General features: G+C 41.3%; 10 protein-coding genes across 10 annotated transcripts in view; 2 read left to right on the plus strand and 8 right to left on the minus strand.

Moving 5' to 3' along the window:
* The window catches only part of LOC139480479 (neutral protease-like), a 2,320-nt gene extending 568 nt beyond the window's left edge, over nucleotides 1-1,752 (minus strand). Inside the window, exons 1-2 of the mRNA XM_071263568.1 lie at nucleotides 1,728-1,752; nucleotides 1-1,474 (exon numbers count right to left, since the gene is read on the minus strand). The exon at nucleotides 1-1,474 is cut by the window's left edge and continues 568 nt beyond it. Coding sequence (XP_071119669.1) covers nucleotides 1-1,474; nucleotides 1,728-1,752 — 1,499 coding nt within the window. The remainder of the gene's footprint in view (nucleotides 1,475-1,727) is intronic.
* Nucleotides 1,753-8,875: 7,123 nt separating this feature from the next.
* LOC139480480 (neutral protease-like) lies at nucleotides 8,876-11,183 on the minus strand. The gene is made up of 2 exons (XM_071263569.1): nucleotides 11,159-11,183; nucleotides 8,876-10,917 (listed from the first exon to the last, which is right to left on the minus strand). Exons 1-2 carry the CDS (start codon nucleotides 11,181-11,183, stop codon nucleotides 8,876-8,878), a joined length of 2,067 nt encoding a protein of 688 aa, XP_071119670.1.
* A 5,356-nt stretch (nucleotides 11,184-16,539) lies between these two features.
* LOC139480478 (neutral protease-like) lies at nucleotides 16,540-18,889 on the minus strand. Its single transcript, XM_071263567.1, has 2 exons — nucleotides 18,865-18,889; nucleotides 16,540-18,611 (listed from the first exon to the last, which is right to left on the minus strand). The coding sequence occupies exons 1-2, from the start codon at nucleotides 18,887-18,889 to the stop codon at nucleotides 16,540-16,542; spliced, it is 2,097 nt and encodes a 698-aa protein (XP_071119668.1).
* Nucleotides 18,890-25,335: 6,446 nt separating this feature from the next.
* LOC139480475 (neutral protease-like) lies at nucleotides 25,336-27,685 on the minus strand. Its single transcript, XM_071263565.1, has 2 exons — nucleotides 27,661-27,685; nucleotides 25,336-27,407 (listed from the first exon to the last, which is right to left on the minus strand). The coding sequence occupies exons 1-2, from the start codon at nucleotides 27,683-27,685 to the stop codon at nucleotides 25,336-25,338; spliced, it is 2,097 nt and encodes a 698-aa protein (XP_071119666.1).
* An 18,673-nt stretch (nucleotides 27,686-46,358) lies between these two features.
* Nucleotides 46,359-50,099, plus strand: LOC139478227 (virulence metalloprotease-like). Its single transcript, XM_071260627.1, has 2 exons — nucleotides 46,359-46,389; nucleotides 48,019-50,099. Exons 1-2 carry the CDS (start codon nucleotides 46,359-46,361, stop codon nucleotides 50,097-50,099), a joined length of 2,112 nt encoding a protein of 703 aa, XP_071116728.1.
* Nucleotides 50,100-60,898: 10,799 nt separating this feature from the next.
* On the plus strand, nucleotides 60,899-64,055 carry LOC139478368 (uncharacterized). Its single transcript, XM_071260805.1, has 2 exons — nucleotides 60,899-60,929; nucleotides 61,441-64,055. Exons 1-2 carry the CDS (start codon nucleotides 60,899-60,901, stop codon nucleotides 64,053-64,055), a joined length of 2,646 nt encoding a protein of 881 aa, XP_071116906.1.
* A 1,570-nt stretch (nucleotides 64,056-65,625) lies between these two features.
* Nucleotides 65,626-69,230, minus strand: LOC139478432 (fibrinogen-like protein 1). The gene is made up of 3 exons (XM_071260890.1): nucleotides 68,991-69,230; nucleotides 66,981-67,077; nucleotides 65,626-66,302 (listed from the first exon to the last, which is right to left on the minus strand). Exons 1-3 carry the CDS (start codon nucleotides 69,228-69,230, stop codon nucleotides 65,626-65,628), a joined length of 1,014 nt encoding a protein of 337 aa, XP_071116991.1.
* Nucleotides 69,231-77,037: 7,807 nt separating this feature from the next.
* LOC139478767 (putative ferric-chelate reductase 1) lies at nucleotides 77,038-86,405 on the minus strand. The gene is made up of 11 exons (XM_071261382.1): nucleotides 86,187-86,405; nucleotides 85,661-85,756; nucleotides 84,574-84,727; nucleotides 83,436-83,555; nucleotides 80,781-80,896; nucleotides 79,472-79,558; nucleotides 79,175-79,255; nucleotides 78,527-78,626; nucleotides 78,151-78,294; nucleotides 77,568-77,701; nucleotides 77,038-77,136 (listed from the first exon to the last, which is right to left on the minus strand). The coding sequence occupies exons 1-11, from the start codon at nucleotides 86,403-86,405 to the stop codon at nucleotides 77,038-77,040; spliced, it is 1,350 nt and encodes a 449-aa protein (XP_071117483.1).
* A 1,772-nt stretch (nucleotides 86,406-88,177) lies between these two features.
* On the minus strand, nucleotides 88,178-98,220 carry LOC139478769 (ferric-chelate reductase 1-like). The gene is made up of 5 exons (XM_071261383.1): nucleotides 98,097-98,220; nucleotides 94,089-94,319; nucleotides 90,777-90,892; nucleotides 89,396-89,499; nucleotides 88,178-88,538 (listed from the first exon to the last, which is right to left on the minus strand). Exons 1-5 carry the CDS (start codon nucleotides 98,218-98,220, stop codon nucleotides 88,178-88,180), a joined length of 936 nt encoding a protein of 311 aa, XP_071117484.1.
* A 7,858-nt stretch (nucleotides 98,221-106,078) lies between these two features.
* Nucleotides 106,079-118,036, minus strand: LOC139478766 (putative ferric-chelate reductase 1). Its single transcript, XM_071261381.1, has 15 exons — nucleotides 117,937-118,036; nucleotides 117,333-117,469; nucleotides 114,914-115,008; nucleotides 113,994-114,384; nucleotides 113,003-113,188; nucleotides 111,845-111,940; nucleotides 110,535-110,688; nucleotides 109,977-110,090; nucleotides 109,157-109,272; nucleotides 108,537-108,623; nucleotides 108,350-108,421; nucleotides 107,836-107,935; nucleotides 107,464-107,604; nucleotides 106,799-106,890; nucleotides 106,079-106,171 (listed from the first exon to the last, which is right to left on the minus strand). Exons 1-15 carry the CDS (start codon nucleotides 118,034-118,036, stop codon nucleotides 106,079-106,081), a joined length of 1,974 nt encoding a protein of 657 aa, XP_071117482.1.
* Nucleotides 118,037-121,896: the final 3,860 nt, after the last annotated feature.

The following is a 121,896-nucleotide window of genomic DNA, read 5'->3' on the forward strand; positions in this document are numbered from 1 at the left end:
TAGTCTCTGGTGTGCTTGAGTGAACCCCCATCTCGAGAAGGATCTTGAAAGTAACGCAGGGCCCCATTGCTGCTTTTAAAGATTTCAGCTCCAACGAACCAGTCGTTAGAGCCACGAGCAAACATCTCAGTTGTCTCCCCTGTTATATCCGAGAAGGCTTCGTTGATACCACCAGACTGATCGTCGTAGATGAGGTTGGAGTTTTGTTCGGTGACACCATGGGCAAGTTCATGAGCAATAACGTCTTGGTTAACCAGTGGGTAGAAAGTGCTTCGACCATCGCCGAAAGTCAGGCTGCTGCCGTCCCAGAAGGCGTTCTCGTAGTTCCTGCTGTAGTGAACAAAGAGCACTGGCTTAAAGTTGAGGGGAGTCATCGTGTACCATTCGATAAACATACGGGCTGATTTGGTGCCAAAGTTCATGGCGTCCAGAACGGGGGAGTAAGCACCGTTGATGGCGTCGTCATAACCGTTGGCACATGTGTAGGAAGAGGCGGCGCGGTTGTTCCTATTTGTACCCTGGTTTAAGTCCACCACTTTGACGTAGGCGTTTTCCAGAGTGCATGTGGCGCCACTGACGGTGGTGTTGAGGCACAAAGGAGGAACGCCATAAACGAACTTTCCAACTTTAAGATTTCCACCCTCCCCTTTAGCAGTATTGCCGCAGGTTGTTGGGCCTGCTGTTGTTGGTGCAGCTGTTGTTGGTCTTGGTGTTGTTGGTGCGGCTGTAGTGGGGCCTGCCGTTGTTGGTGCGGCTGTTACGGATTCTTGAGTTTGTGGGTCTCCGCCACAACTGTCAGTTGTAGTTTCTGGTTCAGGTGTGGTGTTCTCGCCAGGACACTCATCATCCCCAGGAGACTGTCTTCGGTGTCGTACAACAGCTTGACGTCTCTCTACTGCTTTGTTCTGGATGTTGTTGAAGGAACGGACAGTGGTAAGGTCACAGGCGTCGATAAAGTAGCAAGGACGGCTGGGTCTGTTGCCCTTCATGTAAAAGAAGTTGATCTCATAGGTCAGACGAGCCACGCCGTCCTTCTTGACGTAGACGTTCTTCTTGACGTTGACTTTGGTGACTTGAGACGCTCGGACCCCCTCCTGTGTGAAAGCTACCCTCTTGACGGTGTCATGTGTCTGCTCACAATCCTCAGGGTTGGGAATATCTTCCTCCAGTGATGTGAAAAGTTCACCGCTGACGACGCCTGTGTAACCTAGGCTGGGGTTGACGTCGGCTGCCACGCTCCCTCCCACTACTTCCAGACCACCATAGGTCTGCTGTAGACGTTGCTTGATCTTGCCTCGCACTGTCTTGAGGGATTCCCCGGGGACGATAGCGCTTATGCCGCGCAGCCCCAACTCTGCACGCAGTTCCTCACGAGTGGCGTGGAAATGAGACCGAAGCTTCAAACGTCGAGTGATGCCAGCAACGTTAAAGCGACGTGCGGCCTCAGTCGTGTACACTGTGAGGGACAGCAGTCCTGAAAAACGAAGTAAAGTAGAATATATCAGATATCTATTTGAAACCTCAAATTGATATTACATGAAACCCGTTTTCTATTCCTTTCTAATTTTTACTCTGAATGCAATTTGATTGAAATGAATTACGTTGCAATTAATATCTAGTCAGCGAAATTGTACGATGGATGCATTTATTCTGACACGGAAAGTCCCCGTTCCAACACAATGACTGGGAGCATATATGTGTCTTCATATAATGTTACAATTACTTACCCAGCAGGATGATTTGACACTTCATGTTGTCCTCAAGTGTATGAGATGACCAGTGACCAATAGCCTGGACTTATATACACATGGACATCACGAAACACGCACCTGTCCTCATATTAATTTGTCCGAGAACAATGCATAATATCATAACCCCAGGACATAATCTCATACGCCACACTCCGCTCTTGTGTTACAAAGCACAAAGATACTCGATACATAAGACACGTGCGGATTACATAAGTTTCTCATCATTTGTACGTGCTGGGGGAAATATGTACGATCTGTTTGTGCTGTCATTAGTGATAACAGCTATAGTCCTCCAGCATGACAACGCTAGAACCATGCATTCTGGTAAACTGACACGGGAGTTCCTCATCAACATGAAAGTTATTATATATACTCGTCAAAAAAGGAGGGGGCCATGAAATATAAATATTAATATCAAGCATAAGAACAAATATAAGTGTTGACGACCAACATCTTGTTCAAGAAAGTTTATGTCTGTAAAATTTAACACCAAAACACATCCTATAGTTGGCACGTGCCTCACGATGAAGCTCCAACCACGTGCTTAGGGTGTCATTCCTGACATTGACACCTTCCTGGAAGTTTAACTAATCTGTGGGTCTCATACGTTCTGTCAATTCTATTGATTCTGCGTATCGATTTACTTGTTCACCTTCATTTTTAGTGTGTGAATAGCATCTTCGGGCTATTTTCATGCTGGGAACAGGTAGCGCGCAACGTTGAATATTTCAGCCTGTGATTAGCAGACTATGGAACAGATGCCTACAAACCCAAAATGTTGACGATCGACCCGTTCAGGGTGTCCCAGGGCAACGACAAGAGTACAGGATCGATTGATCCTAAACCCGGCTCTACGAAATTGAACTCAAACGGTGACTCAAATTGCTGCATACTTTCATCAGACTACTGGACTACGAGTTAGTGAGTGAGTGAGTGAGTTGGGTTCTACGCCGCTTTTAACAGTATGCCAGTTATATCCCGGCGTGTCAGGTTAATGTGGGAGGAAAGCCCCAAGTGATGCAGGTCTCAAACGTTTGCCACTTCGGTAAAACCCATGAGCACGGGTATGGTGCTGACAAACCTAGAAATATAATCGGGGCGAACTGGGATTCGAACCAACTTTGGTTTCTAGCGTGCCAAAGGGACGCAACTCTGCACAGCGAATCGCGGACTGGGCACCCGTGCCCCCTATTGCCAACAGGCGTCAAAGATATAGACAACGTCAAATTGGGGTAATCATCGTTGGTCACGTGTCATGTTTTCACATGAGTCTCGATTCACTTTGATAGGCATGATCGCGTCTGACTTCCTTGATATGCGTGGTCGTGTCTGGCGACGTCGAAAGTCAATATAAACCTGAGACCTCATGGCAGATTTGGGGGTTGATCGGTTGTGGTGTGGGGTGGTATCACTATAACTGAGCGAACCCCACTCCATATTGTGAAGGAAGGGTCACTGAACAGTACCATCGGGACAACATACTGTCACCCTTTTTCCCCGTTTGCAAGGCGTGTGGGTCGACGTTTCGTCTTTTAGGACGACAACGCTGTGTTCACCATGCACGAATTGACAATGCTCTCCCCAAGCAGCACAACGTCCATAGACTGCCTGGCAGCACTGATTCATGACCTTTCCCTCACTGAACACGTCTGGGACATGATAGGAAGACGTGTGCGTGATAGGTCGCTGACCACGTTGGCTGAACTTGGCCAGGCGCTGCAAGAAGAGTGGGACAAACTCCCTCAAATCGCCATTCGGAGACTCATACGCATAAACACCTCGTCAAGTGAATGAAAGTTTGACAAATCGTAGCGGTATTACGCACGACTGATCCAAAAACGTCAACTTTGAAACTTTGGTCACATCTTACACCTAGCGGTCATAACATCCGCTGTACGACAACTACCGGTTGTAATGTGTCCCAAATTGGTTCATTATTATCATATACTAGTATAAGATAGCTGCGTGATAAATCGCAAAGAATAATGAAGAACGAAGCTTGGTGTACTCGTATTTCACGATAAAACATTGTTCTATCATGACGCCATTTCTGGAGACTCGAATATGCGCTCGAAACTTGTTGACATCATATATTGGACGATGTTATTATTGAGAGGGAAGTGTCTAGTAAGTTCTTCCCATAGATGTAGCTGGGCTACGCAAGTAAACGCAGTGGCCGAACAATCGCATCCAAAAGGCGGGAGAGATATGACAATCGGTATTGGGAGTAAAAGGTACAGATAATCGACGTGAGACTATGCGGGAAATACCAAACTGAACCCCATCTGTTCGTAAAATGGACTTGTCCGACATTTCCTTTGTCGGAATCTATTCAGAGAGGCATCATTATTATAATTTTGGTAAATATATTTTAACCTGGTACATTTTATCAGCATCCTTAAAGATGCACCCTCATGGTTTATTCTCCCTGCAGTGTTTTATTGTACGATAAACAACTCCCACTCGTCGTTTATTTCTTAAACACTGTACAACTCTTACTAGCAACAAATATCTCATAGGGTTATGGAAATTTGAAGTTATGTCCGCATATAATAATGTTTTTCCATGGCCTGCATGTTCATCTGACATGAACCCCATCGAACATTTGAGAGATCATCTTAACAGGCAAGGCAGAAGGCGACCGGTACCGACAGTCAGTCGTTAGGAACTGGAGTGGTGTAAATATACTAGCATATGAAGACAAAAACCAATCCACACTCTAGCATCTTATAGGTAATTAACTGTAAGTGACGTGAAAGCAAGGGAGACAGGCGAGTCTGTAGATTCACATCCCTATATAACCTTACAGGATGTCTAGGAGGATTTTATGTAAGATTTTTATGTTTTTGAAATAAACATCCATCCTGTAATTAAAACTAACCATGTTTTTCTGTATTTAGTGCTGTCTTTTTCAACGTGATGACTCATGCTTAATGTGACCACGGATACTTTGAAGCAAGGGACATTTGGTGCGGAACTGGGAGTAATGTGTTTAGCTTCCGGTACTTGGAAAAGGAGCTGGCTCACCTAGTCAATTTCGTTGTTTTTATTGCTGCTCTAAGGCCAAACTGTGCACACACGTAGAGGTAATAGCTTTTTAATGATTCGTTATTTTTAAAATAAATATAACGTGACTATAGGAGTCAATGGGAAAACATTTGTTTGTGTGTAACCTCTAAAGGCTCAACAATTATTTCCCTTTGTTATGAACACAACATGCCGCTAGGATAAAGTAGATTCCTTTGAAAAAGGACGAAAAAACATTTATCATGAAATAAACTTGATTATTAATCATATTTAAAGCAGTCTCTTCATCACTTATCTCAGAAAGATGACCAAACATAAATAACGGGAGCATAGCATGGGTGAGTGAGTGAAATGTTAATAACGTCGAAGATAAACTAACGGGCAAAAGAAACGCAACCAAATCATTTTCTGGTCTAAAACAAAAAAGACGCAAAATTTAGTAACAGTTGATGTTTAATTATGAAAAAAACACAATTATTCAAAAACGGTATTTGAAAATGACAAGATCAAAGACCGTGTACTTAAAGTTTTACAGACACGTTTATCATGCTGGGTGCACTGTCCAGTATTCGATCGCACCCACAGAATCGACGCCGATCTCTTTTCAAGTCCCGTGCTACACACATGGCTCAGTATCGGATGTGGCCCCCTATAGCAACGATGCAGGCCCTAACACGACGTCGAACTGAGTACACGAGTCTCCTGACATCACCATTAGGGATCCTACGCCATTCTTCCTGCAGGGCAATTGCCAAGGCATCCCTCGGGTTTGACGTTTCCGAATCCTGCGTCCAAGGTGCTCTATGGGCAACAGGTCCGGTGATCTGGCTGGCCACTGTAATACGGTCACATTGTTGGGGTTCAGAAAGTCGCCAGTGACTCGAGCCGTGTGAGGGGTGGCGTTGTCCTGCTGAAGCAGCGTCCGTAGGTGTCGTTGCAGGAAAGGCAGTGCCACAGGCCGCAAAACCTCATCAATGTAACAACGTGCAGCGATATTTCCGTCGATGATAACCAGATCTGTCTTCTGGTCCCCGCAGATGCCACCATGACCTACCACCGCCATAAGGCTCCACTTCTTGGACGCAACAACGTGCCGTCCGTTCACTATGCCGTCGGTAGATTCGAACCCGCCCATCAGACTTGAAAAGCTGGAACCTACTCTCGTCGCTGAAGAGCCTTGGCCCATCTCAGTCTGTGACGTCGGTGTAGAAACGTTAACGTCATGCCCTTGAAAGTTCGATAGGCACGGAGACCACACAGGCGGGGTCGTCTAGCAACGGTCCTTCTGCTGACTGGATATCCAAGGCTGTTTGCGGATGTTGACGTCACAGTTAGGAATCTGGACCTTAGGTGAAGAACCCGTAAATACCGGTCTTCCTGTGGGGTCGTGACCTTGGGTCTTCCACTCCTCGGCCTGTCTGTAGTACTGCCAGTTTGCCTGTGACGTGTGACAAGTCTGGCGATGGTGCACTTGAAGTAGCCCATGATTCTGGCAACGTGCTCCTGCGTCGCTCCCATTTGTAACATACCGATGGCTCTCTCCCGCTATGCGGTTAGCCGAGGCATCCTCGTGTTTTATATCACAATTTCATACGGGTAACTTTGTGCACATTTTGCATATTTTAGTGATTAAATTCACTTTCCTCGCAAATCACGTGAGGCACGTGCACATGTTCATAGGGAATAGGTAAGCTGCATTCCAGCTATCATGTGTTCCCAACTGCTTTCGTGCTGTTTGGCAATTTTTTGAAAACTGACGTCCATTATTTATTTATCTAATGACGGCCTGAAAACAGTCGAATTTGGCCCAGGAGAACCAGTGACAGAAAGCAAGAGCAACGAGCAACGAGCAACGCAATCGGGATACGAATCTCAAGTCGAACTGCCGATCCCCACTTTAGTCGGCTCAGGGTGTCAATTCAAGGAATCCCAACGGGTGGAACTACTTGAAAACTGATCTGGTTTTTTTTTCATATTCAATCAGATGTCTTCTTTAAGAATTGTGTTTTACGCCGCACTCGGCAAAATACCTGTTAAATTTTCGCAGCCTGTAAATAATCGAATCTGGGCCAGATAAACTAGTTATGAGCAGGGTCCTGACGACAGACAATCAACCAAGTCACCGAGTCACACGTCTATTTAATTTATGATACTTTATTTCTTGGTGCAGTTAAATCGAGGGCGAATTCACCTTGTCAGAACTAAGGGCGATCGAATGAGGTATTTTTTTGTACCATGTGATACATCCGGAGTGACAGGAAAAAGAGAAGATGGAGAGGGTGAGTGTGTTAAACGCAGCGTTAAACAGTATTTCAGGTATATCCCGGTGTATTGGCTTGATGTGTGATTAAAGGTAGTTACAATCGGAAGATTTCGGTATGACTTTAATTTTAATCATGTTTAAAGATTTATCATAAATGTTCGAATATTATTCATTCTCATTGTGGATTCTGATTGAACCATTGAACTACAGTAGGTTACGGTTATAAGGGACTCAAAGGGGCCACTAATTTCAGTACGTTATAACCGTAGTTTGTTATAAGCACATGCAGTAAATGTACAGGAAATGATCGGAACAAAAAATAGGTTCGTTATATCCGTCAGTTCGTTATAAACGTAGTTTACTGTATTCTGGATACTGAAATGAGGTGTAACGAGGCACAAATCGTTTCACTGGCTGTCCATTGGCAGGAGAAAGGAGATTTTTCATCCTTAAACTAGTTGAGTTTTTTTTTTTTTTTTTTTTTTTTCTTTCTGTATATCCGATGATAAACTGGACACAATTAAGTCATACAAAACCATGCCACAAACATGTGAAATTAAATTAAGAGTCTAATGTCATGCATGAGGACCCATTGCATCATATCAACCAGTGATTGGGAATTGACAAATTGGTTAGAACACCCTACCCTCATATGTAAAATTAATAATACATAAGAGTGAGTGAGTGAGTATGGTTTTACGCCGCTTTTAGCACTTTTCCAGCAATATCACGACGGGGGACACCAGAAATTGGTTTCACACATTGTACCCATGTCGAAAATCGAACCCGTGTCTTTGGCGTGACGAGCGAACGCTTTAACCACTAGGCTACCCGATCGCCCTAACAACATTTCACCATGACACCACATATGTGAGTACGTGTGTGTCTCGGTTTGTGTGCGTGCGTGAGTATATTGGAGCGATCAAACCGCATGTTGTGTGAGTTGCTTCCACATGTCGTCTGGCCTTGATTAGTTTGAAAAAAGTAAAAGCTACCAACATCTCATGATTTGGTTCGGTATGACTTGGAAGTATTCAACCATGTAGTACAAATAGCGATGGTAAGTATTCTATAGCAACGATAGATGTAAAGATAACTTGGGAACATGCTATATTTTTGTTAGAGAATAGAAGTAATAATTTTCCCCCCACTGAACATGCAATGCCTTTCCTTCCAAACCTGGAGCCGAAGAATCTTTTCAATTGTTCAAAACACATTTTTTGAGGCCATCAAATTTATCTGTGAACATTTTTTTTTTCAATTTTAAAGCAATTCCTGTATTAAGTAATCATTAAATAGATGCCCTTGTCTTTAATTGTATGCGAACACACATGGAAGAGTCGACGAGGCAGTGAAGAAACCCTATTGTGGTATTGCGTGTATTATGTTATTGTGTATTATGTTAATATAAAGCTCATGGAAACGATCCTATTTAAAGTATTGTTATTATCCACTACACGTAGATCACATGTTAATTTCCTTATGCGTGGAGTATATTTTGAGTGAGTGAGTGAGTGAGTGAGTGAGTGAGTGAACAGGGACATGGCGCTTACAAGCCGATGATCCCAATCAGGGCGAAGCTATGTTTTGAAGCCAACATTGTCGGATCATGCCATGCCGAAGGCTCACAAGTGCTGCGAATAGCTTCAGGCGATTGGGCCACCTGTGTCCCCGTACACCGGCTACATCAATATTACTAAGCAATAGTATATCTCCTGTTAAAATATCACGATGATAATAAATTTTCATTTCATGAAAAACAACTTGAATTTGAACTTGTATATACTTTAATCAATGAAAGCTACAGGGCATATTTTCTGTAATGTATTGACGATCATTCATACGTGATTTGAACGTTGACGTCAGTTATGTCGTTACCCGATTCAGCAGATACACGCAGGTACATCGACGGGGACCCAGATGGAAGCTGATATCTCAACTCGCCTGTCGCCATGGCTAGTGGGGCGGGTGATTCCAGGTTGTCGTACACGGCCATGTTGATGGAGTTGCCTTGTGTAGGTGACGTCACAACGACGTGGGTTGCTCCCGATGGAGGCGTCAACATAAACACGGGACGATGGGAAGAGGAGACAGTGAGACCAGTCAGGGTCTCGCTGTCAGATAACGTCTCCATAAAGGTCGGCTCCTGACACCCTCTGAAAGTGATTCCTACCACCTGGAAGGATTTTTTTACCTCCAGATAGTCGTAGCCGAGGTCGTAGCAAGCACGCATGACGCCACAAGCGCCTTCCTCAAAGGTCGTTGATCGGCCCCAGTAGATGACGTTAGCTCTGAGGAAGCATTCGAACGCTTTTCTGATGGGCATTTTGTTGACCTCCACGAGCTGGTAGAAGGCGTGGTTGAAGATGCCGCTGCTGTAGTGAACGTCGACGTTGTTGTTGTAGTCTCTGGTGTGCTTGAGTGAACCCCCGTCTCGAGAAGGATCTTGAAAGTAACGTAGGGCCCCATTGCTACTTTTAAAGATTTCAGCTCCAACGAACCAGTCGTTAGAGCCACGAGCAAACATCTCAGTTGTCTCCCCTGTTATGTCCGAGAAGGCTTCATTGATACCACCAGATTGATCGTCGTAGATGAGGTTGGAGTTTTGTTCGGTGACACCATGGGCAAGTTCATGAGCAATAACGTCTTGGTTAACCAATGGGTAGAAAGTGCTTCGACCATCGCCGAAAGTCAGGCTGCTGCCGTCCCAGAAGGCGTTCTCGTAGTTCCTGCTGTAGTGAACAAAGAGGACTGGCTTGAAGTTGAGGGGAGTCATCGTGTACCATTCGATAAACATACGGGCTGATTTGGTGCCAAAGTTCATGGCGTCCAGGACGGGGGAGTAAGCACCGTTGATGGCATCGTCATAACCGTTGGCACATGTGTAGGAAGAGGCGGCGCGGTTGTTCCTATTTGTACCCTGGTTTAAGTCCACCACTTTGACGTAGGCGTTTTCCAGAGTGCATGTGGCGCCACTGACGGTGGTGTTGAGGCACAAAGGAGGAACGCCATACACGAACTTTCCAACTTTAAGATTTCCACCCTCCCCTTTAGCAGGAATGCCGCAGGTTGTTGGGCCTGCTGTTGTTGGTGCGGCTGTAGTTGGTCTTGCTGTTGTTGGTGCGGCTGTAGTGGGGCCTGCTGTTGTTGGTGCGGCTGTTACGGATTCTTGAGTTTGTGGGTCTCCGCCACAACTGTCAGTTGTAGTTTCTGGTTCAGGTGTGGTGTTCTCGCCAGGACACTCATCATCCCCAGGAGACTGTCTTCGGTGTCGTACAACAGCTTGACGTCTCTCTACTGCTTTGTTCTGGATGTTGTTGAAGGAACGGACAGTGGTAAGGTCACAGGCGTCGATAAAGTAGCAAGGACGGCTGGGTCTGTTGCCCTTCATGTAAAAGAAGTTGATCTCATAGGTCAGACGAGCCACGCCGTCCTTCTTGACGTAGACGTTCTTCTTGACGTTGACTTTGGTGACTTGAGACGCTCGGACCCCCTCCTGTGTGAAAGCTACCCTCTTGACGGTGTCATGTGTCTGCTCACAATCCTCAGGGTTGGGAATATCTTCCTCCAGTGATGTGAAAAGTTCACCGCTGACGACGCCTGTGTAACCGAGACTGGGGTTGACGTCGGCTGCCACGCTCCCTCCCACTACTTCCAGACCACCATAGGTCTGCTGTAGACGTTGCTTGATCTTGCCTCGCACTGTCTTGAGGGATTCCCCGGGGACGATAGCGCTTATGCCACGAAGCCCCAGCTCTGCACGCAGTTCCTCACGAGTGGCATGGAAATGAGACCGAAGCTTCAAACGTCGAGTGACGCCAGCAACGTTAAAGCGACGGGCGGCCTCAGTCGTGTACATTGTGAGGGACAGCAGTCCTGAAAAACGAAGTAAAGTAGAATATATCAGATATCTATTTGAAACCTCAAAGTGATATTATATGAAACCCGTTTTTCATTCCTTTCTAATTTTCACTTTGAATGCAATTTGACTGAAATTAATACCGTTGCAATTAATATCTAGTCCGCGAAATTGTACGATGGGTGCATTTATTCTGATAGAGAAAGTCCCCGTTCCAAAACCATATATGTGTCTTAATATAATGTTACAATTACTTACCCAGCAGGATGATTTGACACTTCATGTTGTCCTCAAGTGTATGAGATGACCAGTGACCTTATATACACCATGGACATCACGACACACGCACCTGTCCTCATATTAATTTGTCCGAGAACAATACATAATATCATAACCCCAGGACATAATCTCATACGCCACACTCCGTTCTTGTGCTACAAAGCACAAAGATACTCGATACACAGGCATGCAAGTGCGAATTACATAAGTTTCTCATCGTTTATACGTGCTGGTGGAAAATATATATGTAATCATTACTTGTAATATGTTTCTGGCCTATCTCAGATCCCGGGTTCCACGGGTGGCCCAGTCGCACCGTACTTCGTTGTGCAGAGCTTCGTAACAGAGTCACACCAAAAAACTAAAATAGGGTTCGAATCTCAGATGGGTTTGGATATGTTACTCGGTTTGTCGGCACTATACCCGTGTCTCGTCGATTTCACCAAAGTAGTAAACGTCTGGGACCTTCACTTCAGGATTTCCTCCCACATCAAGCTGACACGATGTAACATAACAGAAGATGTTGAAATTGACGAACATCCCAAGTCACTCTATCTTTAGTCACTTAGCTATATAAAAACCTGTATAAAGGGGTTAACCATTGGTACTACTATAGGACAATAAACGACGGTTGTTAATAACCTTGAATATAGGCCAGTGTACGAGAATATGATGAAATTTAAACAAAGGATGTATGACTGTCTCTCTCAAAACTGGCATCTCTTCATGGAGCTCTCATCTAAATGCAAATATTACTCACAGTACAAATATCTCCTTTATATGGAAAAAAACTTATTATCATGTGAAATATCTGCTTATTATAAAAGATTAATATGTATGTTCAGGTGTAACAACTTTAAACTTGCAGTTGAAACTGGAAGACATTCTAAAATCCCATATGAAGAACGTGTGTGCGTGTATTTCCACTCCAAAGGTTTAACTCTAATTGAGGATGAGTATCATGTATTGTCAATCTGTGACAGATACCGAGCTGCAAGAAGAGAATGCTTTGCTGAAAGTGAAATCAACTTTACCACATTTCAACAGTTTTTAACCTTATGTCAACAAACTCCACAAGAACTTTAAAACACATTGGACTATTCCTATCTAAAGTTATAAATATACGTATCTCATCACTGTTCTAACGTATTCTAAAACTATTTGTCTTAACATAACGCCATAGTATATAAGCATGTATGATCTACATTATGTCAACATGTATTATAGGCTGGAGGCCTGATTACTGAATAAATCTGTCTGTCTGTACGAGAATAGTCTATCATCACGAACGTTGGAGACGAAACGAGGATGGACTTTAAGCTTGAACATTGGTCAATACACCTGGATGGTCTATAAGCTTGAAGATTGGTCGATAAACGAGGGTAGTGTGTAAGCTTGAAGACTACACAATAAACGTAGATGGTCTATAAGCTTGAAGACTGGACAATAAACGTGGAGGGTCTATAAGCTTGAAGACTACACAATAAACGTAGATGGTCTATAAGCTTGAAGACTGGACAATAAACGTGGAGGGTCTATAAGCTTGAAGGCTACACAATAAACGAGGATGGTCTATAAGCTTGAAGATTGGAAAAACAACGTGGATTGTTTATACGCTTGAAGACTACACAATAAACGAGGATGGTCTATAAGCTTGAAGGCTGGACAATAAACTGGATGGTTTATAAGCTTAAAGGCTACACAATAAACGAGGATGGTCTATAAGCTTGAAGACTTCACAATAAACATGGATGGTCTATAAGCTTGAAGATTGGACAATACACTGGATGGTCTATAAGCTTGAAGATTGGGCAATAAACGTGGATAGTTTATAAGCTTGAAGACTGGACAATAAACGAGGATGGTCTATAAGCATGAAGATTGGACAATAAACGAGGATGGTGTATAAGCATGAATATTGGACAATAAACGAGGATGGTCTATAAGCTTGAAGGCTTCACAATAAACATGGATTGTCTATAAGCATGAAGATTGGACAATAAACGAGGATGGTGTATAAGCATGAATATTGGACAATAAACGAGGATGGTCTATAAGCTTGAAGGCTTCACAATAAACATGGATTGTCTATAAGCATGAAGATTGGACAATAAACGTGGATGGTCTATAAGCATGAAGACTACACAATAAAACTGGATGGTCTATAAGCTTAAAGAGTGGACAATAAACGAGGATTGTCTAAATGCAACCCTGGTAAAGATACAGACACTAAAAATCTAAGATACAAATTAAACGCAACCAATATCATAAAATTAACAAAAAGTCTACCAAAAAAATAAAAATATGAATAAGTTAAATATTTTTTAAAGAAACAATTATTGAAAGACAACAAATTGTAAAAAAAGATCCTTAATAGATGATGAATCATTGAACTACAGTAGGTTAGGGTTATAAGGGACTCAAAGGGGCCACTCATTTCAGTACGTTATAACCGTAGTTTGTTATAAGCACATGCAGTAAATGTACAGGAAATGATCGGAACAAAAAAATAGGTTCGTTATATCCGTCAGTTCGTTATACACTTAGTTTACTGTATTCTGAAACTGAAATGAGGTGTAACGTGGCACAAATCGTATCACTGGCGATCCATTGGCAGAAGAAAGGAACTATATTTTTATCCTTAAACTAGTTGAGGTACGTTTTGTTTAATTGGTTGTTTGTTTTCATTTTCATTTTTCTGTATATCCGATGATAAACTGGACACAATTAAGTCATACAAAACCATGCCATAAACATGTGAAATTAAATTAAGAGTCTTATATCATGCATGAGGACCCACTGTTTCATATCAACCAGTGATTGGGAATTGACAAATTGGTTAGAACACCCTACCCTCATGTGTAAAATTAATAAAACATAAGAGTGAGTGAGTGAGTGAGTGAGTGAGTATGGTTTTACGCCACTTTTAGCAATATTCCAGCAATATCACGACGGGGGACACCAGAAATGGGCTTCACACATTGTAACCATATCGGGAATCGAACCCGGGTCTTCGGCGTGACGAGCGAACGCTTTAACCACTAGGTTACCCGATCGCCCTAATACATAAGAGAACATTTAACCATGACACCACATGTGTGAGTATGTGTGTGTCTCGGTTTGTTTGCGTGCGTGCTTGAGTATGTGTGCGTAAGTGTGAATGCGTGTGCGTATATTGGAGCAAACAAACCGCACGTTGTGTGAGTTGCTTCCACATGTCGTCTGGCCTTGATTAGTTTGAAAAAAGTAAAAGCTACCGACATCTCATGATTTAGTTCGTTATGATTTCGAAGTATTCAACCATGTAGTAAAAAATAGCGATGGTAAGTATTCTATAGCATCGATAGATGTAAAGATAACTTGGGAACATGTGGTACAAGTCAAAAAAGGGAATAGCGTCGGACATCAGTTTTGTCACTGATGGTCCTATTTGGAAATGTCCTCCACATCAAACGTTTTTAAACCTCTACATGAGACCTTGGTGGTTTTAACTTTGATCAAACAACAATAGTCGTAAAACATAAAAACATGTTTCTCGTTTGACGAGACTCGTGACGCGCTATATTTTTTGTTAGAGAATAGAGTAAAAATATTTCCCTCACTGAACATGCCTTTCCCTCGAAAGCTGGAGCCGAAGAATCTTTTCAATTGTTCAAAACACATTTTTTTGAGGCCATCAATTATATCTGCGGACAATTTTTTTTTTCAATTTTAAAGCAATTTCTGTATTAAGTAATCAATAAATAGATGCCCTTGTCTTTAATTGTATGGAAGAGTCGACGAGGCAGTGAAGAAACCCTATTTTGGTATTGCGTGTATTATGTTATTGTGTGTATTATTTTATTACAATTTCTTACCTCAAAGGATGTAGGCCGAGATCTAAACACAATTTTATTTAGTACGTGTGACTTCATGTTTACACTGACAGCCATACAACAACCAGCTATATCGCGGAGTAATATAGTTCCTCAAAAAGAGAGGTGACATGGGCGTATGGAGGCACAATTTGCTCTTCAGAAACATCTTACGCAGCACATGTGTTCAAATCATATCCTCAATAGATGAGAAAGGTCTGTAAAGAACTACCTGAGTAAGTCAGTCACAATGACAGCGCGTCGTAATATATTTACACCAAGTACAAGACGTCAAAATGGCCGACACGATAAACGTAACGGGAGGATTTCCGAAGTTGTTAATGAACCTGTGGCGGTTACATGTGTTATTCATCATTGATCAACTGGCCGATCATTGAAAGGTGAGTAAAGATGCGTCAAACAGACACCAAGGTAAATTCATAGATTGCTGGAGACGGTCAATGTCAGCCTAGGCACGGATCTAGTCGATACAACGACAGCTTAGATGTGCATTTCATCGTTTGTTCATTAGGATAGGCCGCAGCGAGGATATTCGTGAACAATCATGCAGTCACGCTCTCTGACATTTCTCAATGTATACTGAAACGCTGAGACCAAGAATAAAGGTTCTAAATGATCAGAAACAACGCTTATGTATGTTTTCGTGCTAGGGAATTCCCAGGGGTTTCCCCAGGAATGTGGAAGTAGTCCGTCAGTGTTTACGTCATTTCAAGAACACGGTCTCGTGAAAAACGTATGAACGTCAAGTTGTGTCGTTCATACACTTATGAACGTCAACTTCGCGGTCATGTGACCGACCTCTCGTCCAATGGAAAAGCCGTATATCGTGTAAACGTCAAATTAAAAAAATTATATTAATATAAAGCTCATGGAAACGATCCTATTTAAAGTATTGTACTTATCAACTACACGTAGATCACATGTTAATTTCCTTATGCGTGGAGTATATTTTGGGTGAGTGAGTGAGCGAGTGAGTGAGTAAGTGAGTGAGTGAGTGAGTGAGTGAACAGGGACATGGCGCTTACAAGCCGATGATCCCAATCAGGGCGAAGCTATGTTTTGAAGCCAACATTGTCGGATCATGCCATGCCGAAGGCTCACAAGTGCTGCGAATAGCTTCAGGCGATTGGGCCTCCTGTGTCCCCATACACCGGCTACATCAATATTACTAAGCAATAGTATATCTCCTGTTAAAATATCGGGGCGGTCGGGTAGCCTAGTGGTTAAAGCGTTCGCTCGTCACGCCGAAGACCCGGGTTCGATTCCCGACATGGGTACTGTGTGTGAAGCCAATTTCTGGTGTCCCCCGCCGTGATATTGCTGGGATATTGCTAAAAGCGGCGTAAAATAATATTCACTCACTCACTGTTAAAATATCACGATGATAATATTTTTTTCATTTCATGAAAAACAACTTGAATTTCAACTTGTATATACTTTAATCAATGAAAGCTACAGAGCATATTTTCTGTAATGTATTAACGATCATTCATACGTGATTTGAACGTTGACGTCAGTGATGTCGTTACCCGATTCAGCAGATACACGCAGGTACAGCGACGGGGACCCAGATGGAAGCTGATATCTCAACTCGCCTGTCGCCATGGCTAGTGGGGCGGGTGATTCCAGGTTGTCGTACACGGCCATGTTGATGGAGTTGCCTTGTGTAGGTGACGTCACAACGACGTGGGCTGCTCCCGATTGAGGCGTCAACATAAACACGGGACGATGGGAGGAGGAGACAGTGAGACCAGTCAGGGTCTCGCTGTCAGATAACGTCTCCATAAAGGTCGGCTCCTGACACCCACTGAAAGTGATTCCTACCACCTGGAAGGATTTTTTTACCTCCAGATAGTCGTAGCCGAGGTCGTAGCAAGCACGCATGACGCCACAAGCGCCTTCCTCAAAGGTCGTTGATCGGCCCCAGTAGATGACGTTAGCTCTGAGGAAGCATTCGAACGCTTTTCTGATGGGCATTTTGTTGACCTCCACGAGCTGGTAGAAGGCGTGGTTGAAGATGCCGCTGCTGTAGTGAACGTCGACGTTGTTGTTGTAGTCTCTGGTGTGCTTGAGTGAACCCCCATCTCGAGAAGGATCTTGAAAGTAACGCAGGGCCCCATTGCTGCTTTTAAAGATTTCAGCTCCAACGAACCAGTCGTTAGAGCCACGAGCAAACATCTCAGTCGTCTCCCCTGTTATGTCCGAGAAGGCTTCGTTGATACCACCAGACTGATCGTCGTAGATGAGGTTGGAGTTTTGTTCGGTGACACCATGGGCAAGTTCATGAGCAATAACGTCTTGGTTAACCAGTGGGTAGAAAGTGCTCCGACCATCGCCGAAAGTCAGGCTGCTGCCGTCCCAGAAGGCGTTCTCGTAGTTCCTGCTGTAGTGAACAAAGAGGACTGGCTTGAAGTTGAGGGGAGTCATCGTGTACCATTCGATAAACATACGGGCTGATTTGGTGCCAAAGTTCATGGCGTCCAGGACGGGGGAGTAAGCACCGTTGATGGCGTCGTCATAACCGATGGCACATGTGTAGGAAGAGGCGGCGCGGTTGTTCCTATTTGTACCCTGGTTTAAGTCCACCACTTTGACGTAGGTGTTTTCCAGAGTGCATGTGGCGCCACTGACGGTGGTGTTGAGGCACAAAGGAGGAAAGCCATACACGAACTTTCCAACTTTAAGATTTCCACCCTCCCCTTTAGCAGGATTACCGCAGGTTGTTGGGCCTGCTGTTGTTGGTGCAGCTGTTGTTGGTCTTGGTGTTGTTGGTGCGGCTGTAGTTGGTCTTGGTGTTGTTGGTGCGGCTGTAGTTGGTCTTGGTGTTGTTGGTGCGGCTGTTACGGATTCTTGAGTTTGTGGGTCTCCGCCACAACTGTCAGTTGTAGTTTCTGGTTCAGGTGTGGTGTTCTCGCCAGGACACTCATCATCCCCAGGAGACTGTCTTCGGTGTCGTACAACAGCTTGACGTCTCTCTACTGCTTTGTTCTGGATGTTGTTGAAGGAAAGGACAGTGGTAAGGTCACAGGCGTCGATAAAATAGCAAGGACGGCTGGGTCTGTTGCCCTTCATGTAAAAGAAGTTGATCTCATAGGTCAGACGAGCAACGCCGTCCTTCTTGACGTAGACGTTTTTCTTGACGTTGACTTTGGTGACTTGAGACGCTCGGACCCCCTCCTGTGTGAAAGCTACCCTCATGACGGTGTCATGTGTCTGCTCACAATCCTCAGGGTTGGGAATATCTTCCTCCAGTGATGTGAAAAGTTCACCACTGACGACGCCTGTGTAACCGAGGCTGGGGTTGACGTCGGCAGCCACGCTCCCTCCCACTACTTCCAGACCACCATAGGTCTGCTGTAGACGTTGCTTTATCTTGCCTCGCACTGTCTTGAGGGATTCCCCGGGAACGATAGCGCTTATGCCACGAAGCCCCAGCTCTGCACGCAGTTCCTCACGAGTGGCGTGGAAATGAGACCGAAGCTTCAAACGTCGAGTGACGCCAGCAACGTTAAAGCGACGGGCGGCCTCAGTCGTGTACACTGTGAGGGACAGCAGTCCTGAAAAACGAAGAAAAGTAGAATATATCAGATATCTATTTGAAACCTCAAAGTGATATTATATGAAACCCGTTTTTCATTCCTTTCTAACTTTCACTTTGAATGCAATTTGATTGAAATTAATAACGTTGCAATTAATATCTAGTCCGCGAAATTGTACGATGAATGCGTTTATTCTGATAGAGAAAGTTCCCGTTCAAAAACCATTATTTGGAGCATATATGTGTCTTAATATAATGTTACAATTACTTACCCAGCAGGATGATTTGACACTTCATGTTGTCCTCAAGTGTATGAGATGACCAGTGACCAGTAGCCTGGCCTTATATACACCATGGACATCACGACACACGCACCTGTCCTCATTAATTTGTCCGAGAACAATACATAATATCATAACCCCAGGACATAATCTCATACGCCACACTCCGTTCTTGTACTACAAAGCACAAAGATACTAGATACATAAGACACGTGCTGATTACATAAGTTTCTCATCATTTGTACGTGCTGGTGGAAAATATATATGTAATCATTACTTGTTATCTCTAAACATCAGCAACGTAGTGTAAACACTGTCAGCGGGTGTGCCTTGTTTTCAAAAATATGTTTCTAGCCTATCTCAGATCCCGGGTTACACGGGTGGCCCAGTCGCACCGTACTTCGTTGTGCAGAGCTTCGTAACAGAATCACACCAAAAAACTAAAATAGGGTTCGAATCTCAGATACGTTTTGATATGTTACTCGGTTTGTCGGCACCATACCCGTGCTCGTCGATTTCACCAAAGTAGTAAACGTCTGGGACCTTCACTTCAGGATTTCCTCCCACATCAAGCTGACACGATGTAACATAACAGAAGATGTTGAAATTGACGAACATCCCAAGTCACTCTATCTTTAGTCACTTAGCTATATAAAAACCTGTATAAAGGGGTTAACCATTGGTACTACTATAGGACAATAAACGACGGTTGTTAATAACCTTGAATATAGGCCAGTGTACGAGAATATGATGAAATTTAAACAAAGGATGTATGACTGTCTTTCTCAAAACTGGCATCTCTTCATGGAGCTCTCATCTAAATGCAAATATTACTCACAGTACAAATATCTCCTTTATATGGAAAAAAACTTATTATCATGTGAAATATCTGCTTATCATAAAAGATCAATATGTATGTTCAGGTGTAACAACTTTAAACTTGCATTTGAAACTGGAAGACATTCTAAAATCCCATATGAAGAACGTGTGTGCGTGTATTGCCACTCCAAAGGTTTAACTCTAATTGAGGATGAGTATCATGTATTGTCAATCTGTGACAGATACCGAGCTGCAAGAAGAGAATGCTTTGCTGAAAGTGAAATCAACTTTACCACATTTCAACAGTTTTTAAACCTTATGTCAACAAACTCCACAAGAACTTTAAAACACATTGGACTATTCTTACCCAAAGATATGAATATACGTATCTCATCACTGTTCTAACGTATTCTAAAACTATTTGTCTTAACATAACGCCATAGTATATAAGCATGTATGATCTACATTATGTCAACATGTATTATGGGCTGGAGGCCTGATTACTGAATAAATCTGTCTGTCTGTCTGTCTGTCTGTACGAGAATAGTCTATCATCACGAACGTTAGGGGCAAAACGAGGATGGTCTATAAGCTTGAAAATTGGACAATACACCTGGATGGTATATAAGCTTGAAGATTTGTCGATAAACGAGGGTAGTGTGTAAGATTGAAGATTGGACAATACACGTGGATGGTCTATAAGCTTGAAGACTGGACAATAAACGTGGAGGGTCTATAAGCTTGAAGGCTACACAATAAACGAGGATGGTCTATAAGCTTGAAGATTGGACAAAAAACGTGGATGGTTTATAAGCTTGAAGACTACACAATAAACGAGGATGGTCTATAAGCTTGAAGACTGGACAATAAACGAGGATGGTCTATAAGCTTGAAGGCTACACAATAAACGAAGATGGTTTATAAGCTTGAAGATTGGACAGTAAACGAGGATGGTCTATAAGATTGAAGACTACACAATAAACGAGGATGGTCTATAAGCTTGAATGCTACACAATAAACGAGGATGGTCTATAAGGATGAAGATTGGACAATAAACGAGGATGGTCTATAAGCATGAAGATTGGGCAATAAACGAGGATGGTCTATAAGCATGAAGATTGGACAATAAACGAGGATGGTCTATAAGCATGAAGATTGGACAATAAACCTGGATGGTCTATAAGCTTGAAGGCTACACAATAAACGAGGATGGTCTATAAGCTTGAAGATTGGACAATAAACGAGGATTGTCTATAAGCATGAAGATTGAACAATAAATGAGGATCGTCTATAAGATTGAAGACTACACAATAAACGAGGATGGTCTATAAGCTTGAAGGCTACACAATAAACGAGGATGGTCTATAAGCTTGAAGACTACACAATAAACGAGGATGGTCTATAAGCTTGAAGATTGGACAAAAAACGAGGATCGTCTATAAGATTGAAGACTACACAATAAACGAGGATGGTCTATAAACAAGAAGATTGGACAATAAACGAGAATGGTCTATAAGCTTGAAGATTGGGCAATCAACGAGGATGGCCTATAAGCTTGAAGACTACACGATCAACGAGGATGGTCAATAAGCATGAAGACTGGACAATAAACGAGGATGGTCTATAAGCATGAAGATTGGACAATAAACGAGGATGGCCTATAAGCTTGAAGACTACACAATAAACGAGGATGGTCTATAAGCGTGAAGGCTTCACAATAAACGAGGATGGTCTATAACCATGAAGATTGGACAATAAACGAGGATGGTCTATAAGCTTGAAGACTACACAATAAACGAGGATGGTCTATAAACAAGAAGATTGGACAATAAACGAGGATGGTCTATAAGCATGAAGATTGGACAATAAACGAGGATGGTCTATAAGCATGAAGATAGGACAATAAACGAGGATGGTCTATAAGTATGAAGACTACACAATAAAACGAGGATGGTCTATAAGATTGAAGACTGCACAATAAACGAGGGTGGTCTATAAGCTTGAAGATTGGACAATAAACGAAGATGGTCTATAAGCATGGAGATTGGAAATAAACGAGGACGGTCTATAAGGATGAAAATTGGAAATAAACGAGGATGGTCTATAGGCTTGAAGACTACACAATAAACGAGGATGGTCTATAAGCTTGAAGATTGGACAATAAACGAGGACGGTCTATAAGCCTGAAGATAGGACAATAAACGAGGACGGTCTATAAGCATGAAGATAGGACAATAAACGAGGATGGTCTATAAGTATGAAGACTACACAATAAAACGAGGATGGTCTATAAGATTGAAGACTGCACAATAAACGAGGGTGGTCTATAAGCTTGAAGATTGGACAATAAACGAAGATGGTCTATAAGCATGGAGATTGGAAATAAACGAGGATGGTCTATAAGGATGAAAATTGGAAATAAACGAGGATGGTCTATAGGCTTGAAGACTACACAATAAACGAGGATGGTCTATAAGCTTGAAGATTGGACAATAAACGAGGACGGTCTATAAGCCTGAAGATAGGACAATAAACGAAGATGGTATATAAGTATGAAGACTACACAATAAACGAGGATTGTTTATAAGCTTGAAGATTGGACAATAAACGAGGATGGTCTATAAGCTTGAAGACTACACAATAAACGAGGGTTGTCTATAAGCTTGAAGATTTGACAATAAACGAGGATGGTCTATAAGCTTGAAGGCTACACAATACACGAGGATGGTCTATAAGCTTGAAGATTGAACAATAAACGAGGATTGTCTATAAGCAAGAAGATTGGACAATAAACGAGGATGGTCTATAAGCTTGAAGATTGGACAGTAAACGAGGATGGTCTATAGGCTTGAAGATTGGACAATAAACGTGGATGACCTTTAAGCTTGAAGATTGGACAATAAACGAGGATGGTTTATAAGACCACACAATAAACGAGGGTTGTCTATAAGCTTGAAGGCTACACAATACACGAGGATGGTATATAAGCTTGAAGATTGAACAATAAACGAGGATTGTCTATAAGCATGAAGATTGGACAATAAACGAGGATGGTCTATAAGCTTGGAGATTGGACAATAAACGAGGATGGTCTATAGGCTTGAAGATTGGACAATAAACGTGGATGACCTTTAAGCTTGAAGATTGGACAATAAACGAGGATGGTCTATAAGCATGAATATTGGACAATAAACGAGGATGGTCTATAACCATGAAGATTGGACAATAAACGAGGATGGTCTATAAGCATGAAGATTGGACAATAAACGAGGATGGTCTATAAGCTTGAAGACTACACAATAAACCTGGATGGTCTATAAACTTGAAGATCGCACAATGAACGTGGATTGTCTATAAGCTTGAAGAGTGGACGATAAACGAGGATTGTCTAAAAGCAACCCTGGTAAAGATACAGACACTAAAAATCTAAGATACAAATTAAACGCAACCAATATTATAAATTTTTCAAAAAGTCTACCAAAAAAATAAAAATAAGAATAAGTTAAATATTTTTTAAAGAAACAATTATTGAAAGACAACAAATTCTAAGAAAAAGATCCTTAATAGATGAAAAAATCATTGAACTACAGTAGGTTAGGGTTATAAGGGACTCAAAGGGGCCACTCATTTCAGTACGTTATAACCGTAGTTTGTTATAAGCACATGCAGTAAATGTACAGGAAATGATCGGAACAAAAAAATAGGTTCGTTATATCCGTCAGTTCGTTATACACTTAGTTTACTGTATTCTGAAACTGAACTGAGGTGTAACGTGGCACAAATCGTATCACTGGCTATCCATTGGCAGGAGAAAGGAACTATATTTTTATCCTTAAACTAGTTGAGGTTAGTTTTGTTTAATTGGTTGTTTGTTTTCATTTTCATTTTTCTGTATATCCGATGATAAACTGGACACAATTAAGTCATACAAAACCATGCCACAAACATGTGAAATTAAATTAAGAGTCTAATGTCATGCATGAGGACCCATTGCTTCATATCAACCAGTGATTGGGAATTGACAAATTGGTTAGAACACCCTACCCTCATGTGTAAAATTAATAAAACATAAGAGTGAGTGAGTGAGTGAGTGAGTATGGTTTTACGCCACTTTTAGCAATATTCCAGCAATATCACGACGGGGGACACCAGAAATGGGCTTCACACATTGTAACCATATCGGGAATCGAACCCGGGTCTTCGGCGTGACGAGCGAACGCTTTAACCACTAGGTTACCCGATCGCCCTAATACATAAGAGAACATTTAACCATGACACCACATGTGTGAGTATGTGTGTGTCTCGGTTTGTGTGCGTGCGTGCTTGAGTATGTGTGCGTAAGTGTGAATGCGTGTGCGTATATTGGAGCAAACAAACCGCGTTGTGTGAGTTGCTTCCACATGTCGTCTGGCCTTGATTAGTTTGAAAAAAGTAAAAGCTACGGACATCTCATGATTTGGTTCGTTATGATTTCGAAGTATTCAACCATGTAGTAAAAATAGCGATGGTAAGTATTCTATAGCATCGATAGATGTAAAGATAACTTGGGAACATGTGGTACAAGTCAAAAAAGGGAATAGCGTCGGACATCAGTTTTGTCACTGATGGTCCTATTTGGAAATGTCCTCCACATCAAACGTTTTTAAACCTCTACATGAGACCTTGATGGTTTTAACCTTGATCAAACAACAATAGTCGTAAAACCTAAAAACACGTTTCTTGTTTGACGAGACTCGTGACGCGCTATACTTTTGTTATAGAAGAGAAGTAATAATATTTCCCTCACTGAACATGCAATGCCTTTCCCTCGAAAGCTGGAGCCGAAGAATCTTTTCAATTGTTCAAAACACATTTTTTTGAGGCCATCAAGTATATCTGCGGACAATTTTTTTTTTTCAATTTTAAAGCAATTTCTGTATTAAGTAATCAATAAATAGATGCCCTTGTCTTTAATTGTATGCGAACACACATGGAAGAGTCGACGAGGCAGTGAAGAAACCCTGTTTTGGTATTGCGTGTATTATGTTATTGTGTATAATGTTAATATAAAGCTCATGGAAACGATCCTATTTAAAGTATTGTTATTATCAACTACACGTAGATCACATGTTAATTTACTTATGCGTGGAGTATATTTTGAGTGAGTGAGTGAGTGAGTGAGTGAACAGGGACATGGCGCTTACAAGCCGATGATCCCAATCAGGGCGAAGCTATGTTTTGAAGCCAACATTGTCGGATCATGCCATGCCGAAGGCTCACAAGTGCTGCGAATAGCTTCAGGCGATTGGGCCTCCCGTGTCCCCATACACCGGCTACATCAATATTACTAAGCAATAGTATATCTCCTGTTAAAATATCGGGGCGGTCGGGTAGCCTAGTGGTTAAAGCGTTCGCTCGTCACGCCGAAGACCCGGGTTCGATTCCCGACATGGGTACTGTGTGTGAAGCCAATTTCTGGTGTCCCCCGCCGTGATATTGCTGGGATATTGCTAAAAGCGGCGTAAAATAATATTCACTCACTCACTGTTAAAATATCACGATGATAATATTTTTTTCATTTCATGAAAAACAACTTGAATTTCAACTTGTATATACTTTAATCAATGAAAGCTACAGGGCATATTTTCTGTAATGTATTGACGATCATTCATACGTGATTTGAACGTTGACGTCAGTGATGTCGTTACCCGATTCAGCAGATACACGCAGGTACAGCGACGGGGACCCAGATGGAAGCTGATATCTCAACTCGCCTGTCGCCATGGCTAGTGGGGCGGGTGATTCCAGGTTGTCGTACACGGCCATGTTGATGGAGTTGCCTTGTGTAGGTGACGTCACAACGACGTGGGTTGCTCCCGATTGAGGCGTCAACATAAACACGGGACGATGGGAGGAGGAGACGGTGAGACCAGTCAGGGTCTCGCTGTCAGATAACGTCTCCATGAAGGTCGGCTCCTGACACCCACTGAAAGTGATTCCTACCACCTGGAAGGATTTTTTTACCTCCAGATAGTCGTAGCCGAGGTCGTAGCAAGCACGCATGACGCCACAAGCGCCTTCCTCAAAGGTCGTTGATCGGCCCCAGTAGATGACGTTAGCTCTGAGGAAGCATTCGAACGCTTTTCTGATGGGCATTTTGTTGACCTCCACGAGCTGGTAGAAGGCGTGGTTGAAGATGCCGCTGCTGTAGTGAACGTCGACGTTGTTGTTGTAGTCTCTGGTGTGCTTGAGTGAACCCCCATCTCGAGAAGGATCTTGAAAGTAACGCAGGGCCCCATTGCTACTTTTAAAGATTTCAGCTCCAACGAACCAGTCGTTAGAGCCACGAGCAAACATCTCAGTTGTCTCCCCTGTTATGTCCGAGAAGGCTTCGTTGATACCACCAGACTGATCGTCGTAGATGAGGTTGGAGTTTTGTTCGGTGACACCATGGGCAAGTTCATGAGCAATAACGTCTTGGTTAACCAGTGGGTAGAAAGTGCTTCGACCATCGCCGAAAGTCAGGCTGCTGCCGTCCCAGAAGGCGTTCTCGTAGTTCCTGCTGTAGTGAACAAAGAGGACTGGCTTGAAGTTGAGGGGAGTCATCGTGTACCATTCGATAAACATACGGGCTGATTTGGTGCCAAAGTTCATGGCGTCCAGGACGGGGGAGTAAGCACCGTTGATGGCGTCGTCATAACCGATGGCACATGTGTAGGAAGAGGCGGCGCGGTTGTTCCTATTTGTACCCTGGTTTAAGTCCACCACTTTGACGTAGGTGTTTTCCAGAGTGCATGTGGCGCCACTGACGGTGGTGTTGAGGCACAAAGGAGGAACGCCATACACGAACTTTCCAACTTTAAGATTTCCACCCTCCCCTTTAGCAGGATTGCCGCAGGTTGTTGGGCCTGCTGTTGTTGGTGCAGCTGTAGTTGGTCTTGGTGTTGTTGGTGCGGCTGTAGTTGGTCTTGCTGTTGTTGGTGCGGCTGTAGTTGGTCTTGGTGTTGTTGGTGCGGCTGTTACGGATTCTTGAGTTTGTGGGTCTCCGCCACAACTGTCAGTTGTAGTTTCTGGTTCAGGTGTGGTGTTCTCGCCAGGACACTCATCATCCCCAGGAGACTGTCTTCGGTGTCGTACAACAGCTTGACGTCTCTCTACTGCTTTGTTCTGGATGTTGTTGAAGGAAAGGACAGTGGTAAGGTCACAGGCGTCGATAAAGTAGCAAGGACGGCTGGGTCTGTTGCCCTTCATGTAAAAGAAGTTGATCTCATAGGTCAGACGAGCAACGCCGTCCTTCTTGACGTAGACGTTCTTCTTGACGTTGACTTTGGTGACTTGAGACGCTGGGACCCCCTCCTGTGTGAAAGCTACCCTCTTGACGGTGTCATGTGTCTGCTCACAATCCTCAGGGTTGGGAATGTCTTCCTCCAGTGATGTGAAAAGTTCACCACTGACGACGCCTGTGTAACCGAGGCTGGGGTTGACGTCGGCGGCCACGCTCCCTCCCACTACTTCCAGACCACCATAGGTCTGCTGTAGACGTTGCTTGATCTTGCCTCGCACTGTCTTGAGGGATTCCCCGGGAACGATAGCGCTTATGCCACGAAGCCCCAGCTCTGCACGCAGTTCCTCACGAGTGGCATGGAAATGAGACCGAAGCTTCAAACGTCGAGTGACGCCAGCAACGTTGAAGCGACGTGCGGCCTCAGTCGTGTACACTGTGAGGGACAGCAGTCCTGAAAAACGAAGAAAAGTAGAATATATCAGATATCTATTTGAAACCTCAAAGTGATATTATATGAAACCCGTTTTTCATTCCTTTCTAACTTTCACTTTGAATGCAATTTGATTGAAATAAATAACGTTGAAATTTATATCTAGTCCGCGAAATTGTACGATGAATGCGTTTATTCTGATAGAGAAAGTTCCCGTTCAAAAACCATTACTTGGAGCATATATGTGTCTTAATATAATGTTACAATTACTTACCCAGCAGGATGATTTGACACTTCATGTTGTCCTCAAGTGTATGAGATGAACAGTGACCAGTAGCCTGGCCTTATATACACCCATGGACATCTCAACACACGCACCTGTCCTCATATTAATTTGTCCGAGAACAATACATAATATCATAACCCCAGGATATAATCTCAAACGCCACACTCCGTTCTTGTGCTACAAAGCACAAAGATACTCGATACACAGGCATGCACGTGCGGATTACATAAGTTTCTCATCATTTGTACGTGCTGGTGGAAAATATATATGTAATTATTACTTGTTATCTCTAAACATCAGCAACGTAGTGTAAACACTGTCAGCGGGTGTGCCTTGTTTGCAAAACAATGTTTCTAGCCTATCTCAGATCCCGGGTTACACGGGTGGCCCAGTCGCACCGTACTGAGCTTAGTAACAGAGTCACACCAAAAAACTAAAATAGGGTTCGAATCTCAGATACGTTTTGATATGTTACTCGGTTTGTCGGCACTATACCCGTGTCTCGTCGATTTCACCAAAGTAGTAAACGTCTGGGACCTTCACTTCAGGATTTCCTCCCACATCAAGCTGACACGATGCAACATAACAGAAGATGTTGAAATTGACGAACATCCCAAGTCACTCTATCTTTAGTCACTTAGCTATATAAAAACCTGTATAAAGGGGTTAACCATTGGTACTACTATATGACAATGAGCGACAGTTGTTAATAACCTTGAATATAGGCCAGTGTACGAGAATATGATGAAATTTAAACAAAGGATGTATGACTGTCTTTCTCAAAACTGGCATCTCTTCATAGAGCTCTCATCTAAATGCAAATATTACTCACAGTACAAATCTCTCCTTAATGTAGAAAAATACTCATGTGAAATATCTGCTTATTATAAAAGATTAATATTTATGTTCAGGTGTAACAACTTTAAACTTGCATTTGAAACTGGAAGACATTCTAAAATCCCATATGAAGAACGTGTGTGCGTGTATTGCCACTCCAAAGGTTTAACTCTAATTGAGGATGAGTATCATGTATTGTCAATCTGTGACAGATACCGAGCTGCAAGAAGAGAATGCTTTGCTGAAAGTGAAATCAACTTTACCACATTTCAACAGTTTTTAAACCTTATGTCAACAAACTCCACAAGAACTTTAAAACACATTGGACTATTCTTATCTAAAGATATGAATATACGTATCTCATCACTGTTCTAACGTATTCTAAAACTATTTGTCTTAACATAACGCCATAGTATATAAGCATGTATGATCTACATTATGTCAACATGTATTATGGGCTGGAGGCCTGATTACTGAATAAATCTGTCTGTCTGTCTGTCTGTCTGTCTGTCTGTACGAGAATAGTCTATCATCACGAACGTTAGGGGCAAAACGAGGATGGTCTATAAGCTTGAAAATTGGACAATACACCTGGATGGTATATAAGCTTGAAGATTTGTCGATAAACGAGGGTAGTGTGTAAGATTGAAGATTGGACAATACACGTGGATGGTCTATAAGCTTGAAGGCTACACAATAAACGAGGATGGTCTATAAGCTTGAACATTGGACAAAAAACGTAGATGGTTTATAAGCTTGAAGGCTTTACAATAAACGTGGATGGTTTATAAGCTTGAAGACTACACAATAAACGAGGATGGTCTATAAGCTTGAAGACTGGACAATAAACGTGGATGGTCTATGAGCTTGAAGGCTACACAATAAACGAGGATGGTTTATAACCTTGAAGGCTACACAATAAACGAGGATGGTCTACAAGCTTGAAGATTGGACAATAAACGAGGATGGTCTATAAGCATGAAGATTGGACAATAAACGTGGATGGTCTATAAGCTTGAAGACTTCACAATAAACCTGGATGGTCTATAAGCATGAAGATTGGACAATAAACGAGGATGGTCTATAAGCTTGAAGACTTCACAATAAACATGGATGGTCTATAAGCATGAAGACTGGACAGTAAACGAGTATGATCTATAAGCGTGAAGACTACACAATAAACCTGGATGGTCTATAAGCTTGAAGATCGGACAATAAACGTGGATTGTCTATAACCTTGAAGATTGGACAATAAACGAGGATTGTCTAAAAGCAACCCTGGTAAAGATACAGACACTAAAAATCTAAGATATAAATTAAACGCAACCAATATTTTAGAATTTACAAAAAGTCTACAAAAAATAAAATTATGAATAAGTTAAATATTTTTTAAAGAAACAATCATTAAATGACAACAAATACTAAGAAAAAGATCCTTAACAGATGATGATTTGAAATAAGTATCCCTTGTGAAAAATCAATGCAGTCAAGCAAGACATGCTTGACTGTGATTCTTTCATTGCAAGGGATGCAGAGCATCCTAAAATTTCAACAATATTCATGGATATAAGGAGAATGGCCAATACGACATCGCGCTAAAATGACCTCTTCAAATCTGAACTGGCAACCCAAGTAGGTTTAACCAATATTTGGTTATATTTCATGTAATATATTAATACCTACTAGGGTGTCCACACTTCTTTTGCATAAGATCTCTAAAGTGGGATCTAATTACTGGTTTATAATCACTGTCTGGGATAAGGTGAGGTGAAATGGGGTTTAACGTCGCGTCCAAGATTATTGCACTTATAAAGCGACGTGCATGCACGTGTGTGTGTGGGTGTGGCTGCTTGTACTGGTCCGGACTTTGTCGATTTATAGTGCTAACTCACTGAGATACCATGCCGCAGTTTACCCCACTCAGACACAGTATACTGACTCCGAGCCGACCAGTCCTTGTTTTAGCCCCTTAATGCCGAGCGCCAGACAGGGTAACAACAAGTACCATCTTTTAACGGTTTTGCGGTATGACGCGTCCGGGGAACGAACCACCGACATTCCACCCTCTGGCCAGACGCTCTATCCACTCTTACACGGGCAGGATGTATGACAACGATATTCTCACTTTCTCACTAATCATCGACCAGCCTAAACGGCATTCTCTGACTGTCTGAACACCTTCATACTACAGCACTACAGCACACGCAATTGTTATAATTATGATCGACTTAAAATTATTTCTGAATGACCGATTTCAAAAACCTCAAATAATATCTTCTAATGGTATAGTGGCATAATGCATCATTTTACACAAACAGGTCATCACAAACCACATGAAATTATCAACTGATGAATGTTTTATATTCCTATTCTCATTCAGCTGGTGTTTCTGTTGGGCGCCCTGCCAATAAGATGCCACACTATCAAAGTCTACACATCTGAATTAATAATACAAGTCGAGTATATCACAAACGGCTTACAAAATATACATGTTCAGTAAGAGCCCCAATATTAAATGTCAGACAACAAGTGATATATCAATTAAGGAAACCGATAAGCACATTTGCTCGCTCACCCCTTAAACAAATCTGTCGTCTGTTACCTGGATTATCGCTCCTGTTGACGTTTATATAGCGTTAGTGAAGAGTAATTTATGTTGCGTGTCCATTTCTTTATGAGATCCCCTAACACTTGTTTATCTGAAAATTAATTTATAAAATATACTGTTGATGGCCTGAATTGTATCATGTTTAAGATCATATGAAGAAAGAGGTTTAGTAGTGCGAGTTATTTAAAGCTTTTACGTAAACACCTTTATATTCGTTTTCGTTTGTTATTTTAAAGTGTAAATCACCGTTGATACATGATTAATGAAACGGATGACCTAATTCTATTGTCTGTGTTTTGTTTCGATTATTAAGAAAAATACTGTGTTAAGAATATTGAAGTATGTTTTCATAACATTCTATACTACTCAAACAAAATTTAACCCGATTCTTTCATATTGCCATAGTTAATCTGTCGTCTCGTGACAAATTTACTGTAGTAATATGAGAGAATCGGGTGATCTTTAACCTCTTTTGGTGAGTATATATAATTTTAAAGGATTAGAACGACAAAGAACTCGTTATGAATTGTATGAATTTAACATCTCATGTTTGACAATCAATTGTCGAATGCGCAGGTCTAACAAAAGTATTTAGTCGTGCGCAGTCAGCCTGAATGCGTTATATCACTTGTTTGGCAAAATACGATCCATAAACTAGTATATAGTAGTGTACTGTATAGCATACACAAATTAATTTCATATACATTAACATTAGTAAGTATGCGTACATATGCTTGGCATACTGTGTCCACTTTGAATAAATCACAGAAAAGTTGAATGCTGAATACATTGACGTTTTAAAGTTACACCCAATATTATTGGTCACCGAATACCTCTTGATTGTAAAAGAAATACGGTTATCTCTCAGAAGACAAAAACGTAGCTTTATCTGGATAAACGGGCCGTCATTTCTACCTCTGAAAACGCAATCGAAGACCGTCATGCCTTGAAGGGGAAACGTCAAAAACTTGTTAAGGAAATCAGCACTTCGGATTCTCAGAATATCAAAAACATTTTCCGTGTGCTAAAACGGTCCATTTTGCTTTTATGATTTCTTTGTTTGGTTTTATGTTCTATGCTGCCCTTAATAGATTATGAAAATAAAGTTGAAAATAATGGAGCAAAGCGGTTTTGAGACAGCCCGTTTACCGGTGACCCAGAGTCAGAGGTCACGCGGTGAGGTCATCCGAAACCGTCAGTCGTCGACAAGAACAATAAGCATACAGAATATGTCGGCTGTTCATTACCACAACCGAAAACCACCATTGGGTGCGAGTTCAAACAAGAACATTGATATAGAACCGGTTGTAAAACTGCACCTTGGCATAGGCCTGTGTGATAACATTTGGTCTCACCTGCTTCTTGCAGCTGCAGAACATTCTATTAAATATGCAGATTTAACATACGCTTGAATTATTTTCGTAAACGGCAGGGGAGAGGGTGTTTAGTTTAGATTCTTTGTGCATGCATGCGTTTTAATATCTTATCCCAACTATTATTGTGGTATAATTCATGGTTCCTAATATTTCATCTTTCCTCATTCGTTTCTTGATTATTATGATCTCACATGCTCTTTTAGTTTCTCTTCCGTGGATATTGAATTTAAAACCGTAATCATAATTACACAACGTATTTTAGGTAATACAGAAATAATGCTTGTCCTTTATAATTCACCGACGTCGGTGCTTTGTAAACTGCTTTAGTAAATCAAACATTGATTGAGGCAAAATATTTTGGGTTTTTAACATCAAACGTAAGATAAGTGTGTTATTCAAACAAAGACTCCCCCTGATACTGGAATCAAAGAACATGCGGATATTTCCACACAGTAATTAGATGAGGGAAGTTTGTCGTCTGCCTCGCGAGTCGTCTGCTGGTGATGAGGTGCGTGCACCACGCGTGTCGCGCTGAAAAATGACAGACGTCATCTCTTTATCTCCGTGCAGATCTTAAAGTGTCTAATAAATCATCTCCTACGGGTTGAAGTTTACCTTGTATCAGCATGTATAGTCAGTCAGTTTAGAGACATTGTCCCTCAGGTTCAGTGGTAGGGGAAATAGTAGGAAAGTTTTACGCTATGCTTTGATTGATATTTACCAATTGTATAACTAATGGTTATGATTGGGGAGACACGCTTTCTTCCTAAAGGCAGGAATCACAAGGCAGACGCAGGAGTTATTACATAGTTATTTGCAAGGGATAATTGAATAAAAACAACCTTTTTGCAACAATGGTCAATTAAAAACGCAGAAAGCGGCTACGTTATGCAGTATCCTTAATTGTTATATAATCGTTGTTAAATGTACATCTTAATTGTTGATCATCTACAAATATCTCACTAACCGCCATTAATCCTTGTTAAATGAAGATCTTATCTGTAGATCATGTAAAAATGGTATCTGACTTACTGCATTTAATCTTTGTTAAATGTAAAATGATCTTATGTGTCTATCATGTACAAATTGTATCTGACCAACCGCATTTCATCCTCGTTAAATGTAGAAAGATCTTATCTGTAGATCATGTACAAATGGCATCTGACTAACCGCATTTAATCCTTGTTAAATGTAGATCTTAAATGTAGATCATTACAAATCGTATATGACCAACCGCATTTAATCCTTGTTAAATGTAGATCTTAAATGTAGATCATTACAAATCGCATATGACCAACCGCATTTAATCCTTGTTAAATGTAGATCTTAAATGTAGATCATTACAAATCGTATATGACCAACCGCATTTAATCCTTGTTAAATGTAGATCTTAAATGTAAATATTACAAATCGTATATGACCAACCGCATTTAATCCTTGTTAAATGTAGATCTTAACTGTATATATTACAAATCGTATATGACCAACCGCATTTAATCCTTGTTAATTGTAGATCTTAAATGTAGATCATTACAAATCGTATATGACAACCGCATTTAATCCTTGTTAAATGTAGATCTTAACTGTAGATCATTACAAATCGCATATGACCAACCGCATTTAATCCTTGTTAAATGTAGATCTTAAATGTAGATCATTACAAATCGTATATGACCAACCGCATTTAATCCTTGTTAAATGTAGATCTTAAATGTAAATATTACAAATCGTATATGACAACCGCATTTAATCCTTGTTAAATGTAGATCTTAACTGTAGATCGAACCCCGAGCCTTCCGCTCTCCGGGCGGACGCTCTACCACTAGACCACGGAGGCGGTCTGTCTGGGATAAGAAGTGTTGTAACAGATTTGCTTTTGTTGTGTTACCAATTATACCAACATGCCTTGGAAACCAACTGAAGACTATGTCACATTGCCCAATAGCAATATCATTAAATAATTCAAGAATTTCGATAAAAAATGACACGACACAAAATAATACACTGAGTACAACAATATTTATGAATAACGCATTTAGTTTAAAAAACACAGTATTAAATGAGAATTAACTTGACTGAAAAGATCATTGACTGTTTTTACACTACAATATATATCCTTGTGATGAAAAAATCAATACAGTCAAGGAGGACATGCTTGACCGTGATTCCCTCATTACACGTGATACAAAACAGATGATTCTCGCCTCTCAACAACCTATATTTATAAGTATATCAGGAATTACCAATACAACATCGTCTTAGAATGACCTCTTCAAATCTGGACTGACATCCCAAGTAGGTGAAACAAGTGGTTGATTTTATTGTATATAAATTATGGACACCCACTTGGGTGTGCCACTTCTTTTGCATAAGATAGCGGATGTAACATCTAATTGCCGGTTCATAGTCACTGCATGGGATAAGAAGTGGTGTCACAAATTTTTGAGCATCGGCCATTGTGTTATCAATGATTCCAACACGGGTTGGTAACCAACAAAAGACGATGTTATATTGGTCAGTTGCAAGATCATTAATTAATTCAACCATTTGATGTAGATGTTAACATGACATGTTTTAATGACCTTGGGGCATGAAAGGGAATCTGAAAAAATAATTAACTGTTTGTGTTTAGTTTGGTTATTGATAAATTTAAGTGCTGTTAAAATGGCAGTTGCTTCTGCTGTAAATATGGAGCTGTTATCTGGTAACCTGGAGAAAACTGTTCTGGATCCAATGACGTTTGCACTAGCAACTGTGCCACCAGCTTTACATCCATCTGTACATACAGGTGTTTGTTAATTGATTGTATTCTTGTTTATAAATAAGTGGGTTTGTGCCTGATTTCTTAAGTTTAGTTAATGTCGAGTCTACATTTGTCCTCACAAGGTTAATTTCAGCAGCAGAAATAGCAGATTTAATTCTGATTCCGAGCGGTGGAAGAGATGATTTCTTTATTGTAAAGGATTTAATACACAATCAAAATCTGGATTTGACTGTTTAGAATATGATTTACTGATATATTGCAAGGATACCATCAGACGGCGTTGTTTAAGGGAAAGCTCATCCAACTCCACATATAGACAATGAAAAGGTGACATTCGAAAGGCTCCAAGGCAAAGAATCAGGCCTTGATGATGATGATGATGATGATGATGATGATGTGCTAGATTTAACGAGCGCTTCCGGTGTTGCCGATTTCGCACTCGGTGCATACCTAGAAACATTTGAAGGAATCATTAAAAAAAAATTAATTTGCAAATGTAAAATATGCCCAAAAAAATTCCCTTGACGGGGGTAAAGTTTTAGAAAGGGATGTAAGCGATTACTCAATAATAAGGCCTTGATGATGGGCAGTATCTAGCTTTTGCTTTTGTAAATTGCTTTTAGAGGCTCCCACTTGGAATTAGAAACCACTTTCAACAAATCGAGTGCCTTCAGACATTCAGCTGTAAGATATTTAATATACGGAAGGAAAGTTAAATGGTTATCAAAAATAACTTGACCGCCTTCACAATTTTGATAGGGGTTCCATTCATTCAATTTAGAAAATTTAAGAGACCATTTGTGATTTTTATAAAGACAGGTTTGTAACTGCCTCCCTATTGCACGTTTATTTTTACAACAAGAAATATTTATATCATCCACGAAAAGTGATCCATCTACTGAATCACTTAAAACCTTTGAAAGACTATTTATTTTAATACTAAATAAAGTGACAGACAAAATACTGCCATGCGGGACACCCTGATCCTGATTATAATGATTGGACAGGGTGGAACCCACTCGGACAAGAAATTGCCGATAGAAAAAATGATATAAAATTAGGTAAACGACCAGCTCTCACGCCAAAATCATGTAAATCCGTTAAACTGACAGGCTTCCACATAGTATCGTATGCTTTCTCAAGATCAAAGAAAATTGATACTAAGTGTTGTTTATTTACAATAGCATTCTTAACAAAGGATTTTAATCGTACTAAATGATCAATAGTATGTCTAGTTTTACGGAAACCACATTGAATATATTTGCAATAAGATTATGGTTTCCAAATACCAAACTAATCTCGTATTCACATTCGTTCCATGGCTTTGCAAACGAAACTGGTTAAAGATATAGGGTGATAATTTGAGGGATCTCTATGATCCCGGCCAGGTTTTGGTATGGGGACTACAATGGCATTATGCCACAAAGGAGGAATATTCTCTGAAGTTCATATGTGGTCAAGTATATATAAAAATGTCTCAAGACATGATTCAGGCAAATGACATGATAGTGCATATTATCATAACCTGCTGCAGTATCACGAGCTTGCTCAAGAGCAGCATGGAAATACTTCATTATAATCTTCACCGTTATTAGAAGCAAAATTGTCCCTTTTCTTTTCCTACTGTTCCTGATATCTCTGAAACACAGGGACATAAGCTGATAATGAAGAATTTTTTGCAACAGTTTCACCAAGTTAATTGGCAATGTCGGATGTATCAGTTATTAATGTGTCACTATCTTTAAGATGGCTAACAAACGATTTAGAACCTTTGCCTTATATATTTTGAATTATGTTCCACACCTTGGTCAAAAAGTTTGCGTGAATTAATTTTGGAGACATACTTCCTCCATGATTGCTGCTTATTTTGCTTATAAGCATGTTGTGCCTTGGGACTAGTAGTTTTAACGTTATTCAAATTGTGAACTTTACGGCAGAATTATTTTCTCGCTTTTACTCTTTCTTGCTTGTTTGTATTCAGTATTAAACCATGGTTTACGAATATGATGATTTGCAGAGGACTTAGAAATTGTTTCATCAGCTATTTCATTTAGTTGAGCTGAAAACAACTGGGTGGGATCGGGAACATTTCCAAAATATTTTCAGGTGGTTTTTTTTCAGCACATAATATTTCATACAAGGATCAATTGGCCTTAGTAAAACCCCACCGTGGTGTGATGCAGATTGGTCATTGTAAATATCGGAATCTGTGAGGGACACTTCCAGTGGCAGGATGTAAATAGGTGCTCGAATCGTCATTAAATACACACAAAATATTATCAGAAATAAAATCTTCAATGACTTTCCCTTTATTGTTTGACTTCCCCATAGAGGGTTATGCCAACTGAAATCGTCCATGGTGATGATGCAGGGCTTTGGGAGCTCATCATATAGATTCTGAAGACCAGACTGTAAAAGAGCATATGAAGGTGGTATGTACAGAGACCACAAAGTAAATGCAGTGTGCAATGTAATTCGGAATGCAACAGCTTGACGATTAGTTTTTAAATGAACAGCACAATGAATGATGTCCTGCCTGACTAAACTAGTAGAGCCTCCAATCGCTTTATCATCTAGAGGAGAAAATGAATTATGACAGTTGTACTGCCTAAGGTCAACTGTATCTCTATGTTTAAGATACGTCTTTTTGGAGACAGATTGCTGACAGCTTATTATCTTGTATTAATAAGTATTAATGAGTATTAAACTCATTAAAATCTGTCCTAAGACATCTGCAATTCCACTGAGTTAAGTGAGTTGTGTTACTCCTTGAGGAGGAGATGTTGCACTTGCAGGTCATGTTGGTATGTTTCGGCGCCAGGCTCTCACGTGCTTATGTTCTTGCGATTTTTCCATCTTTTCACCAAATTTCTGCAGTACCTCATTCTTTCCACACAAATCAATCCCGATCCATGCAGAAATGACCAATTCATTTTTGGTATTCCTTTGGGTATGGATGTCGGCAACACTCTGTCAGATATTTACGATTTTATTACTTGCCGTTTCTGTTTATGCCGATTATTTGAAGCTGACACTGAAACATTGACGTGAAACCCAAATTTATCGCGCCGAGAGAGCCTGGGAATCACCAGATATGGGCTTCATAAGTGCTATGAAGCAGAGATCAAGCATGAACAAGAAAAGTTATAAGATAACAAAGGTGGAAACTTAACAAGGGAAGCCAACAGTCGGGTGTATTGAATCTGCTGGCGGACGCTCAATCCACCACTAGGACACGGAGACAGTCCGTCGCTAGGTGAAAATCCGCGGGAATTGGGTAATGTAGATAATATTGCACATATTAAATTGCGCTGTATTGTACGCGTGTCAATTTCAAAACCGATGTCAACGCTGTATGCCACACACAATAGTATCATAAATAAACAAAAGAACATATCTTAAATTAGGAATGAAAGAGTGAAGAACATACAGTGCCGTGCCAGTTATATTCGTACGATCCAAAATGGCCGCCGTTTGTTTACATATCGACTCGCTTTTACAGAGCGTCATTTATTAATGAAAAACATTATCTACATACCTTAATACTTGGTAAGATGCCCTTTCATAGTCAGAACTTTAGATATCCGGCGTGGAATAGATTCATAAAGGCCACGAATAAAGTCTAGCTCAATGTCCTGCCAAGTGATATGGATCGCTTCAAACAGCTGATCTTGGTTAGTGATGTCTTTTACGGTGTCCTGTAGTTTTTTCTTTAGTTTTAGCCAAACATTTTCAAAAACATTTAAATCCGGTGATTGTGCTGGCCAATCCACCGTGTTTATTGCATTGTCGGCGATGAATTTTTTCACAATATTTGCCCTATGAACGGGCGCATTGTCGTCTTGAAATATATAGTTATTGTCTGGAAAATGTCGACAAATTACTGGCCACAAATTATTGTCCACAATTTCTATGTATTTCTGGGCATTGATGTTACCATTTACACGCACCAAGGTCCCCACACCATGATAACTGATACTCCCCCACACCATCAAACTCAACTTCCTGGTTCGAGGGGGACACACGCACTCGGGTCGATCGGCTTCATTTTCCTTTCTCCAAATGTATACACGATTATTATTTCCAATAACCACCTGACTCTCATCAGTAAAGATTACATTTTTCCAAAAATCATTGACAGTTTTTTTCCTCATACTCCGACACCACAAGACACGTTTTCCTCTGTTCACCCCCCTAACAACCATTTTTTTTTTCGTGATGCGCCTGTAGAATCCTTCTCGGTGTAATTTCGTTTGAATTGTTCTTTTCGAGACAGGTTGGTTGAAATTACCAGTGATGTCCTTCAAAGGTCTCTGTCTATTATTTTTAACGAATCTGAACAGCGCGGTGCGATCTCTGTCTGACAACTTTTTTTTGTCTTGCTTGTCTCGGGATGTTTCCTACCGAACCCGTTCGCTGAACTTAAGCAAAAATACTACCCAAAGTAGACTTGGGAACCCCCGACAGGTCAGTAATCGCTTGATAACTTTTCCCCTCTTCTTTTAACTTTCACATCACCACTCAGTTCATTAGATTTTCTCCCCATGTTTGCACTTATTATCTAATGTTTTGATCCTTTGAAGGACATCACGTGACGGTCACGTGATCAAAGTCACGTCATATCGAATTTAACATGGTTCCGAGCATTATTGACGCTACGCGAAACATTTTTGTGCTCGTAAAATATGCGACGGTTATAAACCGTTATGGATTGTACGAATATAACTGGCACGGCACTGTAGTTGTACAAGTGTCGACTGAGTATGCTTTTACGCTGCGCTTTCAGCAATATTAGAAATATGACGGTGGGGGGATACCAGAAATGGGCTTCACACGTGGGGAATCGAACCCTGTCTCTTCGGCGAGACGAGCGAACGCTTTAACCACTAAGCTATCTTAAGTTAGCGATATTATGTGCAAAAAATGAACTTTACTGGCGTTTAGTCAGTACTCAAAAAACATTTCCAACATGTTTTTGTATAAAAAAAATATAATTTGATTTTAAAACTTTAAAACAATAATTTCGCATACTGCTGATATTTTTGAAAATCACTAAATCTTTTTTCGGCGCACATTTACAATAATTTAAACATGGTAGTGGCCATCTGGTTGCAAATATATTTCTTAACCCAGTCTTCATTGAACTAATTTATAGTTTTACACAAAATTACCAAACCACAGATGACTTATTACAAACTGTTGCAGGAATGAGTGACTGTTAAATAGACAGAATCAAATCTAACAACAGTTCCATTTTCAATTACATGAAGTAATGATATCTGTATACGTTTTTTGCCCCTCAGATCAGTTTATTTATTACATTTATCACATTATATTTGCACGCACACACACACACGCACGCACCCCCCCGCCCCCCCCCCCCCCCCCCCACACACACACACACACACGCACGCACACACACACGCCAACAGACACACACACGGGCGCGCACACACACACACACGCACACACACACACCCACAGACACGCACGCACGCACGCACGCACGCACGAACGCACGAACGCACGCACGCACGCACACACCACACACTTCCACTTCCAAGTTTTGATGCATGATGCAGAACTGTGCAGCCTCCGCTTTTGGAATCATAATTAACATTATACAAGTTTTATATAGGTGATCACGTTTGTGGGTAAATGCATGAAAACATTATAACTAACTTTTTGTATGTGTTTGTTTTTTGTGTGTGTTTTACGGCACTTAAACTTAAGATTATATACAAAATGAGCTTTCCTAAAAGCAGTATTCGCGCTTGCAACAAACTTATTTGCATGTTAAAAATACAATGGGTCATATCACTACATTGAGTAGGCCCCTGAAGCCACGGGTTAGAATTGGTTAGAATAGGTCTTCAGCAACCCATGCTTGTCGTTAGAGACGACTTTGCTTGTCGTAAGAGACGACTTTGCTTGTCGTAAGAGACGACTTTGCTTGTCCTAAGAGATGACTAACGGGATCGGGTGGTCAGGCTCGGTGACTTGGTTGATACATGTCATCGTATTCCTATTGCGGAGATCGATGCTCGCGATGCCAGTCACTGGACTGTCTGGCCAGACTCGTTTACTTTACAGATCGCTGAAATATTCTTAGTGCGGCGTAAAACACCAAACAAATAATAAAAAACAAACTACATTGCGTAATTCATGATGAACAGAATACTATGGAATCCTAGCAGGGACATTGTCGCATTGTCGCCCCACAAAAACAAGCAAAAAGTGTCAAAATTAACAAAAAACGCGACATCCCTTCTTGGATTCGAAAATACTTTTTCAAGGCTAAATACCTTGGCACGTTCCCTGTTCTCTCGACATAGCTGTTATAAACACATGCACAGTTTCTTCAGTAACGCTAAGTAGTGAATGATGATGTTCACCCCATAAACAACATGTCCAGCTGTGCCTCGTGGTATGGGCCAAGTCGTCGAGTCTGGGCCATGCATCGATCCATGCCGTCGGGGCACAAGGACACACACCGTCAGACAGGTCAAACACCGTTGTTGAAAACAAACTTAGCTCTACGACTGTCGTAAGTCTATGTTAAGGTATGGGAGTTACGATCACCTTAGCGCTAAGTTCGCATTGTACAACGACACCCTGATCTCTACTTTAAGGTCACCCTATCTGCATTCATTTCGGCTTCTTCGACAAGATTATAAGATGCCTGAGATCTTTTCCACACGCCATAAAGGAATGAGTGCGTGAGTTAAAAAGATTCATCGCACCGGCAATATTACAGCCATTTAGCGATGAACACAAGATATTTATTTTAAAATATCTGTCGACAAAACGCAGTAAAACGGATATATCACAGTTTGACCAAAATTAAAAATACATAGATATACAATAGATAAGTCTTCTCAACAAGGCTATAGACCACCAATAAGTTTGACCACCTTACTGAAGATCATGGAGACTTACAGCACCTATGCGCACTGTATGACTCACCAGGAGGAGTTTACACTACGAGTAACTTCTTATCACCAACACACCATTTGTCCATCTCCCGTGGCCGTTATACAGGTGGAGATGGTATCCGCGTGTGCCGTCACGGCTGGCAGATGCATGTAGCCCGCAGATACTATCGCCATACTCCCGATGGCTGGACATGAGCCCCACGGGGGATTAAACCTCTCTGTGGCTATATTGTAGCACTAAAACACTCGCACCGCTATCTACTGTTATTATCACGTATCAGCGTCTGTTATTATCACAGACATGTACGGATATTTCATTACCATTGTTGTATAGTCAACAAGGCGTATATGGTCCCATTAATGCTAACAGCTGAAACTTGTATGCAACACCTTTGTTGATGATATATATATATATAGGGGACGACCAGAGGATGTAGTGTTGGGCTGTTGCATTATACGGAAGCTAGTATCTGCAATAGTACCGCGTTCCCAGACTTTAATTTCGTGTTCCCTCGATATAGTGCCACGTGCTCTCGAAATAATTTCCTGTTCCCTATCTATAGTGCCGCATTCTCTCGCAATAATTTACGTTCCTTGCAATAGTACCACATTCCCTCGCATGCAATAGTACCACGTTCCCTCGCAATGATTTCCCGTTTTCTCGCTATAGTGCCGCGTGCTCTCGCAATAATTTTACGTTCCCTATATATAGTTCCGTATTAACGACGCCTGACGTCTTAGCAATTTGAAAAGAAATGACAACTCTTTCGGCGCCAATGATTCGATGCTTCAATATTGTTTAGGGCAAATGTGTGAGTGTGAATAGGTCTGTTCAATAAATGAAGTAAAAATGAACAGCATAATGCAGAAGACAGTTTGTAACATTTTTATATGCTTGAGTCTCGAGTATGTGGCAGTATTGTTGATAATTTCGACTGTGAGAAGATGTGTGGCTACACAGATCTTTGATTAACATCTTCAACGTCATTAATTTGTTTTATGGATGTTAAATGCTGAACGTCATATCAAATGATATTCGAACACGTTTGTACATGTTTCTATTTCGGCAATATTGCCATTCACTTAATTCCTACCTTTCATTCAGGTTTGTTTCTGTATTTGGCGCAGAAGGAGTCCTTCACGAAGACGTGACAAAGTACATTGGTACCAAGAAAAGAGCCGTCCATCACAATAATACCATGATGGAAATCCACATTATTTCTATAATGATTTATCACTGTCGTGTATATAAGATAAAATAAAAGGATAACAACGATGAAACATCTAGCTTATTTACACCATTACTGTTTAATGGAATAACACCACCATCAACATTTTACATTGAACCAAAATATTTGTCCATCATAATATATGTACATCTTTGTGTTTAATATACATTGGATTCCATACATATCATTAAGCAAAGAAAACATTCTTCGGTAAGTAGAACGAAGACGAGTGTTCGTCACTTGAGGTGAGGTGAGGTGAGGTGAGGTGAGGTGAGGTGAGGTGAGGTGAGGTGAGGTGAAATTGAGTTTAACGTCGCATCCAAGATTATTGCACTTATACAGCGACTAGCATGCACGCGTGTGTGTGTGTGTGTGTGTGTGTGGGGGGGGGGGGTTGCTTGTCCGATGCCGATTTATAGTGCTAGCCCACTGAGATACCATATCGCAGTCCTTGTTTTAGCCACTAAATGCCGAGCGCCAGACAGGGTAACAACAAGTACCATCTTTTAACGTCTTTTGGTATGACGCGGCCGGGGATCAAACCCCGACCTTCCGCTCTCCGGGCGGACTCTCTACCTCTAGACCACGGAGGCGGTCATAAAGCAGGGTAGATGAAAACATTGACATGTATGTCATGAAAAGGATAAAGTTTTCTTGGAAAAGGGGTAAAATCATACACAATCAACCTTAATCCTACATGATATCCTCAAAACATCCATATCCCCCAAAGCAAAATAAAACACTATCAACTACCACATGACACTCCTTGGTGGCATTGCTGCATTCAAGTCGATGTATTTTCTGCTATATAGTTCATAACCATTCTCAGATAATATAAAATATACAAAGTACATATGAATTTCGCGATAGACCACTGAATGCACTTTTGACACACGCATGATCTTCTCTTGGGCGTGAACATTCCTTCCTGCTAAACAAAACATATTACAATATCAGCAACATATACAGTATATTTTACGATATGTTACAAAATACACCCAATAAATATTTATAACACCAATGTGTTAACTGCTTAGTGTTTATTCAAAGTCTTATATGTTGTTTTAGAAAGTTTCTAAAGGATTGTCGATTTTCTGAAACTTGTATCCCCAGTTAACATCGTAGAATTGAGAACGGCCCATGACACTAGGGCAAACTGTCTCCAACGTTAATCGATAGTAAAAAAGTAAATCGATCTGTGAGTCATGTCCTTGTGTAGATAAATTAACATTGTCGTATTCGATGCAGCTCCTGTTCCTGGTCCATATGAAGCGATAATTCATATAGTTACCGAAGGTTATAAACTGCCGTGGAAAAAAAAGTATTCACTAAAAAATGGGATTCGACCAAACAATTACAAACGTTATCGTAACGCTAACAGACTCACCTGTAGTGAGATACTCATTGTTATGATGCATGTAATATCGCCTTTGATACACGTTTCAAATACATCACCATGGAATAACCATTTCTTGTTTGTTTCATTTTAGTCACCATCAAACATTGGTGTATACTTTCTTTATCCCGGCAGTTAAGTAAAGGAACGCGAAATCAAAACGAGATGATTACTGCAAGGTCTCGCGGTACTATAGCAAGGGAACCTTATAACAACATGGCAGATAGGAGCTCCCGTACATTTTCGTGATTTCGTCTCATAATTAACCTAAGTAGGATATTCCAACATTTTTATTACATGTCAATCTGATTGTAATGGGTTGTAGGATCCACGATTATAAAATTTCCGTGGATATATTAATAAGATAACGGATTTGTTTGAAAATTCGTGAAACTGTATGGGTCTGATAATATCAATGTGTCACGGTAAATGACTACTTTCATGCTAGGAGTATTTAAAAGTGGACGTTGGAGCACATCAGCACATCATCACATTGAAGCTGACCTTCCGGTAAGTGTGCATTTTATTCCTTATGGTAAATCTCATATGGTAAAAATAGTATATAAATTTAGGTTTGAACGTGACCATTCCTTGTTTGTTTCATTCCTAGAACCCATCAAACATGAGTGTTTACTTTCTTTTGGAGATTCTTTAACTTTCTAAGTATAGTTTTAAAGTATTTTAAGTGATTCATTCTGAATTAAATTTCCCGTTTCACATGTAACCTGTCTAGTGAGTGAGTGAGTGAGTGAGTGAATGAGTGAGCTTGGTTTAAGGCTGTATACCAGTTATATTATAACGTGTCACCTTGATGTGTGAGGAAAGCTGGGAGTAGGGCAAGTCTTAAGTCTTTACCACGGGCATGGTGCTGACAAACCTTGAACCATAAACTGGACGAAAGGGGATTCGAAGCACGATCATAGGTGTCCGCCATGCCTAAGGTACGCAGTTTTGCACATCGAATTGCAATGCCTTCGACGATAGTCTATGCTAGAGTACATGTATATGGCATATAACAGTATCAGTAAACCCCAAGGCTCGGAGTAGATAATCCCTTACTGAATTAATGTAATGCTCTACGGATCAGTCTAAACTGAAAGTGGTTGTGATGTCACCAATACATCTTAAAACAATGTTGGGAAGCACTTTGAAATGCATATTTTGTAGGTTTCATCAGTTAAGCCAATGTGCCTGTATGTATACAGTGAAACTTCTAATAAGGGCGGCACTGTTTGAAGAACAACCGTGAAGATTATCAGATAAACGAATTATGAGTAAAATATGATTGTATACACATCTGTATTCCAAATATTAGCCAACAAGAAGGCGGGATAGCTGCATTAACAGGTTTCGGTCTGAACAAGTTTGCAAAAACTACTGAAAAGAAGTTGAAGCGCACCCGATTTTTTCATGAGACTAAAGTTAATTTGTCACCTTCAACTTTTTTTGAGTAGTATGTTTATGAAGTTTACTTTTTTGTCATAAATGTGAATAACTGATAAATATAGATTAACGTTTCTTTTCAGAAAATATAAGAGACAATGCAGGCTCTCATCTTAGCTGTCATTGCAGGTAGGTGTCAAAACATTTTTGTCAAACAAAAGTAAATATATAGTTCATTAATTTATCGGAACATTTTGCTTTATGACCAATCAACGTCAATCTACATATTCATGATGAGGAATATATTTTCCCCTGCATATGCATATTCTTTGTAGAGGTAACTGAAATATTCAATCCTTCATCGGGTTGCGAAGACACTCATTACGCTATGAGATTGCATTTAGCTGCACAATACGCTTCATGGCTTCGTTCCACAAAGTGATCTTACAAACACGATTGTGGCAAGTCTGTGTTAAAGTATGTGAGTTACGATCATCTCAGCGCTGAGATCACTTTGTGGAACTGGGCCTACGTCTTGTTTTGTCGGCCAGTAACATGAACAAATGACAGACTAGTAGGTTGGTATAATATTACTTATACTTATACTGAACAAAAGAGGTTAGCGTTCATGAATATTTCTTTTATTTGTTTTAGTGAAGACTGGGCACAATTTCATAAATATATCCCCCAAATATTCATGGTCGCAAACCATTTTTGTTCAGTATATAAGTATGAACTAGCTAGCTAACTATCTGCATCGTGCGTGGAATTACTTCAGATAAGTCTTCACGCAAGTATTCGGGTTACCGTGCCCATGTCTGAACATGTCATCCCGAAGATCCAAATGTATGAGTATTTCAGTTGTATCTCAGTTGTGTCACATGACACTCCTTGGTTGCATTGCTACATTCAAGACGATGTATTTTCTGCTATATAGTTCATAACCATTCTCAGATAATATAAAATATACAAAGTACATACAAATTTCGTTATAGACCACTGCATGCCCTTTTGACATACGCATGATCTTCTCTTGGGCGTGAACATGCCTTCCAGCAAAACAAAACATATTACAATATCAGCAACATATATATTTTACGATATGTTACAAATACACCCAATAAATATTTTAATTTTTATAACACCAATGTGTTTACTGCTTAGTGTTTATTCAAAGCGTCAACGCACTGTGTTATATGTTGTATTAGAAAGTTTCCAAATCCAAAGGATTGTCGATTTTCTGAAACTTGTATCCCCAGTTAACATCGTAGAATTGAAAATGGCCCATGACACTGGGGCGAACTGTCTCAAACGTTCATCGATAGTAAAAAGGTAAAGAGATCTGTGCCTCAGTGTATCAGTATTTCAGTTGTATCTCGGCGTGTCAGATTAATTTTGGAGTAAATCAAAACCAAAGTAAGTGTGAGACGTAGGTTTAGCACTTTGCCACAGCAGGTATGAAGCTAAAAGACCAAGGATAGTTTCCTGGCGTATCTTGGATTCGAACCAACTACCAGCGGATCCTGACAACTAAGGGACGCAATCATTGCGACATTGTTAGATATAGACATGATTACATAACGCTTGTAAAGGGAATCATTTCAGGTGGTGAATGCTACTGTAAATAGTATGTTAAAATTTATATCGGTATTAAATTAGTTGGGTTTGTTGCTTTCTAAAATGTTCAGCCCAAAGGAAGAAACTCTCTTTGGTGTTTCATGTATGGAAATCTGTTTGTGTACATGCTATGTTTGCCTAAATCTGAAACATAATCTAAAATCTGTACCTGTATACTTCATTCCTTTTTATCATTTACAGCTTTGTGTCACGTGATGCACGTGGATGCTGCGCAGGTGCTAGACGCCAACATCCGCTTCCGGTACTCACTACACCGCAACGGGCGTCAGGCATATCGTCATCCCACACTTGCCAGCCTCCTTGGTCTTCCCAGAGATGTCACATTAGAGGTCGTCGACACCATCACCACCGTCCATGGCGCGCAAAGACGTCGTTACCGAGAGTTGTATAAGGGCATGCCTGTCATAGGGTCGAGTATTGAAGCCGACGTTGACGACAACGGCCGATACGACGGTGGCGCTGTGACGGGGACACTGATTCTGTCTATGACCAACGACATCCCCAACCCTGGGCTGTGTCAGTTGACGGAACAGGAGGCACAGGACACCCTCCTTCAAGGGGAAGGACTAGCCCTAGATATACACATTCTGCGTAAGGAAATTGTCAAAAAGATATTTGTGGACAACGCCAAGAAAGCTCATCTTGTGTTCGCCACGGACATACTTGTTGAGCTCCCGGAAAAGGAGTCAAGACCATACTACCTCATTGATCGTTGCGACGGTTCGGTTCTCAAGAAGTCAAAGAAGATGAGTACGATGTTCAATCCCCGAGAAGTATCTATGACAAGTACTCAAGACTGGGGGACGGGGGAAACGACTCTGGATTGGGGAACAGGGGGAACAACTCTGGACTGGGGGACCGGGGAAACAACTCTGGACTGGGGGACTGGTAGTACAGATAATTGGTTCAGCCCTTCTCCAAGTGGCAATACCAACAAAGTGTCTCCCGTCTCCAGCACTGACACCGTATCTTCCCCTACTACACCGAGCCAAAAAGTCACCACAGCTCCAGTAACAGCCAAACCTGGCGAGAAGTGTGCAACCTTTGTGAAGGGGACCGGTGGTAACCCAAAGACAGGAGCCATCGTATACAGCACACCCCCCTACTGTCTCGACGTGAGAGTGGAGGGAGACATGTGCTTCCTGGAAAATAAATATGTCAAAGTCGTTGATCTGAAACAGACAAAAAACGAAGAGAAGACTGAGGTTGTTAGCTTCAAATGCTCAGACGGGTACAACGACGCCATCAACGAAGCCACGAACCCCGTCCTCGACGCCCTCTTCTACGGTACAGCTACTTTCAAAATGTTTGAAGACTGGTATAACACTAAACCCCTGAACATTCAGCCGTTCCTCCTGGTTCATTACGGTAACATGATTGATAACGCTTTCTGGAACGGACAGAAGATGCTGTTTGGGGATGGAAGCCAAGACCAGACATATCCCCTGGTAGGACTTGATGTCATAGGTCACGAGCTGGCACATGGGGTTACTGAGCAGAACTCTGGACTTGAGTACTCTGGGCAGTCGGGCGGGATTGATGAAGCCTTCTCTGATATTGCAGGAGAAGTTGTAGAGGCGTATGTTCGTAAAACAGACTGGCTAGTCGGTTTCGATCTATCAAAGTCAAAGACTGAAGCGTTGAGATATTTTAAAGACCCCACCAGGGATGGAAGCTCAATAAAAGATGCCAAAAACTTTGAAAGCGACATGGACGTCCACTTTAGTAGTGGCGTCTTCAACCACGCTTTCTACCAGATCGTCGAAGTCGGGAAGATCCCGATTAAATACGCGTTTGAGGGTTTCCTTATCGCTAACAAGGTTTACTGGAAAGAGGACACGGGGTTCGTCGATGGCGCATGTTCCACTATCCGGGGCGCTTACGATGCTGGCTTGGACACGGAGATATACGCAGCAGCCTTCACAGCTGTAGGGGTCAATGCTTGTCCTTTGACCAAATTTCTTCAGTTGCTAACCCCCTCGAAACAGCGCTCCAACATCCGGGTATCCAGCATCCGACAACCACTGTTTGGGATCAAGACCATAGACACAACCAAGAAGATCGTCGTGGAGGCTGTTAGTGTGTCTGGAGCGGCTGTGAAGCTGGCGTTGTCGAGGACGGTGTCTCGAAGTAACCCTGCTGCTTCAGGGACTGGGAGGGTGGAGCTGACGGTGTCGGGAATAGCTTTGTACTACGTCCGCGTCTTCACCGACTCCGCCGACGAGATCAGTGACGTCAAGATCACTTTAAAATTGGAATAGATAACAATGAAGGTCGAGTGGAGACAAATCTGTATCCACTGGCGTCAGAATCTGTTGTATATTAATCACTCTCTAATACATGTTAATATCAATCACTGTCTCTTGTTTTCTGTTAGACTTTAATTCCCAATAACAATGGCAACAAAATGAACGTTCTCAACAACCGTTGCTCGTCGTGAAGCTATGATAAATAACTATTTAGTATTCTTTTATGCCGCTATTAGCAGTATCTCTAAGGAAATTAATACATGCAAACATAAACATTACTGTAATTAATGGCAAATCAAATTAAAAATTACCAGAAAATCTTTGCAACCAGACAATAAACAATCAATATGTGACCACATCCTCATTATTGCAAATGGGCATTTGGATAAGTGAGCAATATTCTAGCAATATCAAGGCGGGGGACACCAGGAATAGGCTTCACACACTGTATCCATGTGGAGAATCGAACACGGGTCTTCGGCGTGAACCACTAGGCTACCCCACTGCTCTTCTATTCTGTATTGAGGGCTGTTATGAGGGTCTTGATCGTCATGTTATCCTGTTGGATAAAGATAATCCGGAAAGCATCGGTTCATATAAATGTTCACTATTTCCGATTTTGGCGCAGTGTGCACATACACTATTCTAGGCGTTTGATTGACTCATTGTGGACCGTGACCTTTACGGGACTACTTTCGCTGACAGTCAGCAGTATGCCAGTGACACCATCGCTACATTTAAATACAGTGTGGATCAGACAAACCAATGATTTGCTTGTGTTTATATATATATGAGTGTTTGAGTTATTTTGTATGCCGCTCTTAGAAGTATCCAGTCAAATGGCGGTGATTGTGAACGACAGTACAACGCTGGCTGTCGAGGCACGATGACCGACATTCAACCAAGTCGCCTCTTTCATCAAGCTTAGGCTGCTGGAGACATGAATGAGAAATAACACCATTTCTACCTAATTATCTGCACTCTCGTCTTGGCATCATCATAACTGACTGTACTGTGAGACCTGGTTTAAACTGAGGGTGCCGTTCCCCTAAATCGTCTAGTTTAACCATTGCCCATGTTACAGAATAGTTGTAACTAAGTAATATTCTCTATATATGAGGGCCTGGAGTTTTTGTTTGAAACAGTTGGTTTGGTTGTTTGATGTTTAACACCGCACTCAGTAAATTCCATCCATCATGACGGCGGTCTGTTAATAATCGAGTCTGGACCAGAGAATCCAGTTATTGATATCATGAGTAATTGGGATACGATGACATGCATCAACCAAGTCACTGAGCCTGACCACCCGATCCCGTTAGTAGCGCCTAACGACAACCATGGGTTGCTGAAGACGAATTCTAACCCGGATCTATACGGGTAAGTGGTTTTGTGCCACGAAAAGCTTGACTCCAACCAACACACCCTTCAAGCTTCAAGACGATTCAAGACATTCTCAGTCATATTTTTTTTTCAAGTTAATCGATCAATGCATAGATGTTTAAATTTCGGTTTCGGGTTCAGCTTGCTCTCAATATGTTTAACATAGTGTTTATACTGAGAATTGTCAAATATGTGGCACCGATCTCCAAAGCCTGGTGGAATAGGTATTCTGCAATAAGGAACTATTTTCCCCATATATTTCTTTTTTATACTCCGCCCCCCCCCCCCCCCCCCCCCCCCTCCCCTACAAACTTTACCCTAGGACAATTATCGATAGAATTGTCTCCCTTTGACCATGGCCATAACTTTGCCGTTGATTGCAAACCTCGATCAGGTAGGTCTATTTGTCATTTCAATTTTATAAATGCAATACATGAAGAAACTATCTAGATCTACTATGGCCCATGAGAGACATGGAGTCTGTTTTTCAATAATTTGATATTTCACTTACTGTTATCGTAACCTTTTGCAAATTAACACGATTCGTCATACAAATATGTGATCATGCATAAAGTAGATATTGAATCGCTGAACAGTGAAGCGAAAATGTCAAAAACTAAAATGAAAATGTCGAAAACAAAAACGAAAAGGTCAGCGATTCAATAGCTTCTTGAAAGTACATTTTCCATGTTTTCGGTTGTTTTTATACATGATTTATCACACATTTGTATGCCAAATTGTGTTAATTTGCAAACGGTTACGATAAAAGTAAGTGAAATATAAAAACATTGAAAAACAGATCCTATGTCCCTTATGGGCCACCGTATAGATCTAAACCTGTTTGTCCCTTGGTCGTACATTACAATATAGTATCCAGTTCCATTTTGACCGATATTTGTTTTTAAATTAAAAGTGATTTTAGAAGTTATTTGAACTTGTGTTTTATGTTTCATGTCTTGAAACAGGTCAATGATAAGAATGTTACAATATGACTTTATGGTGATGGTTTCTTTTTTTCCACATTGCAAAAACGTTTAGGTGCCATTTATACATCATTTATACATCATTTGCCCAAATCATATACTCATCTGTCGAAGTCACTATAATATGAAAAAGAAACACAATAACCTGCCAAAAAATGCTCTATATTGTTTACAGTTAAGAAATTTCCAAAACAATTCATGGAATCGGGGTGGACTAATTAGAAACATTATGAACTCTTGATAAAACGTAAACATGTGTATAGTAGTCCTCTGTGAAGATCCAGGTCAGAATTGGTCTTCGGAAACCCATGCTTGTCATCAGAGGCAACTAACGGTATCGGGTGGGCAGGCTCAGTTGATGCATCTCATCCTGTTCCAGTTGGGTAAATCGATACTCATGTCAATCACTGAATCGTCTGGTCAAGACTCATTTATTTACTAACTGTCGTCAATTAGCCGGAATATTGCTGAGTGTGGCATTAGACAGCAAACAAACATAATACTCACAAGTATTATGAGAGGTGATTATGTTTGTAGGGCGACTAATGGGATCGGCTGGTCAGGCTGGCTGACTTAGTTGATGCATGTCATGGTATCGCAATTGAAGATCCGGGGTAGAATAGGTTTTCAGCAACCCATTCTTGCCGTAAAAGGCGACTATGCTTGTCGTAAGAGGGGACTAACGGGATCGGGTGGTCTGGCTCACTGACTTTGTTAAAGCATGTCATCGATCCCAATTGCGTGGATCGATGCTCATGATCTCAATCACTGGACTGTCTGGTCCAGACTCGATTATTTACAGACCGCCGTCATATAGCTGGAATATTGCTGAGTGCAGCATAAAACAATCAATCAGCCAACCCAATAGCGGAGATCGATGCCGATGTCAATGAAATAGTTTGTCTGTTCCAGACTCGATTATTTACAGACCGCCACCATTTAGAGATGGAATATTCCTGAATGAGGCATTACACAACAAACAAACAAACAAACACTGTGTTATACATCAATTATTATTAAACGAGTGCAATATCAATCATTTTTCCCATCTCTATATTACAAATACTTGTATTACAAGCCAGTATTTGTATCAACTGTTATTTAACAGGTGAAGTATCAACAAATACTTGCGTTCTGTATCACCTGTTATGAAAAGAGTGAAACCTTAACGTTCTTTCTCATCTATATCACAAATATTCATGCTATGTATTAAATGTTATGAAACAAGTACAGTTTTCTGTGTGTTTTAAATTCTTGTGTTTTATTATTAAATTGTTATTAAAGGCTGGTTCCCATGTACATGCAACTTCGATTGTTTATTATGAAATATATGCATATGATGTATAAACTTCCAACGCTAATGTGGTCACAGGCGGCCTAGCGGCCATGCTAGTAGCGTCCTTATCCATGCGAGGATGCACTGAGTGTTTGTTGGTTCAAATCTCTGATTCCCCCTGTTGTGATCCTTGGGTCCTTCTGTGTCGTCCAGAGACGTCTGTTCAAGGCCCAACGGTAATTTTCTAGAGGTCAAGCCACCCCTGCAGCTGCTTTATCAGCTGGGTTTATGTTTTCATCGTCCACCAGTCGACTAGAACAGAATTATCACTGAATCTATCTCATCAATATTCAAATTCACACATGATCGTGGACGGAACAGGTCAAAAGGGCCACAGGAGAAAGTATTAATATCAAGGGTAAATAGTGTAAGTTTCTGTTTGTTTGCTCTAATTATTTTGACCGCCTCCGTAGGCCAGTGGAAGAGCCTCCAACCGGAGAGCGGAAGGTCGGGGGTTTGATCCCGGTCGCGTCAGACCAAACGATATTAAAGGTCGGTACTTGTTACCCTGCGGCATTAAAGAGCTAAAACAAGGACTGGTCGGCTGTCTGAGTGGTATTCATGTTAAACTGTGGTATCTGAGGGGGCTAGCACTATAAAATCGGCATTAGTTCAGACAAGGACATGCACGCACACGCACACACCTGCATACAGGTCGCTATATAAATTCAATAATCTTGGACAGACGTTAAATCCCATTTCACTTCACCTATATTTGTTTCATTGACCCAAAGGATTTACAATACTTCACTACAGTATACTTCTGTGATACATACTGACTGGACTGACTCAGTGTCAGAGTGATGGTATAAACTATTAACATGCCGCTCACCGTGCCTGCTCAGTGTGTAAAGTACCAAAACTGTTGGGAAGAATCTGCATGTTCTTGAGCGACTCCGACTTTGTACAAGCTTGGGCCAGCCCAGTTCCAGGAAGCCTCACCACCTGAGGGCAAACTGCGACGATGCATAAGGAGGACAGCCCAACAGTTCACAAGAAGAAATATTTGCCTCCTGGAATCTGTTCAATGGTGGAAATCTCAGCCCAACTAAATTAGTGAGTGAGTGAGTATGGTTTTACGCCGCTTTTAGCAATATTCCAGCAATATCACGGCGGGGGACCAGAAATGGACTTCACACAACTCAATTAACCATTTCAATATCGGGTGTGACCACCATTTGCATTAATACAGGAGAGGCAGTAGCGGTGCGTTGAATACACAAGATGATTGAAAACAGCATGGTGAATGTTCCAAATACCAACCAAAAATCGTGCCAACTGAGCTAGCGTTACCGGCTAGTTTTGGTCCTGTCGTAGGCGTCGTCCTCGTTAGCCCCGGGTCTGAAGAAACAGCCGGCAGTATAGGAATTATTTGCTGTCTCCAAAAGTATGTTACGACACATGCAACATGTGGGCGCGTATTATCATACTGCAACGTGACGTTACGTCCCTGTATTTTCCCAAAAGTTAGAACATGTCCAGGTTGTGTACGCCATTCAAACTGCTGTTAACTATTAGGAGTTGCGTTCTCCCTTGAGTTCTCCCCATACCATTTAACTTCCGTCCCGAAACTGACGACACTGAGTAACGCAAGCGTCGCTAAGACGTAAGATCGACGTTCTCCTGGACGCCCGTCGACCCTTGCACGATCACAAGAACTGTCCAGATTAAACCTGGACTCATCTGTGAACAGTATATTGTGTCAGTCTTGTCTTCTGAACCTCAGATGCTGTCTCCACCAAACTAGGCGTGCCTGATGGTGAAGTTGAAGGAAGGCCCCGGATTGCCCTCGACTCCCCACTTACACGTACAGACATCCTTCTAGACACTGCTACCTGGTAGCGTCGAGAATAATGTTCGTGTCGGAAATTGAAAACTGTGTACAAGATAACTCCTCACAGCGGAGTTCCTTATATCGGTAGGCTAACGAGTGTCAATTTAACCTTGGGACGGAGCTTGGACTGTAAACACTTAAGGGGTCACTCTTTGTTACGAGCTGCCGTGGGAGTATTCCCAGGGCCCATAGGCCAACAGAACACATTTTATGAACGACTCATTTAAATTGCTGCCACTCACAATCAACAAGTGAAAATGCATTAAGTGGGTGAGATATACTTCAAAAAATATATGTGAATAAATAAAAAGATTAAAAAAAATTTGTTTTCTATGCTTTGGGAAGCCTGTTTAGTTTGTACTATCAGGTAAAACACATCGTCATATAGCTGGAATATTGCTGAGTCAGGTAAAGACAGTCCAGCCCCAGCACAGTTGTTGTGGAAACGTTAAGGACAAGCAACTGACCTGCACATAACTCTCTAGCGCTGACAATGGCAATAATAGCCCAGCTGCAATATTATCTATTGTGTATCCACTACACAGTCGCCATGAAGATGTACATATATGCCAAAGTGCCAAGATTATATGATAGGTACAGGCTAGTTGACATTCTGACGTGGGGTCGGCTTGGACACAATATTTCGGTTCTTCAGACAGCGCTTGAAAACATACACAACGTTATCTCTGAATATATCCAAAATACTATTTGGACGGACATCACATTATTTTAAAAATCCCCCAGCATGTCCATGGAAAGAGCTTATTGTGTTTGGAACGCCTGTGGACAAATTGTTTTTTAATGCACAGTCGGGAACAGATTGCGCACCCCCAAAAACGCTTCTCACACGTGTACGCACTTTTACGTAATCGATTTGACAGTTTTGCCAGAATGTGTCGCCATTAAGGTCATTGCGACTATTTGTGTGGATGGAAATCTAAAATGGATTAACACTTCCATTTACTATTGTCTACATAATAGAATGAGTTTCATGTATAATATCGACTTGCGCACCAGATGTGTCAAAGGTGAAACCTCATGCACTTAGGCTTCGAAACTGTCGATACTGGCTTCCGACCGAGCTAAATAAAGAGACTGTAAGGGAGGTAAGTATATTCATACTTTTTTGAATGCAACAATAAGTAAACGGTTTACCATTTAAACAATTCTTTTTGTAAATGAACTCGTACCCATTGTGTAATATTAATAATAACGATTAATTGCGCATACAGCGATTATGATTGTTGTTAAACATGTCTTTCTTCTGTCTTATCCTATGTTCAGTACATGTATATGTTCTGTTACTGTTAATTCATGCACTTTCCGAGCCGTCTAAGGCGCCGCCGAAAAGGAATGTGAGTTGCGCCGTTTATGCCTGCCACAAACTTAGAGTGGGTTCGAATGTAGCTAGGTTTGTCAGCACTACATTCGTGCTCGCGAATTTCACCAAAATGGTTAACGTCTAAGACCTGCATCACTAACGTTTTTCTCACATAACAATTGGCCAGCGTATATGACATATAGCAGGATGAGGCTCTTCCGACTGACCAACGCAGTAAACACTTGGATACAACACAGTAAACATGTGGATACAACACAGTAAACACTTGGATACAACACAGTAAACACGTGATTACAACGTAGTGAACACATGACTACAGTACAGTAAACACTTGGATACAACACAGTAAACATGTGGATACAACACAGTAAACACTTGGATACAACACAGTAAACACTTGGATACAACACAGTAAACACTTGGATACAACACAGTAAACACTTGGATACAACACAGTAAACACTTGGATACAACACAGTAAACACTTGGATACAACACAGTAAACATGTGGATACAACACAGTAAACACTTGGATACAACACAGTAAACACTTGGATACAACACAGTAAACATGTGGATACAACACAGTAAACACTTGGATACAACACAGTAAACACTTGGATACAACACAGTAAACACTTGGATACAACACAGTAAACATGTGGATACAGCACAGTAAACACTTGGATACAACACAGTAAACACGTGATTACAACGTAGTGAACACATGACTACAGTACAGTAAACACTTGGATACAACACAGTAAACATGTGGATACAACACAGTAAACACTTGGATACAACACAGTAAACACTTGGATACAACACAGTAAACACTTGGATACAACACAGTAAACACTTGGATACAACACAGTAAACACTTGGATACAACACAGTAAACACTTGGATACAACACAGTAAACATGTGGATACAACACAGTAAACACTTGGATACAACACAGTAAACATGTGGATACAGCACAGTAAACATGTGGATACAACACAGTAAACATGTGGATACAACACAGTAAACACTTGGATACAACACAGTAAACACGTGATTACAACGTAGTGAACACATGACTACAGTACAGTAAACACTTGGATACAACACAGTAAACATGTGGATACAACACAGTAAACATGTGGATACAACACAGTAAACATGTGGATACAACACAGTAAACACTTGGATACAACACAGTAAACACTTGGATACAACACAGTAAACACTTGGATACAACACAGTAAGCATGTGGATACAGCACAGTAAACACTTGGATACAACACAGTAAACACGTGATTACAACGTAGTGAACACATGACTACAGTACAGTAAACACTTGGATACAACACAGTAAACATGTGGATACAACACAGTAAACATGTGGATACAACACAGTAAACATGTGGATACAACACAGTAAACACTTGGATACAACACAGTAAACATGTGGATACAACACAGTAAACATGTGGATACAACACAGTAAACATGTGGATACAACACAGTAAACACTTGGATACAACACAGTAAACACGTGATTACAACGTAGTGAACACATGACTACAGTACAGTAAACACTTGGATACAACACAGTAAACATGTGGATACAACACAGTAAACATGTGGATACAACACAGTAAACATGTGGATACAACACAGTAAACACTTGGATACAACACAGTAAACACTTGGATACAACACAGTAAACACTTGGATACAACACAGTAAACACTTGGATACAACACAGTAAACATGTGGATACAACACAGTAAACACTTGGATACAACACAGTAAACATGTGGATACAGCACAGTAAACACTTGGATACAACACAGTAAACACTTGGATACAACACAGTAAACATGTGGATACAACACAGTAAACACTTGGATACAACACAGTAAACACTTGGATACAACACAGTAAACACTTGGATACAACACAGTAAACATGTGGATACAACACAGTAAACACTTGGATACAACACAGTAAACACTTGGATACAACACAGTAAACATGTGGATACAACACAGTAAACATGTGGATACAACACAGTAAACATGTAGATACAACACAGTAAACATGTAGATACAACACAGTAAACACTTGGATACAACACAGTAAACACTTGGATACAACACAGTAAACACTTGGATACAACACAGTAAACACTTGGATACAACACAGTAAACACTTGGATACAACACAGTAAACATGTGGATACAGCACAGTAAACACTTGGATACAACACAGTAAACACTTGGATACAACACAGTAAACATGTGGATACAGCACAGTAAACACTTGGATACAACACAGTAAACATGTGGATACAACACAGTAAACACGTGATTACAACGTAGTGAACACATGGCTACAGCACAGTAAACACTTGGATACAACACAGTAAACACATGGCTACAGCACAGTAAACATGTGGATACAGCACAGTAAACACTTGGATACAACACCGAAAACATGTGGATACAACACAGTAAACATGTGGATACAGCACAGTAAACACTTGGATACAACACAGTAAACACATGGCTACAACACAGTAAACATGTGGATACAGCACAGTAAACACTTGGATACAACACAGTAAACATGTGGATACAACACAGTAAACACGTGATTACAACGTAGTGAACACATGGCTACAGCACAGTAAACACTTGTATACAACACAGTAAACACATGGCTACAGCACAGTAAACACATGGCTACAACACAGTAAACACGTGATTACAAAACAATAAACACATGCTACAACGTAAACACAAGGATACAACACAGTTAACACATGGATACAGCACAGTAAAGATACATTAGGAGAATATTTTCGTATTTCTTCAGCGGAAGGTCGGTGGTTCGATCCCCGGTCGCGTCTCTCAAAACGACGTTAAAAGATGGACCTTATCGGCTCCGAGTCACTCTACTGTATGAGTGGATTATACATATTAGTCTTGCGGCATGGTGTATGGTCAGTAGGCTAGCCCTGTAGAACCTGCATTTATCCGGACTGGTACATGTTGACACACGCACGCTCGCATGCACGCTCGCTCGCACGCACGCTCGCACGCACGCACCCACACACGCACGCACGCACGTATGCACACACACACGTGCATGCACATCTCTATATACATGTAAGTGCAATAAAATCTTGTACTACTTGCTGTAGTAGGGATTAAAAACTAACGCTGGATTTGCCCCAACACAATGCAAGAATAAAACACGTATTTCGGGTCGAGATGAGCATGTATCGCCATTTACTAGCCATATGACGGCGGGGGCATACGTTATGTGTCACCAGTGTTGTCCCCATCTGGTGCAATGGAACCAAGGTCATCAGCGTGTCCAGCGTACGTTTAAACCACTACAAATTACCCTCCACATCCTGCTGTGATAATCTCCAAAGGATTGAATGTAATTGCATGAGGATCAACCTGAACGGTAACAGTAGTTGCGATGTCATCATATTATACAGTTTATCAATGGCAGTACGATTAATCACCAGTTGACTGAGCAAATACCTCTTGCTAAGCGGAAACAAAGACTCGCGGATGTGGAACTAAAAGATGCTGGTGTAGATCTTGAACACATAAACTACTAAAGCAAGTTAGGGAACACCCACAAGAGTGTGTTTTGCAATACCTTTCAGCCATGACAGATTAACTGTGGTCACATTAACAAATCTAGTGTTCTTTAATTTCTTTTGAGTAGTATATGGTGTGTGCATGCGTGTGTTTGTGTGTATGTGTGTATGTGTATTATATACACGCACGCACGCACGCAGGCACGCACACACGCACACACGCACGCACGTACACACGCACGCACGCAACAAAGAATAATCGTCCACAAGATGGTACAATGTACTTATACATACAATTTATTTTATTTTATTCAGACAATTCGGGGCAATGCGCGCCTTTATCTTGACTTTGATTGCAGGTAGGTGTCAAACAATCAGAACACAATCACGAAATATTATGCATCAGTAAGTTATCAGACAATAAGGCTAAATTTATAAATGGAAAATTATCTAACCCAGGATATGCGTAAGCCAATGAGCAGCCCACCCACCAGAGCAATTTGTTAGGAAGAAAAATAATGTTGACTCTGGCTTACAAATGTTTCACTGAGCATGCTGAATGTCCTGATATTGTGTTGTGAGAACGATGTTCTGCTCCTTTGTTTAGAGAAAAATTGTTGCTTCTGAATCAATGACCGAAAACATATTGAGTCTCTTACAACCCAGTTCCAGGCAGCCCTCCACCACTACCTAAGTAAATGGTCCCCCTAATGTAGCATATACTGATTCATTTATGAAAATTCATGAAATGATATGCTTACGACAGTCGTTGACATTATAGAAAATCCGTTAAGTTATGAAAATGAAGGGCATGGAGACTTCAAAAGAGTGCCCATAATACACTCGGCTCCTTTTTTTTTTCTTTTACAGCTTTGTGTCACGTCATGCGCGTGGATGCTGCGCAGGTGCTAGACGCCAACAGCCGCTTCCGGTACTCACTACACCGTAACGGGCGCCAGGCATATCGTCGCCCATCAATTGCCCGACTCCTACAGCTTCCTAGCGATGTCACACTCCAAGAAAGCAACACCATCACCACCGTGCATGGCGCAAAACGATGCCGATTACGGGAGTTGTATAAGGGCATGCATGTCATAGGGTCGAGTATTGAAGCCGACGTTGACGACATCGGCCGATACAGTGGTGGTGCTGTGACGGGGACGTTGATGCTGTCTATGACCAACGACATCCCCAACCCTGGGCTGTGTCATTTGACGGAACAGGCGGCACAGGACATCCTCCTTAAAGAGGAAGGAATAGCCCTAGATATACACATTTTACGTAAAAGAATCACCAAGAAGGTATTTGTGGACAAAGAACAGAAAGCTCATCTCGTGTTCGCCACTGACATCCTTGTTGAAAACACGTTAAAAGAGTCAAGACCATATTACCTCATTGATCGCTGCGACGGTTCGGTTCTTAAGAAGTCAAGAAGGCTGAATACGAAATACCGATTACATGGAGCAGATGTAACTAGCACGGAGGAGTCTGGGGTGACAAGCACGGAGGAGTTTGGGGTGACAAGCACAGAGGAGTTTGGGGTGACAAGCACGGAGGAGTTTGGGGTGACAAGCACGGAGGAGTTTAGGGTGACAAGCACGGAAGAGTTTGGGGTGACAAGCACGGAGGATGTCGGGGTGACAAGCACGGAGGAGTTCGGGGTGACAAGCACGGAGGAGTTCGGGGTAAGCACGGAGGAGTCTGGGGTGACAAGCACGGAGGAGTTTGGGGTGACAAGCACGGAGGAGTCTGGGGTGACAAGCACGGAGGAGTTCGGGGTGACAAGCACGGAGGAGTTTGGGGTGACAAGCACGGAGGAGTTCGGGGTGACAAGCACGGAGGAGTTTGGGGTGACAAGCACAGAGGAGTTTGGGGTGACAAGCACGGAGGGGTTTGGGGTGATAAGCACGGAGGAGTTTGGGGCGACAAGCACGGAGGGGTTTGGGGTGATAAGCACGGAGGAGTTTGGGGTGACAAGCACGGAGGAGTCTGGGGTGACAAGCACGGAGGAGTTTGGGGTGACAAGCACGGAGGAGTCTGGGGTGACAAGCACGGAGGAGTTTGGGGTGACAAACACGGAGGAGTTTGGGGTGACAAGCACGGAGGAGTTTGGGGTGACAAGCACGGAGGAGTTTGGGGTGACAAGCACGGAGGAGTTTGGGGTGACAAGCACGGAGGAGTTCGGAGCAGAGGAAACCTCCACTGAGAGTGAGCCCTCAGCAACTGTCACAGTACCAGCCGAACCTGACGGTCAGTGTGCAACCTTTGTGAAGGGGACCGGTGGTAACCCAAAGACAGGAGCCATCGTATACAGCACACACCCCTACTGTCTCGACGTGAGAGTGGAGGGAGACATGTGCTTCCTGGAAAATAAATATGTCAAGGTCGTTGATCTGAAACAGACAAAAAACGAAGAGAAGACTGAGGTTGTTAGCTTCAAATGCTCAGACGGGTACAACGACGCCATCAACGAAGCCACGAACCCCGTCCTCGACGCCCTCTTCTATGGCACAGCTACTTTTAAATTGTTTGAAGACTGGTATAACACTAAACCGCTGAATATTCAACAATCATGGCTCCTGGTTCATTACGGTAACATGATTGATAACGCTTACTGGAACGGAGGGAAGATGTTATTTGGGGATGGAAGCCAAGACGAGAGTTATCCCCAAGTAGGACCTGATGTCATAGGTCACGAGCTTGGACATGCGATATCAGAGCAGCACTCTGAGTTAGAGTACTCTGGACAGTCGGGCGGGATTGATGAAGCCTTCTCTGACATTGCAGGAGAAGTTATAGAGGCGTATGTTCGTAAAACTGATTGGCTAGTCGGTTTCTATCTATCAAAGTCAAACACGAAAGCGCTGAGATATTTTGAAGACCCAACCAGGGATGGAAACTCTATAAAAGAGGCCAAATATTTTGAAAGCGACATGGACGTCCACTTTAGTAGCGGCGTATTCAACCACGCCTTCTACCAGATCGTCGAAGTCGGGAAGATCCCGATCAAATACGCGTTTGAGAGTTTCTATATCGCCAACAGATTGTACTGGAAAGAGGACACGGGGTTCGTCGATGGCGCATGTTCCACTATCCGGGGCGCTTACGATGCTGGCTTGGACACGGAGATATACGCAGCAGCCTTCACAGCTGTAGGGGTCAATGCTTGTCCTTTGACCAAATTTCTTGAGATGGTGACCCCATCAAACAAACGCTCCAACATCCGGGTATCCAGCATCCGACAACCATTGTTTGGCATCAATACCAAAGATGCTACCAAGAAGATCGTTGTGGAGGCTGTTAGTGTGTCTGGAGCGGCTGTGAAACTGGCGCTGTCGAGGACGGTGTCTCGAAGTAACCCTGCTGCTTCAGGGACTGGGAGGGTGGAGATGACCGTGTCGGGAATAGCTTTGTACTACGTCCGCGTCTTCACCGACACCATCTACGAGATCAATGATGTCAAGATCACTTTGAAATTGGAATAGATAACAATGAAGGTCGAGTTGAGATAAATCTGAATCCACTGGTTTCAGAATTGTAATTCCACCGGCGAATAAATAGGAACTGTCATGCCTATCCATTTTCCTTGTTTTCTATCAGGTTACGTGTTCATGGCAAAAGAACACGAGGCAATTGAGTTAACTGACTTTAAAAGTCCAGTTTCCACCCTTGCCGAACTGGTCTGGAATTTCAGGGATCGATCGTAGCGCCACCAGTGGCTATTACTAGTTTTGTCCCTTCCATGCCCCTCATATTGACCAATTAGATTCCATTTCTTATATCCCTGCATTTGCTTCAAACAAAATGGCGGTGCCATGTCATGTCATGTGACCGTTCCCCAATATATTTAAGTTCTGAACAAGTGAATGCACATGTGCATCACAGCCTAATTTCCAACAGAGTCGCGTCATTTCCAGTTGATGATGAAGCTATGAGAGAAAAATTAATACATGCCATGAACGCAATGTGAGTTGTAAGGTTAATGAATCATATGAAAATAGAGGAACAAAAGCGACAAAGAAAATTAAAGAAAATATGTCCGTTGTTTGATGAGATGATATTATTTGGTCAAATCATCACTTATATACATGTCGAACTCCCGTTACAATCATGTAATTGATACATAATGAATGATTGTGCGCCGTTTTGAACTAAACTTCAGTTACATCAAGGCGATTCTTGATCAGCAATATGTGGAAAACCTTCAGTGATGTCCTCAACGTTACCACTTTGGTGAAATCAAAGAGCACAGAAAATGTGTCGAAACACACACACACGCACGCACGCACGCACGCACGCACACGCACACACACACATCTTATCACTACGTAAAACTTATCAATATACATGTATATCAACAATTCAAGCTCGTTGAATCCACAAATGTGTTATCAACAAAACAAAATCAGTGCTGTCTGAATGCATTACTTTGTTTATTACCTTCGAAACAACAATGCGTTTTCAGAACTATTGTGAACTGAGGGGCAAAAAAGTACACCGAGTTTGTTGTTCATGTAATTGAACATTGAAAAACTGCTGTCAGTTGATGATGTCGAGTTGACCATCACTGATTTCTGCTACTGTTTTTAAAAAGTAATCTGTGGCTGGGTAATTTTGTACAAAAATAAACTGGTTCAGTAAAGACTGTGATGAGAAATGTATTTGCAACCACATGACCCTACTATGTTTAAAATATTGTAAATATTGCCGAAAAAGGCAAATATATAGATTTTCAAAGATAAGATGTCTAATATACCCACCAGCAGTTGTGCATTATGCGATTTTTTTAATTTTTAAAAGGTTTAAATCAAATTATATTTTTAAAAATATACCCATGCAGTAATCTTACAGTGCTGATTGATCACCACTATGGTTCCTTTTTAGAATATGATATCACTCACATAAGTTATTGTCAATTGAAATCACACAGGTGATAAAATCAATTGGGCGGTATAGTTTCTTTTGCTCCTCGGTATATATGCAGCCTCACACAAAGGACACACACTGTACGCGCAAAACACAAACGACTGTCCAACAACTGCAACTGGTCCGATCTCATGGCGAGTCTGTCAGCCAGATGTACGTGCTGTACACCGAATAGGGAAATCCATCCCAGAAGACCTCCCCAGGAATGTTCTGTCGAAGGCCGTCTGAAGTCGGAGTGAGTCGACCGTTGGGGTTGCACAGGGTCGGAGTCCCCGCGTAGGAATACGCGATGACATCACAACTTTTGAACCACCAGCCCGACTGATGTTCCAAGGCACAAGTCCACCACGAAAGATCATCGTTGTCACGGTCTTTGGCTGAGAATGGCTGCTTGATGACCCCGGTCAGGCAGTCGATCCCAAAGTCCCCGGATGTTTGGTCGAAAGAATCAATTGCGAAATTGTTGTCATCGTCCAAGATTTTGAAACTGGTGTAACGTTGGGAGTAGGCCGTGCCGTCCTTAATGACGTAGCTGATGGTGAAGGTCATGTTCTTAAACGAAAGGAGGGCGTAGAGGTGGCGGTTTCCAAGCCAGTGGTCCCCTGTAAGCGTTCCGAAGCCGCCAGTGTACTCCGACCATGGTCGGAACATGTCAGTGGAGGAATGTTCCCGGTACTGAACGTACAGTCTCCCGCCTTTACTCATGTCGCACCGGACAAAGAAGGTGTGGTTGGAGGTCGACGGCTGGACGGGCAGAACACCCTTAAAGTTGACGTAGTTGCCTGACGTGAACCCTTCGCTGCAACCTGGATACAATAAATAGTAAAAGTTAAGTGGTATAAAATACTGTAGGGCAAAGTAAAATATATACCCATGTTTGACTATGGATAATATGAGACAAACAAGAAATGGTTATTCGATGGTGATGTATTTGATACCAGTATCAAAGGCGATATTAATGTAGCATATCACTGAGTATCGCAGAACAGGTACACATGACGTCACAAGGAACATGGGGTTCACAATTCGAACGGGACGGTCGGTTAAATGGGACGGAGTGGTTAAAATGTTCGCTCCTCACGCCGAAAATCCGAGTTCGATTCCCGAAATGGGTACAATGTGTGAAGCCCATTTGTGGTGTACCCCGCCGAGATATTGCTTGGAATATTGCTAAAAGCGGCGTTAAACCATACTTACTCACTCGCAATTCGAGTGACTGTTTTCAAGTGTATTTTTCTTTTGCCCGGCACTTTGTTTCATGATTGATATTTCATTGTCTGCGTACCATATGGTCACACTTATTCGATATATGTTCAACTAGCTGCTTATATTTATATTTAAAATGAATTTACTGATTGCTACCCTTTTTTAGATCAATGCGGATTCTTCGTCAACAGACAACAGTCTGGGTGTGATCTTTGCAACTATGCAGGATTAAAATGAAATTAATCCGGGTAAATATGATTGAATAACGTTTTACTCACTTGCCATGCGTCTCTCACAGTTGTCCCCCACATAGCCGTGAACGCAGACGCAGCTGTTCCCCGCGCCTTTGTAGCCCCCGTTCTGACACTCCCCGCGCTACCAGACAGACAAACAAAATTGATTACATGGCGGATAGCAGTTACCCGGCATTCGAAAGTTCAATTTTGTTCGGTATATCCGAAGGGCAGATTTCATGTCATTTCTAAGATTGAGTCGGACTAACGGGCTTTCACTGTTAAACTATCCATCTTGGACGTCCAGAAGGACACACGGGTTTTCACTGTTAAAATTCCGTCTTGGTCGTCCATATAAACGAACGGGTTTTCACTGTTAAACTAGCCATATTGGACGTCCAGATGGACGAACCGGTTTTCACTGTTAAAATTCCGTCTTGGTCGTCCATATAAACGAACGGGTTTTCACTGTTAAACTAGCCATCTTGGACGTCCAGATGGACGAACGGGTTTTCGCTGTTAAACTATCCAACTTGGACATCTAGATGTCCGAACGGGTTTTCACTGTTATACCATCCATCTTGGACGTCCAGATAAACGAACCGGTTTTCACTGTTAAACTAACTATCTTGGACGTACAGTAGGACTGACATATTTTCACATTCTGGATAGGGCACGGGTGGCCCAGTCGTCTAAGGCGCCGCGATTCGCTGTGCAGAGTTGCGTCCCTTGGGCACGCCAGAAACCTATGATTGTGGGTTCGAATCCCGGTTAGCCCCGATTATGTTTCTAGGTTTGTCAGCACCATACCCGTGCTCGTGGGTTTCATCGAAGTGGTAAACGTCCGAAGCCTGCATCACTTCGGGCTTTCCTGCCACATTGAGCTGACACGCCGTGATATAACTGGAATACTGTTAAAAGCGGCGTTAAACACAACTCACTCACTCCATTCTGGATATACCTGACAATTCTGATAAATCACAGTGAAAATACAGCTAATACTAATAATCTTCTGGAAGTTGTTTAGAGTTTAGAAAAATACCAAAGACATCTTAAAACAATAATTGTATTTAGCAATAGGACTCGAGTATAAGGAACGTTGTGTCTGTACCATGAATAAACATAGTTAATGGTCAATACATATCATCCATTTCTATAACGGTACTACTACTACTACTAGTAGTAGTAGTAGTAGTAGTTGTAGTAGTAGTTGTAGTAGTAGTAGTAGTAGTAGTAGTAGTTGTTGTTGTAGTTGTATTAGTAGTAGTAGTAGTGGTCGTAGACGTAGTTATAGTAGTAGTAGCAATAGTTGTAGTAGTAGTAGTAGTAGTAGTAGTAGTAGTAGTAGTCGCGGCAAAAGCAGTAGAATAAGTATTTGGATTTAGGACAATTATGGGACAAAATGAGGACTATTTTCTGTCGCATAATTTTACATTTCCAAAATCAGGAGTATATATCAATATCTGTGAAGATAAAGTTAAAACATATAGAAGAACAGTCCGTGTCGTGTAATTATTTTGTGAATTTCTTTACATATGTGCTACTGTACACTAATGCATCTCGCCACTTTATATAGATAGATAGATAGATAGATACATAGATAAATAGATAGATAGAGATAGATAGATAGATAGATAGATAGATAGATAGATAGATAGAGAGAGAGAGATAGATAGATAGAGAGATAGAGAGATAGACAGACAGACAGACAGTTAGATAGATAGATAGATAGATAGATAGATAGATAGATACATAGATAAATAGATAGATAGAGATAGATAGATAGATAGATAGAGAGAGATAGATAGATAGATAGACAGATAGAGAGATAGAGAGATAGACAGACAGACAGACAGATAGATAGATAGATAGATAGATAGAGAGATGGAGAGATAGACAGACAGATAGATAGATAGATAGATAGATAGATAGATAGATAGAAAGATAGATAGATTCTAGCATATCACTTTGACATGGAATAGTCACAGTCACTCTTAATGCATTGGAGACGGAGATACAATAAAATAAAACCTGCTAGAAAATTAAATCTACCACCTCCACAAAATAACGTGAGAATTGTTCCTCCTTGCACTGGTTATTGTCAGGCTGGGGAAAGAGAGTACAGTTTCGGCCGTTGCGGTCAAATGTCCGGCACTGAGGGTTCTGGAGGCACAGAACGGCGCATTGTATCCCCGTGTCGGTGTCCACAGTGGCTAGAACGGACGTGGTGGAACACAACTCTGCTTTGAACATAAAGATGCCCGTGATTTGAGGCAGGTACAGCACGTGCATCATGGTTGCCAGGAGACAGCAGTGTGACATCCTTCTTGACAACACGTCGTAACCGGATCCTTCTGACCTGTAGATATAACTCGGCTTTATAACCATCCTCGATGATCTAGGGTATGACCTCCAGTTTGTTATTATGCATACCCTGGACCCATTCGCTACCATAGCTTCTTTTCGAAGGTGACGTGCATACGCTCATTATGCCTTTCGCGCAGATGTTCTCTCCTCAATTTGTGTTATTTGATTGGATGGCTATTTTGTAGAGTCCACATAGTTTGTATCGCAGTCAAATTAGAGCCATGTTGGCGATAGAGGCCAGGGTATTTATCATAAAATAATACAAAAGAAGAATCAAAAGTATATTCATGAATATAGCTTGGCCACCTGAGTTCTTTATATATAATGACATATTCAATTAGATCAATTTGTCACATACGTTTCATTAGTGCTGTATAGAAGATTCTGTGTGTATGAAAGGTTGGCTTAACAAGATAATATTTAGGGATGAATATGTCTCTGCTTTGTAAAAATACAACAAATCAAATCAACAGAAAGTATTACTGATGTGGAAGTGGAGAGGTTGCACTTTGTACATATAGTAAATGGTTGTTATATTGTAATGTTCGAAGTTTCGAAGTTTGCATAAAGTTGTAGGTTAATAAAGATAGGTATAGAGTAGCGATTTACATGCAAGAAAGAAGAACTTGTTATATAAGAATGTCAGTTTTGAAATTCGCTGTCTTTCTAGCGTTGTCAAACAAATTAAATCGTCGCAGGTTTGAGGAATCCGTACATATGAAAACCCAGTTTGAAATGATAGTAATCAACCAGTTTGTTTTATCATTATCGTCAAAAGTATTTCACAGTATCTATCTTCACTTAATCTAAGTATTCTACACCAATATTTAATACAACGATCTTAAAACACAAGGGAGTTTTTTCAAGTTCACCTGAAAGAGCATTTGTAGAAATTCGTTTTTCAACAGAAATATAACTCTTAAAAAACATTGGTGTCAACCTTTTAAATATTTATTTCCTATCGGTGTATCCAAACAATTCTGAACCATATAAAATAATAGGAGCCATCTTTGAATTAAATATGTTGACGCAGCAGTTAATTTGTGAGAGAGTATTTTTTCAACGTTTTTATAACTGGGGAAGATGCTTTTCCTGCTTCAACAGATAGAGTATCACAGACTTTAGTCCGTACAAATCTTGAAGAAAAGATATCTTTAATATGGTACAGCTATCTTTGCATTTCCCACACTGGGTCTGGCTAGGATATTTTCATACATATTCTTAAGTATTATAAACATTTTCCCACGAATTTCCCTGTTGAGTTGGACTCATAAAAAATAACATATATCTATTAACGCGATCGAACGCTTTCTCAAAGTCAATAAAACAAGAATAAAACCTATGGTTTGATTTTCTGAGATATTTCTGACAGAGATTGCAGAACGAAATGTGTATCAGTTGTAGAGTAATCACATATCAATCCAGCTTGTGCTTCATATATCGTATCCTTGACTTGAACTATTGACTATTTCTTATTCCCAGTTGTATAATTGATGTGAAATCAGCAATAACAGTGGGATAATCATTCCTATCTTCTGGAAATCAACCAAGTTTAAATACAGAGCATATTCAAATGTAATACAATGAGATATGCTACACAGGTTTGTCGACGTACAGGATTTGTCAGGCAAAAACCGCACACTGTTGCATGCAAATTGTGTGAGAGCCGGGTGCTACCGGTAGAGCAGAACATGCCAACTGATTTCGCGACAGCTGTTATCACTGATTGTCAGTGATCTGTTCATATACTATTTGCTGCCATTTTGCCTTTTACAGCCAATGAAAAATTGGTTCGTCGGATAAACGAAACTAGTCATAATCTGGCGTTGACATTTCTGATATTCACAACAGGAACTAAAGCAACGACCTGGCAGAAAATACAAGGAACAAACAAAAGTAGTTTCCATTTCTTTGACATACAAATTTTAATTGATAAGAGTGATTAAGAGGCAATAAACAGTTCTGGATAAGATAAAAGATAGTTTTTAATTGTTACTGGACAAAGTTTAATATCATTGATAATGTACTGGGGTGTTTTTTTATACATTTTCTATTATATACGAAAACAAACAAGAACACCAAGAAAGAACAAGTTCAATAGACTCACCTTACATTACGTGTGTCAATCAATACGTTTCACAATATGTTTGACACATTCCACCAAAAACTCGTGTGATGAGTGAGTACCAAGTTAGTACAACGACTTCAGCACCCTCTACCGCCAAGAACTGCCGTCACAGAAACAACGTTTTGATATCGATTTTTAAGACTATAATTATTCTGCCCTAACCACCTCACTGATCAATAGAACCTATTAACGCGGTGTTGGGGGTCTGCGTGTTGTCTTATCGCAAGCCTACGTCTTCAGGAATAAGAAGATAAAGCTTTTCTCATGTCACTAGGTAACTTCAACGCTTAATTGGAGTATACCGTTCTCACAAAAATATAAGACTCTCGATTTTGAACAACAGTTTTTAAACTTACACTTATTCAATCATTTGCAAGATTGTTAAGAGACATCACTTTGTTTGTGGCAAATTTTGTCCAATAGACTTTAGACTGAATAATTTTTTTCTGATCGATTACTTGAAGAATATGGTAGTTATTTCTAAACATATGAAATATTCACGTTTTATCACACACACACACACACACACACACACACACACACACACACACACACATCAAAAGCTCTGACTTATAATTATTTTACAAATGATTTAAGCACAAAGATTATGACTTTGAGTGCTCTACCAGAGGTGTGCGTCACAGTTGGGGATTACACGTGTGTTTAAGCATGGTAATAGTATCTCCACAAACAGCCACACGTAATAGGATCAGATTGTCCCAACCATCCGCTTACGAGGTCACCGAGGATGTTGTCATGATAACGGTGTAGGATGCTGTTGGATAAGGAAGCAGGTAATATGTTACAGTTAAATTCTCTCGGTTCAACTCTTTGGTCTGAGGCCGTGTGTTGAATAAGGAATTGTGCCCTTAATGCCATCCACTTCCCTAGCTTCATCAACAGTCACGCTTCGCTGATTGCCACTTAAGAAGTCATATACACCACACACGACCAAACTATCGTTATTATCCAATGGAAATTGCAAAGAATAATACTTTCAAATGGATTTTACACTCCTTTACACTGCGTGCATGTCGACATTCAAATGAATACGAGCGTAACCCTTTTGCTGAGTTGAAAAAAATATTAAATGAGAAATTTTGTCGAGATTTATTATTGACAGTGTAATGCATTATTTCCGTCACTTGATCCGCAACTGTTTGTAAATCAGCGGCCACTTTGATCAGCAGTGCAAAAAAATGCTGTTGAAGTTTTAATGGCGCAGAGCTCTTAAACATTCGAGCTACTTTTACCATGCTTAAATTGTGTTTTGATCATTGAGGACCATAGAATGTGTTACCGTTCGTGGCGTGATGAAAATGATAAAGGAACATATACAACACAACTTTTATTATTTGTAGTTTTATTGAAAAAACATAAAAGTAAACACAATACACGTAATAACATTTTGTTTAAAATAGTAACTCGCTTGTGGTTAACTCTTTAGAAGAAACATGTGAATCTTTATTTCATTCCTGCAGAGTATTGAAGCATTTCCAACCTCAGGTGTACCAATATATTTTTAATAGAAATTTGTCGCTAAACTTAGCCCACAGATCATGATTAAATCGCAGGAAGAAGACCCAGAGAAATGTTCAAACTAGAAACACTAAAGCACACAATAAGCACAATAAACGCAATGATACTTCAACAACAAAAAAGTAAATCGCTTGTGGAAACTATTTGGAATAGTCCAGCAGGAAGATAGGGTTCCCAGGCGCCCGAAAGATATATTTTTTAACTCATAGTTTTTTCAAACCTCAGAGTGTCCACTACATGAATTTTGATGTTTCCAAGGTGAAACAGTGTTCCATGCTGTCCACTGCCGGCCATATTGGATTTCTGACGAATAACTTTTCAACTCGCCATGACACATGTGTGTAATAAGGGTGTGAGGAAAATTAAAATAATTAGAATATCATTTAAACAAGTATGATACATTAAAACCTGAAACAATCAGTATACTTTACTCAAACACATGCAAATATTTATCAACATACAAAACGAATTCATATGCTTTCCGTGATGTCTGGAGGAAACAGTATTAAATTTGCTTAAATTGATAGTTTTTCGCAAAAATAACAAACTTAGAGTTTGAAAAAAACACAGTAACAAAGAAATGATTATACTGCTTCACAAGTTTCACCAGTTTTGTGCTGGTAAGAGTCTTTGTGAGGGGTTATTTTCAGTGAGAACTTTAAATTTGTGTCTATACAGATAGTCAGGATTATTCTCAGTAACTGCCAACTTCAAACATAAGAACTCAAGCGTGTATGCAGCATAGTCTTGTTCTGATCCCAGAGACTTGCATAACTGATCACTCTCTTCTCTCCACCTTGGGTTTGGTCAAAGCTGCTCCTAAACCTGTCTGGCCAGCATTTATATGCAATTCAAGAGGAAGAGAAAAATCACAGAAACCAAGAACAGGTGATGAAAGTAGTCTGGCACGTAACTCACAAAATGATTGTTCCTGCTCTGGTTACCATTCTCATATTCTCTATAGAGTTTCACTTTTCCATTTTCTCTTTCGTAAGTGATCAAGTAGAAGTTTATTCAAATTCTGGCAATTTGGGCACAATTGGCGACAAAACGTAGACAGTAACCAGCCAATCTGAAAAATGACGCTGCTTCCTTTTGGAGAAGGTGGTCAGGGCCATGAAGATATCATCTCTAACTTTTCTTGCTTTCAAATAAACGACGTTGTCATCAATGTATACCATACATCGACAAATGTTAACAATGAAGATATTCTTCCTTCAATCTTTGATCTATTAACGGGCTGTTGCACAATCCAAATAGGTCGGAAATATATTTATTAAAGCCGAGTGGGCTGACTGTAAATGGTGTACGCTCTTAGTCTTTAGCTCCTCCTAGCTCGTCGTTTGAAAGGTATTTCATCAGTTAGTTTTATCCTGTGTTTGACAGCTGAAGTAAATCCTCTGTCTAATTCATCCTTTGAAATGAGATCATTAAAACTTGAGATCAAACCTTCTGCTACCTTATCTTAACAGATGCATTTGATAAGTATCTCTATCCATCTCTATTCTCTATGTTGAGAAGTTCCCGACATCACTACTGAATAGTCTTCAAAATTTTGACAGGTTCATCTCACAAAGAATGGTCCTAGTAGTGACATTGTTGATGCCTACTTTAAGAATAGCTTGATACTCACAGTGGTACATAACGACGGTTGATTGTATGTCCAAAACAGGGGGTATAACTGATCTAGGTGTGGCTTGCATCAAAGCACAAGTCCGAGGACAACTCAAACGCTTGTCAACATATCCACCACAACTATGCTGCTGTTGGGAACACCAACAATATACTTAATCTCGGGACTCGGGACTATCCCTAATCTATAATTGTGCCCGAACTATAGGGTCTCAATAATAACATCTTTCAATCAATGGTTTTAGTACATTGGTGCCAAGCAAATTGGCAACTGACCAGTTGTATTTACTGTTTTGAACATCTAACCGCCAACATGTCATAAATTCAAAGTCACCAACCCCATGAGAGTCAAGGTCCACTGCCACATATTCCAGATAATGAAGTTATGATCCATCAACACATTCCATTTCCAAGACTGTTGCCAAAGGCTATAATGGGAGATGTGAACAATGTTTATCATAAAGGGTTCTCCTAGCAAACCTGTCGGTACATATGGTCTACCATGGCGGGACATATTCTTATGATCCGCCAAGCATTGGCATTAACTCTACAAACTTTCTGTAGGTGACCATTCTGTCCACAGTGATAGTCTAACCTTTCTGCACTATCATACTGACCGCCCCTGTGGTCTTGTGGTAGAGCGTCTGCCCGTCTGTTCGATTCCCGGTCGCGTCATACCAAAAGATGTTAAAAGATGGTACTTGTTATTACCCTGTCTGGCGCTCGGCATTAAGAGGCTAAAACAAGGACTGGTCGGTTCGGAGTCAGTATACTGTGTCTGAGTGGGGTATTCATGTTAAACTGTGGCATGGTATCTCAGTCGGCTAGCATTACTTTGTCCCGCAAAGATGTGACATCTGCTACTAATTGTTGTACAATACGTTCTAACTTAGATATAGAGTGAGAATCGTCCTAGGCACTAAAAGCTGGCTTAGTGGTAGCCTTCAAATCTTGGCGCTTTCTACCTTGGCGTTTCCTACGGGTCACCTTATTATGTCGCACGACTTGACGGAGTTAATCGAAAGCCTTTAACAGTAACTAGATATATGTTTCGACTCCTGCTCTGCAGCTGAAGACTCTACCAGAAAACAGACTCCCACCCCCCCACACACACCCCTAATATGAAATGGTCGGTCCCTAAATATTGAAAGCATAGCACTTCTAACAACTGCTGTAGAGTGTTCCCTACTGTGGCGTAAACTCGCACCTCCAGACGTAATCCAATCTTGACCAGTCTCACCCATGAAAGTATTTTCCTTAGGAGGATGTGTACTATTAACTGTAGGGGCTAAAGGGATAACGGAGAAGGATATGCTGCCATTGATGCTGACTGAAAAGATAACTATTCTGCCATCCATTGTAACAAACCTTTGAGTTATCAGCCTTTGGTTTTACAATCATGTCTTTCTTAGACAAAACTTTCTTTTAATCAGACCTCAGATATGTTAGGTGGTAACTTCAATAGTAGTCAATTGATTCTAAATCTGTATCAGAATGACCCAAATTAAACACAAAATAGACTCACATGTGAATGTGCCATGATTAGATATACTGATGCAAATAAACCATACCTTCGCACTTGTGTTGCTTGTCACAGGCATTTTAATCGTTTCTTTTTTACTGTGACTAATTTTTTCGTGTTTTAATGTATTAAACTTGTTTCAAAAATATTTTAATCATCAAAATAGTCGTGTATGTTAATGTGCCATGTCTAGTTAAAAAGCATGCTGATTATAGATTTTCGTCGGAAATCCAATATGGCCGCCAATGGACACTATGAGACAATATTTCGCCTTGTGAACATAAAAAAATATTTAGTAGACACTTTAAGGATTATAAAAATGTAAATAAACAAATATTATCTTTCGGGTGCATGGGTACCCTATATCCTATTCGACGAGAAGAACTTTTGTTTATTTCATTCTTGCAGAGTAATGGAACTATTTCAAACGTGACATCTTATTAATATGTACACATATATTTACATTAGGAACATGGGGTCATACAACGTCGTATTGGGTTTGTTCGATTCCCGACATGGGTACAATGTGTGAAGCCCATTTCTGGTGTCCCCCGCCGTGATATTGCTGGAATATTGCTAAAAGCGGCGTAAAACCATACTCACTCACTCACTCACTCGTATTGGGTTTAAAATCATACCTGAATCATAGGAAGAATACCCAGACAACTATTCAAAATAGAAAAGTATCAAACATTGCAGAAGGGGCTTAACAAAAATGTCTCATCTCCGATTAACCAGTGTATACAGTCACCAGTTTATTAGAGATGTTATTATACATGTTAATATACATTACACGAAAACTGTACAAATGAATTTCTTATGTACATATATATTTCAGCAATTTCAACACAAGAAGATAGCATCCAAACGTATTTTATGTATAATTTTGTGCTACAAAGGAGTAGCAATTACTTTCAGTGAGGATGCGTTGCTAGAAGAATCACCATGACAACAGAGAGTAGACCGGTTATGACATAATGAACCAGGAGCATGATGGTCTTGACTCGGTTCTCCTGAAACAGGAAGTTGATGTTAAAACATTTCCATCAACAAACAGCAAACAAGCAACAACTCCATAATTATCAACGGGAGCATCCAAAACAAAAGAGTGAGTGAGTGGGTTGGGTTTAATGCCCCTTAACAGTATTTCAACCCATAAGCACTGGTATGGTACTGACAAACCTAAAAACAATAATAAAGGCGAACCGAGACTCGAACCCAAGATCATATGTTCCTGGCGTGCCCAAGGGACGCAACTCTGCACATCAAAATGCGACGTTTTACGTTTTAATAGACTTGGTCACCCGTTCTGGCACATATCCTTGAACAAAGGGACGCTACTCATAACAGTGATTGCTTAGAACCAAAGAAGACTCTCAACAGGCACTGTGAGCTCACAGAGCGACCTTCTGTGCAGTACATAAAATACACTTAAAATTGTTACCTGTTCTATGGTTGGTGGGGGTTGAGTTATGACAGCGACAGGAGCTGTAGGGGGAGGGGTGGTGACGTCGTACCCCTTGTGAGAACCACGCCTCAAATTCAGACTGGAACTCAACTCGAACTTGGTCTGCTTAGCTGTAAGCAAACACACACGATGCAATGTTACAGTATCGAGTATTCACAGTGGTACACTCACCACACACACACACACACACACACGCACGCATGCATGCACGCATGCACGCACACACACATGCATGATTCTCGTAAAGCTGCTTTAAACTCATTCACTAACTATGTTTATGAGCTGTATAGCAAATGATGTGTGTTTGAAATTTCATTTGAATAATAGAATGGAAAACAAGCATCCATTAAAACCTTTAAGAACCTATTACATCACGGACTTCTTACATGTATCCGATATTCGAAACGGGATCAGAAGTGATACATATCAGTCTTCGTGGCTTCGTCATCGATGAATTTTTCACTGTACCTAACATGCTTCTGTCACAGGATGTAACAAAAAAGCAAAAAGTATCTTAGATGTTTTGTTTTGTTAAGAAAAAGATATACACGTGTTGTACCTGCAAGAGTCTTGAGAACAGTCGGGAGAAGTTCCATTGCAACTAGGTACGCAGCCAAGTACACGACGTAAACCGCCATGACAGCTATCGGCGCTGATGATGACCCTGCCTTTGTCAGGTCAAGGCCGATGAATATAGTAATTACTGAAACATTGAAGGAAACACAATCAGATGTTTATATCAGGAAGGTACCCATGAGACTGTAACACACGGTCGATGAATTTACCACCTCACCTGAATATATTAGTTTTTATAATCTTAATTGCAGTTTTGTTTTGCACAGGATTCTTGATTTAAATTACACATGGAGAGACTACTGTAGCATGCGTCAGTTGTTTCTGTCTCCGTGTTAAGATTAGCTGGAGTGCTTACTTACTTGCCAATACCACGGAGACAACCCCTACTCCCCAGTGGGCCCAGTTGAAGAGTTGTCTCCCCACGGACTCGGGGCCTGGTCGAAACAACGCCATGATTGGCTGCAAATACACACATTGTACATATGAACATACATTTATGGCAAAATGAAATCCAATGTGCATTATCAAACATACTACTAGAATTTATGTTGGGGTTTAATGATTTTATCGATTACATCAGACCTGCCATATTGGATAATATAACGTTGAATTTGAGGTACTGTAGGGTATGGATTCTACTTTTCTCATTCTTTTTAAATCGAAAAAAGAGCTGATTCTTTCTACTAATATATAATATATAGGCTTTTTATATACATTTTGAGAGTTACATTACATCTCGACATTATTATTAAACAACCGGACAAAGAAAATATACACCCATGTTTGTGGATAAAAATGAAACACGCTAGAATGGTTAATTGATGGTTATGTATTTGATACGGGTATCATAGTTCTGTTTTTTAGACCTTAAGTGTGCAGTGTTTTGGCGACTGTTTTCAGCCCAGTGCCGTTTTGATAACATTTGACAATTTTTTGGTCAAATCCAATTTGTGGTAACTTTCTTTTGCCCGTAGTATTTTGTTTGCAGCCACTGTACTGGTACCTACGTTGGTGATAGCGAGGACGATGACGATGATGCCGAGAGGAGGATGCAACTGTTGATACTGCTTGCCTGGAATCGCTGGAATCTGAACACAAGGGATGAAAGGGAAATTACAATCCGAGGCGTGTTTTAAAGATTTAACAAACCCTTCCGGCGAATACCAACTTGATTATTACATTAATTATTACATAGTGTGTGTGCATTTGCATTAATTGTAACATCATTTTTATGCATCACGGTAATATTGTTTGTAGTAAGAACAATGTACACAAAGAAAGTAGTCCCCGGTTGCTTTACTGACCTTGCTGTATCCTTCCGACTCCACGACAACAATTAGTGCCGCAAGGATGGTCATACACACTGATGTCACCATACAACCACGGTGGATCTGAAAACATATCACATATATTTAGTCCTCAGGTGCTTGTTTTCAGAATTAGATTAGGGTTCACCTACATGAGTGAGTGAGTTGGGTTTAACGCTGCTTTTAACAATATTCCAGTTATATCGCGGCGTGTCAGCTTAATGTGGGAGGAAAGCCCGAAGTGATGCAGGTCTCAGGCGTTTACCACTTCGGTGAAACCCACGAGCACGGGTATGGTGCTGACAAACCTAGAAACATAATTGGGGCGAACCGGGATTCGAACCCACAATCATAGGTTTCTGGCGTGCCCAAGCGACGCAACTCTGCACAGCGAGTCGCGGCGCCTTAGACGACTGGGCCACCCGTGCCCCCGTACACCTACATGTACCTTGTTGGTGTGTTGCTTCACAACGCACTCAGCAATATTCCAGTACTACTACTCGCCGTGTCCGAACTGACATACAGTTGTAGCAAACTTAATGTACAGTAAACTACGGTTATAACGAACTCCAAAGGACCAGTAATTTTAGTTCGTTATAACCGTAGTTCGTTATAAGCCTATATACAGCAAATGAACGGGATAAAAAAACAAAACAGTTCGTTATATTCGTCAGTTCGTTATAAGCGTATTCGTTATAAACGTAGTTTAACTGTCGTTATTTTTTTCTGCGAAATATGATTTAAAAGTGTGTAAGTGAGTTGAGCATCGCTTTAACAGTATTCAGTTAAATCGTGGTCGGTTAACGAGGTTAACGTGGGAGGAAAGACATTGCTCGTTTAAAATTTGTATAGGACCACATCACGGATGGGCACAAACAGTATGTCAACAAAAGGACGACTCTGGAATTTGAACCCACGAGAAACGGATCATGGCAGAAATAGGTGATGCAACTATACACAGCGAATTGTGGCGCCTCAGAGAGCTCGAGCACCAATACCCACAAGTAACAGTGTAAGGGGCTGGACCATTTTAAGACAATTTTTATCTTTGAAAAGAGAATCAAAACAGTTTTTATTAACCTTTTACCCACATTTCAACCCCTATAACTATCATCTGAATATCAGACTAACCTGGTATAAGGAATTAGTTACCCAGTATTAAAAGGTGTAGCAATCAGATGTGCAGTGTGTTTTTTTCAACCTTTTATTCATAGTAAGAAATACGTTATTTAAAGACGAACGGTTCCACTTCAAGCAAGTTTCTTTAGTTACATATGGGCACACGCGTCTATCATTAGAGACTTACCTGAAACCATATTTTCAGTCCGAAGAAGTGGGTTTTTGGCAGCAATGGTTTTCCGTACCTGGCTGTGACAAGCCCAATACCCGGAAGTAGCACCCAACACATGATCATCATGCAGCCTGTTGTGGAACATGTAATAAGCGGTATAATGAGGCTGAGAGAGAGAGAGAGAGAGAGAGAGAGAGAGAGAGAGAGAGAGAGAGAGAGAGAGAGAGAGAGAGAGAGAGAGAGAGAGACCCTGTCCACTAATATAGCGTGACGTAGTTTAACATGGATACCCCACTCAGATATAGTGTACTAACTCCGAGCCGACAACCCCTTAATGCCGAGCTCCAGACAGTATGACAACATGTGCCATCTTTTAACGTCTCTTGATATGACGCGACCAGGGAATCGAACAACTGATCTTTCGCTGTCCTGGCTAATGCCCTATCCACTAGGCCACGGAGGCTGTTCGCCTTTCATATTCATTGGTACATGTATACGTGTCTCCAGGAATAACGCATAACACAGTTACACATATTCGTTTCTAAAGGAGACGATAATGTCGCCCACTGGGTTGAGCTTTAGCCCTGCGATCTATTCTATATGCAGTGCAATGTGTGTTGTTGTTATGGTTACGGTGTTGCCACATGTTCCGCCATATAGTGCAGAGTAATCGTGCCAGATACTACGGCGGGCAGTTTCAACTGAGTCCGAAACAGGCACACCAGTGATTGATATTATGCGCAACATCCCTTTCCGTAGGGGTACGGTCGCAGGCAATCAACCAACTCACTGACCATCCAATGTTACTCATTGGATGACCTTTTATAAACCGGAAGTCCCAAGAAGGCATGAACAAACATATCAGTGTGTTCATAAACATAATTATCCGAGGAGGTGATAAATAATATTAAGTCATGTGTCCAATCTATATATGATGACGCACAGGTACACGCAATTGAAAACAAGAATGACTTTAGTATATATTTATTTTAGATATAGTATGGGCTACATCATATATAGAAATAACTTTCTGACCTATACCATTTAATCATTGGACAATATCCCAATGATCATAATTATGTTATACACTCTAAAACCGATATAACTATTGCCTTAAAAACGTATCAAATGCTACACATTATTGAATAATGCCTTTTAAATAGAAATATGCATGACCTTAACATGCATATAAATATCAACCATTACATGGTTCATAAAATATATAATACATATATCATGTAAAATTACTATATAGAATATAGAACGGATTACATACAATGTCTATATAGAATATAGAACGGATTACATCAGATTTGAGACTTTTATATGATGTCGGTCTGTAAATAATAGACACTGGACTAGTCCAGTGATTGCCATCATGAGCATCGATCAAGGGAATTGGATACGATGACATGCATGAACAAAGTCAGCGAGCCTGACCACCCGATCCCGTAAGTCGGCTCTTACGACAATCATGGATTGCTGAAGATAACTCGGATGTATATGAGACAGTTGTACCTTCAGTAACTAAGAAACCTGTGCACAAAAGTGGCCTGTATTTGATACACATTTTCTTTAAATGAAATTAATAAATGGTTCATTATAACAACAATATAAATTAGTAGAGATGATATCACACTCAAATACAATACAATATATATCTGATGTTACTGGACGGATATATTTAAACTGCCTGATGAACGATCGATATCAGACTTCCCGAGAGGACGAAAACAAGGCTACTTCCGGTCCATCCGCTGCCAGCTTTGGGGGCCGGGGGTATTATGACGCCTTGCAACTCTGCAAGCACACAGATAAGTGTGTTAGTTATGCAATACCCATTTCCTTTTTCCATGAAATAAGTTGAAGTGATAAACTTTATTTACAAGCAAAGTCCCGCAGCAATTGTTCCTCCCCTCTGCCCAGCCGCCTTCAAGTTGCCAAGACCCCATCCAGGGGGCAATCAATTATAGGACACATCAGCGTCATTAGTTTCAATCTCATTAAAATCAGATCTTAGTTCTCGCTACCGCTAAACAAAGATCTGAGGACACTCCATTACAGATCACATCAAAACGAATTTGATTGTTTGTTAAAACTTTACATGTATGTAATATGGGCCATATGGCCTTGAAAACAATAAACTAAACTAATTTTAACGGAATAAGCCACACGGCCTGTAGCTGTTATTCGGAAAACCCCGCATTAACCTTTTTGAGTTGAATCCCCAACCACATAAGACTGTCACTTTCCTTATCTGGTAAACGACGCTCCGATTGGTCGGGTGAAACGTCCTTCTGACATGAACCGTAACAGAATGTTCTCAGATCTTTGTTTAATGGTAGCGAGAACCATGAGAACGTCATATATATATATATATATATATATATATATATATATATATATATATATATTAGTTCTCCCCTGATATTGAACATGTTTTTAATGTCAACAAGTAACTTAGGTCTTCTGGTTATATCCCCCAAAATAATTTAACTAATACAAACACTCTTAGCACTGATGTTTGAGTGTGTCGGGCTACAGTACTTTTGAATGTCTCCTTAAGTTCATCATGTGCTCTTATGCTTCCGGTCCAGGCAGATTGCGGTATCAAATACAGGCTCACTTGAGTACCACCGGGTTCCGTGTAGGATTACAGAGATTACTCACCGTGAGCCAGCACTAGCGGAAACCTAGGTCCCTCACCTCCCACACTCTCCATGCTCTGAAGGTCAACCATCACGTCAGTCACTGGCGGCAGAACGTCGTACCGGTGAGGGAAGATGCTACCTGGAACACCAGCATTGCACAGGTGTACGTACAGCTGACGCCAAGTGAGTGCAAAGTGTTTCTTTGGGCCGCTTTTGGCAATATTCCTGCAGTATCACGGCGTCATATAATTGCATCCATGTTGAGGTGAGATGAGATGAAATGGGGTTTAACGTCGGGTCCAAGATTATTACACTTATATATCGACGTGTGTGTGTTTGTGTGGATGCTTGTACTAGTCCGGACTGATGCCGATTTATAGTGCTAGTACACTGAGATACCATGCCGCAGATTAACATGAATACCCCACTCAGACTCCCTGACTCCGAGCCGACCAGTCTTTGTTTTAGCCCCTTAATGCCGCACGCCAGACAGGGTAACAACAAGTACCATCTTTTAACCTCTTTTGTGATGAGCCGGCCAGGGATCGAACCCCGGACTTTCCGCTCTCTAGTAGGACGCTCTACCACAAGACCTTTGGCAATCTCCATGCTAATAATCGAACTGAATTGAATTGAACGAATTTATACCATCAGGAAACCGCTCGGCCCCGAAAACGCCTTGACTAACAGATAGTTTAAAAAAGCAATTTGATAATTTCCATTTTCAGCATTTCATTCATATCATCGATTTGAAATTTAAAGAAAATCGAAACTATTATCATGAAACTAGATGCAACGATGCATGGTGTGATTCCTTTCAAAAAGTAAGTGAGCGAGTGAGTTGGGTTTAACACCGTTTTAACATTATTCAATTTATATCACGGCGCGCCAGCTTGACGTGAGAACAAAGCCCGGAGAGATGCAGGTCTCAGACGTTTACCACTTTGGTGAAACTCACGAGCATGCACGGTAATGGTGCTGACAAACCTAGAAACATAATCGGAGCGAACCAGGATTCGAACCCATAATCATAGGTTTCTTGCGTCCTCCATAGATGACTGAGCCACCCGTGTCCCCTCTTTTCAAAGACAATGTACTCGTATGTCAGTATATCACTTATTTCGCTAATATATATAATATATTTACGTAAATCCTACCACTGATGGCATCCCCGTCGGCAAACATAAGGTAGTAGTCGTTGTTAAGGTCCTTCAAATGTGGGTAGAAGTCATCCCTCTTAACGCGGTCAAAGCTGCACTCGAGGACGCCGTTGACGTAAGAGCCGGCAGCGTTACTCAGACCGGCGGTCTTCTGGAACGTCAATCACAAGTGTGAGTTATAAATGACATGAGGACCCTGAAACGTAAACTGAGTAAGGCAGCGGAATATGCTAATGGAAGAGTAAGCGATAAGACTTTGAAAGGAGACTCGGATCCTCGCTTTGTACCCATGTGGGATCCGAATCCGGGCCTTCGGTGTGACGAGCGAGTACTCTAACCACTAGGCTATCCCGACGCCAAAAGTCACTTTGAAGAGAATTTCATATGTATTGTGGCCTGTCCCCCTGTTCGGAATTCCAAAGTGACATGGTAATATGTGATAAACATGTGAAGCCAAAGATTAGAGAATATTGTGAGGATCCTCCTCAAAATGGCGACCAGTAACGTGGTACGCAATATTATCGCGGTAGTTAATGTATAATGTATCGTAATGGCTAACGCTTACTAACACATTAACAATATCATACGCAAAATGTTTCTTGTTCTTTATTCTACTTCTATGACACATCAATCAGGATTGATCGAAGCTGATGTTCTTCATCGAGTTCGGTAAACAAAGTACCTGTGACCAGCGGCTCAAGGGCAGGCAACTCTGTTATCGCGGTATCACTATTTTGTGTCTGATACGTTATGGAATATGCATAATCAGTATTCATACGGCATAGGTTAGGTCAAAGGACATCGTCCAATTAAGTGGATTCTTTTCAAACCAATTTCGAAAGGAGGTGGGGGTAATTTCACTTCAAAAACATTCCAGAAACTATCATAAAAAAGTTACTTACTAGTAGCCGTGACATAACGCAGCGAGTCCTGTATTCGATCATGCGATGAAATACTGTGCTTATTTTTGTATAAGTAAACAGTCGATAGGGGATGTAGATTACGAGATTTACCGAGTCATACTATATACGATTGCTGGTTAACAGTTCATATACAGAAATAATAAACATTGTCCAGTACTCACGTCTTCCATGCGAATGTTGATCTTATCATCGTTGTAGGAGCTATACACGCGGACAAAACCGGCGTCGATCACGCATTCAATGACAGCATCATCTCCCTGAATAAAAACGGGTACATAGTTCAACATTCTAATACATCACAAAGAACGTTTTTTTCGGAACGTATTGAAAAGACGACCATCGTGCAGCTGATCTACTCTTCCCAATGCCCTATGTTTATGTTTTTTTTTTTGTTGTTGTTTAACGCCGCACTCAGCAATATTCCAGCTATATGACGGTGGTCTATAAATAATCGAGTCTGGACCAGACAATCCAGTGATTGACATTATGAGCATCGATCTACACAATTAGAATCGATGACATGCATCAACCAAATCAGCGAGCCTGACCACCCGATCCTGTTAGTTGACTCTTACGACAAGCATTGTCGCCTTTTACGACATGCATGGGTGGCTGACGACCTATTCTACCCCGGATCTTCAAGGGTCCCTATGTTTATGTCATGACCCAAATCTAGATAACGCTCACCATCAGCCTGTCCTCTGAAAAAGCAATGGCCATCCACCTCTCGCTACTTGCTGGCTCGATCTTCTTCATATCAAATGTGATGACGTCCCCAGCTTCCACCCATGTGACGATGTACGTGCACCTGCCTCTCTGGCAGTCGTGGAAGCAGCCCCGAGTCCGGCCACACCCAGGGTCCAGGGGAAGACCAAGAGGGGTAGTACCCTTGGAAGCATTCTTCATGGAAGAGAAAATAGCAGAGGGTTATTCGTTGAGCATATGTACCAATGCAGGTGCCCCTGCAACATCTTCAAGAATATTAGACAAAAGGTGAGGTGAAAACGTCGCGTCCAAGATTATTGCACTTATATAGCGACGTGCATGCACGTGTGTTTGTGGCTGCTTGTACTAGTCCGGACTAATGCCGATTTATAGTGCTAGCTCACTGAGATACCATGCCGCAGTTTAACATGAACACCCCACTCAGACACAGTATACTGACTCCAAGCCGACCAGTCCTTGTTTTAGCCCCTTTTATGCCAGACAGGGTAACAACAAGTACCATCTTTTAACGTCTTTTGGTATGACGCGGCCGGGGATCGAACCCCTGACCTTGCGCTCTCCGGGCGGACGCTCTACCACAAGACCACGGAGGCGGTCTTTTAGACAAAGAGTCTAATGGATGAGGATTAGTGAACTCGAAAATAGAAGTTGAACACGCCTTAACTTTATGACTCGACCAACACCAGAAATGATTAATATCAAAGAATATCAGAAAGGAAACAGACCTGGTCAGAGTGAGGCTCTCCCTCAAAGGCCCGACAGCTAGGAAACAGGTGATAGCCGCAAGACCATAGAGCACAGTATATTCAGAGATGAAACAAATCAGCAAAAACGAAAACTATCTCCTGTTTTCGGAGTAACTGTAGATGTGACTGTAATATGATAGATGTAATGTAGCATTTATTGTTAGCTTCAAAATGTCCAGCCTAGGCAGTTGAAGAATATTTCACTGACGAGTAAGTGAGTGAGTGAGTGGGTATGGTTTTACACCACATTTTAGCAATATTTCAGCAATATCACGGCGGGGACATCAGAAATGAGCTTTAAACATTTCCCCATGTGGGAAACCCGGGCCTTCGGCGTGACGAGCGAACGCTTTAACCACTGGGCTACCCGACCGCCCCTTTTACTGAAGAATACCGTGACCACAGCGTAGAGCTATCCTTGTCTATTGAAGTGGCAGATTTGGGTATATGTTATCTCGAGGCGTTAAATATCTTTGACTCAGTCTCACTCTCTTGTGGTTGCTGAGTCTCGGTATGTCTTTAGTTGGTCTACGTCACACGTATGTTTAGCCCGGAAGATACCGGAAGATACCGGAAGCAAAGTACCATGCGTAACTTCCTGGAAGTGAATTATGTACAATATGTTACGAATCCATCACCGCTGTTTTGAGAAAAAGGACTTAAAAGAATAGAAAACATGCATAAGACAGAAGAAAATGACAAAGTTTATTTTAGTAGTGAGAAAGAAGAGACTCTTGACAGGCAGCAGAAAATCGGAGGGGATAAATGTAGGTAAACTGCAAATACCGAAGAACCAGTAATATGATATCCAGGGTGTGGGCCTGGGGATTTTAAACAAAAGAATGTGTCCCCCCTTCCCCCAAAATGAGAAAAACACAACAAACAAAAAAAACCCGCCTCAGGACGGACATACGTTATGTCCTAAATTTAAAAAAAAAAGAAATTCTTTGGCTCATCCTTCCAGAAATAAATTGTCTTGAAGAAGTGATCAGTTCCCTACCCCATCACCACTACTCCACCTAAATATTAAATAATCAATCCCAAACATACACGAACAATGTCACATGTTGCTGCGGTAGATTATAGGGTTAGCTACGTCAATGTCCAAACGCAATGCATTTTGCAAAGGGCAGTTTCCTCCTAGATGATGTGACAAATATAACCTTACACTGAGGATGAATAAGAAGAAATTGATACTGAGGGAGATTAGGAACGTGAAGCTGACCAATTAACGTTAGGGAATATGAGATGAAGGAACCGTCGCCACGACCACTGAATCGCTGAACGAGTTATCTGCCCCACCCGTGTAATCTCCTTCTGAATTTGTTCAGCAGTTTGGGGCGATGCATCTGTTCCAGTTATCTCCCTTGGTAGGTTCGGCTGCGCGTTTGTGTCACGTGATTGAGAGTTTCCGGCCTGACGTTCGTTCGAGATGCCAAAGGTAAATCCGCCGATGGGTGGGCGTGGTTTGGGTGTGGTTGGAGCTTGGGTGATCGGACGTGACACTATAACCACGTTGGCGGAGTTCACGTAGTAGTAGAAACGTTTTTCCTCCACAATGACTGACCTGCATGCAGAAGATATCGATTAAGACAGTGGGCTTGTTCGTCTCGCCATGACGAGACGAAGGCAATGCGACACATCTGACATTCAGACATATTTTGGACATCTACTGAGATTATGCTTTGGCTATGCTCATACAGTCCAGGTCGAGTTTAAAAACAACGACCGTAGCACTGTCGTACTCTCATACTGTAGCATTTTTTGGCTTTTACGACATGGGTAGCGTCAAGACCGTTTTCAGAAACGGAAGTCAGGCTTTGTTTCAAAGGTAGCTCTGTTTTAAACAGCGATCTTTTGGCTACAACTGTGCCACGTATCCCAGTTGCGTGGATCAATGCTCATGATACTAATCCCTGGATTGTCTGGTCCAGAATCGATTATTTACAGACCGCTGAGTGCTGAGTGCGGCGTTAAACAACAAACCAACCAAGTGTGCCACTTCATTGTTAACGTGTGTGGTTTGAGATAGCAGTAACGCTAGGAGAACTTTTCACCAGACATTGGAGCATGACACTCGTTTAGGAACAGAACAGCCCATAACAGCACTATATTCCTCTCATACCGAGTGCATCGGCAAATGAGGTACAAGCAGTATTTTACAATGCGGTGGACAGAGGTTTACCGGGAGTTTTTACAAATTTACATAGTTTCTTTTGGACAGGCATCTTATGACAGTTACATAATTGCTGGAGTTGTAACATAGTTGGTCTATTTGAACGGTGTTTGGGGATGTACACGTCCCTATGTTCATTGAAATATTTACATTTGAAGATATAGTGGAATTCATCTTCAATGTCACACTATCACACCACATGCATAAACGTTCATTCAACGGGGTTTAATTCCTTCTTCCGGGCGTACCTGAACTGTATAACCGTTCCAGCAATGGCGTTTGAGGGTGCGACCCAGTCGAATGTTTTCCTGTTCTTCGGTATTCGACCGTCCTTGTGTGTTACTCCGGATTTCTGTAATGGAGGGACTTGACATGATACATGCATTATTAATGAACGAGTGATCTGAGTTTAACGCCGCCTTCAATTTACAGTGTTTGTTTTATCACGGCGTGTCAGCTTAATGTAGGAGGAAAGTCAACAGTGAGAAAATCGTAGATGTTTTCCTACCACTTTAATATGTTTTTAAGTAAAAGGTCGTCTAAAGCAGAATGACCTCTGTGATATGTGAACTTTTAAAGCCAAAGTTTATGCCCGTGTCAACTAAATGTGTGACGAGGGACGGAATCTTGGGATATATATGTGCTCTTCAAAAGATATATCGTATAGGGAGGAACTATATATTCTGCATGACTCAGTTCTTTAAGTATTAGTACACGTGTGGGAAGCGGTCCGGGTGGGGTAGAAGCATGTTCTGCCATTTGGCTTTAGGCCTAGGTCAGCGATATCAGGCGCCTCAGTGACACTGTGATTAGAGTGAGTGAGTAACGCGGTGAGTGAGTGAGTGAGTTGAGTTTTACGCCGCTTTTAACAGTATTTCAGTTATATCACGGCGTGTCAGCTTAATGTGGGAGGAAAGCCCGAAGTGATGCAGACGTTTACCATTTCGGTGAAACCCACGAGCTGACAAACCTAGAAACATAATCGGGGCCAACCGAATTCGAACCCACAATCATTTGTTTCTGGCGTGCCCAAGGGACGCAACTCTGCACAGCGAATCGCGGCGCCTTAGACGACTGGGCCACCCGTGCCCCCTAACGCGGTTTGAACATTGAATCAGTTACATAACGGATATCCCTTTATATGTGGGAGCAAATATAGAGCAATAATCAGGTCTTCCATCACAGGTTACTGGAACGTCTAAGGGACCGACCGTTTGGTCCTTTGGGATTTGGGATGGGGGGTGGGGGATTTTGTATGAACTGGCTATTGTTTCAGCTACAGCTGCAAAACCAGATATTTATTATTAATTTAAACTTGGAGCCTAATTGAAAAAAAACCCGTTCAAACATCATGCAACAATATATTCTTTGTGGCAGACATTTTACGTTTTTTTCAACAGACTGAAGCTTAATATTAGTTCTCGATAAAACACACCATCCATCACCCACCCCCCACCACCTACAACCCCATGAATATCAAATAGTCGTTCCCTAAGGGTGCAACTCTGCACAGCAATTTGGTGCTATAGCTGAGATTGGAGTTGGCAGGAGAGACAACAGAGCTTAGTTCCCTGTCCTATGGGGATATCACTGCCAGATTACGATACCAACACCCCGACCAATACTTACGCCACACCTGTCGCCCATGTTGATCCCGGGGATGCTGTAGCCGATGGTGTTACCAGTCTGAGTGTTGACTGTCTTAACTAAGAAGCCTTTGAATGATTTCGTTCCCTCGATGGTTACTGGGTAACAGCAGAAATTCATATTAAGACAAAAATACAATACATTCATTTTATAAACTACACAGGAATAAGTTTAAACGACTTACGCCATATAGAAATAGAGCCTGAGTGTCCAAAATGGCGTCGGGGTGAACACAATGGTTTCTTGGTGTACAAAATGGCTTCGGGTGGTACAAAATGACTTCGTAACATAAATGGCAATTGCACTTGAAATATATTTTCTCTGATGTGACCTGGTTGGTTGTGTATCCACATAAGCACTATCGTCCAGGGTTGATCTGTACAAGGTGCCATTTGTTTTACAGACGCTCGCATACATACACATGATCCATAATGTTATTGTTCACATGACCCTACCCCAAACCCTTTGCTTTTTCTGGAGTCAAACACCTTCAGGTTATTACAAAGCTCTGTCAACGGGATCTGGTGGTCAGGCTCGCCGACTTGGTTGATGCATGTCATCGTATCCCAATTGCGTAGATCGATGCTCATGATATCGATCTCTGGATTGTCTGGTCTAGACTCGATTATTTACAGACCGCCGTCATATAGCTGGAATATTGCTGAGTGTGGCGCTCTGACATACTTTCCAACCATTGCCCCAGATAACTTTGTGAGTGAGTGAGTGAGTATGGTTTCACGCAATATCACGCCGAGGGAAATGGGCTTCACACATTGTACCCATTAAACCCGGGTTATCGGCGTGTCGAGCGAACTCTTAAACCACTAGGCTTCCCCATCGCCCCAGGGGGATGTGGCTAACAGCAACTTTGAACATTATTTCATCTGTATCTGACTTAGTGCTGATAAACCAAGTGCCCTTATTGAAACTAAACTTAGACTCGACCCTTCAATCAGTGGATGGTGATAGCTGCTAAAGGCCGCAACGCTGTATCGCAGGTAGGAGACACTCAGAGCGCCCCTCGAAGCTGTGGATTGTGGTATGATACACACGATACACTCACGATACGATACACGTTCGTATCACGATACAGATGCATTTTTGCGTAGATACTGAATCTTAAAGGCTTCACTTGTCCATTACCATACGCTAGTTGTGATAATTAAAGAGTAACGTAACTGGATCCGTTGAGTTTAATTTGGTAATCAGGTTATGATTCACACAGGTTTTTTATCGTTGCAGTGATCTCATATTTAAGCCTCGCGTACTTAGCACGTCAAATATGACATTTCTGAGGTCAGGTGCATTATTGCGTAGATAGCAAATCTTAAAGGCCTCACTTGTCAATTATCTCACGTTAGTTATGATTATTAAATAATAACGTAACTGGATCCGTTGAGTTTAATTTGGTTATCAAGTTATAATTCACACAGGGTTTTTTATAGTTGCAGTGAGCTCATTTTAAAGCCTGACGTACTTAACACGCACACCCGCACGTAAATTATGACATTATAATGTTGGTTTAAGCCCGGTTTTGTGACACTACAAAAAATTCATTCTGATAAAATGAATATTTATCATCTTTTAAATTGGTTAACCTGTTTCCTTGTTATGCGGGACGTGGTACTTTGTTTAAATGTTATCAAGTTATAATTCACACAGGCTTTTTTATCGTTGCAGTGAGCTCATTTTAAAGCCTGGCGTACTTAACACGCACACTCGCACGTAAATTATGACATTATAATGTTGGTTTAAGCCCGTTTTTTTTGTGACACTACAAAAAATTCATTCTGATAAAATGAATATTTATCATTTTTTAAATTGGTTAACCTGTTTCCTTGTTATGTGGGATGTGGTACTTTGTTTAAATGCGACAAAGCACTTGACATGTGCATGCCTTCTTTCTATTGTGACACTCTTGTCAGAGCAAGCAATGGTGGCATTTTTATTGTCCTGACTTATTATCTGTTAGGTGTTTTAATTTATTTTAAATAACATAGTAACTGTACATACACGTATTGATACTTAAAAATGTAAACAGAGTTGCAGTAATTATTGTTTCTTTGAAACGGGGATCCAGTGCTGCAACGTTACTGAGTAGATGTATTCAGTGCAATGCTTTCTACTACAATGGAATCTGTTTCGGTGGATAACTGAGACTGTTTTTTTCTGGAGTTTACATTTTATATTTTTTTACGGTTTTTTTTTTATAATTGAAAAATAAACATCTGTGGCCGCCCCACCAACAATACCCTTGACTGTCAATACACTTCTTTTGAATGTGCCCCTAACCCAATGTCAATACACTCTACTTTGAATGTGCCATTCTCACATATCAATACACTTTCCATTAAATGTGCCCCTCTCACATATCAATACACTTCCCATTAAATGTGCCCCTCTCACATATCAATACACTTTCCATTAAATGTGCCCCTCTCACATATCAATACACTTCCCATTAAATGTGCTCCGGAATGTCAGTACACTTCCTTTAGAAGGTGCAATACCCTTGTAGGTGCCCCTCTCACATGTCAATACACTTCCCTTTAATGTGCCTCAACCCAATGACTAAACACTGTCCTTTCAATGTGCCTCGACCCAATGTTAATACACTTCCCTTGCATGTGCCCCCTGTCACACTTCCCTTTAATGTGACCCTCTAACATGTCAATACACTTTCCATAAATGTGACCCTCTAACATGTCAATACACTTTCCATAAATGTGACCCTCTAACATGTCAATACACTTCCCTTCAATACGACCCTCTAACATGTCAATACACTTTCCATAAATGTGACCCTCTAACATGTCAATACACTTCCCTTTAATGTGACCCTCTAACATGTCAATACACTTTCCATAAATGTGACCCTCTAACATGTCAATACACTTCCCTTTAATGTGACCCTCTAACATGTCAATACACTTTCCATAAATGTGACCCTCTAACATGTCAATACACTTTCCATAAATGTGACCCTCTAACATGTCAATACACTTTCCATAAATGTGACCCTCTAACATGTCAATACACTTCCCTTCAATACGACCCTCTAACATGTCAATACACTTTCCATAAATGTGACCCTCTAACATGTCAATACACTTCCCTTTAATGTGACCCTCTAACATGTCAATACACTTCCCATAAATGTGCCCAAATCCAGTGTGAATACGCTTCCCTTTAAATGTTCCCAAACCCAATGTCAATACTTTTCTTTAAATGTGCCCCTGCCACATGTCAATACACTTCTCTTGAATGTGTCCCCATCCCATGTCAATACCGCACCTTTGATTGTGTCCCCTGGGTACACTGTCAACCTGTTGACGAGTAGGCTGTAGGGTTTAGTGTGGGTCACCTCCTTCCCGTGACCCGGCAATAGTTGTGCACAGGACATCTCGTTGGCCCCCTGGGGGTAGGCAGCATCCTTCCCTAGCATCCCTAGCAGCACCAGGAGGGAGCATACACAGGAAGTGAAGGCCATGGTCAGACTCGGACGGTTGGGAACACTCCTTGGGACTGAAAAACAATTCAACCAGATTAAAATTGGCCTTGAGCAACTCATGCTTGTCGTAAGAGGTGACGAACGGGGTCGGGTGGTCAGATTCGCTGACTTGGTTGATTCATATCACCGTATCCCAATTGCGTAGGTCCAGTATGTCTGGTTTAAACTCGATTATTTGCAGACCGCCGTCGTATCGCTGAAACATTCATCAGTACGGCGTTAAACAACAAACAAACCAGCCAACAACAGGAAACTGAGAAATCACAAATCTCTTGCAATATGATTCCGTGTGTGAGTGAGTTCGTATAGTTTTACGCCGCCTTCAGCAATATCACGGCGGGGAACACCAGAAATCGGCTTCACACATTGTACCCATGTCGGGTCTTCGGCGTGACGAGCGAACGCTTTAACAACTAGGCTACCCGACCGCCCCTATGATGCCGTCATCCGTTTATGTGATCTTTGACATGAACAGTGTGGGGTTTTTTATGTTCTGGAGTAATAAAAATATGACCATGATGAATTATAGTTGTGTCTAAAGCCATAAGTGTGCAACGTTTTGATAACATTTGCACACACACACACACACACACACACACACACACACACACACACACACACACACACACACACACACACACTCACACACTAGCACACAAACACACACACTAGCACACAAACACTCTCACACACATACAAACACTCACACACACACACACACACTAGCACACAAACACTCTCACACACATACAAACACTCACACACTAACACACATAAGCATACACTAACACTAACACACACAAACATACATGTTGGACCTTTCTGACATCGCCATCGAGTGTCTTGACATCAAATACGAGGGTAGTAATTACCATGTTTAAGTGTATACATATTTACATTAATGATACATGTCTTTGGTGAATATCTAATCCTAGTCGCATCCAAAGTAGCACTTACATGTAAAGATAGTATTAATCTTCTATACCTCGAGGCCAGATACTTTTCTGGTTCTAACAAACTTATATTTTCTCCATGAAGGTTCTACCTTGAACTGTTGTTAATTGGAGATATCCAATTTTGATAAAACATATCAATAGCACAATCCTTCAACATACGTATTAAAACATTTCCTGAATTATAATCTCCAGCTGTTTGTGACATCCAAACAAAACAAAACCCATGAGAAATTATTTGAAGCTCAAATTGTATACCCTACCATATCTAAATACGTACATTGAAATCGACCACATTAGCTATTGCATAAGGTGTTTGTAATCTAATTTGAAAGAAGTTTTGACTAGCCAGTTGGTGGATTTTTTCTAAACTTCCAAATCTACTGATCCCCCAAATTTCAGATGCTAATAAGAGAATCTGACTATTCTGACAATCAAATCACTTTTAAAAAACACTTCAGGGGCAGTCACACATATTATTTTAGTTGTAATAAGTAACTTAAATAAAGCCTTAATGGCACGCAAAGCTAAATCAGTAACTTATTTACTTAGACTAAACTTACATGTGAAGACTAATCCTAGATATCTATAAGTATTAACGACATCTTGTCCTCTGTAATACCATATTTCTTGAACTGACGTGTTTCCTCCTCTTCTAAAAACAACATTAGATTTTTCCAAGTTAACAGTCATTCCTCTCTTATCTGCATATGAATCTAAAATATTAATCTGACTCTGTAAAAAACATATAGTATCAGAAACCATAATTACATCTTCAGCAAATAACAACATTCATACTTCAACTCTATCTGGAAAGAGTTGAATACCATGCGTTTGATGTACCATAACATATGTAGCTAACTCAGTTATGTTTTCAATACTTGCACAAGCGGTAAAAATATGTTCGAAAACACCTGACGAAAACCTGCTTGTTTTTTAGAAACCTTACTCATAACACCTGCCCATTTTGTAAATCTGTCATTTAATACACATATATTGCTCAGTACACGTATGTTGAAAAACTTACTTCAATTTTCATATTAGTCCTGCACCATGACCGTGGAATATATTTATATTATGAAAAAAAAGTAAATCTAAAATGCATACAAAAGCATGTCTAGCCAGCTCAAGCTGGCTCTATTCATCTCTGAAATCAGCATAAGGATTTTTTTTTTCAAAAAGTCAAGAAGGATGTTGTGTAATATAAGATTTCAGAGACTAAATGTTAGTCTATTTTCATATAAGTAGTTAAATATCCTTTTCCCTCCAAATGTTGCAGATTATAAGTGAATTATACACGCAAAGATTAACAATGATAAAACTTGACGCAACGTTTATGAAATGTTTTAAAACTTGATGTGCTAGTCTCCCAGACCCTAGAGAATATATGAAGAAATTAATCCAACTGAATTTTAGAATGAAATAAGCATTGTTCTTCGCGCCATTTGGATTTCATTTTGCATTTTGTAGATATATATTTTTGAATAAAATAACTTTATGTTTTGGACAAAATGTTAATCTACCCATGTGCTTTTTGGATTAATTACATTTGTTTGTTAATTCAGCTGGGATGATCGCAATTGCTTACTGCGTGAATTGCGTGCAAATGTGTAGCTAAAGGCTTTAATGCAAACACATGTTTCCTACAGCGCTGAGGTCTCGCCCTACTTTTACGTGCAGTGAGGCGGTATGACACCAGTCACCGCTCCCTCTGACGTAGTGCGGATAATGAGTCTCGCGGATAAATAAACACGACATACATTTTATTTGCAATTAAAATCGGACCGTTTACGTATTCTGTGTCTGTAAAGTCAGCGTAATCTGTATTGATATGCGTCGTTATGCATGACACTTGCACTGGTTCGGTAGAGGTTAATGGTATGTCATTAATATCGCGACCTCTAATAGACTCCCTTAAGTAATTAGTGGCTGAGATTCTAGTGCCCGAACGCGTGAATCACAACCGGCCTCGGGCTAAACAATCAGAAATCAAAGCGAAGTTTTAATTTTAAAAAATATAATTAGGACTTTCTATGTTCGATAAAAAAATAAATATTTATTTTTCGTCTCTGGGGCGTCTAAAATCCTTCTAGGACACTGGTTATCTATATAATGCATTAGCTCAAAGGCAAAATTATGTTCCGCCTATCCATTGGGTGCGTAGGCACTTCCTGCTCTGATTGGTGTTGTGTAACCCTGTCACGTACGACTTCGATTAATTATGACGAATGATATCCTCTGGATCTGAAGTGGATTTGACAGCAATGCTATGCAATGAAATTGTGTTTGTGAACAAATATTTGGAGATTATCTTTGATTCTCGGCGTCTTAGGTTTGGTACCTCCCAATCTGATGAATGACATTTGGAGAGTACCCGTGTTTGCTGCCAGAAACACATCTCTTCTGACATTAATGATAATGCAGAAGGATGCAGTCTTGAAAAGTTTTGACATTCTCCGAATAGTTCTGAGTGGGGTTGGCTAGGCAGCGTTTCCGGGAAGAAGTACCAATCGCTGTCTGGACTGCGTGTAGAGGTGGCAAGGGTCCTGATAATGAGCCTAACCGGCCTGACTGTGCCAGGATCACCCAAACCCTCTTTGCTGCATATTTTACATTTATCTGTGTAATAATTATAATGATAGCGAGTTTCAAGAACACTTGTTACAAGTTAGTCGAAACTTAATATAGCCCACAAATGGTAATGCACATTAAACAAGTTCAAGTCAAGTAAGTATTCGTTTGAAAGACAAAAATCTAAAAATCTAAATAATTCAATTTCAGAAATTGATAGATTGATGCACCTCAACTTAAAATGAATAACTTCTATCTAACTCCTACCTGGTGTGGGGGTCTTCCTGGTTGTGGGCGTATAATCCGCAGTCAGCGTCTGTATGTCGGGTCCCTCCCTCCTCTGGTGTGAAGCGCGTATGGTAATGTGAGAACGACGCAAGTCCGCCGTCATAAGAATTACTTACCTGCCTATCTGTCACGTGCCCCAAAGCAGTGTTCAACCAGGCGTGGCTACGGTTAAAGCCCTCGGGCGACCACGGACAAGTGTTTTATAAATAGTGATAATTAAACTCGCCCACTGTACTTAGTATTTTTTTCTTAATTAGGAATTGACAATGATTAAAATGTGTTTTATCAGCATGAACGCTCAACCACCACCATCAATACTCGTTAATATTACCAGTTGTGGACAATGTTGCTTTAAATACTGTCAATCCTCCAACTGTATACGTATACACAACAAACAATAATCGCAGAAAGTTCACTGCGCAAAAGAATATTTTTAAAATTTTATAATGATTGTATTACATATTTTAGCACTAACGTGCTTTCAATTATGAGTATATTTGTATTCTGGTGTCTGGACAATGTATATTGATGAATGTTTTGTATTATCTTATTCATATGTACATTGTGTGAAACCGTAATAAAATAATCTTCTTCTTCTTCTTCTTTATCCAGAGTCACGGGCCCATTCAAGGGGTTCACCCCACTGTGCCAACTTTAGGTTATGGATATTGTACCATCAAGGGATTAGGGAATTAGGCCGTATCACCATTAGACCAAAACATTCAAAGATGTCAGCGATACACAGTATTGCATATGATTATATAATTTTGCCAGAATAATATAAATACAAATATACGATTTGATTTAAGAACATTTATAGGGTGAAAATATGTGAACAGGAACTACATGTAAGTGTACCTCTCAAACATAATGTGGATTAACATTTCACTTGGATATACATACAATGATGCATAAACTTTGTCTCTTAGCAAAACATGATATGGACACTAGCTACTACAGTAATTCATTTTTACGCCGCTTTTAGCCCAGAAATGGGCTTCACACATTGTACCCATGTAGGGAAGCGAACCCGGGTCTTCGTCGTGAAGAGCGAACGCTTTAACCACAAGGCTACCCCACCACCCCAGTAATTTATTCAAAGTCCAGTAAGATGGGACACAGAATATGTGAACTGCTAAAAAGTCTTGGTACCACTCTGCAGACGGTGTTTCCTTCCCTGCAATCTTTCTTCAAACTGCCTGTACTGTCGCTTTCATGGCCGGATTCCGATATATGGTGACTGCTGGTGAGCACATTTACCTGGGTACCTCTTATTAATCGAAATCAACCTGACAATGAAACATTACGTGCGTACAGAACACCAAGAGTATACGCAGTATGTAAATTAATAACACTTATTTGAATTGAATTGCATTAATACCACAGATCTTGTAGAACAGAAAACGCTTACAGTTCGCAAAAGCTCACTGTGGTATTAACCGCTATGTGCAATGTAAGGATATTTGAGTTACTTTAATATAATGAACTAACGTATCACAATACTTTACATAAAATGCCAGGCAAAAGAAAGTATACAAAGTTTGATTGTGTAACACACAAGAAATGGTTATTCGGTGGTGGTGTATTTGATACGGGTATCGGAGTCGTGTTTTGGACCTTACGTTTGTAATGTTTTGGCGACTGGTTTCAACCTAGTAACGTTTTCATAATGTTTTCGTAATGTTTTGGTCAAATTCGATCTTCAAGTATCCTTTCTTCAGCTTAGTTTATTTACCCTGTAAAAATAATTAGGGTTTCAAGTGGGATGGTGGGGCAGGATTGATTCAGAAAGACATAAACGGGGCTAATTCGAGGCTGGTTGGATTGGAATCGGATTGGCTTGGGTGTTAGATGTCGAGTGCATGTGTAATGTCGAAAAAAGCCGATTGTATTGACAAATTATGACCTATAGCTCCGCCCTGAGTTGCATTCGACAGTAGGGAAGGCCCGAGGGTATACTGTAGGGTGGTATGGTTATCAGTGCTCCACAGCACGGCGTGCATCAGCTTCCTAGTTATACAACCCGGAAGTGATGACGTTACACAGCACGTGCGCACTTCTAGCCCCCAGCAAGGTCACATCAAATTGATGCTCATTGGAATCGATGTTACCTTTATTAGCAGTAAGACATATGACCATTCAGTACAACTTACATCCGTCAGTAGTTAGTGAGTATGGTTTAAACCCTGCTTTGGATAATAGGACAGTACGCGGGGACAACAAGAATGAAGCATACTGTGTTAATAGGCCCCCTACATAGCTGTGAATAATAACAATATCTCCTAAATATATACATTTTTAGCATTGTTGGACAATGCTACAAGATGCATATGAACAAAGCGAGGTAGTGACGTTTTTATCTTGTCTCAATCCGACGACTGAAAAATTAGAAAGCCGCACACTTCCGTTTATCAGGAGGGTCATTCCATATTTCTACGGCATTAAACATATGTTAATTCACGACATATATAGTCGGCTAAACTACTCGTAAATTGCCAATAGAAACTTCAGAGTGATGGTGCTGTAACATCGCGCATCATAGATCAATACAATCATTGACATCCAAAGTAACTGCTGTCTACTTATTGTATATATATTACTGAATGTGATGTGACGCATTTAACTATTTAAAAAATATCTCTCTCTCTCTCTCTCTCTCTCTCTCTCTCTCTCTCTCTCTCCACATCATGGACAGGATGAACACCCAGTCTTCTATCCATCGTATGTCACACACACTGCAATGTTATTATATTATGTTTCTTTTGACAAACTACACTTGTCCTGTGTTGATGAAGTCGTGAGGGGCGGACACTCTGTCTGTCCTGCCAGACAATATCTCTCGGTGTCACGTGACATCAGGTCGGAATAATGTGGTGTGAAATCGGATTGACTTCCTGTTTTCTTGGACATGCCATATTTCGTAATATGTTTACTTCAGCCTTCTTTATTATACTGTTATTATCCATAAACTTTTGTTTACTTTGTCATCCGTCAACTTTTAACAAATGACTATCAAACAATTCAGCAGTGAATGACTTGACGAACGGATTTTAATACTTGGTATTATCAAACATTTATTAACAAGGTGCCTTAAACATTTTTTCTCAACTTACAAGCAGCAGAATCCCTGCACTTGTACACAGCAGACGTTCTTCAGTATTATCTGTTCTAGTTTCTGCAGAATCAGTAAATGCACCATCGTGTCACTGGAGTTTTTGGTCCATCGCTTGATTGTCTGGTTCGTTGACTGGCCGTCGTCGCATGGTAGGACTACTGCTGTGCGGCGTCAGACACAAAAACACATTTTTATGCACATTGTGTGAGTGGCGGGTGCTACCGGAAGGGCAGGACATGTTACTTTTTTCGCGAACACCTGGTGTCATCACTGATTTCCATTCATATTATTTTAATCGCTATTTTTTCTTTAACAACTGATTCATAAATATTGTTATATTAACATGACATGTGAAAAACACGATAATAGACATGTATGATATATAAACTTACATAATTTCAATTAATATGTATTAAGGGATGACATACTTTATTTATCAAAGAATTTAAATATAAAAAACAATTTCATTATGTGAACTAATTTAATTGATATTTCAGTCACGACGGCGCCACTCATGAAATATCAAATGTGTCAGGTCACCCAGTGAGGTCAACATATTATTTTACAAGATTAGATAAACATCATTATTTATTGCCGCGGGACACATCAAAGCAATCTGAATAAACGTGAATTAAAAAAATGTGTTTTTGGAGACAAGAACATATGACCATGGATAATATTGCCGTATATGAACGAGAGGTAGGCGTGTGTTGAGACTGCCATGACCTATATCTTGTTCAACGATTTTCGTGTGAATATCTGTTACAAAATGTTGATTAATCATATCATTTTTTTCTCTCTGATTTATATATGATGAGGAAATCAATTAATACATGTGTAGATGTATCGGGATGTATTGGCGGGTCCTGCCATCCGTCAACCGTCAAGCCATGTGCATTCCTCGTGAACATTTGGCGTACCATCTCTCTCGCTATATGGCTGAAATAATGCCGATGCGACGTTAACTTTTAACTCATTCACTCTCTCACGGAACGGATCGCGTTCTTGGATAGACAGCGGAAACAGTGCAGGTTACCGTGCATGTACATCCCACCGTTCTCGCGGCAAGGGGGAGAGGAAGGTAAACAAGAACAGAAAGATTAAATATAGAGGACTACTTAAACACGTTCACTGACTTACTCACTTAAACTCGGTATATGTTTCTGGAAATTTTAAGGTATAATTACTGTGAATCAATTAATAATTAATTCTTGATTTAACTTGTCAAGTGAATTAAACACCCTTTTCAGTTAGGCTAGGTAATCCATCATGGCAGCTAATAATGGCTGTCAAATGTATTTGAAAAAAATCTTACTCTTCATATTTTAACATTAAAAAGTATTTATAAGAGAAGAAATATGAAATTTAATCCTGAGAAGGAGCTATATCATTTTGTACAGTTACTCATCACATTCTCGTCTCTAGTCGCCTATATACACTGTCACGTGTGGAACCGCAACTTTGATATTTGACGGTAAGGCTTTAAAAAATAACACCGTTTCAGTTTTCAAGACATTAGGGTCGTTGAGGCGGAAATACATTGATTTATGTTTTAATGAATGATTACATTACGTATATAATTTCCTCCAACTATGTATGTAACGTTACTTCCGCGATCTCCGGACAGCTGCTGCGTGCATGACAAGGTTCAGGTGTCTACATCTACCCTATGGGTAAATATACGACAGCATTCCGAGTCGGTTCATCAGTATATTAAACCATCAACGCTTAGCGAGGAGACCGACATCGCCTTTACCTGTTACATTGACACCTTGGAAAAAGTAAAGCACCATTCCTTTACTTTCATGTATTTCGGACATCCGTTATTCTTTTGGAAATATTTACATGTGATACTGATCTTATATTGATAAATATCTAAAATACCACCAAGACATGATGGAACGTGGGTATAAGAACATTGGATGTTCCTCCAGATCTGGGTTAGAAAAAGGTTTCTTCAGCAACCCATCTAACTATGCTTGTCGTATGAGGCTCGCTGACTTAGTTGATGCATGTTATCATATCCAAATTGTGTAGATCGATGCGCATGATGTCAATCACTGAATTGTCTGGTCCAGACTGGATTATTCACAGACCGCCTCATAAAACTGAATATTGGTGAGTGCGGCGTTCAACAACAAACAAACAAAGGACTGGGTGGTATGATTCATAGATGTGAGGTGAGGTGAAATGGAGTTTAACGTCGCGTTCAAGATTATTGTACTTGTATATCGACGTACGTACCCTGACTGTTTCCGATTTCATAGTGCTAGCCCACTGAGATACCAGGCCGTAGTTTAACATGGATACCCTACTCAGACACAGTATATTGACTCCGAGCCAACCAGTTCTTGTTGTAGTCCCTGAATGCCGATCTCCAAGTACCACCTTTGACGTCTTTTGTATGACGCGGCCTGAGATCGAATCACCGACCTTCTGCTCTCCGGACAGATGCTCTATCCACTGGACCACAGAGGCAATCTATTACTCTGTTACTAAGAGTGAGTGGAGTGTGGTTTTACGCCGCTTTTAGCAATATTCCAGCAATATCATGGCGAGAGACACCAGAAATGGGCTTAACACATTGTACCCATGGGGAGACGCGACCCAGGCTTTCTGCGTGGGGAGCGCCCGCTTTATTCACTAGGCTACCCCATCGCCACATAATGCAAAGACTCATATTTCCTGGCATTTTATATGCAAAAAGATTTCCTCGAAAACGCTTGAAAAAAACAATTATGCTTCTGACTGTTGAAAAGAAAACAAAATGTATGCCATATAAATACATTGTTGCAAGATATTTATAGGAAAATAGTTCGGACTATGGTTTTAATTAAAATATAGATATATGGTTTTCAGCTGTAGCTAGAACAAAATCCAGTATCGGATTTGAAACAAACCCCCACCCCACACCCCAAACATCAATTGATTGGTCCCTTAAGGAGTACGAAATGGTTATATTCTGTCGTAGTGATGTGACTATATTACATGTTTCAGACATTCATGTATTAAGCCAGTCAAATAACGCCAAATCCTATCATATGGTGCATATGGTTTTATTCATACTTGCATATATATACAAACACCACAATATTTCATATATGTGGCATATATTTCAATTTATCACAATGGAATACAATCACATTAGGTCAAAACAAACTCTAGTTATTAGATCTTGAAAAAAACATATCCCGGTATAAGCCGGTAAATATCGGGCGGGGGTCGGAAGACCAACAAATGAGGTTTAAACAGCCGGAGGCTCGTGGTATAAAACCTAACGAGGGACGCATAAAATCCCATGTACCCCGCGTAATCCTGGTACAACGAATTTACCTTACCGACATGTTTAAATGTGACATTGTAAAAGAAATAACACAAATTCAAAATTGATAGAGTAAAAAGCTCTTCGATTGAGCTTGGGTTAACTGGTATGTCATGTGACTTCCACTTACTCGGAAAAAACGTGCGGCTTTTTGCTTTGAAGCGGGTAAAAGAGATTTATTCTGCTGCTGAGAAATCCATATGCAGCCTGTATTGCTCGTGGCGGGGTATAAGAGATGTATTCCCACGCTGGGAAATGTATTAATCCAAGGCGGGTTATACAGTATTTCATCAAAATAACGTGGAGCAATTAAATCTCATCATTTAACATGGAGGTATGATATTGACTGGGCTTTCCTTACTCCCCTAACATGAACCTCACTAGACATGAATTTTATAAAAAATTAGTAGCCGAAACATAATCAACATCACTCGTCACACTAACAGATTTATGCAGTTGTGCCTTGTAAACAAAATATTTGAAACTGCTGAAACTAATATGAAAGTCAGTCATGTTTCTGTTGAATACCAACATCACAAAAACACAGAACCGGTATATATAGCACAGCTTGGATATACATGAACACGTTTTGTCCAGAATAAATCAAATATCAATCGGTGTATATAAAACAGTAGGCCCTCTTACTAATATTTACAAATATATTAATATATACAGTGCTATTGTGTTTCATACACATCCAACAGTATTAAGAGTAACGTAAAGTAAGACAAGTTCTATGGATGAACAACTTCTTTTACAATTAGTGCAATTGTGCACTAATTGTAATAAAGAAGTTGTTCATCCATAGAACTTGTCTTACTTCATCACACCAACTTCTAAATGCCACTTAAAGAAGAGTAACGTAGTCGTGCTTGAAATCTTGTTAAGTGCATCCTGAATATGGTTAGTTTCTGGTATGATTCGGTTGTCACTTAGCAGGAAGAACCAGTTGATGTGACATGACATTGCTCTTCTGGACAGTAGACAAGTATTGTTCCTATAGTAGTTAACTCCGTGTATGCCGCGGCGCCCGGCACGCACAGAGCACCTGCGTTTGATGTTCATGTGTGTATCGTGCCGATACATATGTCATATCGCTTTGATAGCGTGTCACGTGCTGGCAGCTCGCACGAGGTCCACGTGCTGTTACGATGTGACGTCATTAAATTATTCAGATTCATTATAATTGCACGTTTCATATTTGTGCTGAATCAGGTGATTCTTAAACTTTTAATTCTTCAAGATATATATTACATGTAGTTGATTATCGAACAAAATCGTCCTGCGTTGATCTTGTTCTTACATGTTACAGGAAATCTTGCAAGTTGTGAGACAGTATATATGTAACGAAGATTTAAACAAAGGTAAAAATTAACAGTTCACTAAATCAAGTTTCAGTACTTGCAATGAAAAATAATCATCATGGGAAATATATCATTTTCAATCCCTAAATTTGTGTCAATTGAAAACTGTACACAGTTCTTCCGAATGGTCTCTGTATGCCAAGTTGCCCTGCAGGTCGGCTCAGCTGATGGCGATGATGGCGATGACGCCGCCTGTGAACGCTGTGATGACCAGGACATGGATCCTCAGTATAACGCGGCGAGTGAAACCTCCCTGAAAATTACGAGAATTCACATAATTAGAATTGTTCTTGAGCAACACATACTTGCCGTGAGGGGCGACTATGCTTGTCGAAAGAGGCGACCAAAGTGATCAGGCTCAATGACTGCGTAGATTGATGACAATGATGTCAATCACTTGATTGCCTGGTCCAGACTCGATTAATTACAGAGTGCCGTGATATAGCTGGAATATTGCTGGGTGCGTCGGTAAAAAAACAAACAAACACACATTCATATGAATTTCGCCTTTGCCTTTAGAGTCTTCATTAAATGTTTCCAATATCCTGTCAATTGCCTTTCAAATCTCTATCAAAGAACCGCAAAAACAGTTCATATTTTTTCAACGCCCTGTCAATCCATAGCAAAAAGCTATGTCGACTTTACACTCTGTCAAGGCAATGTCCCTACTGGCGTTTAAGCAACACCGCAACCGTCCACATGCCTCAGTGTTTCTGATTCTTCCTCGTATTAACTGTCGCTATATGGCTGAAATAATGCCGATGCGACGTTATATTTTAACTCACTAGCTCGTATTAACTATTGTTATAGTTTGACTCCATTGCCTTTTTCTTAACCAAGATGGAACACAACTTTGAAGCTCCATCCATACTGAACTTACCGGTGGCTCTGTGTCATCCGTGTCTATATCCTTTGTACTGGAATACCTTGTGTTCCTGTTGGCGTAGATAGAGTAGCTCTGTTGCTTGCGCTCTGGAATAGAATGGAGTGAAACTGATACATTCAGGATAGGTAGCATTATCGCTATCTTGATAAAAGAGTTACATGAAAACTGGCCTTTCTTCTTTGTGTTTCCGGTGACTACTTTTTTACATTGATGTTACAGAAGGTAGGTCATTCACTTTTAACTTTGGGTTTACAGAAGGCAAGGTCATTCACCTGTGACCCTAGAGGTTACATGAGACAAACTTCTCATATTTGATCCTGGAGTGACAGATGGCAAGGTCACTACCTTTTACATTTGACACTAGCGATGGGGTCATTAACCATTGACACTCGAGTTTCAGAAGCTAGGATCAGTCACCTAACGGCTAACAAGGTCACTTACTTTTGACCCAGGAGTAACAGAGGACAAGGGCATCAACTTTTGACCCTAGTGGTACGGAAGACAAGGTCATCAACGTTTGAAGGTCATCAACTTTTGACCCTAGTGGTACGGGAGACAAGGTCATCAACGTTTGAAGGTCATCAACTTTTGACCCTAGAGGTACTGAAGAGAACATTATTCACCTTTGACCGAACGGGTACGGGAGACAGGTCACATACCTTTGATTCTGGAGTTACAGGAGACCACCTCCAGGATGAGGACAATGAACACCTGGTATACGGCGAAACAGTAGAGGATGTAGGAGACGTACTCGTGCACGCCGGCCTTCTTCAAACCCACGCCAAGGATGATGTTCATTACTACAACGACATGAAGCAAAGGTCAGATTCACTTGGCTTTCCTGAGAGAACGTGTATTTTGAAGCAGCGCTACTCACTCAAAATGTTAATCATCAAAATGTTATTTTTCGGGTGATGACATGGATACGATCATATCATTGTTCACGTGAGATCGGTTTGAAGAAGGTAGATATATATTTGACACAATGAATACGCTTGCAGTGACCAGTGTCTTATCCGTCTGTGACGCACCTGCTAGGATGTGGTCGATGATTCCGACACACCAGTGGGCCCAGTTGAACACTGGCCTATTGCTGGAGGTAGACTTGGGACGGAATATTCCCATCGCCGCCTGGGGAAATATATAGAGGCATATATATTAGAAATGATTGATGAAGACTTTTTTTGGTTCGCCGTAGCTGCCAGTTTCGTTTTCTTCGTGTGTTGTTTTACGATTTATAGCGTCACGTTACATTAAAGAAACATAACTGAACGTCAAAAAGAGCAAATGCATAATGAAGGAACAAGTGTTTTGTTGCATAAAATATACTCATCTGCCAATAATGTACTAGCGCCTGTGCCGACACGTGACATTGGCAGAATAAAGTCAACCTTAATTTCCATTGACCCTAAAGTTTCTTACAGCTACTAATATAATATTAATTGCTCAAGTAAATATATATTAGTTCAGAAAGTACATGACTATAAGGTACAATTATTTCACTTTTACTTAAAAGTACATACACCTATATCCTGACTTACATACCTGTATTATTGTAAGGCCGGTGACGATCATGCCGAGAATCGGGTGGATCTTTCTAAAATCTAGGAAACTGATCTGAAAAAGACAAGTATGGAATTCTTAACATTGGTAAGGAAGATGATGCATGTTATTAGAGATGGTTTTATCTGATCTGGCACGTTTTATGTAGTTTGTGACGTAAGTTACTTACGTCACTGAGACCTTTGACCTCCAGAAAGATGACAACAAAAGCCCCGACCACCAACAACGCCAGCAACATCGTGCACATCCGGTGTATCTGTGGAGAAGAGGAGATGTAAGAGGTTAGATGGGTTTAACGCCACTTCAGCAGAATTGGAGATATATCCTGATGTGGTTGTGACAAAGGCAAATTTGGGATTCAAACCCAACGCAGATCCTGGCACGACAAAGGGACGCAATTCTACACACGTCTGTTGCCACTTGTACCCCAAGTGTGAGTAATGAGGGCCGTTTTACGCAGCTTTTATCACTATTTCAGCAATATCGCGGTGGGGGACAACAGAAATAGGCTTCAAACATTGAACTCGTGAGGCGATTTTTCAAAGCAGCATTGTGTGAAATGGTGCTGAATGTGATCTTGTGTAAAACGATTCAACAGTGCAAGGTCCCTGATCAAAGCAACATTAAATCAGAGATGAGCAGTTTATATAATATAGTATGATATGGTGTATATTGTTAATCCTTACTAAATGATTTACAGGGCAAGTATGGACCGCCTACCTTCTAACCCTGATCCTGCGTAGTCTATTCACGTTCTACCAGTTCTCATTGTCAGTCTGAGGTACTCACCGTGAACCACAGCTTGCGGCCGCACACCCGGGCCTGGGGCCACATCGGTTTGTAGAAGCGGGCGACGACAATAGCAATGCTGGCCAGGAACATCCAGGCAAAGGTCATCGCACAGGCTAGAGAACACATAGACAGTGTCAACGAATAGGCTAGAGAACACATAGACAGTGTCATCGAATAGGCTAGAGAACACATAGACAGTGTCATCGAATAGGCTAGAGAACACATAGACAGTGTCATTGAATAGGCTAGAGAACACATAGACTGTGTCATCGAATAGGCTAGAAAACACAAAGACAAGGTCATCGAATAGGCTAGAAAACACATAGACAGTGTCGTCGAAAAGGCTAGAAAACACATAGACAGTGTCATCGAACAGGCTAGAAAACACATGGACAGTGGCATCGAATAGGCTAGAAAACACATAGACAGTGTCATCGAATAGGCTAGAAAACACATAAAAAGTGTCGTCGAAAAGGCTAGAAAACACATAGACAGTGTCATCGAACAGGCTAGAAAACACATGGACAGTGTCGTCGAAAAGGCTAGAAAACACATAGACAGTGTCGTCGCACAGACTAGAAAACACATAGACAGCGTCGTCGAAAAGGCTAGAAAACACATAAATCGTAGATATGTTTTACTTAGCCCCAAAATTACCATTACCATAAATCACTCCCTTCCCTTCCCACATTCTGACCAAGATGATACTCATTCAACAAATGTACACTTGACATGCATCCTTCACAAACAAGATGGTGTTTTATCCTAACGCATCAACAGGGATGTGAACAGCTGCGTTTATCGTTCCTACACTTACCATGAACCTTGATAAAGATTCTGTCACCGTAAGCCACCTGCATCTGCGCCGTAGTCTTCAGGTCGACCCGATACCTCGACACCCACGGCAGGTTGGTGTGACGCTCCATGCGGCCTAGGGAGAGATTGTACATTGTATACAAGTACTTGAAGAAAGGTGAAATTGTAGAAGTAACAAGTATAATCCACGTCATAAAACTTAAAGCGCCAGAGAATAACCAGTCTCTATTATCCGCCGAAACAGATTCCATGGGGCGTAAAAGGCAAAATAGTGGTGAAAATGATATGAATACATCACTGAAAATTAGTGATGACACCATATCTTGGCGAAAAGGTAAGCATGTCCTGCCCTACCGGAAGTAACCCCACTTACATAATTTGCATTAAAAAGCAGTTGTTGTACTCCCGCCATGGGGCGACGGCCTTTAAACAAACCAGACAATCAAGTGATGGACGAGATAATCCAGTGACACGATAGCGCATTTACTGATTTTGATGAAAGTAAAGAATCCTTCAAACTGATAAAAAAAATAACCGGCATGCAACCTCACTCACTCACCAGCAACAATGGGGCCCTGAGCGAGCAGCATAAACCAGGCCTTGTCCAAGTTATAAATCTTATCGTTTCCGGGCACCATCTTGGTCCGTACGAACTCGCACGTGAGAACACCGTCCGCCAAGGTGTCGGAGATGGGGAATATGATGGGGTTCATCTAAACAGAGAGTCACAGGTTAGCCATCAGTGCGCACATTTGTGCTTGTGAACACGAGAAGACAGTTTTAGTCACCCTCAATCATACAATGTACCATATCTCCATTCTGTTAAGATAGGTGCCATAAACCCATTCGCTACTTTATATTTATCATCCCAAACAGGCTTCCACAGAAGATATTGCTTGGGTGGGATCAACAATGAAACTGAATCATAATACTATGACATCATCGGTTAATATGACGTCGCAGTTGAGCGACATCACTAATCTCTCTGTCACTGTAGCTTAGCTGTATCCTTCGCACCCGAGACTGTTTTCAAACTATACCGGTTGGAAGAATGATTTTTTTATGATAAATATATCTTAATCTCGTGTCTTTTAATATCATGATGTACAATGCTATATCTGCTATCCAGCCTCGGAATTTTAAACTTTCATCGACTCGTGTTGATATATAATGTATTTGATATCAAAAGACACGAGGGTGAGATTCACCTTTGAGCCCGATTTGAATGGCATAGCCCTAAAATAGTTAGCCAGTCAAAAGGCGAGAGAGCGAGAGAAATTCTGTGCCAAGTTACAAATAGGAGAGATTGAGGTGATGACGTCATTTCCGGAAGGAGGCTATGATGGCGGTTGGGTCCAGGGTATCGGTCATGATAGAATGGAGACATAATGCACTCGGTAATCGAGGAGGGTTCTTGATGAATTGGCTCTTTTATTTTACTTCAAATCTGTTTGAAGTGATAACGTCAATGGGACGCCGACGTGGTCAGCCTCCTACTGTTATACACATCCTTGAAGTCGATCTCGAATGACCTATACATTTATGCATATCCATACAATATAGGTTTGAATCATTCGAAGAAGTATATCCTGTCTAACTTATGAAACCCTAGAAGGGACATTGTCGCGATGTCAGCATTACAAAACACAAACAAAAAGTGTTAAAATTAAACAAAGCGCGACAATGCTACAATGCGACATTTTGACCATTTTGTGGCACTGTCACGCTTTAAACAATATTTTTAAAATTTTTACCAAAGAGACATTTTTCAAGTTCTAAAGATGTGGCTTTGTCGCTTTGTCTAAAATGTGGAAATATGGAATGTGGAAATATCCCTTCTAGGATTCCATACTAGCTGTCAGTGCTCACCGGGTTCATCCTCTTGTTAGACCTGTGGTAGTTGTAGGAGACGCTCATGCTGCGTCTGCCGCCCTGACTCAGACATTCAACAACACTGTCGTCGCCCTGGTAACATGAAACATCAAGGTCAGACCTCAGAGCGTTCAGCACCTATCATACTCATGATAATGCCACTTAGAAAGTGTGGTTTTATATTTGTTATAATCGCATTCCTGTAAATTTACCCTAGTGGCAAGACATGGTCTCCAGTACATAATGTCCGTTATTGCACTACGAAATATAATGTGGAGTTTCAGTGACTGAATTTCGTGAACATAAAACGTGAAAGATAGAGAATAACCAGTCTCGATTATCTGCCTCTTCAAATTCCATTGGGCGTTAGAGACAAACTAGTTATGCAAATTATATGAATGTATCACTGGAAATCGTTACTAAGGTTTGGAAGTATTTCATTGTGGGTCAGGACATTCTGTGAATTGTAGAATACGATGACATGTATTTATGTAACACAGATTCAGTAATGGTTCTAGGGGGAAGGGGGCACGGGTGGCCCGGTCGTCCAAGGTACCGCGATTCGCTGTGCAGAGTTGCGTCCCTTGGGTACGCCAGAAACCTATGATTGTGGGTTCGAATCCCGGTTGGCCCCGATTATGTTTCTATGTTTGTCAGCACCATACCCTTGCTCGTGGTTTTTTTACCGAAGTGATAAACGTCTGAGACATGCATCGCTTCGGGCTTTCCTTCCACATTTAGCTGACATGCCGCGATATAACTGTAATACTGTTAAAAGCGGCGTTAAACCCAACTCACTCACTCACTCTGGTGATGCCATGGAGATAGTTTATTGACCAGTATATGGACCTTTTCTGAGAAAGTTGCGCTGGCGCTACACTAGCGCAGAATACCCATTGAACCACACTGCTTCTTGATGTGCGTTGGCTACAGCGCACCTATACGGAAGTAGTATGTCAACATAATAAACCAAGTTTAAACACCATCATTAAACGTTTGGAGTCCTATGTGGCGCATTTTCTCAAGACATGCGTGCCTACTCGCCGATATCAAAGTCTAGACTTAACTTTGATGTAGAGAAGACATATGTTGATGACACCGGATATGTGGGTAAAACTACAGAATACGTCTGAAGAAAATTCATTCTGAGCTTACCATCTTCGTATCATGCGACATTCCAAGTGCTACCCACTGGTCAGGCGTGTCCGGCAGCACCTTGACCGACATGCTGAACCAGACTCGGTCCCCCATGTCTCGCCACTGCACGTTGAAAGTACAGTCCTTGTCAACACACTGGCTGAAGCACCCTCGCGTGCTCCCGCACTTGCCTCCCTTGTCGTCCTTGGAAAGGGGAAAAGAGGTTTAAGGTCAGTATTATATCTATGTTATATAAATGCGTACATAATAATTTTTATGTTGTTCTCTCGTGCGGTGAATGCGAATCATAATCATTTCCTGAGATCATTAAATTTTGATTGTCTGTTCCGTTTATTCTTCGGTCATACACGAATAATGGATTCTTTGCTTGGGGGTTGCCCCAAGACCTCGCACTGACGAAAGGAGCAATTTATATGTTTGTTTTAATGTTTTGGGGGCTGCATGAGTGAATCAATGCCGTATCACAGACAGCTGAAATAAATTATACAGCTTCCTTGGTTTTCGGAAGCTTAAGAAACATTAGCAACGTTCTCGTTAAAACGTTAAAACGTTAAATGCTAGAAACTAACCAGTCACTATTTTCAAACGTAACAGGTCCCATTAGGCGTAAAAGGCAAAAAAGCGGTGAAAATTATATGAATGGATCACTGAAGATCACTGGTGACCCGATGTGTTCGGAAAATATTAACATCAAATAAACCAGTTATAAATAGTATGAACAAGATCACCCTAGTACGCGATGAGACCATCAACCACGTCACAGTTAAATCGATGGCGGACACCAACGTCTGTTCAAATTCAGAAGCCCTTGTGACGGCCCGATCCCTTTTTTTGTCCAGTTGTACCACATTTTTAGGAATATGAGGACTTATTCCGTGGGTTCTAATGTTTATATATTATATATATCATGGTTGGTGATTTAGTATACTTTAGAAACAGGAGAATATGAAGACCTCAGGTCACCTGGTACAACGAATATGTGACTCACCAATCCAACGGCAGTGCGGGTAGGTGTCGGTGGTGGAGTCGCTCTTCGTACTGATGTGGGTGTGGTCGGGGCTGGGGTTGGTAGAACCCGTCTAGGTGTGGTCACCCATGGGGTGGTTACACGGACTTGTGGTCTGGCAGTTGTCGTCGTCGTCGTCGTCGTTGTGGTAGTCGTCGTACGAGGTGTAGTTGTAGTTGTAGTTGTGGTGGTGGTTGTCGTAGTAGTGCTGGACGTTGTGCTGGTCTGGGGGAGATCCTCGGGACAGGGCGTGATGTAAGGGGTTACCAGCTGGCTTGGGTTGATGCTGAGAGGGATGCCAGCCATGTTGTCGGTGACGACGGCGGAGTTGACGCCAACCCAGAAGGTGCTGAATCGCTGTACGAACGTCGCGCTGTGAACGAAGTTCCACATACATGTCAATGTTTTTTATGTCAAAATGCCGCTGTTAAACCGTTGTGTATGTTAGTATTATTTAAGGGTGATATTAAATTTGTTAAAGCGAGTGTACGTAAGTGAGTTTAGGCGTTTGCAAACTTTCAGCAATCCTGAAGGTGTACGGCGAGAGTATATACGACAATGGCGTTTTCAAGATGGCGCCATATGGTAACCCAACCAAGAACTCTAAGACACCAAATTACTACCCATGTGACTTCGTTTTATCTGTTGTTTAACATGGCACTCAGCAATAGTCCACGGCCCCAGGCTCTTAGCTCTACGACTATCGTAAGCCTATTAGATCACTGGACAACTTGATGATCAGTAAATACGTTGAGGGTATTTCTTCAATAAAATAATATAGATACCCTTCACTTTGTATCCGAAACATTTCATACATTCTTTGAGGAACTATTTGGAATGTTTAGTAATACATGAAGTGCGTCGTGATGCGCTGTGTGTAGTGCGGTGGCGATCCTGCTTACGTAATGACTATGTGTCCAATAGGCTGGGCCGGTGATGTCCAGTTGAAGAGGAGGGAGGACTTGTCGTCGTTGGTGATGTGGGTCAGAGCCGCTTCCTGCAAGAGATGACAAACATTGGTGAACCAGCCGGAACTCCAGACAGCATAACATGAAATAAATTTGACACAATTTTCAACTGACTTTGAGTATCCTTTCTTGTCACGCTCACACCTTCCCTCCCACACTGCCCCTATCACACCTCCCCTCCCCTCCTACCCTACTACACCCACCCTCCCATACTGCGTCTGTAACGCCCACATCTTCCCCACCATACTGCTTCTGTAGCGCCCACGCTGCCCCTTTCACACCTACTCTTCCCTCCTACCCTACCACGCCTACCCCCATACACACACTGCCTCTACCACACCTACCCTCATACACACACTGCCCCTACCACGCCTACCCTCATACACACACTGCCCCTACCACACCTACCTCATACAAACACTGCCCCTACCACACCTACCCTCATACACACACTGCCCCTACCGCGCCTAGCCTCATACACACACTGCCCCTACCATACCTACCCTCATACACACACTGCCCCTACCACGCCTACCCTCATACAAACACTGCCCCTACCACACCTACCCTCACACACACATTGCCCCTACCACACCTACCCTCACACACACATTGCCCCTACCACGCCTACCCTCATACAAACACTGCCCCTACCACACCTACGCTCATACACACACTGCCCCTACCACACCTACCCTCATACACACATTGCCCCTACCACGCCTACCCTCATACAAACACTGCCCCTACCACACCTACCCTCACACACACACTGCCCCTACCACACCTACCCTCATACACACATTGCCCCTACCACGCCTACCCTCATACACACATTGCCCCTACCACGCCTACCCTCATACACACACTGCCCCTACCACACCTACCCTCACACACACACTGCCCCTACCACACCTACCCTCACACACACACTGCCCCTACCACACCTACCCTCACACACACACTGCCCCTACCACACCTACCCTCACACACACACTGCCCCTACCACACCTACCCTCACACACACATTGCCCCTACCACACCTACCCTCACACACACACTGCCCCTACCACACCTACCCTCACACACACACTGCCCCTACCACACCTACCCTCACACACACACTGCCCCTACCACACCTACCCTCACACACACACTTACCCTCCTACACCTACCCTCATACACACACTGCCCCTACCACACCTACCCTCACACACACACTGCCCCTACCACACCTACCCTCACACACACACTGCCCCTACCACACCTACCCTCACACACACACTGCCCCTACCACACCTACCCTCACACACACACTTACCCTCCTACACCTACCCTCATACACACACTGCCCCTACCACACCTACCCTCACACACACACTGCCCCTACCACACCTACCCTCACACACACACTGCCCCTACCACACCTACCCTCACACACACACTGCCCCTACCACACCTACCCTCACACACACACTTACCCTCCTACACCTACCCTCATACACACACTGCCCCTACCACACCTACCCTCACACACACACTGCCCCTACCACACCTACCCTCATACACACACTGCCCCTACCACGCCTACCCTCACACACACACTGCCCCTACCACGCCTACCCTCACACACACATTGCCCCTACCACACCTACCCTCACACACACACTGCCCCTACCACACCTACCCTCACACACACACTGCCCCTACCACACCTACCCTCACACACACACTGCCCCTACCACACCTACCCTCACACACACACTTACCCTCCTACACCTACCCTCATACACACACTGCCCCTACCACACCTACCCTCACACACACACTGCCCCTACCACACCTACCCTCACACACACACTGCCCCTACCACGCCTACCCTCACACACACACTGCCCCTACCACGCCTACCCTCATACACACACTGTCCCTACCACGCCTACCCTCATACACACACTGCCCCTACCACGCCTACCCTCATACACACACTGCCCCTACCACACCTACCCTCATACACACACTGCCCCTACCACACCTACCCTCATACACACATTGCCCCTACCACACCTACCCTCACACACACTGACCCTCCTACACCTACCCTCATACACACACTGCCCCTACCACACCTACCCTCATACACACACTGCCCCTACCACACCTACCCTCATACACACATTGCCCCTACCACACCTACCCTCACACACACTGACCCTCCTACACCTACCCTCATACACACACTGCCCCTACCACACCTACCCTCATACACACACTGCCCCTACCACACCTACCCTCATACACACATTGCCCCTACCACACCTACCCTCACACACACTGACCCTCCTACACCTACCCTCCCACACTCGTATCTGGATCCTTGCACAGCTGTGAAGGTGCCGACTAGCTCCGTCTGGTTGAAGCGTGGGTCAGCCCGCCTGGCTTCTACCAGGAACCCGCGGAATGTGTTCTTACAGAGTCCTCGCAGCATCACTGAAATACACCAGAAACATTCACGTGGACATTGGCATCATGCATCATGGAATAGACGTCATTGATTCAAGTAAGTGAGCGGAATATATTTGTACAAGTGTAATTAGCTCAGGTGACATTTATAAGCCTGTATGCTGCTCCAGCAACTTGATGATAGATAGTGACAGGAAATGATTTCTGATAGACACAAGACACCTAAAACCACAAGTATTCCACGACTTACAGTTTTAACGTTGAACAGTATTACGGTTATATCACGACTCGTTAGATTGTTATTGAAAGAAAAGTGGTGCAGATCTTAGATATTTACAATTTTGTCAAAACAATTTTAAGCAAAGCAAATGACAGGGTCGTGGCACGCCAAGGGGAGGTAACTCTGCATGGCCGATTCCATAGATGACTTGGGCATCCGTTCCCCTTCTGGTTAGACGTCATTTCATACCGAGAATGGCTACTTTATAACTTACCCATGATGCTTTCATTCGGGCCGAAATTGTCCTTTGAGACAAGTATTACGAAAGGCGACCTCTCAGTGCTTCTTTGACTGAGTCCATGACGCGGAGTCATACCAGTACATGCGTCAATCGGTGCTCCTCCACTGTATCCTTCCGCAGTGTTCAGGTTGAGCACCACACACAGTAGACAAACAAGGCATGCTAGTCGGATCTGATTTAACAAAAATGATTTGGGTTGTACAAAGGGTTAAGGCTTGTAACCTACCATTCATGTAACGAAATTGCACAAATGCTAGTTTGTAGCCTAAAAAGTGACATTTCTTTAAGAATAATCATTCGGAAGGGAGATAGTAGGATTTTAATATTATTATTATTTTCATTTTGAAAAGTCTTTGAACATATGTAGCGATGATTCTCATGTAAACAATAATTATCATTTGCGCGAACGCCTGGTGTTATCACTTATTTCCAAAGATCAGTTCACACAATTTCCCAAATGTGTATAATGTGTGAAGCCCATTTCGTGATATTGCTTGAATATTGCTAAAATCGGAGTAAAACCCAACCCATATAATTTTCACCATTATTTTGCCTTTTACGCCCATTGGAACCTGTTTTTCGGTGGAAAAATACTATAAATATTATTACAATGAATTCCCAAAAGCCAACATGTGGGATTTAACAAATGTTATATTTGGGATAACACTTTCTTAGTAAAATTACAAATTTAGGTACTTGTACGGGTTGAGTCCCATCCGGGATTCGAACCCACACTCTTAAAACGAGGCACCTATTCGCCAGCTCACAATCTCAGCGATCTGACCCACTGAGCCACCGACGCTTCCACAACCATGACAGTTCAACAACTGGTAGTCTAGATCACGTACTTTGTGTACCCCGGCCACAAGTGTAAATTGGCAGGTTCCCATTGCCGAAAGCTATGAATACACAATGAGGGATTCGAACCCAAACTCTCAGAGTGATGCACATGATCGTGGAAACCTTGGTGGCTGAGTGGGTTACATCGCTGACTTTGCGTGCTGGCGATTAGGTGCCTCACTCTGAGAGCGTGGGTTCGAATCCCGGATGGGACTCAATCCCAAAACGTACTAGAATTTGTACTTGACAAAGAAAGTGTTATCCCAACTATAACATTTGTTACATTTGACCACTTTCTAAATGAAATTGTGTGTTCATGTGAGACTTTATTAAATATAAGTACCATTGCCCCACTTATGAAATTACTCATTATGCATTTTTGTAAATGATGTCAAAATAGCAGTATAAATTATTAGAGAGTATTTATAGAAATCCGTATGTAATATTCTGCTAAATTCCAATAAAGCACACTTTCCCTGAACAGCTGGACATGGATATGCCAACTGATCACAAACAGCTTCTGCTGTCGTCTGCCTGGCTGGGCTGACATGACGGATCACATCCGCCTAGCCCCGGGTGACGTCCGAGAAAGCAAGGAGAGGTAGCAGATACCTTGTGTTAAAGCTAGATAGGGAAGTTTTGTGACGACTAGTTTCTTTAAATTGAATTTCACGGTTTTCCTGTGCTCAAACAACGATTGAATGGTATGCTATTAAAATACAGCCCTTCCTGTTACGTATTGTGTTTCTCCTTGTTGAAAGATCTAAACCCGTGTCCCCAGCAACCTATGCTTGTCTTATGTGGCGAATAAGTGGATTGGGTGGCCGGACTCGGAGACTTGGTTGATTGCATGACATCGTACCCCAATCATTTGGATCGATGCTGCTCCTGGTGTCAGTCACTGGATTGTCTGGTCTAGATTCGATTATTTTCTGACCGCCGCCATACGGCTGGAATATTGCTGAGTGTGGCGTCAACAGAAACAAACTAACCGAAAAATATACTTCATGGCGTTAAAGGATAGTAAGCGTTTATTAATGATGGTTTTAGCATATTGGGTGATTGGGGCTTAACGCCGGTTTGAACCCTGTTTAAGTTCTATCAAGGTGTATCAGCTGACGTATGTCCTTCATTGTGTCTCAGCCAATATGTGTCGCTTACATGTGTCAACTAATATGCCCAAGTGGTGTAATAAACGTTTGCCAACTTTGGTGAAATACACGATCAGAGAAACGGTTCTCATAGACAATGGAATATAATCGGGGAGAATCTGGGATTTGAACCTGCGATCATATCTAAGGGAGGCAAGTCAGACATGTAGTTATTCCACCTTAAACCAGTGAGTCAGTCCTGTTCTATGTTATCTCTGATGTATGTTCATTGACGGTGCCTTATACATATGTTCAAACATAGAAAATGTCCCTTAATTACTCGAGTCGTGTCTGGAAAACAATGTAGTCATTTCCGCCAATTCCAAAGTAGGCCATTGGGAGCAGTCTTAACTAATTCTAAATTCATCCTTCTTCGCCATAATCTAATGGGTTATGTAAAAATGACGGAAACTGCGATCGCAAATTTGTAATATAATAATCATAAACTAGTGAGACATGCCGTCACATTCATGTGAGTACTGCATCACCCAGTTATTTTAATGACCGACGGTGTATATACACGATATCTAATGTCGCATTAAACATCAAACTATACAGTGAATTATTACAGGTTTAGTATGAATACAATAACATAGTATGAATACTTTTACAAAATACGTATATATTTTTAATTCAAAATGGCGGACATTGCAGTCGGACATAAAGGACTTACTTCTACGGTCCATTTTTTTTATATATCGAGAGTTGCCTGAATTGCATCGATAACACAACACAACACACTATACGTGGATATGTTTCAGTAGAATTTCCAAGTAGGTTTCAAAGCACGCCTTGGTCACGTTCTGTGATTCTTGAGAAATATTCCGTATGGTCAGGATGAATCGCAAGGAATTACTGTCAGTTTTTACATGGAGACAGTCATTCATCAGAAATACTTATAGCCTATATTATATAAATTATAAAGAAGTGATATCATGAAACCAGATGCTAAAGTATTCACGAAGCTAAGAATTATTCAGACAAATATAAAGTTAGGGATATTATGAAATACAAAAAGCAACTGAATTCGAACTGAAGTGAAAAAGTATCACATTATCCTAAGCGGTAATTCTAAATGTATTATTTATACACCTTTCAGAAGCAACTAGCCCGCGCTCATGAAATTTCGTTGACAAAGATACGTATCTGTTGGCTGACAGAAAACACGACTTAGGGATCCCACTATCAACATTGAGAAATAGGAAAATAAGCACAGCATAAACTTACCTTTTCCCTGCTGACCATCGTGGTAATTGTCCAGTCGTAAACACAATGAAATTATAATCGGATGGACATATTGCAAAACTTCACCCTGTGTGGTCACGTGGTATGGGGGTATGTAATACTGATCACGTGACGTATCGATACTGTGATTGATGGTGTTCCGGGTTTACCAGACCCATCTACATTCACAAGAAATGACGTCATACAGGTAAAGTGCCCGGATTATCTACCTGGGCGTGACTACGATCCGTGTTAATGATAAGTACTTAACGATTTACTTGTAATCACAGGTAATGCTGTCCCAAGGTGTTAATTTGATTACACATAAAACCGACTTCCTACCTGCCTTCTCCGTAGGTAATTGTTTTACCTGTGATAGATAACGCCGTAGGGAGTGCATCAATCTACCTGAGCAGCAGATCTACTGCCACCAACCTGTGAAAAATAGCTATCATTAGGATTTGAGACTAAGCCTTTGAGAAGGCCGCCATATTTCCCCACCCGTTATGGTTTGCTTTTTCTTTCCCTCGTGAATATGCACGCAGAATGTATGATGTCGTGATATTGTTTTAGTTGGATATCCTCATGCTCAGTTTCAATCATCATTACATTTGTACAAAGTACATTTAAAAAAAAATGTTTTTGTTTGTTTTGTATTTTGTATTATACCAACCCGTTTGTTCGTAAAAGAATACTAAGGTACAAGTCATTGAGTGAG

The sequence above is a fragment of the Haliotis cracherodii genome, unplaced genomic scaffold (assembly GCF_022045235.1).
Source record: "Haliotis cracherodii isolate W230 unplaced genomic scaffold, xgHalCrac1.p SCAF_4, whole genome shotgun sequence".
NCBI classification, from domain to species: domain Eukaryota; kingdom Metazoa; phylum Mollusca; class Gastropoda; order Lepetellida; family Haliotidae; genus Haliotis; species Haliotis cracherodii.

Excerpts from the sequence above, each read along its gene's own strand:
- LOC139478368 (XM_071260805.1), top strand. The coding sequence starts at position 60,899 with ATGCGCGCCTTTATCTTGACTTTGATTGCAG. Across the intron at positions 60,930-61,440 it reads TATCTTGACTTTGATTGCAG|CTTTGTGTCACGTCATGCGC; the intron begins GTAGGTGTCAAA and ends TTTCTTTTACAG.
- LOC139478767 (XM_071261382.1), bottom strand. The coding sequence starts at position 86,405 with ATGAAGAATGCTTCCAAGGGTACTACCCCTCTTGGTCTTCCCCTGGAC. Across the intron at positions 85,757-86,186 it reads TTTCAGAGGACAGGCTGATG|GGAGATGATGCTGTCATTGA; the intron begins GTGAGCGTTATC and ends GTTTTTATTCAG. Across the intron at positions 77,702-78,150 it reads TGTTCTCAAGACTCTTGCAG|CTAAGCAGACCAAGTTCGAG; the intron begins GTACAACACGTG and ends GTTTGCTTACAG.
- LOC139480478 (XM_071263567.1), bottom strand. The coding sequence starts at position 18,889 with ATGAAGTGTCAAATCATCCTGCTGG. Across the intron at positions 18,612-18,864 it reads GTGTCAAATCATCCTGCTGG|GACTGCTGTCCCTCACAGTG; the intron begins GTAAGTAATTGT and ends TTCGTTTTTCAG.
- LOC139478766 (XM_071261381.1), bottom strand. The coding sequence starts at position 118,036 with ATGACTCCGCGTCATGGACTCAGTCAAAGAAGCACTGAGAGGTCGCCT. Across the intron at positions 111,941-113,002 it reads TGTCGCATGATACGAAGATG|GGCGACGACAGTGTTGTTGA; the intron begins GTAAGCTCAGAA and ends TCATGTTACCAG. Across the intron at positions 110,091-110,534 it reads TCAGGGCCCCATTGTTGCTG|GCCGCATGGAGCGTCACACC; the intron begins GTGAGTGAGTGA and ends ATCTCTCCCTAG.
- LOC139480480 (XM_071263569.1), bottom strand. The coding sequence starts at position 11,183 with ATGAAGTGTCAAATCATCCTGCTGG. Across the intron at positions 10,918-11,158 it reads GTGTCAAATCATCCTGCTGG|GACTGCTGTCCCTCACAATG; the intron begins GTAAGTAATTGT and ends TTCGTTTTTCAG.
- LOC139480475 (XM_071263565.1), bottom strand. The coding sequence starts at position 27,685 with ATGAAGTGTCAAATCATCCTGCTGG. Across the intron at positions 27,408-27,660 it reads GTGTCAAATCATCCTGCTGG|GACTGCTGTCCCTCACAGTG; the intron begins GTAAGTAATTGT and ends TTCGTTTTTCAG.
- LOC139478432 (XM_071260890.1), bottom strand. The coding sequence starts at position 69,230 with ATGATGCACGTGCTGTACCTGCCTCAAATCACGGGCATCTTTATGTTC. Across the intron at positions 67,078-68,990 it reads TCTCACGTTATTTTGTGGAG|CGCGGGGAGTGTCAGAACGG; the intron begins GTGGTAGATTTA and ends TCTGTCTGGTAG. Across the intron at positions 66,303-66,980 it reads CTGTGAGAGACGCATGGCAA|GTTGCAGCGAAGGGTTCACG; the intron begins GTGAGTAAAACG and ends TATTGTATCCAG.
- LOC139478769 (XM_071261383.1), bottom strand. The coding sequence starts at position 98,220 with ATGACGGCGGACTTGCGTCGTTCTCACATTACCATACGCGCTTCACAC. Across the intron at positions 90,893-94,088 it reads CCCAGGGGACACAATCAAAG|TAACCATCGAGGGAACGAAA; the intron begins GTGCGGTATTGA and ends GCTGTTACCCAG. Across the intron at positions 89,500-90,776 it reads ACATGGGCGACAGGTGTGGC|AAATCCGGAGTAACACACAA; the intron begins GTAAGTATTGGT and ends CCTCCATTACAG.
- LOC139478227 (XM_071260627.1), top strand. The coding sequence starts at position 46,359 with ATGCAGGCTCTCATCTTAGCTGTCATTGCAG. Across the intron at positions 46,390-48,018 it reads CATCTTAGCTGTCATTGCAG|CTTTGTGTCACGTGATGCAC; the intron begins GTAGGTGTCAAA and ends TATCATTTACAG.